This window comes from Crotalus tigris, unplaced genomic scaffold (assembly GCF_016545835.1).
Source record: "Crotalus tigris isolate CLP2741 ecotype Arizona unplaced genomic scaffold, ASM1654583v1 scf7180000017771.5222438, whole genome shotgun sequence".
Lineage (NCBI taxonomy): Eukaryota > Metazoa > Chordata > Lepidosauria > Squamata > Viperidae > Crotalus > Crotalus tigris.
Genome location: NW_024096622.1, coordinates 2810192 through 2933403, shown reverse-complemented (window position 1 = coordinate 2933403; position 123212 = coordinate 2810192). Strand labels below are relative to the sequence as shown.

Here is a 123212-nt window from a genome sequence, read left to right as displayed (position 1 = left end):
GTTACCAAGAATCAGACCTTGCAAACCATATACAGATTCCCAGATTCCCTTCCGTATGTGGGTGAGTGAGCACGAGAAATGTAAGACAGTAATGAAGCAGTACAGTCCAAGCTGAAAAACAAAGCCTCTTCACCGATGCCTTCCCCATTCTAGTGAATAATCTTTGCTTACGAAATGTTGGTTGTCCACTAAGCTGAAGTGTCTATGTGTGATAGACACTCGTGAATGACTGCATTCTATAATAATCACTGTGTGGCTAATTACAGTACTATGTCACTTAGAAAAGTGGCTGCATAGCTCTGTAAAGTAAAACACGCTATTAAACTGCCAGGAAGATAAAATCAATATGAAAAAGTATTTTTATCTATTAATTAAAGCTAGTTTACAGGTTTGGTAAGCCCTAATATATTGTAAATATGCATTAATTTGGGATATTCCTTCTCTTAATAAACTATTTCTTCTGCTTCATTATATCCACAAATGTAAAATCCTTTACATTTAAAAACTTTGGATTATTCTCTTTTTCATTTAGGAAGAATCTGCACAAGCAGATTTTGTTTTTAGATTCTTCTTGTAAATTGTTAAATATTTAGTTAGTAATATGTTCACAGTTTTTGAAAACACAGTGGATGATTTGATAATTAGCACAAAAACAAAAATGAGAAGGGAGTTTCTTCTGCTTAATAGCTATAGTAAAAAATCATCTACTGCATCCAATTAAAATCAGAAATAGTGTCCTGGAGATTTATTTAGAAAATGTATAAAACCACCCATCTGAAGAGCATGATATTGTGTGGTTAACAATGCAACAATATAACCCCCTCAATCATGCTGTTCTTAACCCTTTTACCCTGGAAGGAATCCTTGAAATAATTGTCACATCTCTGGAAAGCTCTGAATAAAAAATAATCATATTTGCAACTGTTCAATTTTATTTTATTTTTTAAATCTATCATGGAACCCTTAGTGAAGCAGCAGGTCAACAGCTGAGCTACAGCATATAAACATTCCAATATTGCAAGTGCTAGCATTGTGGGGTGAGTGTAGTTCAAAAAACTATATATAGTTTGAACCAATAACTGAGACACCACATAACAATCCCATAAAAACCCATACATACCTTATATTAATTGTGATAGAGGAGACACCTTTAAGTATCAATGTATATGTGGTTTTTATTTAATGCTCTTAAACTGTACTAGTACCTTGGGAGATTGTTCTATTTGGCTCACTGTTAAAATTTCTTGAGATGTAAAGTCTATTCATCAGTTATCTATGCCCTCTTCAAGAAGTGATATGGAAACTTTTGTATCTTTCTCCTTTAAAATTCTATAACTCAGGACATGGGTAAAATTAATTCAGTTCTAAGTTATTTGGTATTGTACATGAAATGATTGATACCTTCCCTTTTTTTCAGATTTAAGTTATCTGGAGCTTGAGGGCTATATTAGCATTCTTTAAATAACCTGTTCATCATCACTGCAATGTACTGAACCCTGATAAAGTTACTGTGCTCCTATTCGTTTTGCCATAATGTGTATACATTCTCTCATTGTCCTATTGACTGGCAGAAGGTACTTTATGGGACTTTAATATAACTCCTTACACTTGGGTTGTATTCACACACATGCCACTAAGGCTTAGTGGATTTGTTTGATTTTATTTAATGTGAGAGAAAAAAATCTTATTTTAAATCATGTTTATGTTATAGAGCAATGACAATGAAATCAGTTGTGCTTGTTCAGTAAACTAATGTTATAAGACTAATTTTGGAGGAAACAGAGAGCAAACTCAAATATCCTGCTCACCAATACTGGCTTGTCCAGATGAATCCTTTTTCTGACATGGCAGTTCTGTCAAATATGTACTTATTCAAATTCTTTTCTGCCCTTGTACCTCTAATTATCCTTCCCTTTAATTTTTAGTTAAAACAGGTTTTTATTCCATTCTTCCCTCTCTGAATATATGTCTGGAATTCAGATAGGTTCCAATGAGAGAGATAAACTGTAGCCTAGTTGGTGAAATAGCAACAAGAACAATGGTAATGCTGATTGAGAAGTGTTACTAATTTACATTTGCAATTATGGTAGAAATTCTCACCAACACTAGGCATCAATAAATTAAAAACAACATAGTGTCTCTGTATGCTTCCATATCAAAAGCAAGTATCACTTTAAATTAGTCACATGTAATTTACAATAGGGGTCCCCAACCCCCCAATCTGTTGGCCAGTACCAGGCTGCAGCATGCCACCAACCGGTCCACACAAACAAGCAAAGCCCCATCATTTTAAAATCAGCAAAGTGCATATTGCCAACATAATAATGCACATACAATAATATAAATTACATAAGTAGTCATTATATAGTTGCATCATAATAAGTGAGGCAAGTATGAAAATTATATTTGCATCACCTAATTGATGATGTCAAATGCATGGGTGGTATTTGCAATCCTGTTTTGCCTAGAGACCTAGAGCACTAACATGTTTGTGAATTCAATTGTTTATCATTACTTCTTAGTATCTGGAAATGAGTTGTTATCTGTAACCCCAAAAACCTAAACAGGATTAGTAGTTGGATAGGAAACCACTAGGAAATACTAGGGCTGTAGTTGTATTTTTAAAGAAACTGTTATTTTTATTACTTCAATTCAAATAGCAGCCTGCTTGGAATATGACTCAGGGCAGTATAACCAGTAAATAACCCACAATTGATTCCAATACAATGAACATTTTAAAAAAAAAGATATAAAGTAATTAAAATAAATCATGGGATATTAAATTATAATCCAGGGGTCCCCAACCCCTGGTCCGTGGCCAGTACTAGGCCGTAGCATGCCAGCAACTGGTCCACACAAACAAACAAATCCCCATCCGCAGGATGCAGGCATCACACAAACCGTGAAAAAACCTCTCTCCACGTAACCAGTCCTGGTTGGGGACCTCTGTTCTAATCCATTGTCCATGCTATTCAGATGTGCTGCATCTAACTTATATAGTCTCTTTAGGCTAAAAGAGGACAAAAGCCTCAGTAAAGTGACCTCCAGTATTCCTTACCATCTTCTTCAATAGGTACAGACAACAGTTCTACCTGGATAATATAGCTGCAATTATGATTCCCCACAAGGCTCTGAGACAGTGTTTCTCAAGTTTGGCAGCTTAAGTGTGGGTGAACTTCAACTTCTAGAACTCCCCATCCACACATCTTCAGGCTTCCAAAGTTGAGAAACAATGATCTAAGGCAGGGGTGTCAAACTGCCGGCCTGCGGGCTGGATGCGTCATCTGGAAGCCGCGCCCATCCCATTGCCAGCAATGGCAAAACCATTGACATCGCGAGTTTGACATGTCTGATCTAAGGCATTGTGAGAAATTTTAAGTAAGGGCTGAACACAGAACCTGGCATTGCTTGAAGCAGTAGATTAATAGGCCATCCCTGAAAGCTTGCCAGAGATACTAGGTGTTGGTCCCTATCTCAAACATTTACCTGCTAAGGCAGTCCTGAGGTAATTTGTGGTTTTGATAGTCTGCAGTTTAAAATAATTATTTTAGAGCCTTTTAGACCACATGAAGGGCATGTAGGGTGTCACACAAGAAAAATCATGGTCCCGTATATGCCGGCATATAAGGCGACTTCCGCAAGCGTTAAAATCAGAGCCAAAGATGGGGGTCATCTTATACGCCGAGTCGTCTTATACGCCGGAAATACTGGTAGTTTCTGGCGTATAAGACGACGTTCTAGGAATGAGACTCGTCGACAAAGACGGGGGTCGTCTTATACGCCGGGTCGCCTTGTACGCCGGCATATATGGTATACAAGAAAAAATCTGGGTAGAAAGGAACAGGAAGAAGAGGATATCTAAAGCAGTGGTTCTCAACCTTTTTAATGCTGTGACCCCCCAACCGGTTGTAAGTCAAGGACTACTTAACCGGTCGTAAGTCGAGGACTACTCAACTGGTGCAGCACCGTTTGCAGAATGGGACTTTTGGCCGGCTCAGCAGGGCAGAGACAGCCTGGACAATTCCTATTGGCTTTTGAAAGCCAATAGAATTAGACTCTATTCAAGAGAGTCTATTCTATTGGCTTTCAAAAGCCAGTAGAATAAAAGGAAGTAGCACAGCTAAGGAAAAGGGGAAAAAATGGCGGACTGCGCTGTTTGGCGACCCCCGTGAAATGTCGTTCGACCCCAAATGGGGTCCCAACCCACAGGTTGAGAACCACTGATCTAAAGGCTAACATGTGAAAAGATTCATGAATGGGTCTCTAGAGTCTTTATTAGTTCTTGCTATGGGTACATTTATCCTGGACCCTTGTAATCAACCCCAAAGAGAGTTGTAATTAATTCAACTGCAAGTATTTCATAAGTTAATTGGTTAATTCTATTTAAATTGAGGGTCATCACTGTCAGAGATGTAGCTGAGAAATCACTGTAGCTATACTAATGAATACAAGTCCTTGACTGGACCTATGACTTTGATCCTTTTTTTATTCTTTCCTTCAAGTTAACTCTTAGCTTACTCAACCCCATGACAATTGAATGTTTAGATTTTCCTGCAAATTCTGAGGATGATCAATTAAACTATAGAATGACTTCAGGCAAGCTTTAGCTTACTACTCTCTCTTTCTAATATAAGCAGGAAAAACATGAGCAGGAAAGAGATAAAACCTTTGTGTACCCCATACACACTTCAGGTACTGGGAGCTTACAGCATGCTTCTGAAGCTTATGTAAATCCAGAGTCACAGTTTTCCAAATTAGATCTGATATACCAATAACTGATTTTCTTTATTTTTCCTTCCCAGTATATTGATTTGCCTTTTTAAATCCTAAATGGTCTATGATGAGGATATTTCAAGGATGTTATCAGTCTCTCAGGATTTACATAAGTTTCAGAAGCATGCTATAAGCTCCCAGTATCTGAAGTGTATATGGGGGCATGGAGGTTATATCTATTTCCTGCTTACTTTTTGAGGGATATCAGGCTGAAAAATGCACATACTTTGGTTTATATTGATGAGTTACCTACTGTAAATCTGTGCTGTGGTTTTATTATGATTTCAAAGTCATAACTGAATAGCAGAACACAAATATTTTAAAATCCTATTATTAAAAAGCAGAAAATAGAAGCAAAACATCACTATGTGATGTGTTCATCCCAGTCCAGGCTACTTTAGAAGTGCACTCTAAATAATTTCTAAAATCCATTAGGAAGCAATCTGTGCGGTTGTATGAAGACAGTGTGGATTGTGTAAATGTATAAAATCAGAAAGAATGAGACAAAAAAGGGATAAAGTATGATAAAGCATACTTCATTTTTAAAAAAAGTTACATACCATACTAAACCAAACTTTTAGTTTGATGCAGTGTATAAATACAGTGTACATGGACATCCATCTGAGAAAGGTAGTGAAAAATGACAATGTATTGTAATTTAGTTCATTTGGATTTTTTGGGATACCTTCATCGAAATGGAGTGGGAAGGGGAAATACAAAAAATATTAATAAGCATTATGTAGCACAGTATATATCCCCCGTCAACCGTCTGGTTGGTGAATTCAATATTGAAGAAACTCTGTAGTCTTGAGGTACCATAAGAGATAATCTTTATTGAATACACATCCTGGCACACAAATCAACTCTAGGTTTCCTGTGCGAAAATCTGGTTAGTTAACAATGGCTTTTCATAACCCCACCCACCAAGTGTTCACATTGCCGAATCACATCCCTTCAGTTATAGGAACGGTCCATTTCTCTGTGAGACACCTGCTTTTGATGACCTTGGATCTCACAGTCCGTGGACAGCTTCTTGAAACTCCCGTTTCTTTCCCAGGCTCTCCCTCCTCACCGTTTCTATAGGAAGTTGAGTAGCGACAGAGGTCAATAAGCATCTTAGCAATTCAACCTTGACACCCCCAACCTTCTTTCTTTCTCTTTTTTACTCTTCTGAGTGAGGCTGTTGTTGAGAATGGATTTGGATGGTCATAAATGGAATTTTGAGACAGGAGTTAGAAATGTTAGTCAATAGGATTTGTCCTGTTTATTGTAAATTTTTCATCATAAAAAGACTGATAAAACAAAGCCTAAATCTCTGTGATTTTAGTTGTGGTTTTCCTATGTTGGATTTTTATGTTGTTGTTGGTATGATTTGATTAAGTGCCAATTTTCACAATATCCTCTATTCTGTTGTGGCACTATCTTTAACCTTGGATATGATACCACTTTCCCTTTCAAGAGTGGAATGTAATCTTGGCAACTTCCTGCACTCACAGCTCCTACTTGATAAGCAGATGGCAGTGTGGCCAAGGCCTTTGCAGAACTTTATCTTGGTGCCAGTTGTGGCCCTTCTTAGACTGGGGGGCTCTTCAGACAGTCATTCATGCCTTGGTGATCTTGCAACTTGATCATTGCAATGTGTTCCACGTGGGGTTGTCCTTGAAGACTCATGGAAAGTTCAACTGGTTCAGACTATGGCAAGTGAACAGTGAACATAATACAGCTTATGCAATACCTCTCTTCTGAGAGCTGCACTGATTGCCAGTTTGCTTCCAACTGTGATTCAAGGTGCTAGTCACTACCTATAAAGCCCCACATGGCATAGGATTCAGGTGCTTGTCGGACTACCTGTTTCCCTTAGTACCTGCCCACCACTTTGATCTGACAGGGTTGGCATGCTGTGGGTTCCTTCAATTAAACAATATTTTCTACCAGGAGCCCAGAAGCACACACCTTCTTTGTTGTAGGAGTGGAATGAGGTCCACCCAAGATCTGGGTAGCCTACATCCTTACGGCATTTTGGAAGACTTAGTTGTTTGCCCAGGCGTTTGGCTAGGATGGGTGTAGTCTCCTTCCTAGGAGCAGGTGTGTTTGTTGCTGCCTGGTTTTGCCATTCTTTGCTGGTTTTTTTTAATAGTTATAACAAATATACAGCTATATTGTTCTGTAATTTTTATAGCTTTTTGTGAACTGCCCTAAGATGTTGGGCATTGAGTGGTATACACACTGAATTACTATGCATGGTCACTCAATCAGCCAGATGTTTACACTGGATTTGGCATTTTTATAAACCAACTGAGTCCTTCCCAAGGACCTCAGATAGAATATGTTGCTGTTTCATGGTGTTAAAGGTATTGTCACAGAGGATGTAAGCTGTTCTGCATAAAGCTGCCTTTAACAATTGACTTATGGTGATTTTGCCAGTGCCAATGATATTCAAGTGGTGCTCCAGCTGTTTTGGGATTGCATCCAAAGCACCTATTGCTATTGGTATTACTTTTGTTTTATTTTGCCACAGTCATTCTATTTCTGTTATATTTTGTTATCGTTTCCAGTTCTTTCTCTTCTGTTCTAATGTCTCCAGGTGTTGCCATGTCCTCTATTCAGACTTTTTTGTCTGTCTTATCCCCATTCCATGTTTTATGTAAGTTATGTTTGCATTCATCGCTGTATTGGAAGCTTAATTAAAAGATAATCTGAGCAACAATGTACAAATAATCAGCGTGAAAGGAACATACAAGTAATCATTTCTAATCAGTCCATCCAATCTCTCTTACATTGTTGCTCTGTGTCATAACTCAGTTTTTAGATTTACTATTAGGAGCATATGATCTATTATCTGATAATGGAGCTAAGCTGGTCTAAACAAAAAACATGGATTTATTCACAAGGCAACCCACAGCTATATCTACACAAATTCACCATGGTTATCAGCCCAATTGCAGCCAATTAGCTCAATTTTCTGAATTTGCCTGAAACAAAATTATAGTATAAGCACAAGAATTAGATTTGAAATCAATACATTATACTAACATCCAGTTAATTTATGATTCAATATAGCATGTAAGTACAGCTTGAAAGTTTTAATAGTTAACCCATTCAGTTAACAAAAATATCAAGACATAATATGGTTTATTTGCTTAATTTTTTTATGAATCCAATTTTTGTAATTTGTAAATCATAGTTTATGATTTAACATTTTGTGTGAATCCCACCAGTTCCAATATACTATATTCAATAAACACTTATTTGTTATATCTTAGTTTTATGATAAATTGAAATTCAGATTTTTAACAGAAGAATAAGGGAGATTAATAATAATAAGGTTATGTAAATAAAAGATATATGGGATATAAATGTGAAAAACATTTCAACGTTCTCAAGTCAGCATTGAGAATTAACATACTTCAGATGTGGACAAGGAGTCCTCAATAACATATACAGTACTGTGAAAACTTATAAAACTATTGGAACATGATTATTGGGTTTACAAGATCTATGATTCAGTGCTTTTCTAGATGAACAGAGAAAAAACATGTAGGAATCCTTTCTTATCAATCACTGCTTCAATCAGACAATAAGTAACGCTTCAAGTTTCTCCCTTAGCAGCTGTAGCCTTAGTATGTGGTGATACTTTCCTATAGATTTTTTTTTATAAAGATATATACAAATGTCATTGCTGGAGAAAATTACACAAAAAGAAAAACAATTTAATAAAAAGAAAAGTGAGAATAGAAGATCAATTTTGACAGAAAGGGTTGTCATCAGATTTATTCTTTTTGTCAGTTGCTTGTTCTATCAGCTATATCTTTTTTTTAAAAAAAAAAGATTAAATAAACAGCATCTGCTAGATCTTATCAGGGTTCAGAAGTTACAGTCAGTATTTTGATGGGAGATCTAGGGAATCTCAGGGGTCTAGATAAAATGTGAAGTCAAAAGATATCTTGAAAGAATGGCAAACCACTTCCATGCTGTTGTTGAGAAAACTGTATAAATTTATTCATGTTGATACAAGGCATCATGCTTGACCTAGGACTTGGCTTCTAACTGACAAGAAAATAATCTAAACACTTGAATAGACTGATTGAAAAATAATTATTTTAAAACTGCACAGGCTATTGAGGAAAAGTGTAATTAGTTATTATTTAACAGTTTTGGAACTCAGCCAGATAAAATACAGTTGCAAGAAGTGGACTTCTTCAGAAAAACTTGAGCAGAGTTACTGCTATTATTGAGTAGGTCATTTCATATTACTACTATTTTACTACTACTATTTATTATTTATTACATTTATATGCTGCACATCTCATGGTTTGAAGAAACTTTGGGTGACTTACAGTGTAGTAGAACATAAAGATATAAAAACATTAATAAGTGCAAAAACAGATTAAAATGACAAATGATTGAGTACAGAGTTTGGAGTGGAGCAGTGGTGGTACCTTCTTTGTCACTGCACCACCCATCTCCATCTATAGCCTACAGCTTCTCCTTCAAGGTTCCATTCCAACCAGCATATCCGGATTTAAAGACTCTTCCTAAAAGCCAGAAGACGGGGTGGAGTTGATCTCCAGCAGCAAAATGTCTCAAGAATGCCTGCGATGGCAGATAATGCTCCCTTCCTGGATCTCACCAGCCAAAAATTTTTGGTTGATGAGATACCCTTATGCCAGCATAAATGGGATAGGCTGATCCCACTGGGGAAAAATGGATTACTCAAGTATCTTGGACCCATGCCATAAAGGGCTTTAAAGGTAATAACCAACATATTGAATTGCACCCAGAAGCAAATTGACAAGCACTGTGGCAACCACATAACAGTGGTGCAACATGTGCCACTCTTGGGGCATCCAGAATGTGCACTGCCACATTCTGCACCTGTTATAGCTTCTGAATACTCTTCAAGGGTAGCCCTATGTACAGTGCATTGCAATAATTCAAACAGGAGATGATCAGGGCATGAGTGACTGAGTGCAAGGCCTCAAAATTCAGAAAAGGATGCAGTTGGTGTACAATGCCAAGTTGTGCAAAGGCTCTCCTAGCCATTACTGCCACCTGCTCTTCGAGCATGTCTCATGAGTCTAGGACCCCCACACCCAGGTTGCACATCAGGTCTATCTGGAGTAGTGCAACACCATCCAGAACTAAAGATGATAAACCTCCAGATCGTGAGGCTCCACATAGCCACAGCCACCTTGTCTTATCAGGGTTCAATTGACACCTCTTGTCCCCTATCCAGGCTCCTACAGCCTCCAATCAAAGTGAAAGGGCAACCACAGCATAACTTGGATCACCAGGGATGCAGATGTAAAGGTATCATTGGTGCTATTTCATCCCATGGTGTTGGATGATCTCACTAAACAACGTCATCTAGATGTTAAAAAAGGAGTTGAGAGAACACTGTGCTCTGTGGTATCCTACAAAAGAGCAGCCGTGGGCTAGACTTCTCATCCCTATCAACCTATTGGAATCAGTTGTGGAAAAATGAATCAAAGCAGTGCAATACTGCACCACTAAGTCCCAAATCCCACAGTTGGTCCAGAAGGATACCATGGTCAATGGTATCGAAAGCCAAGATCAAGGAGGGTAAGGATGAATACACTACCCCATCCCCACTCTTGCCATAGATTATTGACAAGGGTGACCAATATCATTTCTGTCCCATAACCAGGCCTGAAACTTGACTTGAAGGCATATAGTTAATCTGATTCATTCAGAACCCTCTGGAGCTATAATACAATTACTTTTTCCACCACCTTCCCTAAAAAGGGGAAGGTAAGAGATTGGATGAATGTTGTATACTAGGAATGGGTCTAATGCTGACTTCTTAAGGAGGGGCTGGATTATGGTCTCCTTAAAGGGTGTCAGGAACACCTCCTCCTGCAATGATATATTTAATCCCCCACCCAGAAGTCCAACATTATTGGAAACTTTCACTAACCAGAGAGACAGGATCTATTAAGCAAGTAGTAGTGCTGACAGCCCCATGGACCTTGCTGCCAATTAATAGATAAATGTGTTCCCTGAGCATCTCTAATAGACTTGCTTGATACACGGACTCCAGCCAAAAGCGAATCTGAGTGATTTTATCCATCAGGTATTGTAGAAACTCTTCCACACAGCCCTGAAGATAATCATCTGAGCCCTCCTTTATGTAGCCTAGATATCCCTAAGACAGCATGATACCAACCATTTAAGTCAATAATGATAATCAAAATTTCAATACTTTAAATTGAGACAAGAAATTAATTGGCAATCAATGCATCTGGTGTAACTTAGGGCTATAATATATATTACCTATCCATGTGCATCTAAAGGGGAGCAAGGAAGGTAAGTGACATCAAATGAAGTAAACTGTATATTTTGTGTCAATCATATGTTCTGCACTAATTACATAATTTGTGTTATTTATATGATGCATATGGCAACTCTGTGGCATGCACAATGTGACACTGTAATACTGCATCTGTGTACTACTGAACTCCTACCAGACTCCTAATGACCACATAATGACCACATCTATGGTACTACCAGACTGCTATTGACCACATTCTAAATCAAATGCAATCTCCCAACTTTGAAAAAGCAATTTAATTTATATTATATATATATTATTTCATGCAGTATTTACTGTACAGCTGGAATGGAAGTGGAAGCTACAGAAAAAATGTAGTTTGCCTATAACCATTAATTTAAATTTGAGTGAATGGAAAGTGGCTTTCTTAATCCAAATGATATCTGCAGAAAAGTATTTTCAACACTCCTGAATGGATCATGTGATTTGAAGGAATGTTATTTGGATCCTTTGCAGCCACTTGTATAATTTCACAATAACACATGGGCTTGGAAATGGACCATTGGGACTGTTAAGAACCATATAAATGTAACATAATGCTTAGTGTCTTAAAAGTAAATCTACAATTTTCTTTAAAACCTCTCAATAACCAAACAATAATTATCGCAACACCAAAACTTAAAACAATTAACCGTTATTATTCAGAAGTATTAATAAGATGTTGCAAAATAATAATAGGTTTATATTTAGAATTATAGCCTACAAAAAAGTCTAAGTTAAAATTCATTGGTAGTATTCTTTTAAAGAATACTATAAAGTTTATATATTAAAACTAATAATCTCTATCCATAGCAATTTTAGTGTACATTGCACAGAAAAGAAAATGGTTGGTTTTAACATTTCGGATCTGCTGGTTTTAAGTTCTCAGCAAGTAGAATATTATTTGATTCTTCTCCAGCCTGAAACAATTTTGGCAACATAAAAAAGCAATCAAGAGTACATGGCTGAACCGAAACTCATAATGAGATTTATATTCGCTACTGCTCCTGAACAGCGAGATTTCTAGTGGAAAGCAAAATTTTTAAAAAAGGACACATCTCAGTTTTTATTGGCAATGAAAATTTAGTTTTCCCAATTAATGTAATCTATCAAATTCTCACTGAATTTTTGATGAGCAAGACTGTTAAAGTATAGCAACACTATTATGTCATCACTGATGTTTTTCATTGGCTAACTAAGCTCAACAGTGTCTCTTAGCAACATGCTGGAACAGCAAACAGTACAATTAACTCTTTCATACTTATTATAAGCTCCAAGTTTATTTTTGAATTACAAATATATTTTTCCTCTTCTCAGTCATGGCAATGACCAAAGAAAACACTTCAAAACAGCACATTGAGTATTAAGATGATTATTAGAGAACAACTAATTATATTAGATTACTAGTACAACTAATTCAAAATCCACAGCTGGCAATTCCAAATTAATTTGAAAAGGTGGGACAAGCTGTGACCTGTTATTTTAAATAATTTTCCCATGGACCAACTAGTCTAAGATTGCCTTTTAATACAATTGTTAACATCTTTCTGAAGCAAATAGATTTTTATGAAAAGTTTTAAATTTTAGTGCATTACAGCTGTCTTACACAGTTCACAAAAGCTATGCTTTTTAATAAAATGTATTAGCCTGAAAAGATGCTACCAGGCTTCTCCTGATTTTTGACTACCATAAATCTAACTCTCATCCTGCAATAGAACTATCTCATTTGTAGTTAATAAAAATTAAAAAGTTCTATTAAACCCCCAGAATATTAGGGGCTTGAGGGAGAAATATAAAGAGGAACAAAATATCACATACATACATACATACATACATATGTATTCATCACACATGCTCTTATCCATTTTGGATTTACATATCCTAAATGCAATATTCACTAACATTTAAGTGATATGGTTTTAGTATGACTTGGACAGTGTACTATATACTAAAAATATGCAAGCTAAGACTCCAATTCTGCAAATGGTCCCTGAAATCTCTTATAACAGTATACAGATTTCTTCTCAAAATCTTCACATTTTCAATTTGATGGAAGTAAAATAAACATATGGGCAACAGTAATATCAATAGCACTTAACACGTTAACTAAGCTTAATGTTTAATTAAATCAACTTCCATTTTGCCTTTGCCCCACTTAGTCCTAGCTTGGCTACTTTCTGGAGCATGGGTGTATCGTATCTTTTAAATGCTATAAATTGTCTTCAGGCTTCCCCAACATCCTCATTTGCTCATTCCTGCTTTATGTATTTATAGTTTGTAAGTTGTTGATTTAGACAAGCACTTCATATTTTAAACAAATTTTAAATTTTCCAGTATGATTTTGTTTCTCTAAAAATTCTATGGGAGATTATGTCAATTGAATGTGAATAAGATAGATTCTAAATGGCTCGATGCTTAATATCTCAATGGATTTTTGGAAAACAAGTAAAGATGCAGTCTTATACTCAGTCTTTTGAAAAAAAAATGAGTTGAACTCAATATAACCATTTTTTATAAGAATCATACTCTTAGCAGATAAAATAAACAGAATATGAAAAGATATCCAGATATACAGTAGTGAAAATAAATGAGAATGAGCTCTCTGATCTGAGAAACGTCTACTTGTTACTTGTACTTAATTTAACTGGTTTCGTACTTCTTTCATATATTATGAGTCACTTAATCTTAGTTAAGATAGTGATTCAGTTTCAGTGCCTTGTTATGAGGACACTGAAAACAAAGAAAGCATCCTGTAGTCTAGCAGGGTTCATTGCATAATCAAAAAGGGTGAAAATATAAAGGAAAAAATCAATTCATATTAGCAAATCCTACTTGAACCATGTTCATTTAATATCAATGATCATAGTGATGGAAGGTTGTATGTCAATGTTGCTGAAACGTTTCAAGTGTTGGAAAAATAGGATTCTTTTAATGGAATCTCAGTCTAACATCTTTCAATACATAGCAAATATTTACCAACTATGGTATTAACGACAAACTTCCTTTTGCAATAGGAAGTTGTTTTAAAACTTTAACTGCCTTGGGGAAGTATATAGCTATTTGCTCGGAATGCAAGAGTCGATTCTTTAGAATATAACAAATCTCCGTCTCGAAAAATAAATTGCTACACTAGCCAAAACAAAAAATGCTGTATTTAATGCAAAAGAAAGGGTGGAATTACCCGCACAAGGATCAAACAAAGATAAAGGGCCGAATACTTCAGCCGCGATAGATTACTGGTGAGCTTCCCCTTCGCGCAATCCTGAGGAACCAGGCAGAGTATTCCTGAACCTACCCCAGGCCACGCTTGAGAAAAGATGGAAAGCGATGCTGTTCCCAAACTAATGGCGGGAATTTCGCTTTAGGCCCCAGGGCACTAATTCTCCTCCACCCTGAGCGAGTAGAGAAGAGGAGAACAGAGCTTTCCGAAGCTCTGCCCAGCCCAATTTGGGGGTGGGACTCAGGCGGGGCTCCACTCCTCCGTCTCGCTGAGCCAGCGGGGAATAGTTTCGGAGTGGGCTCGAGGGCCGCGGCCGCCTGAGCCGAGGCAGACCGCGGAGGGGCTTCGAAGAGACAAAGCCCAGAGCTGCGAGAGCGGCGGGGCTTTGCGGGAATCGCAGGCCAGGAAGCGCACGGCCATTTGGGAAGCTTCGCGATCCGGACCGCCTCTTGCAACAGGTTCCTAGGGAAAGACGGCAGGCCGCTCCGCCTCCCCAGGCCCCAGTCATTGGTCCCGGTCCCGGTCCCGGAACCTGCACCACCCGCCTCAATGCGTTTCGGAGCTAAGATGATGCCGGTAAGTGTACGTTTACGTGAACGTGTGTGTGTGGTGGTGGGGGGGGGGAAGGTGGAAGAAGTCACCCTTTTCCTGATCCAAAGTGGAGGGTTAGGTCGGCTTCCAAGTCGCCGTCGTTTCGGCTGGAGGTGGAACGCGGATCGGACTTACGGCTGCCGCTCTTCTTCCTTTCCTTCAGCAACTTCATACAGTGGAAATATTGGGGGCAAAAGTTCGAAAACGAGAGGTTAGTATGGGAACGCGCATTAGGGACGCCGGATTGTTTCTGAGTGCCTTACGGGCAGCAGTTGCCGCTTAGGGAGAGGGTCGATTGTCCTCAGATGATTTAAGATGGGGAGACTCAGGAGAACGAGAGACTCGGCAAATGGAGCTGCTGTTCCTGCTTCTCGCAACCTTGAGAAAATGGAGAGAAAGAGCTATTGTGGCTTCGAAGACTCTCAAGAACACTTTTGCTAATCTGCCGACTCCAAAGTATTCCGATTTCTACAAGTCTTGTTCCGAAGAGATAGCTTCCTGGCATTTAAAGAAAAAGATGTTTCTTGTAAGCAAGATTTATAATGACTGGTGTAGAGCTGTTGAGTCAGCAGCTGATGTAGCTGCAGAAAGAAGAGGCAAATGCAATTTTAGGTTACATTAGCAAAAGCGATGTTTTCCAAATCATGGGAAGTAATAGTTGTATTTTTCAGACCACATCTTATTTATTGTTCAGTTCTGGGCATATTTAAGGATGATTCAGACACACTTAGAACAAGTTCAAAGAAAAGCAATTTGGAGGATGAAAGGACTAGAAGCTATAGCTTGTTAAGAGAGATTAAGGGAATGGCGGAAGTTTAACTTTGAGAAAAGACAATTCAAGAGCTTTATATAGAAAGTATATAAACACTGATAAAAATAAGGCTGGCACACATTCTTTATCTTTCAGAGTAAGGGACATGAAATAAAACTACGGGAATAAATATTCAAACTTGATATTAAAAAACACCTTGTAACAGTAAAAATATTTAGCAGTAAGAGGTGGGCAGTTGTCATTTGGCTGGGTTCAGGTAAAACCGTCCTAGATAATCATTAATTATGTTTAAATTTGAAATCCTGTTACTAAACAGACAGTTGAACTAGTGACCTAATTTTTTTATCTGTATACTTCTAATATGTGCCTGCTATAATATGAACAATTACGTAATTTGTTTTCTAAAAGTTTTGCTGTGTTTCTTGGTTTTGTCTTTGTGTTGTTCAAATATAAGAGTAAAAAGAATCACCATGCTAATTTTAGGTTTACAAGAATAATGAACTGTTCATGGTTGTATTCATGTTATACACTGAACTACTAATGAATCATTTTCATCTTGTTTGTTTTTAGGGGTGTGTATGAAATGCATTTTAGAGGTTCTATTAAACGATTTTTGAATTGGCTACAGTTCAGCAGAAGTCAAACATGGAATGCTGTGGTACTTCTGAATTTATGGCAAACCATGAATGCTTTGTCCGGCAGCTCACCTGTCTCCCACCTTTCCTATGCATTTCCTCCTCTTCTTTAGCTCCTGCTTCTGCTGGTGTCCCAGCTGACACTTCCCCTTCCTTCCAGGGCTTGGTTCGCCATAATTATATCTAACTTGAGAATGGTATCCTGATTTTAAGCTGTGCTGTGAATCACTTCCTAGTGCTTTATAAACTATGATTTGAAGTTAACTTTTTTATAAATATGTTGTAGCAATGTTATTTATTCAGTAAAACAAATAATAGCTTAGTACAATATATGAACCTCACTGGAAAAGTCTGTAAATGGCTTGTCACCGTTTTCCTCAGGGAAAATTTTTGTTTTACCTTTTGACATAAAGTCCTCAAATTCCTTGGAGGCCTGTCCAAATTGTAACCAAGGTTAATCTTGCATGTCTTTTAACTGTAAACTCCAACAAAGCTGCTTTCCTGTCTTGTATTTTTTATACTCTGCCTCCTAAGGGCTAGAGTTTCTACATTTTTTTTAAAAGAAAAAAGTGGTGATTTCTTCAAATGCCAGTGTATAACGTGTCAAACTATCTATTGAGTGGAATAGGTATATTGTGTTGGGCTATTGCAGGGGTAGGCAACCTTGGCTTGTTTAAGACTCCCCGAATTCCTGAGTCAGCATGGCTCAGCTTGGAAACCTCTCTCTCTTTCCCCTCAGCATGGCTGGCGCAGGAATTCTGGGAGTTGAAATCCACGAGTCATAAAAGAGCCAAGGTTGCCTACCCCTGGAGTGCATCTGATTTCTCTCAGCAATGCTATTGAAAACTTTGCATTAATGAAATAACCGAATTAGGTAACTTTCAGTATTCAGTAGGTTTTGTGAAACAGAATTTCAAACTGCATTAATAGATCAATATTGTAATTGGAAACAGATTTTAAGTGATCTTGGTTATTATTTATTTATATTTCATATTTCTAAACAACTTCATTGAATATTTACAGTAACTATTGAAAGGAGATAAATGCTTCCTTTGATGATAGTGGTGATATAATTAATGCTTTAGTAGATATCATCCAGAAGCATATATATTATTGAAGTATATAATAATAGAGTAATATTGGAAAAATGAATAAACATAATAGTATGTTTGTTTTAAAAGAGTACAGTATCATAATTAAAGGAAGCAAGTGGTCCTGTTGCCTTTAAAGGCCTTTCTTATTAAGTAACATTTTGTTTTTTAGGGAAATTTCTTCAAATAATTTTACATTAGTTCATATTAACATATATTTGTATATGCAATTATAATATTAAAATCTAGAATTTCTTCATTTTTAAATAATAAGTTGGATCCAGAGTTTGCCCTCAGGAATGGACCCCATTGTTTTTATTCTGATATCATTTACTGATAACAATCTAATGCAGACATGTCAAACTCGCGATGTCACATGACGTGCAATGTATCAGGATGGTTTTGCCATTGCCGGCAATAGGGTGAGCGCGGCTTTTGGATGATCCGTCTGGCATGTGGGCTGGCAGTTTGACCCCTCTGAACTAATGCCATATAAATTTGCTGTGAATGGTAGACATTGGTTACAATATTGTACAGCGTGTTTCAGATAATATTTTTGTTTTTACTTTATTATCAGATTTCACCTTGTGCCTTGTAAGCCTTACTCCCTTGTAAGGGAGTACAAGAAAGTATCTCCTTTAATAATCTGTATTGATATTATAATGTTTTGTCCATATCTTTGTGAGGTGGTCTCCCATGGAGAATGAGACACGCACACAGGTATCTCGGGATGGGAGCCCAGAGCTGACTCTTGCACCCTATTTTATTGTTACTAAGGTTTTTTTACATCATACAGCGTAAGCAAAAGACGTATATAGGGGTGGTTACAATATATCAAATAACAGACACTCTCCAGATGCAAGGCTACTGCAGGTGTTCTTATCAGAGTCTGTCCAAATGTTTGATGAATACATCCTGTGTCTAGAGCGGTCCGTTTGTTATCTCTGGGGCCCTTGTGGGAGATGTCCATGGGCATTTGTGCAATTAATCCCACATCTCCTCCTTTTGTTTTTTCAATGTTACTCACTTCCAGTTCCAGAAGGGATCTTGATTCACTGATTAAGGCGTCCTTCCTAGTGGAGGGCGTAACATTTTTGCACATTTGCAGGAGGGAGGGAATACATTGAATGCAACAACATAGCAATACAAATAATATCAAAATGGTTACTATAATAGAAATCAAAGATCGTAGCCAGGATCCATCTGGTAGCCAGGACCAAAGGGCACCCCAGATATCCACGGTGCCTGATCCATCACTGCGTAAGGGATTATTTTGGAGCAAAGATTCCATTTTCCTGGCTGTAGCAGAAATATTAGGTTGAAAATCATGTATATACATACAACAATGAGAATGAATTAAGGCACATACACCGCCTTTTGCTGCTAAAATAATATCTAAAGCATACCGATTTTGCAAAACTACTTCCCTTATTTCCCCCATTTCTTGATTAATCATTTTAATGCTGTTGATTGTTTCATTAAACATATGAACAGTCCAATTGTTAAGTAAATGAAGGTCCCTATAGTTCATGGCAACTCCTAGATTGGGTAGAATCCCTCTGCTGATTTGAGTCTCTAAACTACCACCCAATGTTAGGGGTGGATCTGAGGAGCCAGTATCACGTTTGTTCCGCAGGCGTCCATCAGGGAGATGAGGCAAGGCATATACAGCAGGAGTCAAAAGGCCCAGTGTACAGGTGCCTTTCCAATCCTTAGGCACCTGGCGATAGGCTCTACGGCCACATAGTAGCCACATATCGGGTAACTCATAATAACCCTGGTGAGACTCATTAGCAAATGTTATTATGGATTCCATGTCAAGGCAAGCCATGTAGGTACTGATGTTTGTCCATTGATTGCTTTGATAAGTGTCATTTATCTTAGTAAGGTTGCTTTTGATGGATATGCATTTCTTTGCTGAATTCCATATAATAACTTGTTGACAATTACTATAAGTTCCCAAATAAGTAGCAGTACGGAATAATCCTGTGCTATAAAAACAAAATCTGGCAGGTTCCATTATACGAGCGCCCACAGCATATGTCATATTCAATGTCTCTGTAGTTATGCTCCACAGCTGCTTCCATCCTGTTTCATTGAACGGAATGGCATGGAAAATAAGACCACCACGACTGTCACCAGGAATTTGCATGCAGATCCAACAGTTCGTGACGTTAAGTGTAAGAGCAGTGCGCCTGGCATCCCGTACAAAAGCATTAAAAGCCCACAGTCCCTGATCCTCATATGCCTGGCTGAGGTGGTGTACGTTGAGCCATATAAGGACGAACACAACGAGCTGGAGTCCAAATGATCTCGCCATGGTCATCTATTGCAGCATAGCCTCGACCCCAAGTAATGAGGGAGGCAGGCCCTTTCCAGGTGGGATCAGGCAAACGTCGATAGTATACCTGGGGGCGTGAAGAATCTGTGGGAGAAGCAGAAAAATGCCTGCTTGCGGCAGTTGAGCCCGGGGTGCCAGAAACATTCAAAAAGTTTAAGGTAAAAAGTACAAGATTAAGAGTGTTTTGTATCCCAGGCAAGCCGGGGGTATTTTCCCCTTTCTTTTTTACATGCATGTCTAGAGCCCTTTTTACGGTCTGATTGGCTCGTTCCACGATCGCTTGACCAGTGGAGTTATATGGAATGCCAAATTTATGAACAATAGACCAGCGAGAGCAAAACTGCGCAAAGGAGGTGCTGGTATAAGCAGGAGAGTTATCAGTCTTAATTTCTTTTGGATTGCCCAGGGTAGAAAAAGTACGAATACAATGATTAATAATGTGTTTAGCAGACTCACCCCTTTGGGGGGTGGCCATAATAAAACCTGAATAGGTGTCAATGGAAACATGCAAATATTTCCAAGGGGCAAATGGCAAATATTGCGTAACATCCATTTGCCAAAGTTGACAGCTCTGCGTCCCTCTTGGGTTGACCCCTTGAGGAACAGAGCGTGCTTGGAGGCTGCAGGTGGGACATTGCTGTATGATAGCCGCAGCCTCCGTAGCTGTTAAAGAAAATTGTTTCATTAAAGCCTTCTTATTTTGATGAAAATATGAATGGCTGTCCCATGGAGTTAAAACAAGGACAGAAACATCCTGGTGGGTGGAGGCGGCCAAAGCGGCAGCATCCGCCTTGGCATTGCCTTCGGAGATAATACCAGGGAAAGGTTGGTGACTTCTAATATGAGCAGGAAAAAAACAAGTAGAGCGGGAATGAAGAAGGGATTGAAGTGTGAGAAATAGACTGAGGAGAGAGTCATCCAATGAGGGTGACACATATGAATCAGATAAAGAGGTGAGAACTTTATATACATAAAGACTATCTAAAATAAGATTAAAAGGTTCAGAAGAAAAAGTTTGTAAGGCCAGAATTGTAGCGGCAAGTTCCAGCAAGCTGAGCAGAAGTTTGAGGAGGAGTAATTTTTGTGTGCCATTGTTCACCCTCCTTCCATACACATGAACCATAAGTCTTGCTGCCATCAACATACAGGGTGACAGCGTTAGGAATGGGAGAGGAAGAAATGGGAGAATGCAGAGAAATTGAAACATTATTAAGGAGTTGGAAGCGAGGGTCAGAGGGAATATGACAGGAAACAGATCCTGCCCAGTCAGCAAGAGAAAGTTGCAATACATCTGAAGAGTACAATTGAAGCAAGTGCCTTGGGGTTGATTCCCCTTTTGGATTGCAGCTGCAAGAGTGTCCATTTGAAAAGCATTGGTTCCCACAATGTGACAGGCTTTAAGAAAGTCTGCCAGAGTGGCCGTGGGACTAGAAACAATTGGTTTAAGAATGGACTGGCAGTCTGTATTTGCATATTCATAAGCCAATTTTATGAGGATTTCATTTGCTGCATCTCTGTTTGAAATTTGACGCTCAATGGCAACTTGCAAGCGATTCACAAAGTCTGCATAGGATTCAGTTGCAGTTTGGCGAATGGCAGAAAAAGATTGAATCGGGGTGCCAGACTCATCAACACGAGCCATGGCAGAAAGAACACAAGCATTAATAATAGGAAATGCAAAGGGAGTAAAAGTTTGAGCTTGAGCATTAAGGGTAGCAAAATTGCCTTCTCCAAAGAGTTGTTCTGCTGTCCATTGTGAACCTCTTTTGTGCCTCTCTTTTATATTCAGATTCAAAGACTACGTATTGTGTTCCGTTAAGAAGCATGCGGAACAGATCTTTCCAATCTTGAGGCAACATTCGATATGCACTAGCAATTGAATGTATCAGTCCTCTAGTATAGGGACTGGTTATGCCATAATCTTTTGTAGCCTTTTTCAATCCTCTGATCATAGCCAGGGGAAGTGCCTCCCAATCAACTACTAAGCCTGTTGCAGTCTGTTGGTAAGTAACAGGGAACAACTCTGTCTCAGATAGTTCAGAAACGCTTAAATCACCATTGTTTAAAGCCTTTTGAAAAGCACCACGGATGATTCCGGGCCGGGAGAGAGGCGGCACCGTGGCAGGAACAGGAGAGGCTGTAGAATTTGCAGTGGCAGAGGGAGGGTTAAAACCTGCTCCAGGGGGCAAGGGAGTGGCTAACATAACAGACGGATTTTTATACGGTGGAGGATCTAATAAAGGCTGATGAGGCGAGTCAGCATAGGTTTGAATCAGAGTATAGGCAATTTCTCCAGCAGGATGGCTGTAGAGTCCAATGGATGGGTTCTATGACAGCCTTCCTGCCTGGCAGACTGGGTAAAAACATTGGCCACACCCTTCTTTTGGGCGTGACCCCAGTTTTGACTCAGTCTCGAAGCCTGGTAGAAGTGCGAGAATCAGCTCTTAGAAAAAGAAAGAATTTCACCCCAAAAAAAGGCAAAATCTCCTCTTCCAGATTATAAATTGGCAAGCAAGGATCACTGGCAGCTGACTCGGAGCCATTACCGGATCGTCGGAGTGGTGAGAGTATCTTCAGGGCGGCTAGCCAGGGGGGCTCGGGTCGGTCACCGGATCGATCGCCGATCTCCGAACAGCTGATTGGCGCGGGGATCTTCATTCCGTTCAGCCGAGAGAGCCGAGGCGCCGCTCGGCGCTAAACAGCTGAGCGGCGCGGGAAATTACAGCCCCATCGGCCAACAGAGCCGCGGCGCCGCTCGGCATCAAACAGCTGAGCGGCGCAAGAATCCACGTTCTGACCGGCCGGCAGAGCTGCGGCGCCGTTCCTCCCCTCAGCGGAGAGGCGCAGCCCCTTTAAGGCCCGAAAGGGCAGCTTAACCGGCGATTCCCTTCTTGCTGGGAGGATAGCAAGGAGTCAGAGCGGCAGTTAGGATCCGCCATTTTTGAGCCTCCTGGTCTTCCACCGGCTACTATTGGGAGGCGTGGCTTCCTCCCATTCGCCATTTTAAACGAGCGGATTAACCCGCCGTTTTCCCTTGTGGGTGGGCCTACCATCCGGAGCTGTTTCCTTTGCTGATAAGGGGAAAGATCCTTCGTGCAAATTGCCTGACGGAGGTTACCTACAATATATTGTAGCAAGAGGAAGGAAGAGGGGAAAAAAAGACGAACTGCCATCATTTCTGATCGTGGTCTGTTGCCACAGCCACAGATTGGGGAGAAATATTTGACTCTATCAGGTCTGGACCTAAGTGAGGAAGTGAAGAGGAATAATTTTCATCTAGCTGTTCCTATTGTGACCTTTAGTCACTGCCTTGCAGGACCTTCTTGTCCAAAGGATCCTGTCTGTCCGGCCATTGTTTGTCTATGCAGAGGAGGACTTTCAGTCCCAATTATCTGCGACTGATCTGCGTACCTTAAATCCCCACTCCAGGTATTGCCTACTCGGGGTACCTGGCACAATGGCAGACAATGTCTCATATTCAGCCATGCAGGTCCCTCAATTGTCCCCTCCACAACAACAACAAAAGCGCAGATCCTCTGAGCCAGAGGTGGGGAGGAAGAAGAAGGCTAAAATAAAGCATCTTACCCAAAAGGGACAATCTAAAACGGCTGAGCGAGAGGCCTTGAGGAGACATTTGGCTCTAGAACGACAATTTACCAGGGCACAGAGGTCCAGTTCCAATGGGACAAGCATGGTTTCCCCTGTCCCATTGGTGGCACCCATTCCAGAACCTACTGCCCAGGAAGTCCTCAAAACTTGGTCTCCTCCTGGGGAAACTGAACAGTTGGATTCCTCCAATCCCTCCTCACCAGCATCTTCACCTGACCATACTCCCACTGCTGCCACGTCCAGTGACAGAGCGCAGGAGGACATATGGTCGGCACAATTTCAGGCATTCATGCAGGATGCCTTTTCCCAGTTCATGGCTTCTAGGGGACAAGTGGCCTTTCACACATCCCATAAGGGACGAATTAGGCCGCCCCCTACTAACATTTCTGAGACTTCCTCTCAAATAGGAGAGGGTGACTCATTAGACCTTGACATGTCAGACATGCCCCTTTCGGAGGATGAGGGCACCGCACCTGAGCAGACGACGAGCTCTGGCCTCTTTGATCCAGTACTCCTCAAATCACTTCTGATAAAGGCAGTCTCTACGGTCAGCTTGACATCAGTACAGGAAGAGAAGCCCTCTACAAGCAAGGAGGCCAATCCTCTATTTGCCAAAAAAGTCCCACAGGACAAGTACATTCCCTGTCCGGAGGTCTTCCTGACCACGGTAGAGGAACAATGGTCTTCCCTTGCAAGCCCACCGGCACCCAATAGCGTGGAAAGAAAGCTGTTCAATGTCTCTCCCTCCTTCTCGGATATGTTAGAGGTTCCTACGGTAGATAACCCCTTGATCTCATTATTTTCTACCTCCGCGATTCCAGGAGACATGGCGGAGGCCTTGAAGCCTGAAGAAAAGAAATTTGAACACTCCCTCCGTCGTTCCCACATGGCTGCAGCCTGGGCGGCCAAAGCAGCTACTTCATCATCATTCTTCGCGAGAGCCTGTATCATGTGGTTGAGGGAACTCCAGATCAGGTCAGAATACACCAAACCTTGGCCAAGATCCTCGCGGCCTCTCAATTCATGGCTGACGCTTCGCTGTACGCAACAAAGAATGCGGCAAGATCCATCACAGCCACAGTGGCCTCGCGTAGACTACTGTGGCTCAAAAATTGGAAGACAGAACTGAGGTCCAAGTGGCGGCTCTCGACGTCCAAATACAGTGGAGCATTATTATTTGGATCCATACTGGACCCACATGTCAGTGAAGGTAGAGATAAGAGAAAGATCCTAGTACACCCATCAAAGAAGTTAGATAGGAGAGGCAATCAAGAGTTCCGGAGGCAGGGCTTCCGTCCAGGAAGCCCCTGGGACTGGAGACAGCCCTTTCGGTCAGGGCAATCCTGGGACTGGCCCAGAGGCTCACGATCCTTCTACCCGAGACAGGATCGGCCCCAGGATCGCCAAAACACGGGAGCCAGAGGCCAGTTCCAGTCCAGACGTCCATTTAGGGGATCGGGAGGCAGATCCTTTAAGCGCACCAAGTGACGCCAGACAGGACACACCCATAGGCGGTCGGTTAAGGAATTTCATCGGTCTGGGAGCAGACCACTATCGACGCCTGGGTCTTGGAGACGATCAGACATGGCCTGACCTTAGACTTTTGTTCTCCCCCACCAAACCGGTTCATCAGATGTCCCATCTCCAGAAAGGTACACAAGGCAAGGTTGGTAACTTCGGCCATAGCTCACCTGTCAATCCAGGCCATAGAGAGGGTACCAAAGGGAGAAGAAGGAAGAGGATTCTATTCCATCCTCTTTGTGATCCCGAAGACATCCGGAGGGTGGAGAGCAATATTGGACCTGAAGGGCCTGAATTATTATGTAAACTACAGGAGGTTCAAGATGCAGTCCTTGAAATCCATCCTGGCCAGCGTCAGGAAGGGCGACCTCCTGTCCTCAATAGATCTCACGGAGGCGTACCTGCATATCCCCATTCACCCCAGTTACCGGAAATTCCTCAGATTTACGTACGCGGGCCGGCATTACCAATACAGGGCCCTACCCTTCGGGCTATCCTCAGCCCTAAGGGTATTTACCAAGATCCTAGCTGTAATAGCGGCCCATCTCAGGCTGATGCCGGTACGCGTACAGTTCTATCTGGACGACATCTTGATTCAGTCCAGCTCGCAGGAGCAAGCAAAGGCAGACCTCCAGACCACAATCCGAAACCTACAAGGGCATGGATTCTCGGTCAATATAGACAAGAGCCACCTCACCCCCTCAAGGAGACTCCAGCACCTAGGCGCAGTGATAGACTCATCGCAGTGCAGGGTATACCTTTCCCAGGAGCGGCAGACCAGCATTTCCAAGCTAGTTCACCAAATTCAGAGAATCAGGAGAGTGCCCTTGATACAGCTCTCGAAACTCCTGGGAAAGATGATATCTTGCATGGGCATTGTCCCATGGGCAAGGCTCCACTCGAGGGAGTTGCAGTGGTTCCTTCTACCCTACCAGAGGAGGAATCTCAGTACCTCCAACAGGAAGGTCTTGGTACCAGTACAGGTGATGAGATCACTGAAATGGTGGATATCTCCCATGATACTCAAGGGGAGTATATTCAGGGAGCCGAACAGGGTCACGCTCACGACAGACGCGGGCCTATTCGGATGGGGAACCCATCTGGGAACCCAGATAGCTCAGGGCCAGTGGGACCAGAAGGATCTTTCACACAGCATCAACTGGCTAGAGCTTCGGGCCATCCACCTGGCCCTACGTCATCTCTCCCACCTAGTAACAAGAAGACACGTCCTCGTATTAACGGACAATGTAGCAGCCAAGGCACATGTAAACAAGGAGGGGGGAACGCGATCAGCGGAACTAATGAAGGAGGCATTAGCTCTGGCTCGGTGGGCAGAAACCAACGTGAGTTCCATCAGAGCGGAACACATCTCAGGGGAGACAAATACCCAGGCAGACTCCCTGAGCAGAGCCAAGGTGGATCAGTTGGAATGGCATCTGGATCCGGCTCTGTTCGAGGAGATCTCCTGGAGGTTCGGACAATCGCATCTGGACCTATTTGCCAACCCCAAGAACACACAGCTCCCCAGGTTCTTCTCCAGATTCCCGTCTCCGGGGTCGGAGGGAACAGATGCTCTCAGGTGTCGGTGGCTGGCACAATTCCTGTACGCCTTTCCACCGCTGCCCTTAATACCGGCAACCACACGCAAGTTGATCCTGGAAGGCGCAGAGGTAATCTGCATTGCCCCACATTGGCCACGGCGCCCGTGGTTTGCCGACCTCGTGGACCTTTCGATATCACCCCCATGGAGGATCCCCCCGGACAGAGTAAGCCTCAGCCAGGGCAAGGTTTTGCACCCAGATCCCCAGTGGCTACAACTAGCCGTTTGGCATTTGAGCGGCAAAGTTTAGCCAAGCAATCCTACTCGGCAGGGGTGATATCGATCATGCAAGCATCACGACGATCGTCCACTAACAGGATTTACGATGCTACATGGAAAGGTTTCTGCAGGTGGTGCGTCCCTCTCCGCCTAGATCCAGCCGCAGTATCTATCCCCAATATCCTAGATTATCTCTTGGAGGGTCTTAATAAGGGCCTATCAGTCAACACTATTCGCAGACAGGTATCGGCCCTCTCAACTGTACTTTCCTGTGACAACTTAACCTCCCTAGCGCAGCATCCGGCGATCAGCGCCTTTTTAAAAGGGGCGGCCAACACAAAACCCCCTGTCATACACAGGTACCCGTCTTGGAACTTGCCCAAAGTTCTTCTAGCTTTGACATCAGCACCCTTTGAGCCTCTTGAATCATGTTCTCTTCATCACCTATCGCTGAAGGTAGCCTTCCTTGTGGCAATTACTTCAGCAAGGAGAATCTCAGAACTAGCGGCACTGTCAGTAAGGAAGGATCTTTGTACCTTCTTCAAGGACAAGGTCGTCCTTAGACCAGATCCGGTTTTCATTCCGAAGGTAAACAGCATCTTCCACAGATCTCAGGAACTGACTCTTCCTGATTTCTGCCCAAAACCCAAACATAGGCTAGAGCATAGATGGCACAAGCTGGACGTGCGTAGAGCGCTGTGTTTCTACGTGAAACGCACTTCGGCCTTCCGCAAGACGGAAGCATTATTTGTTTCCTTTCAACCATCAACTATGGGAAAGAAGGTGTCATCTTCTACCATAGGTAGGTGGATCAGAGCCTGCATAGCCCAAGCCTACGTCTCGCAGGAACTGCCAGTACCCACACATGTGACTGCCCATTCAACACGGAGCGCAGCCACATCTGCGGCGTGGCTGACACAAGCGTCGGTGGAAGAAATTTGCAAGGCCGCAACTTGGTCTTCGCCTTCTGTCTTCATTCGGCATTACCGTTTAGACTCCTTTGCCGCAGTAGATGCTGCCTTTGGTAGAAGAGTGCTACAGCAAGTCGTATCTGCTCAGGATTTAGTGGTCTAGACATTCCCTCCCAGGGGGACATGAGGGCTTTGGTATGTCCCATCCATTGGACTCTACAGCCATCCTGCTGGAGAAGGGGCGTTGTCTTACCTGAACGCCTTTTCTCAGCAGGATGATGTAGAGTCCAAGCCCACCCAGGTATTAGGTCTAGGCAGGTATAAGATAAAGAGCTACAGTATTAATTCCAACAAAGTTTCTCGCCTAAGTCAAAACTGGGGTCACGCCCAAAGGAAGGGTGTGGCCAAAGTTTTTACCCAGTCTGCCAGGCAGGAAGGCTGTCATAGAACCCATCCATTGGACTCTACATCATCCTGCTGAGAAAAGGCGTTCAGGTAAGACAACGCCCCTTTCCAAAGGCACAAAATCTCTGGGGGGGCTCTTGGAGACTGATGGAGAACGGTGCCAATTTTCCTCCATGTATCTACTTTTAAAGATCCAGACTCCGGATAGGATGAGCAGTTAGCTCATACATAAGCAAGCAATTTAACAGCCTCAGATTTAGAAAGGTGACGGGTTAATTTCTGTTCCTGATCAGTAAGATATTTTTTCCTGCCAAGTAGCCTCAGCTCTTCCACATGCTGCTTTTGAGCATGAGACATTCCACCCCCCATACTTACGAAGAGGAGTCAGTTGCCAGCAACTTCGTCGGGTGCACCAAGCCTATTCCAGGCGATAAGTAAAGGGTCGGCAGGGACGTATCCCTCAGTGGATCACGTTGGGGTCACCAGATGAGGTGGTCTCCCATGGAGAATGAGACACGCACACAGGTATCTCGGGATGGGAGCCCAGAGCTGACTCTTGCACCCTATTTTATTGTTACTAAGGTTTTTTTACATCACACAGCGTAAGCAAAAGACGTATATAGGGGTGGTTACAATATATCAAATAACAGACACTCTCCAGATGCAAGGCTACTTGCAGGTGTTCTTATCAGAGTCTGTCCAAATGTTTGATGAATGCATCCTGTGTCTAGAGCCGTCAGTTTGTTATCTCTGGGGCCCTTGTGGGAGATGTCCATGGGCATTTGTGCAATTAATCCCACATCTTTGTCTTTGGCATTCTATGTAAGTGAAATTTGTACAAGAATTTTGCAGCTGTTGTAATGTTCCCATTGCTATTCTCTTTCCTATTAAATGGTTTAGAGTGTTTATAATTATAAATATATTTTGAAAAAGTAAGAAATTGATCTGATCATGAAACCACCCACGCCCCCCAGTCTAGGTATCTAATTGGTGAGATTTGTTTTGTCGAGAGTATTCCACAATTTATTTTCCATGGGTTGTCTCTCGACCAATGTATGTTCTAATACTATTCTGTCATACTTTTTACACTTGTTAATGCTTTGCATACTGGTTAAATTAACACTTTTGCTGGTATTTTATTAGCTTTGGCATCTAATTGCATAATTGTTGTCAGATAGTAAAAAAATACATTTCAAGAAGGATACGTTTATAGCATTATTGTTATATCTTGAACTTTTCAGATTGTTATAGTAGAACATTGGTCTGCTAACTGGTAAAGAAAGTAAGAATATAATTCTTAACTAATTTAGTCTTAATTAAGATTAGAGGTAATATATTTGGACAAATTATATTTTAATTTTTAAAGAAATTTTATAATAGTCTTACATTTCCAGAGTATATTTTTGTAATTGGTTGGGGCAATTGCTATAAAACTGTTAATAAAAACGGGTTGCCAAACTATTAATTACTAGATAATCAATTTTGTAATTATTTATTTATATGCTATCCTCCAAGGGACTCTTATGCAGTGTGTGTATGTTTGTGTGTGTACTCTCTCTCTCTCTCTGTGTATGTGCATTTCTTCACAATGACCTTCGGCTATTGGAACAATTTTCTATTGGGACTATTTTTTTCACCAGATAATGGTTAGTCCAAGGTCACTTATTGCCTTTATAGCTTAGGAATTATTTGATCCTAAATCTCTCTGGATAAGTCAGACATTCTGTGACATTGTCTTCTAAATACAAAAGATGTTTTTCTGTGACAAACTTATGGAAATCTATACAATTTAAAAAATAGGAATTCTTACATGGAGGATCAAACAGGCAGTCAAATATTTAGTTAAATAGAAATATATAGAACTGACATTTAAAGTGCTTGTGTGGAAATATTTTCTGATTAATGATGTTAAGGAGGCATTTTCAAACTTAAGTGATTTTTAACTCCATTGAAACAAAAGCAAACAGAGAAAGGTTAAACAAGTATTGTCTAGTAGTAGAAACCAAACAAGTCCTACAATCCTGCTCCAACAAACATATGGTATATCGTATAGTAGGGCATAGTGTAATATAGCCTATGAAGATAATACTAGCAGATGGAATGATCAAAAATTCTCACTGTTTCGTATGTGCATTAATGTAGTATAATACCATTGATGGGCTAAAACACATTAAAAAATCTAGTCTCTCTACCTCTAAATATTTTTGTCTTGCCAGCAGAAATACAGTAGATTTTAACTTCTGATAACATACCAAAGTATGTAATTATAAAAGGAAAAATTATGTAAACAGACAATTCATTTCCAGATATGATGTGACTATTTCAGCAACTAAATTTTGTATGTTTATTCTTTAACGTCATAACTCTTGGATAAGTTTACACAAATATAACTTGGTGTTTTATAACTGAAATATAATCAAGTTGTGGGCTATGCGTGATGATGTTATGCTAGCAAGTCTCTCTCAAATCTCTAGATGGAATTTGGAGTTGTGTGAAGTTTTGCAAAGGGTAGCAGGGATCCATTTTGCTAGCAGATGCCATTCCACTTATGGATCAGATTATTGGAGGTAACTTCCAATATGCAGTGTAGAGTGTCTATAATTTAAATCAGGGGTAGCCAATGTAATGTCCTTCAGTTCTTTTTGATTGCCTAATCCATGATCTTTAGTTATCTTGGCTTAGGTTTATGAGAATTGGAACTAAAAACTTCTAGATTGCCCCAGGTTTTTGAAACCTGTGCTAGAAATATTAGAAGGTTTATTGTCAAGACATTTCAAGATTGCCAAAGCTAACATTTTTCTCAAATATTATGAAAAATTTCCATTATTCACTATTAATTATTCACTGGAGATTTTTTGGTAGTTCTCATTGTACTAATCATACTGATGATTGTTTAGTTTATTTAATATGTCAAGACTTCTTAGGTACTGCCACCATGTTAGACAATGGATGATGAATATCTTGAACATTAAATAGGACACTTGATTCTCTACAGAACTGGACTTTCTAATTCCCTTCTGCAATTTGTATCTCATGAAAAAGTGCCTGGAAATTTGGAGGACTCTCTTCAGTATTGCTAATATTTATGTTTTCAGTTGGAGGGTATAACTGCCAAAGCTGGATCAAGGTAACTTCTGTTAATCTTTTCCTTACTGTTGCTTTTATCCTTGTTTTGACAATATCTCTGTCCCATTGTAGGCTTTGGTACTGCAGTCTCATGTGCTCTCTGAAAATGGGACCCTCAGGAAAAAGCAGTATTGTATACATATTCTGCTGCTGAATGGAAGCCATGCCTATTACTGCAGTTTGTAGATTGTGATGTGTTGGTGATAAAAGTTCTGGCAGATCTGCTCTAAATGCATCTGTTTGGAAGTAAGTTGTGTTGAAAATGGCTACTGTCCAAAGAATTATCTGTACCATAGAGAATGTTTGGTTTATGCTTCTTGAACTGTATTCTCTCTCAGAGATGCACAAAAATTATTATTTAAATTAAGTGTAGTCTAAAGCAGTGTTTTGTATGGCAACTATTGGAAGTAATTTAAAGAAATAAAAAAAATAAATTAAACCATCTCTTGACTATCCATAAAAAAGGTTGTAGGACCCAGTTAATATATTTTCAGTACAGTTGCCAACCTTGTTTAAGTAACTTGTTCTAAAATTCATTTTTTTCTGTTGGATTTATTCTAAACTGAGATTTGTGGAATTGATAATTGCAAGGGGTGTCATGTATTACACCTTACTATTTAAAATGTAAAAAAAAAACCTGCTTAGAGAGGCAAGTAAATAAACTTTAAAAGATTGATACTACTTGACCAGCTTTAAGCTTGCATACCTACTCTTTATCCTGTCTAAAATCTTTAAAAAATGAATAGTACCTCAATAGGGTATGATAATTTGTTGTTTAACAGTTTCTGGTGTAGAGAAAATTATAAGAATGTTTTAGACACAAATTAACCAATAAATTAATGTTAAATTGTTCACGAACGCATTGTTGAAGGCAGTGTTGAGCATGACTTACAATTTTCTGTAAGATAAGATTTTTGCTTTCTTTATCCTTATATTAATTGGTGGAAGGCCTATTACTAACCTCAACATTGTTGCTGATGTACATGAGGAAGAGGCTAAAAATGATCTCATGAATTTATTCTGAACCTCTTCTAATTCTTCTAGTTTACTGATAATTTAAATTGGGGTTCTATATGTTAATGGTGAGATTGTTTTGCCCTGGAAGATTTTGAGTGTAGGCTGTACTAATCTCATAGCCATTATTCTTGCTGATGCCATATTTTTTTTCATGATAAACTGCTTACCCAAATACTTGTTAGTTCTATCTCATCATCTAGTGTCCATCTAGTCTTTAAGATCTTTTAGCAAATACTATCATTTTGTTTTTTTACCTGTAAGTACTCATTCCTAGAATGAGTGGCAAATACTGTCAGAAATGTCACCTTTCTACTTCCGGTTGACAGAATATAAAGGGAAGGATTATTAACCTCTACTACAATGCTGTTTATAGCAAAATGAGAAGGAAGGGAACTATTACGCAGCTCTGGTGGACACTTTTTGTGGTTTCAATCTACTTTGTTAATCCAACTGAATTAGTCTAGTTTAGAAGAAAAAAGTGTACTTCCTGCTGACTGATATAGATGAACATGATGTAACAAAACAAGTTGTATTGTTTGCCGTGGCCACAAGGAAGATATCAGAGCAGATCTTGACAGGGTGTTGTTTATATTAGAGGGGATGTATCACGGTGGTATGGATTGTTGCAATTTTATATGAAATAAATGTATTTATTGGTATTTTAGAGCAGGGCTTTTCAGCCTTTTCACCCATTGTACCACTTTTAGGATATGGCAACATCCGAGTACCACCAGTTGCCTAGCAAGGTGTCAAAAACTTGATGACTAAAAAAAAGTGATAAAGTACACGTAGTCCTTGACTTACAACAGTTCGTTTAGTGACTGTTCGAAGTTACAATGGCACTGAAAAAAGTGCCCCCCAAGCCACAGCCAAGCAAGACACCTGGCTGCCCACCTGGCGGCGCTCTTCCTCCTGTCCGAGGTTTTCATTGTTGTGAACATTTCTGTTGAGGATTGGCAGCGGGGGTGGGGTGGGTGTTTGGTTTTTATTCCCTCCCATCTGCTGGGTGGTTGCAACAGGTTTTGGTCACTTCAAATGACCCTGGGATACTGTGACCATCATAAATATGAATCAGTTGCCAATCATCTGGATGTAAATCACAAGACCCTGGAGATGCTGCAACATTCCAGCTGAATGCTCCAGCTGGAGCCTGGCACTGATCCTGGAGCTTCCATTGAGCCCTGACAGTCCCGAAGAAGCGTCGATCAGCTGGAAAGCGGCACTGATCCTAGCGCTTCCGCTGAGCCCTGACAGCCCTGCAGCTCCAGCCATCTCTCATTCAGGCTTGTGCAGTGTTGCCACCAGTTCAGCTCATCCCCCTCCCCGCTACCACTTTCCTAGGATGGTCGCGTACCACCTGCCAGGTGCCAATGTACCACAGGTGGTACCCGTACCACTGGTTGAAAAGCCCTATTTTAGAGAACTGGATATAATCAAGCTTTTATCTGGACTTCACAAAATTGGATTTTAAAAATAGGCAATGATGAGCAATATTCCATGAAAAATGAAGCTGATGGAAAAAAACCCCTTCAGGATGTATGGAAATTCTTAATAAAAGGAATTATTTACAATTTCAAGAAGGAAAAGGAATATAAAGCAGCAATAGAAGCCAATGTAGCTGCACAAAAAAATCCTCATTGAAATGCCAAAAATAAAAAAAATTATATGTAGAAGTAGAAAGAAAGCTAAATCAACAAATGTAAATTAGTTTGAAATTAGTTGAGATAGTGTCTGGAAAGCAAAAGTTCAAAATGAGCTTTTATTGTTGAGACAAAAGTTCAAAATGAGCTTTTATTGTTGAGAGATGCTGCTAAGAACCATACTTATTTAGATACATTTACAGCAAAAAGAGAAGAATCAATATGTTATGTGTTCAGTGAAGGCAACAAAACAGTAACAGTTATAAAGAGAAAATAGGATTACTCAAGTGTTACAGGTTTTATTCTTCTCCAACCAAGAAGATATGTATTCCATCAAGCAATTGTGAAAAGCAGAATGCATAATTTATTTCCAGTTGGGCAGGCAGTAGTTTTTCTTTTGACACTATAAAAGTGAAAGTTGGAGTATAAAGAACCAGTTAAAAAAAAAGACTAATGACACTTTGAATTTCAGTGTTGGAAAAGACTCTTGAGAATATCATGAACTAAGAAAAGAAACAGATTATAGAACGTATACAGTAAATCCAGAATTATCACTTGAGATGCAAATGACCAGGCTCAAATTGTCACATTTGAATATGTTATACAAAGACCCAGTTCTCTAGAGAAACCATAATAGTGGAAAAGATGGGAAGAAAATATTAAGATTGGGATGATAAGTAGCAAGGTGGATGGAATTAATAACAGTAGCAGCCCTCATGGGAGACTTGATAGAGCAGATTAAGAACAGATCATCCTAGTCCAGTGGTGGCGAACCTATGGCACGGGTGCCAGAGGCGGCACTCGGAGCCCTCTCTGTGGGCACATGTGCCGTTGCCCCAGCCTTGCCTCCCCTGTGACCCCCTCCTCTCCAGCAGCTCCCCTGAAGGAGAGTCGCCCCCGAGTGTGGCTCACACGGAGCAGCACAGCCAAGGACATGGCAGCCATGCAGCGTAGACAAGACTCTACCCTCACACCCCATCATGCAGTTGATGCTGCTGGGTGTGGGCAAAGGGTGTGGCCTCCATAGCGTTGCTGGGCTGCCTGGGCAATCTGCGGTGGGCCCTGGAGGTGGTGAGTGGTCCTGTGGGCAGGTGGGGCGGGGGATGGGGGGTAGAGCGGGGGTGGGGCAGGGGGATGGAGCAGAGGCGGGGGCAGTTTTTGGGCACTCGGTCTCTAAAAGGTTCGCCATCACTGCCCTAGTCACTTAAGAGTTGACACCTATTTGAAGGCATGTAATCAAACCAATTAACATAAATTAGTTAAACTGTAGAAATGGGGTATGTTGATAATGGATATTTATTTATTCAATTGATATAGCCACCCATCTCAAATATATGGCTCTGGATAGCTTAGATTTAACACAAAAGTGTACAATATAAAAGTATTATATAAAATATTAAAAATCATACAATTGGCAGCCAAGCTATAAAAGCAATCAACAACATTTCACAAAGGCACTGCACAGGCTGTACTGCACACCTGGATCCCCAAGCTCAGTGGCAAAGCCATTTGTTTACAAAAAGCCAGTAGTTTAGGGCCAGTTTGACCAGTTTGAGATTATATTGGGTTGGGTGCCACAACAGAATAGGCTCTCTTTCTAAGGCCCACAAATGGCCTTTGAATGTGATAATGAGAACAATTTCCCAGTGAGGTAGTAGCTTACTGTTGACTGAATGTGTTGTTAACACAGAGGCTATGCAGCAATGTTTAGAAAATGCTTTAGCTTTAAATTCTTGTACTGTGGAAGAAATTGGATTTGATAATGTCTTCTGTAATTCTGTGGTATGATTTGACATTAGTAATAGTAGTAAAGTTGGAAGGGACCTTGGAGGTCAGCTAGTCCAACCCCCTGCTCAGGCAGGAAACCCTACACCATTTCGGACACCATTGATTTAGGGGAAGTGAACTTTGGAGTAACGATTCTGCCTGGTTCAGTAGATATAGGATCCCAACCTTAAATTCATTTTTATTATGAAATTATTTTATTATTTTTTTCATCCATTTATTGTCAAGCATCTGTGAACAAAAAAGCAATTCTGAAAAAAAACTTTAAAGAAACAAATGTTAATTAGGAGCTACTCCATATCATTGTGATATCTTGAATATACTCTAGTGTATAAGTAGATGCATATTATTGCAGTGTTGTCTTAAAGCTTTAAATTTGCAAGGCTGGTAACTAAGTAAATAATTAGCATCTAAATTTAGATTACTGTTCTTTTTTGCAGCATAGGTGCAGAGGTTAAGTGTTACTTTTATTGTTATTTTGAGACAGCTTTAACAGGCTGAAATTTTGAGTTTTCATGTTTTTTAATTTTTTGAATACAGGTGTTGAACATAAGAATTATTCCTGCATTTATACTTAACAGGCTTGAGAGCAAACAGGCTTGAGAGCGGTTAGTTTTTTTTCGTTTCCCATAAAAGAATGCTTCCATTAATATTAAGAAGTAAATAAATCTGTGTATCTTAAACTGTGGCTTCCTGTTTTGAAAAACCTGTTTGGTGAATAAGAAAGCTGAAAATATTTAGAATAGTAATGCTGGAAAATGATTGCTGTGGGTTGCAGGGTGGTGGACTAAATTGACTTAGGCCTGAACCAACAGGAATCTTGAATGTATAGTACTGGGCATCCTAGGATAGGTATAATCACAGAATTATATCTCCTTGAACACGGAAAAGCACATTTCTAATGCTATATATCTAAAGCACTATTACTCCAACAAAAATATTTTTCAATCAAGCTCATGCTTTGCTAATGCTTGTTGACTTTATCAAGAATAACAAATGATATTTTGGCTTATTGCAGTCTGTGCACTTAGTCATTGATCTTGAACATGAACATTCCCTATAGCTATTATTGTTAGGTCTACCTTCTTTTGCTGGTTATGGGGAGGACCCATTCCGATCCAAGCTATTCCTGGTTTGGTCCCTCCTAAATCCAAACCCCAGTGAAAGTAAGGGACTACCTCCTCTTCCGCTCCTCCACACCCTCCTGTCTCCTCCCCATCGCTATCTTTTTGGCAGCCCTGCTTTCTGTTGTCTCTGCAGATCATGGGCTCTGCTTGCCCTGCTTGCCTTGTGAAGCTCTGGAAGGGCAGCAGGGACAGTGGAGTGCAGGGCAGCTAAAAGGGCAATAGATGGGGGAGAGATAAGCAGTGTGGAGAGTTGAAGTACCCCTGTGATGCTAAGTGCAAGTGAGCTACTAAGTGCCCTCATTTTGATCACGTGGCCCTGGAGGCGCTGCAACAGCCAGTATAGTAGAGTGACTTTTGTCTTCTTCACCATATTGATGACTCCTCAGAAGTTTATATTTATTGCAAAATTTTGCTTATTTGACCTTATTCTGTTTGAAAGCAGTATTGATTTTTTTTAAATGCTGACTGTGTTTTTAACCACATATCAGATATGAAGCTAGTCATCTGAACTATAGTTTTAGTTCTGGTATATTAAGTTTGAAATGTGATGTAAATTATATAATATACATTCTACTGATAATTTTAATTTTTATGTAACATTCATTTAAATAAAATCAGACAACTGTTTAAAGAATTAAATTGCAATACGTTTACCAGTCAAAAATATCTTATTATCCATGTTTTTATTGAAAGTACATTGTTCTTGTTCAATCTTGTATATTATTCAGTGGTCAGAAGTATAGATTGGATTTTTCAGAAGGTAAATATGACCCTTCTATAAGATGGAGTATTGGATGCCTCTGGAAATGAAAGACTGGATTGGAAGCTCTCTGGCTTTAGACTGCTTCCCAGGGAACCTGACCTTACTTAGTTTTTTTTGTCTCCAAAAAATAGATCTAAAGATAAGTATTTCACTCTATGGCATTTACTGTGTGTGGCAGAATCAAATTCCAGTGTATGTGCTCAGCATATGCTATTTAGAGATCTACTGTTGAATCTTTTGAGGGAGGTTATATGCACATCTGTTCTAAGATGTCATACATTTGCTGTCTCCTTTTCATTGAAAGATGACATTCTGGATGTTTCAAATAGATCATTAGTCAATATTAGGATGAAGGTCAAGTTGATTGATGGTTTTCCGCAAACAATATATAGAGGTGTTTGGGATATGTGCACATCTTCATTTGTAGGTTTGTGTAATTTATATTGGCTGTTTTCACCTTTTAAAATTTGTGGTTATGGTCAGTGGCAGGACAGTAATGTAATTATATTGCCATTTGGGTTGAGATTTAGAATGGCTCTTTCCAGGGATGGTAAACTTACACAATTTTCATGCCACTCATTAAGATTTTTTGCAAAAAAAATTCAATTACCTTATATGGAACTTCTGAAGAAGGCAATATGATTATACCAGAAAATGTGACATGGCATCTTTATGACAATTTTTTGCTCTTAAAACCTGTAATTGTTGTATAAGGCTGTACTTGGAAATTACGTATTTTAAGAACCTTCAAAAAGTTGCTATTAATGCTGTTCCAAACTTTGATCTGGAGCGTGAGACATGTTAATAAATTATTTATAATTAATCAAGAGCAGAGGAATAATTTACTGTTAATAATAATTATTAATCACCTTCACATTTGATCACAGTGACTCTTGGTTTTATTCAGTACTTTTGTTCTGTCGGTGGAATTTATTTTTTCCCCTCCCACCCCACTCAACCAGACGAATTTGAGGCATAGTTGGTGGAGGAGAGTAGCAACAGCAAATCCTATTCATATAAAGTACTCTTGCTTAATGCTAAAAGTTGCTCACTTTCTAAAATCATGTTCATCTTAGTCTTTGGCAGATTAATTATGTGCCATCAAGTTTATGTTAACCATTAATGACTATATAGAGGAGCCCTGGTGGTGCAATGGGTAGGTGCAGTATTGCAGGCCGACTTTGCCCCTAACCTGGAGTTCAATCCTGATAGAGCTCAAAGTAGATTCAGCCTTCCATTCTTCCGCTCAGGGAATGCCGTAAAGAAGGGTTCCCCAACGTTGGCCACTTTATGACTTGTGGACTTCAACTCCCAGATCCTCAACCAGCCATGCTGGCTGAGGAATTCTGGGAGTTGAAGTCCACAAGTCATAAAGTGGCCAAGGTTGGGGAACCCTTCTTTACGGCACTATGGGGCAGTACATATCTCTAAATGCTATTTCTGTTACTATATAGATCAGCGGTTCTCAACCTGTGGGTTGCGACCCCATTTGGGATCAAACGACCATTTCACGGGGGTCGCCAAACAACGTGGTCCGCCATTTTTCCGCCATTTCCCCCCCCTTTTCCTTAGCTGTGCTACTCCCTCTTATCCTATTGGCTTTCGAAAGCCAATAGAATAGACTCTCTTGAACAGAGTCTAATTCTATTGGCTTTCAAAAGCCAATAGGAATTGTCCAGGCTATCTCTGCCCTGCTGAGCCCGCCAAAAGCCCCAGTCTGCAAACGGTGCTGCAAGGCGAACAGTCTGGAAAGCTTCCCTCCCTGCTGAGCAACTAAAAAGTAAGAAAAAGAGGGCCGGGGGTCGGAGGTGGGAGGCCGGTGGGCGCAGGGAGGGTTGCTGGCGCGCATGGGGCCTGGTGGGTGCCTTACCTACCTTGGGCTGGGCCAGCTGGTGGCCCAGCCGGTGGTCGCCCTGCACCGTCGCCGCGGCCACCCGGGAGCACCTGGGCCTGCCTGCCGCCGCCCCTTGCCAGCTGCGCCTCGGCCGGCACAGGGGGCAGCACCACGCATGCGCGGGGCTCCCGGGCAGGGAAATACAGGTAGTCCTCGACTTACGACTGGGGCCACGGCTATAAAAAGGTTGAGAACCACTGATATAGATAGACTTCCTTCAAGATGTTCAGTTACTACTATGGCCCTTGAGGTCTCCCAGTGGTGCTCTCACTGCAGCTGTAATTAAGTTCATCTGCTTTGTTGCCCCTTTTATTTCCTTCTACCTTTTCCAGCGTTAGGGACTTCTGAAGGGACTGGGTCTTTGCATAATGCATAAAATATGTTAGTTTGAATTTGTGCCTCAAGTGAGAAGTCTGGATCAGTTTGTTCTGTGTTCATTTTTTTTTCTTGGCTCTTCATGGTATTCTCAAGAGTCATCTCTGACAGCAAAGTTTAAAAGTGCCAGTATTCTTCCTATTCTGCTTTTTAAAGTCCAGCTTTCAGTTCCATAGATTATCACAGCGAAAATCATTGCTTGCACAATTCTGACCTTTATACGTATCTCAATATCTGTTTCAAGACTTCACTGTTCCCTTACCAAGTGTATTTCTTGACTGCTGGTTCCTTTATTGTTGATTGTCCTGAAAGGCAAAAATTAGTTATCACTTCAGTGTTTTCATTGTCAGTTCTAGAGTTGGTTACTATTCCTATTGTCATTCTTTATACTAAATTGTAGTCTTGTGCTTTTTTCCCTCATTGTGCTCCTTGACTTTTATTTCTCATGCTTAAAAATAATTTTCATTTTCAGCTACATCAGAGTAGTATTCCCAGAACAATGCAGATTATTGCTGTTTCTTCTTCTAGTTTTAAAGCTATGCTCATCTTCTTCCAGTCCAGCTTTCCTCAATATATATTCTGCATATAGTTTGAATAAATAAGAGAGAGGGTATAGCCTTGCCTCACTTTGCTGACCCGGATGCTTCCTGTTTTACCGTATTCTGTGGGGCCATGGCTTTCTCATTTTGCATGAGGACAGTGAAATTCTGGCATTCTCATTTTACTAAAGTTACTACATAGCCTTATATTATTGGCACAATTGAACACCTTTCTATAATCAATAAAGTACATATTGACTTATTTTTGGCATCCATTAGCTTTTTCATTTATCTAGAACAGGGGTCCCCAACCTATGGTCCAGAACCGGGTTGCGGGATCTTGGCCAGTGGGCTGCAGAAATGACTGGCTGGTGGAAGCACATGTGAACACACATCCCCCCATTCACGCTAGTGCCTGCGGCCCTATTTGTGCATGTGCGCAGGCACAAACACAAATGCTAGCGCTTGTCAGGTGTCTGCAGCCCATTTGTGCATGTGCTGCTAGCTGGGCGGTTTGCGTGGCCATTCATGCATGCACACAGTGCCAGCGGATACTGCATGCATGAACGGGGCTGCTAGTGCCGAGCCAGTGTACGTGGCCCCATGTGCGAGCACATGTGCACACCTCAATTTTGAAGCTGCTCTCCTTCCCTCTGGTTCTCGAGCCCGGAAAGGTTGGAGACATCTGATCTAGAATATAAAAGCCCTTGTTCTTCAGCCTTTTTTAAAAACAAGCTTGAACATCTGACAACTATTCCTTAAGGTATCTGAGGATAATTTTGTTTTGACTTGAAAGCTGTGATTGTGAAGTGTGATAAATGTTAATGTTTTGTTATCTCACTTTGAATGGCGATTGCTTGGAAGATAATATAAATATAATTTGTGCTTTGATAAATTAACACTTTTTTTTTTACTTTCTAGAAGTAAGGCTCAACATGAGTATCTTAAGTGCAATTCTAAATGTGTACTTTGAAATGAACTCTATTGATTTAGTAATACTTCTTTATAGATGACAGACAGGATTATGTTATAAAATAATGACAGTCAGAATGTTGATAAATCTTAATTATCTATGGAATATCAAAAATATTTCTTCTGTTTTTGAATAGCAGAAAACTTTAATTACAATTTGTGTGTAAATTACGTAGGTCATGGAGATTACTGTGAATGGCAGAGGGTAAGAGTTAAGGGCTTTATGCTTACTTAAGGAATGAAGAAAGGGGAAAAAAATCCCTCATCTGAACTCAGTAGCAGAATAATTTAAACAATTATACTGAATTTCCTCTGGTGCTCCACCTAATTTGTATCACAGTTTCCTTTCTTACAATTGTGGCTGAATGCCAAATCAACATCAACTGTTTGTAGTAACTGAGCAAACAAAAATGTATGTTGACCATCAGATGTTGACAGAGAGAATACTAAGTTTGTCTTTCTCTTAAGGTTTACTTTAATGCAGGGAAATAAAGAGCTGTGCAATATTACAGAATGTGAAGATGCATTTTCTCTTTGGTAGGTTAGTTTTAGTATCGGGTACTATATTTTGATCTTTAAGCAAATTGCAAACATTGCAAAAATACTTTAACAAGCAGTACTAAAAGATATAGAAAAACATTTTACAAAGAAATATTTCTGACAAAAATATCTATGGTATTAAGTTCTTTGTGGTTCCTATAAGATGTTATATCTGTATTTTCCAGGATCAGGTAAGTTGAACAACATTGAGAAATATTTAAATGGTTTCTTGTTTTGTAAACAGTTTGACTGTTTTATGTATGACTGTATAATCCTGTATAATAACGTACTTATTGATCTTGTATCGCTTTCCCCAATTTAACTTAAAATATTTTTTTGTTTTTGTTAGAAAATATAAATGAAACCTTTTGTAGCTTCTCACTTGATAGTTATCCTATAAAGAAGAATAGCTACAAAATGTTGATGGTAATGTAGAACATAGAGTTGTTTTGTGCAATATTTACTCTGTTTTTACATGCCTTGCTATGCGAGAAGCAGACTTTGTAGAGTAGAGTAATCTTTAGGAACTCTTACAAAATATTGCATATACTTTATAAATATATTAATAAAATATAAATATAGAATAATGATATTCTATATCATTTAAACTTTTCAATATTTTATATAGCATTAGTTCAAATTATGACAATCTGTACTGTAAATCATGAGGGGGAGTAATGTTGAAATAGAATTTGATAATAAAATTTGACCATCTTTCCAAGATAGTTTGTTTCATAAGCCATAACATAGCATGAAACATACAAGAATTTGAATCACAATAAATTCTTAATTTTTAACCTACGGCAGAATTGACACTTCCATCTTTCAAGTTCAGCAGTTGTCACAGCATCCAGTTATTTATTTAGTTCCTAATAGCACTTCTGAAAAGCACTGGTTTGATATCCTTTTTGCATAGGAAAAATGTTGATATGGGGGAGCGAAGGATAAAAAATGCTTCCTTAACTTATGAAGAGAATGGAAAAATATTTAGTGATCAGGTTTTTTTTTATAGATAAATGGAAATTACTGCCTTAATTAAAGATGTTTTGGAAAATATTTTCTTTATATTATCTTCTCCTCTTAATGTATTTTTTAAATATTCTGTGCCACTCTAAAAAAAAAAACAAAAAAACCAAAAGCTTCATTTTCTAAATAGTAGTTTCTCTGGTAGTTTAAATATAGGATGAAAGAGATGTCATTGTAACTGCATTTCAGAGTTAGCTATTTTTTGTAACTGAAAGATCTATTTTGAATTGGAATCTTGAGCAGGTTCTATGTTTGCACAGCACTAAGAATGTTGTAGAACTAAGAAGCATTTTAATTTCTGTGTGTTCCCTCCATTTTTAAAGTGTAGAAATTTACTCATTCCATAAAGCAGAGGTCTTCAACATTTTTGGTTCCACAGATTGGTGGTAGCTTAGGTGTTTTGGGAGGTGGTAGGGAATGGTTTTGTACGCGCAGCCTAAATCCTGTGCATGATCAAATTAAGTTTTGTGTATTTGCCCGCCACTTTGTTGGTCCAGTTCCCAGTGGACCATGGCCCTCTAGCAGGCCACAGCCCAGGAGTTTGAGACCCCTGCTATAGAGTTCCTCAACAGCAGCACTGCCTGGGAGTATTCCCTATATCAGTGGTGGTGAACCTATGGCACGTGTGCCAGAGGCGGCACTCAGAACCCTCTCTGTGGGCACTTCTCTGAATTGCTGGTGGCGGGCTGTGGAGCCCCAGAGTGCGCCCATGGCCTCTGTGTGCGGGGGGCCGATGGTGTCAGGCAGCAGCTGCCCTGGCCCCTGCCTTGCCTTGCCCTGAGATAATGACACCCCCACCGTGCCTCGCCTCACCCTGCAGGATGAACCTCCTATCCACCACTCCACCTTCAGAGACCGCCTAGATTTCCCCCAACCCTGCCCGGCCCCCACAGGCATCCCTCTCCATGAGCAAAATCGAGGTGACTATGCCCACCTTGGCCACACCCACCCAGTCTGCCATGACCACCACAGCCACGCCCACCCAGTGGGCCATGCCCACCTGGCACCTAGCAATAAATAAGTGGGTTTGGGGTTGCAGTTTGGGCACTTGGTCTCTAAAAGGTTTGCCATCACTGCCCCATATCTACCATATTTCTTTCTTACCAGACTCAGTAGGACTTGGTCTTATTTTATTTTATTTTCCTCTCCTTTGATAATATCTCTCAGATTCTCTGGTTCTTTTTCACAAGTATCTGATTCATGGAACTAATCTCCTCTCAACATGTTTTCACCAAACAGGCTTAATCAAATTGGTTACTATTTTTTCAGATACTACTATTACTGGAGCAGATATTAAAGGACACTGATAATATTGCTAGAAATTAACCATTGCGTCTTTCATTATGTCCTAAATTGGCTCCAGAATATTACAATAAGCTTCTGTTTGGGCCTCAATGTTAGCAATACAACACTGGTGCCTTTTTTTTAGAGCTGGGGTATGGATATCTGTTGCCTAGTTTTAGTGTTTGTTTCTATTCCAGCCACTCTTAACCATTGGTTTCCACGCTGACTAGTCTCTGAGAACCTTAATAACATACTTGAATATAGTAGTTCAAGCTACCTTTTTCAGATATTAATATCTTCCTATACTGGTAAAAAAATCAAAGATGCATAGAAGACTAAATCTAAATGCTGCGGTACATAATGATCCAGAGGAAAAAGAGGATAACAAAGGCATTCATAACATTATTTGATTTTGATGATCCCTGATTAAATATCTGATTAAATAAATATAGTATATATTAAATAAAAAATGGGATTTTTGATGCTGAGGACCTTCTGTTTATGAACTTCTGGCCTGGGACAGTTTTAAAGATTTGTGGAACCATCTCCCTTTTAACAATACACAAACTATTAAAATCTACTGCTGAAAGGAAGAGAAATGACCAGTTATTAATATAGACACCACAGTAGGAGCATAGTGGATGATTTCCCTGTGGGTAACCATTATTTTCATTTGATAGGTTATGGATTACAGTTGTCATTAGTTTTGCTGGGAAGCACCAAATAACATATTACCTGTGTAGGTAATGATTGTAATCATAAGCCATCACAGCTTATGGGCTGGGCATGCCTATATAGAGAGACATCTAGATATTGGCAGGTGCAGTTTCCATTCTTCTTGTGGCATAATCTCTTATAATTCAGCCTGGGGCTTACCTACCGGTATATATGCTATTTGTGATGACACAGAGTGCTATGATCTATTCCACATATTAGGAACAGTATTACTAAGTCAGTCCTTCAAGTTGGGTAGCATATGAGTTGAAATGATAATTATTTAAATTATTATAATTATATGTTATTGAAATTATAATTATTAATTATAATATTATAGCTTGGTGAAACCTGGTGAGGAAACACAATACAAAGATCTAGGAATAGTGCTTTATTGTTCTAGAGTATAATAATAGAATCTTGAAAGTTGACAGATTTTGTCTCTGCCCCGTCTTATACCAAACAGAGTTAAGTGGGTCTATTTTGCTTTTCCTTCTCATGCTTTCCATTTCCAAAAATGAGAGCTTGGAGAACAGGAAAAAGTTATCCAAGATGGTCTCTTCAGCAAGGGATGCATGTGGCATCCTTTAAGACAGCAGGAGGCTGTACTTTACATATGAAGGTATTGACATGAATCCACATGGTCACACCTCCACCATTTCCAGCAACAACCAGGATGGGCAGGGGCTTAACATACATGTGACAGAGGATGGTCTAAAGAGCAACCTGTCCACTTCCTCAGAGTGCATAGGCCAGAAAAATCCCAGATCACAGGATAAGATATTCCTCTGGTTATCACTACAGAATGTTCATTCAGAGTCAAGACTGTGGCAAATCCAAATGTTGTTGGCAAAGTGTTATACAAATTGCTCATGTAACTGTGCAGAAGATCACTCCGACGGCTTCCCCCTAAAAGAAAGTTAGGAATATTAACAGGACCCTTGGATGACAGTGGTCCATCAAAATAAAGAGGGAAAATTAATAATTTCATTTAGCTTCCTTCATGGTCATGGTGTAGGCGCCAACAAGGCAACAAAACATGTTGGTAGAATTTGCTTTCATCTTTCTGTGTTGGTGCTCCAGGAATAATTTCTAGTACTTCTTTTCTTGGAGGGTCTCAGTAAATGAAGGCATTAACCAGGAACAATGCCTAGAAAGAGACTGCTCACAGACTATAGATTCACCTTCTGAAACCAGTGGCCCATCGGGCAGTGGTCCTTGAAGTACTGAACTACCTCACATTTCAGAATTTTCTCCCATCTAGATCCTAATAATTAGAACCAACTTCCTCTTGAAATACATTTAGAATCCATTCTTTTCAGGTTTAAAAAAGACCTTTCTTCAGGACTTTTATTAAGCAGGAAGAACTTACTTTGTAATTATTTGACTTTAGATTAAAGTTATGGTTGTGCTGAGATTAGGAAATATTTTAAATAAGTTTTAGACAAAAATTGCCCAGAGTTGAAGAGCTTCAATTAAAGAGTTTGAATTTAAGAATTTAGAAGGACATTCATTTCTGTAGGACAATGCAGTAATCTACCAAAACAACACATCAGGGAAACTGGCAATACAGTATTTGCATTGAATAGCACATTTGGTCTCAACATATGTTAACACTTGGCTGATTTTTTTCTTGATTTGGAAACTTCAGCAGGGTTGGCCTGGTTAGTAGATGGAAGTAGCGAGATCTCGGGGGCGGAGCCAGCTGTCAGAGTGGGTGGCGGTGTGGATGGTTTCACTGGCATCGTCGAACGTTTGTCCTATCTCCAGATCCAAGCAAGATATCTGAAAGATAAACGTGAATGGGGTATTTATAGACTAGATACGGGTCTAGATAAAATTTTGCTTGGTCCGAAAAAAAAAACAAATAAGGAATATTTATAAACACCTATTGGTGTACAGGTTATTTGAAGAACAGGTTAAAGAAACAATGGTGACATGGGCGATAGATTTAGGACACAACATCAATTTGGATCAATGGCAGCAGGTGTGGATGCGAAATAATAAAATTACATTGGCGTCATCATACAAAGAAAATTCGTATAAGATGATTTACAGATGGCATCTCCCTCCAGCAAGATTAGCCAAAATGTACAAAGGATACTCATCATTATGTTGGAAATGTAAAAAAGAAAAGGGCACATATTTTCATGTTTGGTGGCTATGTAAGGAAGCACAGAGATATTGGCGTATGGTTTGGGAATGGGTAACAGAAATGAGCATGCAAAATACCCAGTATAAGCCTGAGACATTGTTGTTAGGAATTCTTGAAAATAATGTTAGTAAAGAAGATATATATTTATTCACTCATGTAATTACAGTGGCAAGAATTGTATTCGCTCAAAATTGGAAAGCTACGGCTATACCTAGTGAGGAAATCTTAATTCATAAAATTATCCACTGCGCAGAATTAGATAGGTAACTAAGAGACTCAAAAATCAGGATGAAACAGATTTTTACCAAATTTGGGATAAATTTTATAGATGGTGGGGGAAAAATATGGTAGTCATTGTAATGAGATAAGTTAAGATTGAGATTAGAGTGATGTTATTGTAAAGGTTTTTTTTCTTATATTAGTAGTTAATTGTGAATATGAACTGTGATGTATGTCAAATCTGATTTACCATGTTCAATGTTTTTAATTTTTGTTATTCAATAAAAATATTTTTTAAAAAAAGAAGTAACGAGATCTCTAACAAATATCAGAGTTGTAATGTAAACAATGAAACTAGAAAATAAAATCCCAGAAAAAAGAGCTTGCAAACTAATTTTACTGCTGGCAGGAAAATCACATGGACATGTCTAAGAGGTCAGCAAGAGTTGACCTCAATTTGAATGAAAAGTTACCTTTTTAGTTCACATGCATACCCTTAATGTGGATGTCTCCCATTTTAATTTGTACTTTCTTATGGCCACTTGTTTTTCCTATTATACTCTTTATTCCAGTCCTAGAGGCTCCTCTTTACTGAGGTCTCTATTCACCAGTGATGTAATTGGCACATGGACAGGCAGTTACTTAGGCAATCTGAGGGCAAGCATTTTTAATAATGTGGATTTTTAATAATGTGGATTCAAGTAAGGAAGATAAATACCAAACTAAATATGATCAAACCTAATAAAATGGTGGTTTCATAATGTTGAAGCTTATACTTAATAGAACATGAATACAGCATCTCTGTCTTATGTTCCCAACAACTGATGTGTGCTATCTTTGATATTGAAGTCAATAGTTAAGCATTGTGACTAGAACTGGTCTTAATTTTTTAAAATATCAAAATAAGCTGTAGTTTATATTCATTAGCTGTTTTCAAATGTAAAAACTTACTGTTCATCTAGACCCTAAATATTATTGATCAGTTCCAAATCTAATAAAGTAGAAGATATAAGACTTGGCATAAGTTAATGTACAGTTGGATTATTATTACCATATATAGAGAGATGCAGTTGTAAAAATCCATAATTTTATAGCTAACCCATGATATGCTGTTTATATGTATGTTTATAAGAAGATGATTATAAGATGGATAGATACGGTACTCACTTAATATGCCCCATAGTTTAACAAGCTACTGTGAAGGAGAACTCACCATAATTATTTAAAAAACTCTTAGGTTTAAGTACCAAGAATATAGTAGCTTGTTTAAAAAGAAACATTTTACCTCTCTCTTTTTTAATTATTTAATTCTAATGGAATAAACTGTGAATGCATCTGTTGCTTAGAGTAGTCTTCCCTAACCTAGTGCTCTGTAGATCAGGGCTATTGGGTATAGGCAGCATCAAACTGAATGAACACAAGGTGATAGAAGAGACATATATTGCTTTCAAACACTTTGGTGACGATCTAATGGTCATCTGAATTTTTGTAGGCTAGAACCAGTATCCATATTCCTTATATATTGCAGAACTTCTGAAATTCTTGGCCAGCATACCACAAGGATACCTTATATACATTTCAAAGTCTGAAATATATATTTAAATTTAAACTACTATGCAGAATTTGTGTTTTGTACTCTGACTTGAAAAGGCAGTAAGAGGAGTGAAATCAAGCAGCTGTATTTACATAACATTTGTATTTTTTTCCTAAACCTTTGGTAGAGGAATTAATATTTAGTAAAATGAGGTGACTGATAGTTTTTCCAACATCATCAGTGTGCATCAAGATATATATTTAATGGGAAATATTTTATATATGAGCAAAACATTAGAACCTGTAATTTAGGTTATGAATGTTACTGATAGAACACAACTGTTCTCTTCCAGATGTTTCTTACAGTGTACCTCACTAACAATGAACAACACTTCACAGAAGTACCAGTCACTCCAGAAACTACTTGCAAAGATGTAGTAGATTTATGCAAAGAGCCTGGTGAGACTGAATGTCACCTGGCTGAAGTATGGTGTGGGTCAGGTATGTATATCATGATACTTGCGTGGCCATTTATAGAATTATCTCTATTATGAAATCAAGTTTAATTAAATATAGTTAATTACAGGATCATGTAAAGGATCATAAACTATTCAATATTTGTGACACTTTTAGAAAAATTGCTTTCTTGGTTGTGAATAATCTGTTTCGATATTATGGGACTCTGGATCCATTAGCAATCTGAGTTGAAATCCTATTTTAGCTGGCAGTTCTAGATTCTTCTCCAGATAAGGTTTTCTATGCATCTTTGATACAAATATAAAGCGTACTCTACTCTTTTCTGTTTCCCATTGGCAGCATTTATCCTTATTCACAAACAGCTAGATAAACTACTGTACACAGTGCTTTTTTTGTAAAAAAAAAAAAAGTGCTGGAATTCACATGCATCGTATAACCCGCCTTGCCTACCCTACAAGGTTCTATCCAAAAAAAGTGCCAGAACTCCATCCTGGGCGTTCTATGACAAAAAAAGCCCTGACTGTACACATAGCACATCACCCTCAAGTTCTATAATATTGGGGAACTTTTCCTTTCTAGAAATAAATAAATGCTACATGTCTTAAATTACCAGAATAGGTAGGGTTTTTTTCCCTAATATCTCTAAGATAGCAAAATGGATGTAACATGCATCAACCTTCGTAAGAAGAGCATTCCATCCTATGAAACAAGCTTCCTTCTCTACCCATAAAGCTCATGTCCTATAAAGGTTATTAGGGTGCTGCAATGCAAATGTGAGTATGAAAAGCTCACCTTTAATCAAGATGAATGCTAAACCAAATAAAAAATACAACTCAATTTATATGAGTGCAGAGTAATATCTATTTGGACAAAAAAACAACAACATTCCTCTAACTTCATATACTATATGCACTGATGGGCTTAACGTTTTCTGTACTCAACGGATGGGTTCATAAAGGATGGAAAAAGATTCAAAGTAAATTAAACATTGTAAACATTTGTTTTTATGCAAATCTATAATTCCACATCTAGAATACTATGTACAGTTTTGATCATAGATTTGAAAAAGCTATAATAGACCTGGAAAAGTTGCACAAGAGAACAACCAGAATGGTTTTTAGCATGTATTTTATGAGAAAAGATTAGATTATTTGGGAGTTTGTAGTTTAAAAAGAGACCCAGCTGGTGGAAGGTAGGATTCAACCATCTACTGTATGACATGGAAAAAGTAGACAGGGATATTTTTTTTCCCCACCACCTTTCAAAACGCTGGGAATAGGGATCAGAAATAACTGTAAAATGTAATGATGGCCATTAATTTGGGTAGCTTTAAAAATTGATTGGACAATTCATGGAAAACAAATATTTCAAGGCCTATTAAAAACTCAGTGACATGCGATTTAGAAATGGGTGCCCTTCTGAGAGATCACATGAATGGCACCCACCTCCAGAATGGCATGAGGTGGCCTCTGTGGAAGGTCACATGTTGTCCTTTTGGAAAGTAATCTTTGAAAGAAGTAAGCAGAGGAGGAGACCCAAGACCCAGTGGGGTGAGAAGCTGTGCAAAGGGAGCCTCAGGGAGTGGGGCAGTGCAGGCCACAGGCGAGCTGGGGATGTGCTGCATTGCAGGCATGGGCCTGAGCCTACCCTTTAAGGCACCCTGTGCTCTGCTTAACAGCCTTAACAGGGAGCTGGGATTGTGGTTGTTAAGCGAGACGATCACGGGGACACCTCACTTAATGATCACAACAATTTACAATAACAATTCTGGGCTCAATTGTGGTTATAATTCGAGGACTACCTATGTATCCTAATATGAAATAAGTAGAGAAAACGTCACTTTGTATTTTTTGTATCTGTTGCAAATCTTTAAAAATAACTCATAAGTAAAATATCTGGCTTAATCCCAGTCTAGCAGTTTTAAACTACTGTATGTTGTAGTGTGGTAATGAATGAAGACTATTTGAGCATAGTGTATTATTGTGTTGTGCTGGCATGCTGAATTATTCAGCTTGTCACAGAAGAACAGATTAGTTTGTCTTGTCAAAACAACAATTTCATTGTACAATAATCTGTAGGAGCAGGCTTAGGTGTTATGTAACTTTAAATTAATAGTATCAGCAGAGCCTTCAGTTTTTTCATAAGCCTGACCTTGTATCTTGACTGTCATTTGTAATCATGTTAGGCCAGTAGTTCTTGATAGTAGAAGGCTATGACTGTGACCAAGACCGTTAAGTAGAATGAATCTTAGAATATAGGCATTCTTTAACTTCAGTTAATTTTACTGAAGTATATTAAAATTTAATATCTGATAAGCTAAACCCTCACTTTACCAAAGAACTATAACTCCCCATTGGAAACATATATTCCTGTTTGAGCTATAGACATAACACTATGTCTCAAGGTTTACAGTAGTCTTTTTTCTTTCCAGTTAAAATGTCTAAATATCTAAATACCTATCTAGTAAAATTAACATTCCAGGAATGCAGTTGCCCTGAAAAATATGGAAACACCTGAATAGAATTAGGACAGGCCATGTCAGAAAGGCAAAGCTCTTTAAGTGTGGAATGGTCGAGAGCCCACAATGTGACTATGGTGCTTTGGAACAAACTATAATACATATAGTTCAAGAATGTCTCCTCAGGAAATTTTCAAGGCAGCTGGGATGATCTTGTCGCACCCACACCACCAGGAGACCTTAGATGGTTAACTTCCTCAGATATTGAATTATAATATCTCTACAGTATTCCATTTCAATTTTGTGGCTCTATATTATGGTGATTTTATTATGGTTTTATCTTAATGTAATATTTTATTTCTTATATTACACACACACACACACACACACACACACACACACACACACACACATTTGCTGATGCTTTATTTAACTGAAATTTATACACCAATGATTGCATGACCTTTGTAGATGCCCTATCTGAATAAATAAATTTAGAAAATATTATTTAATGAGGTAGTACTATAGCTTTTGGGACATTCTTTTGGAATTTTACAAGGGTTAATGGGGAGAGGTGAAAGTATTAAAAGAAGACAGTAGATCCCCATAGATGTGTTTATAAAGTTATATCAGTCTTTCTAATTGGGATATATCTTGCTTTGGTTTCAGTAATAGAAAGACTTCTGTTGTGCCTTTGGAATAGTGTCTCTTTTCATTGGCAGATTACTCATAAAATGTTGGATTTTCCTAATAATGTTGTTAATGTTTGTATTTGACAAATATGTCATGGCTGGTAGATGTCTCCATGTTTCCTATTTCTTTGGCTTTGGAAAAACAATTTGGTTTTACAGAACTTTCTATAGAACTCAATTTGTGTATGGCCCAAGTTTGTTCCCCATATTTTTTTTACTATCTTTTTGAGGGACATCCTTCTGGTATCTGTATTTGCAGGATGAAGCTACAACATTTAAACATAAAAATATTATTTGCAGTGGTGGAATTCAGCCAGTTCGCACCAGTCTGGCAGAACCGATAGCTAATTTTTTGTTGCCCAGGCCCAGAATGGACTTCCGGAAGCAGTATCCACACAGAGAACTGGTTGTTCACATATTTGAATCCCACCACTGATTATTTGTCAAAATGCATTTTGATAAATCAGATAAATAATTCATGGTGATTGAACATGTGTTGATGAAACAGGAAACACATGCTTAGCATGGAAAGCACAGTTGAGAAAATATGTCAAAATTGCTTTCTATTTTTCAGAACGCCCTGTAGCTGATAATGAGCGTATGTTGGATCTTCTGCAGCGCTATGGAGTCCAAAGAAATGAGGTTCGCTTTTTTCTTCGCCATGAACGACCTCCTACTCGAGAAACTGGTAAGGGCTAAAATGATGGAGACTATCCTATCCTGAAAGATTGAGCGGAGTGAGTACACTCCAGCTGTTTTTGACCAAAAAGTGCCTTCTATCTGGAGCTAGGAAGCGTAACTTCTCTGTTGTTGTCCCTGCTCTTTGGAGCAGTATTGCCCCAGAGAATCATGCACTCCCACCCTGATGATCTTCAAAAAATGCATTGGCTATACTCATAGGTCTTGGATAAAGTGATTTGTTTTTAAATAAATTTATTTTAAAACAATTAAAGAGTAAAATAAATGATTACACAAAAGAGAAAAGAAAATGAGAAAAGATATAATGGATGGAAAGTAACATATTAGTAAATGAACAGAATATATAGTTGTCAACATTTTAAATTCATTGTTCATTCTTTTATTTATCAAGCAACTATTTATTTATTTTATTTATTTATTTATGAGACTTATATACCGCTTTAAGTGCGAGCACTCTCTAAGCGGTGTACACCAGTAAGCAATGTGTATGTGTGTATGTATGTGTGTGTATATATATATATATATATATATATATATATATATATATATATATATATATATATATATTTACATTGCCCCCAACAATCTGGGTCCTCATTTTACCTACCCCAGAAGGATGGAAGGCTTAGTCAACCTTGAGCCGGTGAGATTTGAACCGCTGACCTGCTGAACACAGTCAGCTAAAGTGGCCTGCAGTACTGCACTCTAACTGCTGCGCCACCTCGGCTCATAACTGAATATATAAAATTAAAGAGCCAGAATGGTGTTCAGTCCTTATAGAATGTGACTCAATTAACTATTTTTTCTTCTGGATGTATATAATCTTCATTCTCACTGCTTTATTGTTTTCTTGGTTTTAATGTTATAAGCTGCACAGAGTCTTGTTGAGTTGAATGGCTTCTAAATTGACCTGACTGAATAAATGAATGAATCAGTGAGAGATGTTTCTTTTTTTCCTGGAATTTGGTTGATAAGCAAATATCTTTGAATTCTTGTCACAACTGCAAAATAGTTATGTTATAATGGCATAAGTGTCACTATTTTTTTATAAGGCAGTCCTTTCGTTTTTATTTTACATAATTGCTTGGTTGTTTATTCTGTGGCTTGTGTATTTTAAATTTTCATTAAAAAACTTTTCTTATTTATTTATCTCTATATAGTGTTTCAGAGAAATCTAAGAATTCATTGCATACGGTAATCAGCCATTCAACAGAAACTTGACAAGGCATTCTTCACTGATTTAGAGATGTGAATTTTGAATTTATTTTTGTATTTATTTACTATTTAAGCATTGATTTAAAATTGTAAAACAATTTGATTCTTTTACCACTTCAATTTTCCAGTTGTATAAAAGGAAAGCTATACTTAAGCAAATTCTGTTCTTTAAAAGTGGTGTTTTCTGTGTTTTACTTAATAAAGGGAATGGGCCACGGATGCAAGATCCAAGTTTAAAGAGAAATGGCATTAAAATGCCAGGTGAAAGGAGAATGGAGAATGGAGTAAGTATTTTCAATTAGCACTCTCAAATAAATCTAAGCACATAATTTATTCTAGTAAATTTACAGAGGTCTTATTTTCAGAACATTTTACACAGTGTTTTAAGGCAATCAGACAGGTGGTAGCCTCTGGCCAACCTCATCAAAGCAGGTTGAATGGAATTCACAGAGAATTCTAGGACTGTAATCTAGATTGGCATTTTGAAAAAAAAGAGAGAATCCATATTATTACCCCCCCCCCAAAAAAAATTCATGGCAATATCTATGTTGTCACCCTGGAGTTTTGTTGTTAAAGGGAGTCTAGTTTTACTCAGACTAAGCAACCCCAAATTGCTTACAACAGACAAAGAGACTGATATTTCAATTAGAACTATGTAATCAGTTCCTTGTACAAACAAGTGGGCCGTAACCTTTAGGAATTAGGAAGTTGTGCTGTGCAGTGCTTGGGATTCAAGGACAAAAAATATTTTGAAACTTTGTTTTTATGTTTTAGGCCACCTATAATTTTCAGTTCTTTGGATTTTTTTTTTGTTTGTTTTAATATTTCTCTTTTTAATTATAAGCCATCCAGAGTCAGGCAACCTTTAAATTATAATAAATAAATAAAATGAAGGTTACAAATATAAAGAAAAATGATAATTAAGCATAATAAAATAAAACATATTATGCCAGAGGCGAGATACAGGGTCTATAGGAAAAACCAGGACTTCAGTATCTTTGTAAAGACTGGCAGTTGCTATAAGCACCTTCATACTTGATCTAGATAAACAAATACTAGTATAGTAAGATGAAGTACAGTAGGAGGTATTATTTTTCTCTAATTTGGAGTGTTGAAAATAATTTTAAGAAAAGTTACAAAAATCTGGCTTCTTTAAACTTTGGGGATGAAGATAAATCTCTGTGTGAAATGTTCTTCGTGGAAACTTCCTGATTTTGTTTTCTACTATACTTCCTATATTTGGGATGAGAGAATAATTATTTTTAGCCTCTAGTCAAATTGGCAAGCAGCCTGTATTTGCATTGTGCACTTGAATTCTCCCATAATTTGCATGTTGGGTGATTCATTTACTCTTGGCTTCTGGTATTCAGTCAGTCAAGAAAGTTGATAGCTGGATGCTAGTAAACATGGCCATTTCTGGAGCGTTTCCTCTTTCATTATTTTATTTTGTGTCCATTGGATAAAAGATCTACCAGTAACTGATCTTTTTAATCAGGAAACCATCATTCCACATTCAATTCCTTCTTTAAAACAATCCCCAACTACTAAGGCAACCTTTTACATTTGAAACATAGTGGCAAATTTATTGTGTAAGCTTCAACAAAATATCATTTACGTATCATTTTTTAAAAATGAAGGTCATTGTTCCTCGGATGGATATGACCCTGGCAGAGCTGCAGGAAATGGCAGCACGACAACAGCAGCAAATAGAAGCACAGCAGCAACTGCTGGCTAACAAGGTTTGTTGAAATATGTTTTGTGTCTGTGGTGTGTGTGTTTTATGTGTATGTGTATAATTTATTATTTTTTTTCAAAAAAAGAATGACAAAAGTAACTTCTTAAACATGAGTTTTGTGAAGTATGTATTTCTTCAAAAGTGGGTTGGAATTCTTTAGATACTTCTAAACTGTGTTAAGGCAAATTGAGACTCCTCCAAGGACACCCATTAAATTGATGGCAAAGCCGAGATATGAAATCAGGCACCATCAATGTAAAATATACTATCCATTTAAATTCACTGAACATATAGTATATGATATAATGAATATCAGTGGATAGAGTATGTTTCCCTTATGTTTATTATCCAAGGATCAGTCCTGTCCTGTTGGAATACTCCAGGATTCTTCAGTTGGAAAGATTAATAAGAGAATGAAATCTTCCCGCACATGTGTAAGAATTACAAAAGTGTGTCTGTGCGTACTTGAACTTTTCCCTTGAAGATAATTTTGATTATTAAAATTGACAAACCCCTTCTCCAGGTGTGTTGACAATTGGGAGATTTGGGTAACCTAAACCATAGGTTTAATTTAATATGATTGTCTTTGGTGAGAAACATGCTGCTGCTGGCTTGTGTTTAGTAACCGAAGTAATCAAATGAATTGTGCTCACTGATGTATTGCAGAGAGTTTATTTTAGGAATAATTGGGACTAAAATTTCCATTGCTAAGCAAGGCAGTTGTTAAGTGAGTCATGCCCAATTTTATGACCTTTTGGCCATGATTAAGCAAATCACTGCAGTTATTAAGGGAAAAATGGGGTCATTAAGCAAATCTGGTTTCCCACATTCACTTTGCTTGTCAAAAGCCAGCTGAGAGGCCACAAATAGCGATCATGTGACCCTGGGATGCTGCCACATTGTAAGTGCAAGGACCAGTCACAAGTTACTTTTTTTCAGGGCTACTGTAACTTTGAATGGTCACTAAACAAATGGTTGTAAGTCGAGGATTATCTGTAACGTATTTAAAGTTGGCTTAATGCTTACATTGTATACCTGTAGGAGCAGCGTTTAAAATTTCTGAAACAGCAGGATCAACGGCAACAGCAACAAGCTGCAGAGCAGGAGAAGCTCAAAAGATTAAAAGAAATTGCTGAGAATCAGGAAGCCAAGCTGAAAAAAGTGAGAGCACTTAAAGGCCATGTAGAACAGAAACGGCTCAGTAATGGGAAGTTAGGTGAGCTATAATTCAGTTTTGAAATTCTGATTTGTTTAAAAGTTAATATTTAGATATTTATAATTAGTGATGTGCTGGAATATTTTTCAGGGTTCCATTTCATAAAAGTTTTCTGCTCCTTCTAGAAAAATACGCCCTAAAACCATCTTTATTTACTTATTATATTGTAGATCAGTTTGATACAGAAAGCAACTTGTTTGGAGTCTGATTAGAGAAAATGATTGATATGGACACTTCGCTTACAAGTTTAGTTTTAAAAGTTTAGTAGAGTTATATTAGGATTAAACTCTTTTTTCAGATTGTGAACGATTTGTGGAGAAAGCTCTCTGGATGAAAAGGCAATTTGGAAATAATTTTACAAATTTGTATGTAGTACTTTTTCCTGTCCCATGTGCATTTTGCTTCCCTGTGTTTGTATTTTTACATTTATTATCTACCAAGTAGGATAAAACGCATAGAATTTAACATCTTCACATAGGAATGGCCATATGAATCATAACTGAACAGAATTATTATAGAAAATAGAATAGAATTATATTGTTGTTATTAGTTGTGAAGTCGTCTCTGACCCATTATGATCCCATGGACAACGTTCCTCCAGGCCTTCCTCTACCATCTTCTGGAGTCCATTTAAGCTCACACCTACTGTTTCAGTGACTCCATCCAGCCACCTCATTCTCTGTCGTCCCCTTCTTCTATTGCCCTCAATCTTTCCCAGCATTAGGCTTTTCTCCAGTGAGTCCTTCCTTCTCATTAGGTGGCCAAAGTACTTGAGTTTCAACTTCAGGATCTTAGAATTGTATAGAAAATATAAATAAAACCATGGGAAGTATGTAATTGGCATCGTATGTATTATTCTATTTGAATAAACAAGAAATATATATTTGCTTTGGAAGTAAAGTAAAAATTAAGTGTTAGTAGTAGTATTCTAATTTCAAATCCCTCCTGATTTGCTTGACTTCTGTAAAGCAATATTTGAATAGCATTTTAACATTTAGGAAGGTAGTAGAAGATAGTATTCCCTTGAATATTACAGAATAACTTCTAAGAGGGATCCTAAGTTGGTCTTCTTTCATTTATGAAATGATCTGAATGTGGAGATAATAGTGCATTTATTTCATAGTTGACATGCAGAGTATAAAATTTCTCACAAACACATTCCTTCAAGTTTTTCTTAATCTCTTTATTTTATGAGGCTTGATTTACTAATCAAGCAGACCAACATAAGCAGACCAATACGGACACTATTCTGAAGGCTAGTGGTTGATGATTAGCCATGCTGGTTTTGCAGATAGGAGATAAAGTTTCCAATATCTTTAGATAGGCAAAGTTTTAAAAATTGCTATATTTCAAAATTGTTGCATTTTTGTTTCATTATACATTCATGTTGAAAGCAAAATAGCATACAGAGTGCAAATATGTGACTGTTCGGGTAGGGCTTGCCATTTATCTTGCTTACCACTGCACATAAACTCAGAAAGTTTCCCATGATGAAATACGGCTTTGTGGCTAAAAATGTTCCACATTCTGATTGTAATTTTTTTCAAGTAATATTTCTCATAAGGCAGGACATTTTGAAATTATAACTCCCCAGCTTCAGTTTTGCTTAGGATTGATAAAATGTGTTTTTTCCTTTAAAACTTTATGCTTGGCTTTTTTCCGGCTCTGTGCTGGAGAGCAATACGGGGTTTCTGTCCCTTTAAGAGTCAACTTGGGAGCAGCCAACATTTGGTCATTTCTCCACTACTGCTATTGTATTCTGTCTTCCTCTTTAGTGGAGGAGATAGAGCAGATGAACAGTTTGTTCCAGCAAAAACAACGAGAACTGGTACTGGCTGTGTCAAAGGTAGAAGAACTTACTAGGCAATTGGAGATGCTGAAGAATGGCCGGATTGACGGTTACCATGACAACCAGTCTGCTGTAGCTGAGCTTGACCGCCTGTATAAAGAGCTTCAGGTAACTGGAATTCTACCCTGCAGACTGCAAGAAGGGTTAAATGGGTTGTATCTCCATCTGTCTCGGGGGAGGGAACCCTTAATAAACCAGAATTATATAATCCCTAACAATGTACATAAGTTATGCTATCTTCTAGGTTATTTTGTGTATATAATTATAATTACCGGCCATTTTGTGGAAAGAAATAAAATCTAGTCAGAGCTACTTTTCCAGACTTTTTTCCCCCAAACTTTTGCGTAATATTCTGTTAATTGTCAGATGCATTCTATCATCATCCTGAAAAGTTGTTTCTTTTGCATTCAGCTGAGGAACAAACTGAACCAGGAGCAGAATGCCAAGCTGCAACAACAGAGGGACTCTTTAAACAAGCGCAACTCGGAGGTGGCAGTTATGGATAAGCGTGTTAATGAGCTGAGGGAACGGCTGTGGAAAAAGAAAGCTGCGCTGCAGCAGAAAGAGAATGTACCAGTGAGTGCCAGAAAACAAAACAAAAATCTCATTCTGCTATGGAAGCTTATTTAGCTGGATGAGTGGACATGTGACATTTGTTGAGGGTCTCTATGCTGTATTCCTTGCATTTTTCTTATATCTGAAATAACACATGAGCATTAATCTACCTAGTTTTCAAATAAGGAGAAATGCTTTTGCCCCTTCATGCTCTCTGTAGAATGAATGCTTCATTTTTTTATACTGAGTTTTTCCTGGACAAGTTGTGAATTAACATTATTTAATTTCTTTTTAAATCTGCAATTTTAATCTTGCCTAGGTGTCTTCAGATGGGAACCAGCCACAACCAGTTGTATCTGCTCCAAGCCGAGTGGCAGCTGTTGGTCCTTATATCCAGTCTTCCACCATGCCACGTATTGCCTCAAGGAATGAACTATTAATCAAACCAGCCTTTCCAGATGGGACTCCAACCTTACAAGTTGCTGATGGTCCATTAAAAACTCAGACATTGCCAAACATGAGATCTGGTGTTCTTTCACAGACAAAAGCTCCTAGTGGTAAATGCTATTTTTCCCTTTTTGCTTTCTACTTGTATGAAGTGTTTTGACATTTCCTCTTCTCAGCTTATGTTCGACCAGTTTGCCATGCAGATTGCTAAGTAGGGCAATTAGCCTAATTAATTCCACAGGATGTCTAAAAGTAATGTATCTATATGCTTTCTTCAATTAGTTGAATTAGTTGAAATTCTGCTTCTAAATGCAGAATTCTTTCAGACCATACAGTAGGATATACTGGTTAGATATTGGATCTATATCAAAAGCTAACTATATAACATAAATGCAAAACATTGATATTTGTTTCTAGGTAATTATTTAGAATTCTCATTGTGTAAAAACTGATAATCTAATTTTTGTTTTTGCTTGTATTATATACCATTAACAGTATTAGGAAATGTTCTATGTTATGTTGACATTATTGTGGACATAAAATCTTGGAAGTAAAAGTATTACAACTATAGTTTTATTTGGAAACATAAAAGATCCTAATAATTGCAAAACTAATTGTGCTTTCAGTGAACAAAAACATTTATGGACTTCAGCCTTTGATACTGATAACGTAAACATTTTGGGTGAAAGAAAGATGTAGTATAGGATTCATACTATATCACTATATTTTTAGAAGTGTTTATAACATTGTTTAAAATGCTCATATTTTATTTTTGTTGATAGTTTTGTGAAAGTATTTAATATTTGCTCTGCTTGGGAAATTTCATTGTCAAAAAAGCCATTAAGTAAAAGCTTCTTTAAGGAACTGGATGAACTTTTGAAAAAATTAATTCATCTCCTTGTTTGTATGTGAACAAATGCTAATAGCTCTGAGTGAGTGAATTTATTTGCAAATTAAAAACAGACATTTCTTGCAGCTGCTACAAGGAAGATATTTTCATAAGAATGTAAACTAATTTTCTTACAAAGTTATATCTTTGCTTCAGAAACAAAGATTGAACAGAGATTTGTTATGGGGTTTGTTCAGCATTCGTTCATGATCTTATTAATCTGTACAGATTTTTTTTAAAAAGCTGTCTGTTGCCATTATCAATATGTAAAGCAGGTAGCAGTGTTTAATTTGCTGTGTCTGAATATTTCTACTAGGATATTTGTGGATAACATTCATGTACTATACTAAATGAACCCCATAATCAGGGGTATGGCTAGGAAATTTGTGTTCTGCATTTTTCTAGTGTGAAAATTGGAAATACTAAAAAAAAGTAAACTATTTGATAAACACACAAACATGCTTAATTTATCTTAATGATTTATAACAGCCAAACTTCCCTTTTAGATATGAGTTGACCATAAATAGGCATCTTCTATTTGGGGCTAGCATTACCCTCATTATATTGATTAGAAAAAGACAAAATGTTGTAATACTAATATTTTCCTGCTTTGACCAAAATTAACAAATTGGTTAAAAGTAGTATGTGAAAATTAATAGGTTTTACAGGGGCCTTTTATATATGCATCTATCAAAATAAAGCTTTGTAAGTTTAAAATTAATTTCTGTTCTTCATCTCTACTACAGGAACTACAACTGCTGCTTCAAAACCCCCACTTGCTATCAGTGATTGGAATAACTTAAGTGCTGATAACTTTATCAATCAAGGCTCAATTTCCTCAGTGATAAACGTCAGTAGCAACATTGAAGGGAAAGGTAAACTCCCTCCTGTGGGGATTTCAGTAAATTATTTCATTGAGGGTTGTTAAGCTAAGCGTTTTTAGTTAGTATTACAAAATCTTTCCAGAATAAGGATGAAAGACAGACATTTAGACATGTGCCAGACTGTGATTTTAAAAAATGTAGCAAGGGTCATGAGGCATATGTGATTTTTTTTTTTTTTTTACAGACTAATGTACGTAGAAACACCTGAAGTACTGGGTAGGCCTCATTTCTGTTGTCAGTGAGGTCTGGTGCTTCCTTTAGAATGATACTGGAATGGCCAATATAAGGGAGATCCTTAATGCTCTCTGAGCTTAGTTATTTTCTTGCAGACATTTCATTACTCAAATTAGATAACATCATCAGTGCATTTCAACCCTGAGGTACAAATATTCTCCTTTATTGGTACCATGTATGGATGTTAAATGCTTCAGAAAGCATGCAAATTGGAAAAAATTGCCTGTAGGCACACTTCCACTAGCACTGATGATGTTACCTAGTTTGGGTAATGAAACATCTGCAAGAAAACAACCAAATTCAAAAAGCATCAAGGACCCCTCATTTCAACCCTGAGCTACAAATATTTTCCTTTTTTGGCTAGTATAATTTCTCCACTTGGTTAACAGTGCCTGCTTTATTTATATCTGCTTAGTTTCATGGTCCTGTTGACATTTGTCAGATCTCTTCAGCAAGAAGCCTTCATGTTCTTTCATATCCAATGCTTGCTTCTTCATAAAGGATCTTATGGCTATGTTGTAGTACAAGTATGTTCTATGTTTCATATTTGCAAGGGTTTTCTGAAAATATTATAGATAATAATGAAGAATGATTTCATCGTGTCTTGTTCTTGAAATACAAGCTTAATACATATTTTCTTATTTAAATTAAACAAGCCCAGTTGTGTTTATTTAGCTGAAATCAACTTTATATCTAGCTTAAAAGCTCTAAAGAATCCTGATAATTTCTTAGTTTGCGATGTAGATATCAAATACCTATTTAATTTAACTCCAAGTCTGTTTTTTTTATAGTTGGTGAAGGAGATGTTCCTTTTAGAGAAAAAGAAAAGAAAGTGCGTCCCCTTTCCATGTTTGATTCTGTTGAATCAAACGGAAGTACTTCTGTGCCTACAACAACTACACTAAGAAAAAATCAGAGTAGTGAAGACCTCCTGCGCGATGGCCAGGTATTTTTAAGTATTTTTTGATCTTGACTTATATACATGCCAGGAGAAGTATTTAAGTCAATTTGATATTGATAAAAATTTCCTATTGATTTTTAATTAATATTTGAGATCACCATAAAGGGAAATTGCTCCATTTCCTAGAACAATTGAGCAAACAACAGGAGGTGTGCACCGAAATTCAAGTAGCAAATTTTCACCATCACAGAAGAGACTCCCCATCAGTAGAGGAGCTCATATATATATTCTATGCTTTATCTTATTCTTCCTTTTCTTCTTAATCACATTTCTTAGTGGTGGAGAAAAAATAAAGAACACTGGAATTGTAGCCTCACTTTCTTCTTCACAAATATTTATGTTCCAAGTTTAGGATGAATTTATCCAAATGTGCAAATGCTTCACCTGATGACAAGCTGGCTCTACCTGTCATATATTCTTGGCTCTCAGTTCAAGACAACACAATCTTCTATCATATATTCTTACAAGATTAAGTGGGCAATTTTGAAAGCTTCATAACTAGTCTTCTGTCCTATTCTGCATACTCTGCAATTTCTTTTATCTCTGAAGACCAATTTTTTGTTTGTTTCTTTATGGAGTGTATATTTACTTATTATTTCTGTGTTCTGTACTGCTGTGAATGTCAATTGAAGGTTTCTGGCTGGTTTTCTTCTTGTTCCTGTGATGGTAGCTTAAATAGCACTTTCCTATTCTGTTGGTTGTGTTCCATTATCCTGTATAACCAATACATCTTTACTTGGTGCAGGTCCAAACATTGGGCATTCTTGACAGCTTAATACTACACAGATGGAAAGAGAGTTGAGCTTGTGTAGAAAGAGCTCAGTACATAATATTCTGAGATATTGGACTACTTAGGGCCAGACAATTCCTCTTGGCCTATAACTTACTTCATTAATTTTGTATGGTGGAAGTTCTTTGTATGCTATGTAATGAATAATAGTAATATGTAATTTCCTAAGGAAGGGGTCAGCAATATTTCCAAGCAATGGGAGCCATGATTTTGCAAGATGTTGTAGATGCCAAAAGCATAAATATGGGAGGGGAACCCTTTTTTTGTTTCTCTTCTTGATTAAAAATGTTCCAAATATCATGAGGATTCTTGTGAGAACACTGAGATTTTGCAATGTTTGGCTGTCTTGTGAGATTTCAGCCTTTAATATTTATGTATTTATGTTTTGGAGATCAGTGACTACATCTAACCCCAACCCTAATACAGTATGCGAGCAAGGTAATATAGATAGCATCAGTGGTGGGATTCAAATATCTGAACTGCTGGTTCTCTGTGTGGACGCCACTTCCAGAAGTGATATGCCCAGATATTAGTTTCTATCTCTATTTCTTGTATCATCCCGCTAAGTTCCGAGGATGTCCATATCATACAGTTCTAGACCATGATTTATGTTTATTTGAATAAAATGTATATTGCAGGGTTTTTTGGAGTTTTTTCTCTCCATATGTCTTGAATACAGAGTTCTTCTGCCATTTTTAAGACTCTTTAGGTAATATATTTCTTCCTTTCTTCCTTTGTTTAGTGCTTTTATAGTCCAAAGTTCCATCTATTATTGGATTAAAGTCTCCCATTAAACAAAAATTCCGATAGTCCAATTCTAAAGTTTTTTTATATAGTTTTTGATAAAATTGTTCTTGTTTATCATTTGGTGCATATATTGCTACCATTAGTATCTATTCTTGGTCCATCATTATTTCTGGAAGTGGTGTCCATGCACTCCTGATGGGCCATTCTGGGCCTGGGGCGCCTCCCCGGCTCAGAACAGACTTCCAGAAGTAGCGCCCACACACTTCCGATGGTCCATTCTGGGCCTGGGAGGCCTCCCTGTCTCAGAACGGGCTTCCAGAAATGGTGTCCATGCACTTCCAGTGGACCATTCTGGGCCTGGGGCGCCTCCCGGCTTAGAACAGACTTCTGGAAATGGCATCCACGCACATTCTGGCCTTGCGAAAAAGGGCAAGGGCACCAGCCGGTTCGCTGAAGTCAACAAAAAATTAGCTACCTGTTCTACTGAACTGGTGCGAACCGTCTGATTCTCCAGCACTGGAGATGGAGAATCCACCAATGGGTTTAGACTGTGTTCCTGCCCAATCAGATCAAGTCAGCCAAAGTTGCAACACCTGTCCTGGGTTAGAGTGTCCCAGTCTTGACTTGATCTTGCCCAAGACAGTAGCAAGTTGGCTCTTAGGCAGGTACAGTTTCCATTGGTGGGTTCTTTATTCTCTATTCTCTTCAGTATTCTGAGATAGTGCTGTATTCAGCACTGTGTTTTTCCTCTCAGTTGGCTGAAGAACTGTTTGCCTTTAACTAGGAATGGAGGCTTTCGTTCCTCCCCCTCCCCCTCACTTCCAACCATAAAGGCTTGAGGCTGAGGGGACTTGCTTTCCCTCTGTAATACAGCCCTCCTTCTTCTCTTGGACAGCACTGGGCTCAGTGCTGCTCCTCAGCCCTCCACAGTTCCCCATTGCAAGGAAAAGCCTCCGGACACGCGCGAAGGCTAAAAACGGCCATTTGCAGCTGGTGCGTGTTCGGAAGGCCGATTACCTCTTTTCCAGCCTTTCTTCGTGAGGGTGGAAGGGGGTGCCAGCAGCAATACCCCCAGACCTCATGCTGCCGTCATTTTGAGTGTGGTGGCCATTTTGGTTGTGGCAGCCATTTTGAGTGTGGCAGCCTTTTTTGAGTGTGGCTGCCATTTTGAGCTGCCATTCGGAGTGTGGCAGCCTTTTTGGATGTGGCCACCTTTTTGTGTCCCTTATTGGGACTGGGTCTTTTTTGAGGCCGCCATCTTGGGGCCTGCTCTGCGCTCTTTTCTCCCCTGCGGCCACCATTTGAGGCCCCTGAGCCTCACTTTGCACAAGGACCCTGCACGGCGACTGTTGCCTCAGAACAGGCCTGCTAGTCTCCTCAGGCCTACTTCCTTCATCTGCTCTAAATACCTGGCTAATCAGTGGTGTCTCCACACCTGGTCACCTAGAGGCGGGCAGCCATTTTGGATCTTTCCCTCAACACCATTCCAAGGCCTGTTAGACCTCAGTCAGTATTTGATCTCCACAGCCACTCAGGTCTGTAATATATCCATTTCACAGCCTGCTTAACAGGATTGGTTCTATCTGGTTTGCTCCTTCTTTCCTGTGCATTTAACCTCCTTGGATTCAATTTCTGGGTTTTTGGTGTCTCCAGGTCTCCCTGAAAATCAGGATTACCCTATTGTGATCCTGGGCCTAATCATATTAACAGCTCTATCTGGGTTCCAGGCATCCCCTATCATGCGCCTGTTCTTATCCACACAAACAGCTCTGTCTGGATTCCAGGTGCCCCCTGTCATGCATCTGTTCTTATCCACACAAACAGCTCTGTCTGGATACCAGGCGTCCCCTACCATGCGCCTGTTCTTATCCACACAATCAAGTCTATCTGGATTCCAGGCGTCCCCTATAGTGCGCCTGTTCTTATCCAACCAATAGCTGTCTCCAGATACCAGGGGTCCCCTATCGTGCTCCTGTGTTACCCGAGAATGGAGGATTCTAGGCCCTCCACAAAGGATGTCTTGCCGTCCCCCTCGATTGCAAAACACCACAAATCTTCTAATCAAGAGGCCACAGGTAAGATCTCGGCCAAGGCCAAGGCCAGGTCTACCTCAAAGACTTCCAAGGGAGCTGAAAAACAGGCCAGCAGGAGACACCAAGCCCTAGAGAAGGAATTCTCTAAAGCACAGAAACTAGCCAGGTTGGAGACCTCACAGGCCGAAGTGCCTTCTTTTGATCTACCCCTGGGGCCTTCCGCTTCTCCCCTGGGGATCTCCTGTCTCCTGCACCGGGGGATACAGACCGGGTTCATCCCATTGCTCAGCCTTTGCTTCATCGGCTCAACACGTGGCCCCTTTCACCCCTACTGTGGCTCGGCTTAGGCCAAGTGAACCGGTCTCCCTTCCTATGGAGGACCGCCTAGCTGAGATGATTGCACAGGCGGTAGAGCGTGCCCTTGAGGCCAGATCGCAAGCGACTAGGTCAGCTGTGGTCAACTTTCTACCCACTCACCAGCCGGCCACTGAGTCCTATCGTGCGCCTTCTTTCCCTTCTCAGTCCACCTACTCCGGGGACTCGTATCTTGCGAGTACGAGGCTGATCTGGAGATTCCGATGTCTGAGGAGGAGGAACCTCCCTCTGAGACACCACCACTTAGCGGTCTCTTTAACCCTTCTTTTTTTGTCCCCCCACTTCGCAAGGCCATTTCCATGGCACATCTCGGATCCGATCCTTCCATGCCGGCAACTTCAATTACTCCAGACTCGGCGGATCCAAATTTCACCGAACTGGTAACAACACAATACCGCATTCCTTGCCCACCCAAGTTCCTCAATGCGGTCCGAAAGCAGTGGGTATCCCCGACCTCTTTTCCCCTTAAAAGTAGCAGTGAGAAAAGACTTTATAATGTGGCCCTTTAGGTCCCCTTGTGTCTCCAACCATCATTCCTGACGACGTTTCTGAGGCCCTCAAGGCTGAGGACTGTAAATACCGCTGAACACATCAAGCTGCTATCAGAGCAGCTACCTCTGCATCCTTTTTAAACAGGTCTGCTCTTCTCTGGCTTAGACAGCTTTAGGCCAGGATACTGACGGAGGATATCCGCACTCATCAAGATCTGAGTAAGATGGTGGCGGCTACAGAGTATGCTTCCGATGCCACCCTCCAGGCCGACTTCCTGAGCTGGGTGATGATGGACCATTTGGAATGGTGCCTGCACCCGAGGATCTTCAGGGAGATCTGCCACTGCTTCGGATTGCCAGTTCTAGACCTTTGCCTCCCCGACAAATGCTCATCTCCAGCGATTCTTTTCCCGCTTTCCATCTCCAGGGGTGGAATGAGTGGGTGCTCTTCAGAGCCCGTGGCCGGAGGGACTGCTTTACGCCTTCCCTCCTCTTCCTCTTCTTCCGGCAGTTGTCCGCAAGCTTCTTCGGGAACAGGCGGAGGTTCTTCTAGTGGCCCCGTATTAGCCATGGAGACCATGGTTCGTCGACCTTGTGAACCTCTCACTAGCAGCCCCATGGAGGATTTCCCCAGATCAGGTCTCACTCAGCCAGGGGACCCTTCTTCATCCAGATCCCCATTGGCTCCAGTTAGTCGTCTGGCACGTGAGCGCTCAATCTTGTCCCAGGAGTCCTGCTCGCCGGGTGTCATTACCGTAATCCAGGCCTCCCGACGGTCCTCTACCAACCGTATTTATGAGGCCACGTGGAGGAACTTCTGTTCGTGGTGCTCGAATCACCACTTGACCATTCCACATATATTGGATTACTTTTTACAGGGCCTGGAGAGGGGCTTGGCTCCAAACACATTGCGCAGACAAGTTGCCGCTCTCTCCACTGTACTTACCTGTGACTCCGCGGTTTCCCTAGGTCATCATCCCTTGATCCGCTCGTTCATCAAGGGTGCTACTAACACCAAGCCCCCCTGTAGTGCACAGGTATCTCTCTTGGGACCTGCCGCGAGTTCTTCAAGCTCTAACCAGACTGCCCTTTGAGCCCCTCAAGACATGTGATATACATTAGATATTGCACAAGGTCGCATTCCTGGTGGCAATCACCTCTGCGCAACGAATATCAGAATTGGCAGCACTTTCAATCAGAGATGACTTGTGCTTTTTTCACCAGGACCGGGTGGTCCTTTGTCTGGCCCCTACCTTCCTTCCTAAGGTCAATTCTCTTTTCAACAGGGCTCAAGAAATCGTACTCCCAGATTTCTGTCCTCACCCATCTCATGCCCTGGAACGGCAATGGCACCTTCTGGAAGTCCGTAGAGCGCTCCGTTACTACATCTCACGGACAGCTGCCTTCCACAATTCTGAGGCCGTTTGTCTCCTTCCATCCTTCTTCCAAGGGTCGGAAGGTGTCTTCTTCCACGATTGGCAGGTGGATTAGGGCGTGTATAGCAGGGGCATATCAGGCTGAGTCATTGCCGGTTCCACAACGGGTCATGGCCCACTCAACCCATAGTGCGGCCACTTCCGCAGCTTGGGCCAATCAGGCGTCCATTGAGGACGTTTGCAAAGCACCCACATGGTCTTCCCATCTCCCTTTATGAGGCATTATAAGATTGACAGGTTCGCCTCGGCGGAGGCTTCCTTTGGTAGGAGGGTTCTCCAACAAATAGTACCTCAAAGTGCCATTTTGGACCAGCCTGCTCCCCTCCCTCAGGGACAGTAGGCTTTGGTATGTCCCATTGGTGGATTCTCCATCTCCAGTGCTGGAGAAGGGGCATTGCCTTATCTGAACGCCTTTTCTCAGCATGGAGATGGAGAATCCACTCCCGCCCTTGCAGGTGATTTAGGCCTAGAGCTAGATTTATGAGCCAACATGTCTTCTGTCAGTCATGGCTTCGCCTGCGTCGAGACTGGGACATTCTAGCCCAGGACAGGTGTTGCAACTTTGGCTGATTTGATCTGATTGGGCAGGAACACAGTCTAAACCCATTGGTGGATTCTCCATCTCCGTCCTAAGAAAAGGCGTTCAGATAAGACAATGCCCCATCCCACCACTGGATAGCATTATCTTGTGTACTATTTATCTTTTGCTTTTATTCTTGTAAAAAAATATTTCTTTTGAGTGTCTTATTTTCTTGGCTGTTTTGACTTACAGGTGGGCACTAAAAGTGTCGCAAAAATACCACCACCTGTTCCTACCAAGCCAAAACAGATCAACTTACCTTATTTTGGCCAAACTGGTCAGGTTCCTTCTTCAGATGTTAAGCCTGAATGTAATATCCAGAAGCTGACAGTTACCAGCGCAGGAAGTAAGCAGAAGCCACCAGCCACACTGACACCATCAGCATCTCAATATGCTCAGCAGAAAATATGTGTTTCCCCAAGTGGTCCTCCTCCTAGTCTGGATCTAGCTCTTCCCAAACAAGAGAGTCCTCCTGCAGCAGCTGTGAGACCATTCACTCCTCAGCCAACCAAAGAAGCCCCTCCACCACCTTTTCGAAAGCCACAGACTGTGACCACAAGTTCCATCTACAGCATGTATACAAAGCAACAAACCCCTGGGAAGAACTTTCAACAGGCAGTGCAGAGTGCTCTGACACGAGCCCACAGTAGGGGACCTCACTTCCCAAGTGGTGAGCATTTAAGGATATGTTTGCTTTGTTATGTCATGCTATGTCTGTTTTACTAAAGGCTGCTTCTAAAGGGGACAGCAGCTTGAACTGCGGTGAGAATTCAAGGAGTCACTCTATTTAAAGCAAAGGCTAATAATTGGCAAGTTGGTTGCAGTCCTCCCATCTTGTCCTCCCTAGAGCAGTTGGAGCAGGAAAAACTGGTCCCTTTTTTGCAGGTCTTTTAAAGAGAACAATTAAGCCAGTGGTTTGCAGCAATATAAATCCAAAATTACAAATGCATTTGTGTCAGCTGTTATTAAAAAAAACTAGCTATTTTGTTAGTTTTGGGGATTAGGGCTGCTCAAGAAATAAAAATGCCAGTTTACATTTAATAATTATATGTTAATTTATATTTCATATGGATTCCCCGACTTAACAGTATCGCAGCTGCTCACAGTAGGTTTCATAGGCAAAATCTGGGGTAGATTTTGTCCATACTCCTGCTTTGCTTTTGATTAAGTTAAAAAAAATATAAGCTGCACTCCCCTCTTCCAAGCTGCTTATGATTTCTCCGTTTGAGAGCAGCTGCCTTAAATATTGAAGATAAAAACAATCTTCCAAACATTCTGGGCTTGCCACAATAATTAAAAGAAATTGTGGGCTCCAGTCCCAAATTTATCTACCCTATTTTAAGATACCCCTTTTTTATATATTATTACTTACGATATTGAGTTGAATCCAAATAGGTTCTATTTAGATACAATGAAATTTATGAAGAAATAGCTAACCACAAAATGAAGAGTGGAGAGGGTTGAAGAACTAGATGTGCTATCAAATAAACGTACTTCAGACTCCTTCAGAATGACAATGAAGGAATAGGAAACCTGCAACTTGTATTTGCTCCTTTTCTGGGTGAAGGCAGATTAGAAAAATATGGATTCTCTTCTAACCTGGAACTGATCAAGCTGTTTTTTTTTTGTGGAAGACATGCTTCTTAATCATCATTTTTTGAGATTTTTAATTGAAGTTCATTCATATTTTGATTTGGATCTTCAGATGTTGAGTTGTAATAGTATAATTTAAGTTACAACAGTTTCTCTTTTTACTAGGGAAATATGTACCTTTTCTTGTGCAGTATATTAAATATTATGGCTCTGGATTTAATCGCACTTATGTACCCATTATAATCAGTGGTATATGTTAGTCATAGTATGTTCCAGAGGTTACAGTGGATCTGCACTAAGCATGAATAATTTTGGCCCAACCCAATAATGAAGACTATTAATTCTGATTGACTATTGCTTCAGGGTTTGTTTTCTGTCTAAACCAGAGGGAGCTACTTGGACCAGTTTCCCACCGAAAACAAAACACTGGGAGCTGCCCAAAAAAATATATAGGGTTGGTCTGCCAATCCTCTTCCCCCCACTCAGAGAGAGAGAGAGAGAGAGAGAGAGAGACAGAGACAGAGAGAGAGCCACTTGCGCTCCCCTCCCCCCTCTTTCTCTCTCTCCTCTCCTCTCCCCTTATCTTTCTCTCTTTCCTCTCTCTCTCTCCCTCCCTCTCTCTCTCTCCTCTCCGTCTCTCTCTTTCTCTTTTTCTTTCCTCTCCCTCTTTTTTTCTCTTTCCTCTCCCTCTTTCCTCTCCCCCCTCTCTTTCCTCTCCCCCTCTCTTTATCTCTCTCTTTCTCTCTCTTTCTCTTTGCTCTCTCTCTCTTTCTCTCTCCTCCCTCTCTCCGATCTTCTGTTCACCTGGCAAGCTGGCTTCAAGCTGTTCTGCAACAGGCTGGCTCTCTCCTCCCCTTCCTGCTTCCTGCAGAGACACAGCAAAGGCAGCAGCCCCGCCCAATAAGCTTTTCAGCTCATGGAACAGGGTGAAACCACTCTCTTTTTTACACACACACACACATAACACAAAGAGAGAGAGAGAGAGAGAGACGGAGAGGGGAGAGAGAGGGGGGGAAGTGCAAATGCCTCTCTCTGTCTCTTTCTGCAAATGGCAGAAGAAGCTGGGAGCCGCAGGGGAAGGCTCAAAGAGCCGCATGTGGCTCCGGAGCCACAGGTTGTTGCCCTGTGGTCTAAACCATATGCATAATGTGTTGACATTTCCAGTGCACAAGTACTTACAGTAGTGGCCAAAATTGTGGAAACCTTTTGGGAAAAGTGTACAATAGAAATGCTACCTTTGGGTTTTCACCAATTTGTCTTCTAATTTCTTTATAACTGTAGCCTAGTTCAATTAATAATACTATTTTACATCGCTTTCTGGGCAACCAGTCAACTCTTTGCACCATTACTTTAATTTTATTACAAGCTCACTAAATGAAAGAAAAAAAACCCAACCAACTTGATAGCGATCACATAACACACTGACAAATGTCCTCCTCTCAGCTTCAATACATGACATCAATAACTGAATCCTACTGTGATCTAATTGGCTCATTGGCAAAACAAGATGACACCTGATTGGCTCTCTAAACATTCATGCTCATTGGCTACAATCTGATGAAGGAAAGCTACCTGATACCAACCTAACCAAGTTGTGCTTCCTTTTTCTGGTTATTTGGCTATAACTTTTCACAGAATACAGTACAGATAATTGAACAAACTATGTTGCATTACATTCTTGATTAAATTATCTTTCCATTGATATATAATTTTATGGTACTACTCCCCCCCAAGAGTGATGTTATTAGCCATCAAACCTCAAGAATACACTTTTCCCAAAAGGTTTCCACAATTTTGGCCACTACTGTACATTGCTTAAGAGAGAAGTTGCTTTTTATTGGCAATATTAAAACATTAGTCAGGTTGTAGTGGAATTGTCAAAAAAACTTCCAGTACCTCATTTTTCTCTCTATTTCCGTTATGGTCTGCACTGCCAGTGCTTAAATTTAAAAAAGAAAGATAGAAAGAATTGTAAAAAAAAAAAAAAGACACCTCATGAATGAGATCTCTGCATAGCTGATTGGAGTAATCAGTCTTGTTATCAATTTTGGTATAAATTGAATTAGTTGAATGTATGCATAGTGCATTTGTTTGGGTTTTTTTTTGCCAAGTGTTTATGATTTTCTTTCTGAATTGCTTCTTAGTATATGGAAAGCCAGTAATTGCTGCAGCTGGTGTCCCAAACCAACAGCAGCAGATGGACAATAATTATTCAAATACACAAGGCAAGCCAGCTAGTCCAGAGCCTGAAATGGAATCTACAACTTCAGCCAGTGAAAATAATGAAACCGAACGTATTCCTCGTCCACTCAGCCCAACCAAGCTTTTGCCTTTCTTGTCAAATCCATATCGAAATCAAAGTGATGCTGACCTGGAGGCCCTTCGGAAGAAGCTGTCTAATGCACCAAGGCCACTGAAGAAACGTAGTTCTATTACTGAGCCAGAAGGTCCTAATGGGCCCAACATTCAGAAATTATTGTACCAGAGGACAACTCTGGCTGCTATGGAGACCATTTCAGCCCCATCATATCCACCAAAGCAAACTTCAGCTACAGTTACCGAAATCTCAACAGAAATCCCAAATCCTTACTTAAACCCAGAAGTGGTAAAAGAAGTAATTCCTACTCCACCTGAGCCAACTATTTCAGAGGAAGCAGAAAGCCCAAATTCTGATTCCAATACTAATTCTCTGCCTTCATCAGGACTAGACAGTGTTCTTGAGGGGACCTCTGACATCACTTCTCTTATTCAGCCTGAAATGGAAGAACCAAGTTTAGATGTGCCGTTGCCTATTGACCTATACATGGAAGAGTATCCTCCCTACCCACCACCCCCGTATCCATCAGGAGAACCAGAGAACTTGGGAGAGGACTCATTCAATATGCAACCTCCTGAAGTCACTGGACAATTTTCTTTGCCTCCTGTAAGTAAAAACACACTGCTTCAATAATTTTGACACTTATCAAGTGAGATGATTTATTGTGCCACTTCTGCAGTGTATAACTCTAAGGTAATTCAGCTGTATTGATTGCTAGACATACTTTGCTGCTGTGCAATATCTTCAAACTTCATTTATTGAAAGCCCTGTTCAAACTGAAATGACAAATGGATGTCTTTGGTAAAGTAATGGATAGTGGCTATTATTCATTTCAGTTAAATATCTCTGTTGTAAAAAGTAACGTGGTCAGCACCTCATTTTCAAATGTTATGAAGTTTGTGATGATCAGATGCCTTCACTGATAATCTGTGTTGTACTGTAAGAAGTGGGAAGCCAGTTTGGTGTAGTAGTTAAGACATTAGGCTAGAAACCAGGAGACTCTAGTCCCAGCTTAGGCATAAAACTCGCTGGTGACTTTGGGCCAATCACACACACTCACTGATCTACACTGCCAGTGTTTAAACTTAAAGAGAAAGATAGAAAGAATTGTAAAAAAAAAAAAAAGATTTCCTCAGCCTAGGAAGCAGGCAATGGGAAACCGTTTCTAAAATCTTGCCAAGAATGCTACGGGGACTTCTTCAGGAGTCAACATTGACTCCAAAGCACACAAACATAGTAAGAAGTACTATACAAGTTGGCTTGAGAATACTGATATGTCTATAGTCTGCCAATTTGGGGGGACCATTGTAGCATTTCAAAATCAATCAGTTTCCTAAATTTTCCTCCTCTCTGATAGTATCTTGCTTTCCATTCTGTTGCTCTCTCTTTACTGATGCTTCAATTTGCCATCATCTTAAAATGTTTAAAAATTCACTGTGGAATAGTTTCAAAAATGTAAAGTACAATATGTGCTATAACATACACTAAACTTTAGAAAAAGGATAAAAACTTTCAAATCTCAGCTTATCATGCAAGTTGTGTAGCTTGCTGAGTTACTGTCAGCATCAGGATCTACTTATCTGTCCCAATACTTTAGTTTAATTATTTGCATACTTTTGCAAATCCTGTTAGGATATTCCAAATCTTAATATTCTGTTGATTCTAGAACAAAACAAAGTGAAGGAGACAAGACTATTTGTGTTATATTCTACCTTTTCAATGTACTCTGATGTCAGTGGTGTTTATATAGTAATGAATTACTGTTATTTGCTCAGTGGCAGCTATTCACTCCTTTTATCTAGATGGTACACATTATGTTTGTGTTCCAGGCTCAAATATTTGAATTTTTAAAACTGTGCTGAGCCTCTCCCTCATGTTAACCTTCTTCAGTCTTTACTTTATCAGATTAGTCATTTAAAGTATTGATTTAACCCCACTTTCTTTCCTGGTGATTACTTTGACGTTGCTTGCCTGCTTCCATTCTTAAATGTTAGTTTTAATGATGATGCTTTAGCAACAAATATTTGAGTATAATCATGTATTGAGGTGAAATCTTTACACTTGGGAATAACTAATGCATGTTATGCTAATAATTGTGTTACTTGCTTCTGATGTAACACCATACTATTTCTAAAGCCAGACACTATTTCTGACACTAGAGAGATGCTATTTGGTTTTGGGGGGGATTTTATGTACACCAAAGTCCTATTTAGATGGCTATTGGGACAGTTCAGGATTTGCTGCTTCTTAACTCCTTTATTTCTGGCCCTTGGTTGCCATCCTGCATCATCTTTGAAGAACTTTTCACTGACTGCACTGTTGTGTTCTAATTATTTACAATCATGCTTCAAAGAAATAGCCTCTTTTTAACTCCTCTTAAGCTGTTCCTTAAAGAAGCTGCCGTGGTTCCTGGGCCCATGTGTAGCCATATAGGCTCAGGAAAATGCTTGAATCAGTTAAAGAAATGTAATGAAGGTAATGCCTGATCTTTTCGTAAAGTTAATCATGTCTAAGACAATCGGGGACAGATTTGGAGATGATCTATTTTTAGGGCTTACTAGAATTAAATATATATTGCTTAGTCTATTCCAAGTTTTTTTTTTTTTGCTTGAGTACATCAATTAAGAAATTGTAACGTTTAATATAATGCAATAATTGGTCACATGAAATTATTTTTTTTAATTTCTATAACATTGAAATTAACTAAAATTGTTTTTATTTTCAGTGAAAAAGCTCCTATATACCATTGTTTTCTTTCCTTTAGGGTAAGCGGACAAACCTGCGCAAAATTGGCTCAGACAGGATTGGTCACGGAATGCGAGTAAAATTCAATCCACTTGCTTTGCTTCTAGATTCATCCCTTGAGGGGGAATTTGACCTTGTACAGCGGATTATTTATGAGGTACAAATTCCATATTCCCTTATTAAGAACTTAGACTTAACCTACATTTAGTACTGCATGTGTCATAGCAACTTGCAGGGGTGGAATATGAGATCAGTACTCCTAAAGAGTTTCAGATGTTATTCAGTCTAAGAAATTGTAGAATATAAAATGATTCGTGGCATAATAGAAAGCATATTTAGCATTCCCTTTTCTTTTTGCTGCACAGGTTGAAGATCCCAGTTTGCCCAATGATGAAGGCATTACAGCACTTCACAATGCTGTCTGTGCTGGTCACTCAGAGATTGTGAAATTTTTGGTACAGTTTGGTGTAAACGTAAATGCTGCAGATAGTGATGGATGGTAAGGATGCTCTTTGGCATTTTGAATTAGCATAAGTAAGTTACCTTAATGGAACCTTCCACCATGCTGCGTTATCTAGTAAATAAATGGTAGTCTATATCCATTTCAATATCTCTGGACTCAGAAAAGAAATAATCATCTTCCTGTTTTTTGGGGATGGGAGTGGGTGGGAATTGCCCTTGGTTCATTAGAATAATTGGTGACTTCAACAGCTCCAAAATACAAAGCAAAAGATTTTAGTTACTGCATTAGGATAAGAACAGCAGTACTGTCATCAGCAAAAGAGGAATTTGGGTAAGATCAGGGGTCTTCAAACTTGGCCTTTTATGACTTGTGGACTTCAACTCCCGGAATTCCTCAGCCAGCATGGTGATATATATATCACCCATTTTAACCTTGTGACTTATGAGAAGTGAGCATTAGTAAAAACTACTACTACTATTACTACTACTACTACTACAATAATCACAATGGATACCACTTTGCATTCAAGGTGAAAAAAAAAAGTTTCGGCCATCATGGATTCTCACATATTCCAATTTCCATACCTAGCGGCATAACCTTATCGAAAAGGTCACTGGGGTTGAGGCTAACCTAATCTCCAGGAAGAGGATGTTCCAAGGAGCAGTCACCAAGAACCCATCAATCTGGGTATTTGTGGAAAGTGATTCAAAACATTCTGTTACTTTTTTCTTTTCTTTTGCAATGTATAGGACTCCACTGCACTGTGCAGCATCTTGCAATAATGTCCAGGTGTGCAAATTTTTAGTGGAATCAGGTGCTGCTGTATTTGCCACAACATATAGTGACATGCAGACTGCAGCAGACAAGTGTGAAGAAATGGAAGAAGGCTATACTCAGTGTTCTCAGTTTCTTTATGGTATGTGCCCAAAATAGGGTTCCTTAGAGTTGTAATTCCCCCCCGCTTCCAGATTTCCTTTTATGTCTAGAAGATTCTTTCAAGCTCTAGGAAATGGCATGTCCATACATCTGAGGTTCTGTGAAAGTTTTATGCCTGTTCCTAGTTGTGGCATCAAATGAAAAACATTATTTAGTTCTACTTCTGTAATCCCAAATGTCAGAAAGCAAAGCATTGAAACTCTTACACATCCTAAGTAGGATTTTCATGTATAACAGAGATGGGGATATTGGACATGCTGTGTTTTGTTACCACTTCAGATAGTATCTTCACATGCACACTGGAAAACATTTTTTGCTGAAAGAAAAAATGCTGTGAAATTTGCATTGAAAAAGAAGACTAAGGGGTTGAAGAGAATTATATAATAAGAGGGAGGGAGGATTATAAAATTATAATTATCTGTTGAATAGAAGGTTAAAATCATACTATATGTCATAACTTTAGTTTCTTTTTCTTTGGATTTTTGTTTACTGTATGTAAAACTGTCAAATATTTTTTTTAAATGCATCTTCACATGCATTGCAGGTATAGTTTCCCACTTTATGTCACTTTTATACCCATCCATACAGATTGTATTTATGTTAATGCTGCTCCTATAATGGCTTGAACATTCCTAGATAAATTCTGTGACTTTTGGCTTTTTTTTTTTTACTTAAGAATTTATGTGGTAGTCAGCATTATTATGGAATAATTTTTTGTTATGACCACTTGATCTGATTTTTTTGTCCGTGTGTTGCAGGAGTGCAAGAAAAAATGGGCATAATGAACAAAGGAGTAGTTTATGCTCTCTGGGATTATGAGACTCAGAATGAGGATGAGCTATCCATTAAAGGAGGGGATTGTATGACAGTCCTTCGCCGGGAAGATGAAGAAGAAATAGAATGGTGGTGGGCTCAGCTAAGTGACAGAGAAGGCTACGTGCCACGGAACTTGCTTGGGGTAGGTTGAAATAGTTGCAAATGTTTCTTAGTATAGGTTGATAGCCATCTATCCTTTACACAAATGATTTGGCTGCATTAATAGTCTCCCCATCTTCCAAATTGTCAGCGTTTCTTACAAGTTAAATTAGGATGCCAGCATGATTTATTCTAAATTCCTGGATGTTCAATATTTAGTGATGTTGTAAAATCATCAATCTCTACCTTATGGCAGCTCCTCTTCTGTAAATGAAATTAATGTCATAAAGATCTATTTCAAGTCAGAGTTCATAAAGAAGTTTGCTAATGGTAAATTCTGGCTTCTTGGACTATAGGTAGGATGAATTCCAGAAATACATTATGGTGTTTTAGAGAACTGGGGAACCTACGAGAGGAACAAACAGTGTATATTAATTTTAAAAAGAATCTGGATGCAGAAATGCAGGACTTGAATCAAATCTACTCACTGAGATCTTAATTAATCCTCAAAATGAACCCAATAGATACTGCAGAGTCTCTCTACTTCACTCTTCCCTCCGTAGTCTTGACTTCTGGCAATTGCCACATGATTTTGGTGGTTTATATGCTAGCTCAGTGATTAAAGACACTGAGCTTGTCAGTGTAAAGTTGGGTTTGAAACCTGAGCACCACACAATGGTGTGAGCTCCTGTTACTTGCCCCAGTTCCTGTCAACAAAGCAACTTCAAAGCATGCTAGTAGATAAATAGATACTACTTAGGTAGGAAGGTAACAGTGTTATATTTGCCTTGGCATATAGGCATGCTGGCCATATAACCACAGAAAGGTCTTTAGACAATGCTGGGGCTAAGAAACAGAATTGAACACTACCCCCTAGAGTCGGATACAACTGGACAGGGGAAACCTTTATCTTTATGTGTGTCTGCATATACAGTACATATTCCTTTTAAGAAAGCTTCAAGGCGAGCAGCTGAGGTGTTTTTTAAAGTAATTACTGTGTGTATTGATTTGTGGACTTGAGACAACAATCTCTCTTTTCTCTTTTTTTCAGCTATATCCCAGGATTAAGCCAAGGCAAAGAAGCTTGGCATGAAAATGTTAGAAGCAATTTTATGAAGTATTAACTGCAGGATGTTTCCTTTTCATCTGCAGAAATGCATCTGTGAGACTTCTTTTGGTAATAATGTGATATAAAAGCAAGGCTGAATATACCTTGAAAATATATGAAGGATAAAAATTATAGAAGAAATTCTACAATGCTATTTTCAAGCAATGAATTAGTTTCTGCTTTAGGCAAATTAGGGCTGATGGTCAATCACTGCCTTATCTGCTTCTACAGTAGCTTTCTTTCCACCCCCTTTTGTAACTTACTAGTAAGATAGAATCCAACAATTGCTCCAGCCAGTCTCTTAAACCTTTTCATTCCATTCTGTAGAAACAGAGCAATGTTAAGTCAGGTAACCTTTTCATATAGAAACTAGTAACATTGTGCTTTTAAAATGTCTTAGTAGCAGAGCTAATGGGATGAAATGACATGAAATCTGTTGAATTAAGGAATCTAAAGCAGTTCTTTGAGCAATAATTTTAAGTGCAGTAGCATTTTAGGATTCCAAAGTATTTGAAATATGGCACATGTGATGTAGCTTACTGTATGTGGGGTGTATTTTTTCCCTTACAAACAATACGTTTGTAACTTCGGTATTAAATGTAGAAAAACCAGTTTTTGCATCTCACACATTTTGTTACAACTATCTTTTCCTTAACTGTGATTAAACATTTGCTTCAGAAAATACCAGTTTGTTTGTACTCTTTGAATACACAGTGCTCCTGTCATTGAGCTGTTCTTATGTGCTGATGTGAACACAATAAAGATTAAAATTTGTGACTCCCAATGTTGTCAGCATTTCTTGGTTATCAGGGATATTTTTATGTGATCTGTAACTACTATAAAAATGACATTGCACTTGACATTTAAGTTATATTACTTTATACTGATCAATTAGATTGTATGGAGGTTTGGCTGGGGATATAAGAGAAGAAAGATATCTGAAAAGGAAATCGTTTGTTTTAAAATTGCTTTATATCTATTATGGGCAAGATCATATCTTCTTGAATTACGGTAATCAAGCATCCTGTGGCCCCCTTGCTTCTTTGGACATTCATTAAGCTTTTGAGACAGAAATATGTGTTGGCAATGACAAACATGAAGTCTGATAAGACGTTTGTGCAACTAGTGTGTATACACACACGTGTATATGATAAGCCTCTTTATGGGAACATTCATACCCAGTAAATACATTTGCTGATGAATCTTTCTGTTAACTAAATAAACATTGTGTGTTAAAGTTGTAGTCCTCGTTTAACAATCATTTGAAGTTACAGTGGCAATGAATGAATGGTATTTACGTCCAGAACCCGAAATTACAGCCATTACAGCACCCCTATGTCACATATTCAAAATTTGGGCACTTGGCAGCCTGCCCCTCTTACAACAGCAGGGGTGCTTCACAGCAGCATACTCCCACCTCTCGAGTAGTGTGCACAGGCTCAGAAAGAAGGCCTAGCACAGACAGTTGTTTTCTTGCATAGTGTCAGCCCGTGCATACCTCATCGGCGGCAGGAGGAAGGTAGCCAAAGATCAGCAGGGCCTGCAGAGCACAAGGCCACAGGCCAGCTGGGCCTCTGGCCTCTGGCTACAGCTTGAGGAAGCACTCCCCAGCAATGTTACTGGGACTGAAGTAGAGACGGGGGCCGTGGTGCCTATCTGAGACTGCTGAAGCCACCAAGCCTATACTTCAGCCCCATCACTGCTGCCAAGGAATGCTGCTGTGCAGAGTGGTCAAAAGGGCATAGATGGTGGTGTTGGGGAGTTCAAGAGGAAGCAGTCCCTTGCCTTACCAAAACTCAGGGCTGGGAGGGACACCAAGCTGGGCATGACTTGGATCAGGACAATTCTCCTAATGGCTGGTGGAATTCAGTTAACAATATCGATAGGAATTGCTGGTGCTAAGTCACCGTTACCACCATGTTGCTTAACAATGGAAATTCCAGTCCCAATTACTGTCATTAGCTGAGGACTACCTATACTGTAGAGGCAGGATAACACAATAGCAAATAAATGTTGACACTTTATAATTCCAAGCAATTTATTCCATTTTACTGGTTAAAAATATCACTGGCTCAAGTGATAGACTAAAAATCATTTTTTTAAAAAAAAATAGAAACTACTGGTATTGTTAAGTAATTAGTGAAAACTATCATTACAATGCAAATAAGTGAAACAGGTTTTATGAGATTTGCTGCATTGCAAATAAGCATTTGCTAAGTTTTACTGTAGATTTGTTCTATGATGATTGCAACCTTTCTAACTTATAGTCAAGTTACATTACTAGATTTTTTTTTAAAAAAAAACCTTTTCCTGAAAAAGCTCAAAACATGGAATTTATTTGAACAGTAAAGAAGAGAGGAAAAGGCAATCTGACCTGAGAGCATTATGAACTGACTAGCTTTTATCTGAATGGCAAAAGCATTCTTTATTGATGAATCAGATTTCAGATGGTTAAAATAATCTGTAATATGAAGCTAATTTCTAATAGAAAATGCAGCCATTCCCAATATTCTTAGAAATAATAGAATGACATCTCCCGGAAATTTACCTCATGGCAAACCTGGAAGAGTTTAAGCAAATATTATAGTGTTACATAAACAGTTACAGCTAATATATTGAGATTGTTTGGCAGTTGCTTTGGTTTTTTTTTTAGTACTCTCTTCTTTAGCAGCTTCACCATAAGTACAAGATGTATAATAAGCCCTTTTTTAAAATGTTCCAGGTTGATTCCCAAGAGAATTTTTCGCCATTTGGCACATTGCTTTTTCATATGGTAGTAAAGCACAACCACTGTGGAAGAGAAGGAAGGAAAAACGTGTTATAAGCAACCTTAAACAAAACTATGGCAATTTAGATACAAATTTATCTGAATTATATTTTTTTCAAAACTAAAAGTCTCTGTAGAAAAATGCTTGAGTCACAAAGCAAACCTGACACTCTTACAAATTCTAGACAAATTTGACTAGCAGTCAGAAAATCTCTACATTTCATAAAAACCCCAAATCCTACATACGAATTCCTCTTATACTTACAAATGCTGATATTTTGCAGACTGTTAATTTTATACCATAGGTTAGCAATCTCTCATAATGCTTTCTGACTGGCTAGACTAGAAGGACTAATGGGGTCGAAGCTTTAAACATTATAGAGGATGCTAGGTTGCTTCCCCTTGCTAGGGGAAGTGTTAGTTTCTTAATCTATGAAAACTCTAAACATGGCTCAGGAGGGAGCCTGAGTACAATTTTTGACAGAGCGGTAACTTTCTAGTACAAAATGTTTGGGGAATGCAGCTAATAGCTGCACAATTAAGTTGCTCTTGAGCTCATAATATTTGCTTCATTCTTTGTCATCTACTCCTTTATATTCAAGTAGGATATATTTCTTGATACAACATAATGAATTATAGCATTTTAAGAGATTTGTGATGTTCAGGGTAATAGTATATATTGGGTTATGCATATTTTCAAGTTAAGAATACACAAGCTACATCCATGCTATCTAATAGTGTTATTTCCTCTCTGAATCTGCTGAATTGCTGCATTGTCTCTGGTGCATTTATGAACAAGACAGTGCTTAAATACCAGTCACAAAAACAAATTCATGCTTCTGTGTTTAGGGATGCAGAGGGGCTGAGTGGTTTCTATATCTGCCAAAGCATTGTTTTTATCAAGAAGAAAAATATGTGAAATATTAGTGAACAAGTTTGACTTATAGAGGATGGAGTGTAGTCCAGAATTATTTTAATTCACACAATGAGTTGTCTATTACTGTTTCATCACTTAAAACCTGTAAGCATTATCTGTTTATGGAATCTGTCTAGGCGAGCACAGAAAAAACATGAGCTTTTATGAGTTTCTCCGGTTTTCAAGGCTTAATTATGGCAGCCTGCTCTCCTGAGGCATAGCCTGTCATATGTCAGCCACAGCTGCATGGAAACTGCTATCTTAGTATTTTGCAAAATTTCCTACTGTCTTTTTTCTGTCCCTAACAACTTTAATGAGCACATAAAGAAACACTGCACATCTATGAACTAGATATTTAGTTAACAGAAGATTTCCAGTGCCTGATATATAAACAGAATATGTATACTCAAGGTTGTTTTAAACTAGCAAACACAAAAAGGAGCTTTTCCTCCAAAGTGACTTTGTTCCATTAGATTTTGACAGGCTTGCTAACTTACAGTGCCAAGGTTCATCTGTACTGTTCCTGTTTTCTCAGTATCCAGTTTCTTAAATATTTCTACAAGGGGATAAAAAAATGAGTTTGAATTAATAAAGTTCATCAGTTTCTCCCAGGAAAGAAAAAAGCAGCAAAAAGTATTTCATCAAGAGAAACAAGGAAGAAAATTACCACTCTTATTAGATCTGCCCCTAAAAGTCTATAATTAATCTAAGATGTGTAATTATGGGGATGTAAAGCATTGTTCCATTTTGTAAATAATTACAATCTGTTAGTTAAAGCTAGGAGATCAGTTTGTTTATTTTTACTAAGTGCCTTTATATTTTAAGAATTGTGCATAATCCACACATGTATTTTATTGCTACAAATCTTGATATGAGGAAACAGTTCATATTGCCTATCTGGAACTCAGTAAAGTTAAAAACTAAACAAAAGCATTAAGACTATCAACCTAAATTAAAGATACTCACTGAACAAAGTCTCCAGTCGAATCAAGCACCTAACAAAATTATCAAAATCAATGATCAGCTGCTCATCAGCAAAACGGGCCACAATGACTTGATGCAATTGGCAATCCAACTTAAATCCTGAAATACAAGTAAAATTCTAATTGCTACAGATGCATCCTTGGTGCAGCTGAATACAAAGCAAGAAGGAGCTGCTGTAAAAATGCTTTAAATTGTTTTAATATATTAAGGTAAACATTCTGATCACATAAGCAGAAGCTTGGATATTGCTACAAACCTTACCCAAGTGTTGGAATTGGTTTTTCCAGCCTTACCCAACTAGGTGTCCTCCAACTGCATGCAACCACTGGCATAGTGGGAGGTGTGGAGGTGATAAAAGAACAATCTGGAGGACATCCAGTTGGGGAAGGTAACTATGGGGTATTGCAACTTTTCAGGACCACATCTGGAAGCAGCTATGATGAGGGAAGCTATTTGTATTGGGCCTTAATCATTACAATGTCTTTGGTGATCTCTACTTTTGATTGAAAAGTACCTGCTTGCTCCAAGGCTTTCCGCATCTCATAGGAGTTCATGGTGCCAGAACGATCTACATCCATATCCCGATAAATTTGCTACAGAATGTAGAAAAAAGGATATTTTTTTCTATTAAAAATACTGAATTATCTGAAGGAAAAGAAAGCATATACATATAGTCCCTTTTATTTCCTCATTATTCATGCACGTTTCTTCTCCTGATAAAATAAGTGTTCTTTTTCTTCTGGAAAATTAATCTTGGGCCCTACAAGTTTAATGGAATAATATTTAAGTCAGTATTTCTCAACCCTGGCAGCTTGAACATGTGTGGACTTCAACTCCCAGAATTCCCCAGCAAGCAAGAACAAATGAACAAGTTGCACTTTCTACTATAAAAGCCGAGGCTAGTTAAGTTTCATGCACTCAGAGCAACAATGTATCTTGCTTGGTATCAATGACACTTGGAACCAGGAAACCCGTCCAACCTACACAATCTAAGTTGCTAGAGTATATTTTAAACAATCAAAATTACCCACATTAATTTATTTAAAGGTCACTTTTACCTGGTATTTCTGAATCTTTGTCCAAAGTATGTGGAATTCTTTCAGCCCTAGCTTACCACTTCCATCAGTCTGCTTGGTTAAAGAAACTTCCAATTTAAACAGAAAAAAATAATCCAAATTTCTTTCACTGTTCGGAGTTTTCTTTGGCTACATTTCTCCCACATCAGTCTACAGGGTAGAATCTTAGTTCCTACTAATTTACTACCTTCTACTAAACACTTGCTACTTTTGTAGAAAGAAACCTATTCTTAGGCATGTGATAGACACCTGTTCTTTATATGTAACCATTTTGTTACTTCCTATATTTCAGGGGTGGGCATCTTTGGAGGAGGTAGGAGTAGAGGGTACAAAGTGGATATGGATGTATCAAATGTGCACCAATAGTTGGGGTGTTCTTTGTATTTATGCATTGGTATTTTTGTATTTTTATTTTTGCATCAAGACATCAGATTCGAAGTTACAATTATTTTTTTACGGTGGTCATTAAGCAAATCCATTTTCTCCAACTAGTATTTTTTTACCAGAAACTATAAGTAAATGCCTAGAAACCAGCAAAAATTGAAAATTACAGTCATATTACTACAAGACGCTACAAACGGACGTTTGCTGGGGACCTAACTGCCAAGGGCCCAAAATGCAATTGTATGGCTGGGGGGGGGGGGGCAAATGTTATAAGTCTGAAAACAGAGTTTTCTAAGTAGCTCTGGACAGATCCATTGTAACTTCAAACAATTGTTAAGCAATCAGTTGTAAGTCATAAACTACCTATATAATGTAGTAGTTGATCTGTTTTATCTTATATTATTGTTTCATTGCATGTTTATCTAATACCATATATATTCATACTCAGTTACAAAATGTCAATGGTTAAAAAAAATCCTTCTTCAAGGAACATTAATCAAACATTTGATATTGGAGAAGGACGAGGAGGGGAAAAGACAATTATAGTAGAGTAAGAATGCAAAAAAAAAGGAGCCATATGAATTTATGCTTGGAAAAGAAAAATTAAGTCAGCTTTTCCTAACTTGATATATAAGCCTGGGAGTTAAGAAGGCTTATACATTTGTTTCAGGAAGATGTTCCAAACATGTCATGAAGCAAGTGACATTCTGCATTAGAGGCAGAAGATCTTGGGTAGCTGAGGTAGAACTATAGCACAGAAACTCTGCAGGATGGGTTGTGTGGGAGAACAATACAATGGAACTCCAGAAAGAACTTTGATGTTATTAGGCATGCCAAATTTGGGCTTCTAAAGTCCAGTCCACTAGCAGATGGTGGCATGTTACCATTTTCTATATTTTGTTACTGCCAACTAATGACAATTTTTCAGCTCAGGTAGGGTTTGCCTGATTTAAGCTTTATATGTGGTATAGGCAAAAATATTCTTTGCACATGTGAATAAAGGCAGAGGTATAATAACTAGCTGCATCCTTCTTTGTTTATGAATATACAAAGAAGGAATTAGGATCATACTCATGTTACATATAGCTTAGCACTATCATTTGGATAATTTGGTAGCCTAAGATCTTCTATCGTTGCTATCAAACATATTTTTAATGCACATGCTAGCTATAGATATGTCACCATTCAATTTAAATATTTATTACATTTACATCCCACCACAATCTGAACTGAATCTTGGCAGTTCAACATGGAATATCTCCTACTGGGTATGCCTTTCTCAGACAAACACTATCTGGTAAAATAAAGAAACTACGATCAGCATGTTTCCGTCCATTTATCCAAGGGATGAGTTGCAGCATACATCTATTAAATACAGAAGAAATTAACTATGAGAAGGATTTCATTAACTAGAACACTCAAAAAGCACACTATAAACATTTGACCATTTTCTTACCAAGTTCATCTTCCTCATTCTGTTTTAATGACCATCCATAATTCTGCTGCCCCCACTTTTCCCTACTAGAGCCTTAAACAGAAAATATACAACTGAAGGATACATCTAATAAATCAACCATAATTTTGCAAGTTTCCATACTAAAGCCATCAGATTTAATATCTTGACCTGCAAAGAAAAACAGCAAATTTGTTACACATAGAAATCTTTTACTAAGCCTTTAAAAGCTTTCGCTACTCTTGCATTTATTCTATTCATCTAGCTCTATTTCATTTTTTAAAAAGCTAATTTTAAGCACTGATAACTTCCCTCCCTTGCCCACACTGCAGGTTCTCTTGGTCTTTTATTGCACTAATAAATTCACAGCCATTAAAGAATAAGGCTTTTTCAAGCCCAAAGTCATCTCCTTTGCTTGCAAAAATTTTAAAGGTTTTCTTCCATAAAGTTTAATGGATGGGCTTTATTTATGTTGCTTTTTTCTACATGTGATGAAACTGGTTTAGATTGAATATACAATTCAATTAATAGCAAAGAAAAAAATAAAGTTGCCACACCAAGAGAATGTTTTAACAATATCACTTAAAATGCCTGAAAAAAGAGCTTTTACCTACAATGAAATAACAATAAAGTATTAGATGATCTTCTTGTAAGAAGTACTTCACAATCATTAACATGACTGAGAAATTCTAAAATCTACTATTATCTGGCCTACAAAAAAATGGGCAATGACAAGATGGCAGCAAAAAACCAGAGATATCTTTCACTCTATTCTTGCATTTAAAGATTATCCAGATATTTTGCTTCTTAGCTATGGTAACCCTAAGAAGTCTCATTTCTGATTATCAGTCCTTACAATTATGACAATGAGCCAAAAAAGTCACATACTCAGCAAAAAGGGCAGGATCAGCTATAACTACTTCTGTATAAAGTTGTACCAACAAATTCAGACATATGAAGCTCAAATAACACGGTAAAATTGACAGTTCATCCAGTATTAAAATCAAAAGGGAAAAGAAATAAGTGTTTTGATTCACTGAATCAAATCCCATGGAAGTGCAGAACTTTGGAGATGCTTTAGTACTTCAAGAAATGTACAAATAAATGTTGAGTTTATTCAGAAGGGTCAAACATGGGTTAAAATGCATTGTTTTTCAGTAGCAAAGTTATGTCCAACTTTTAGTGGCCCTATGGACCATAGCATGCCAGCTCTCCTATCCTGTGCTGTCTCCCTGCCGAAAATCATGCCCACTGTGTTGATGACACTATCTAACCATCTCATCCTCCACCGTCCCCTTCTCCTTTTGCCTTCATCAGGGTCTTTTCCAATGAGTCCTTTCTTCTTATTTGGTGTCCAAAGTATTTGAGCTTCAGCTTCAGTAAATGTCCTTCTAGAGAAAAGTCAGGGTTGATTTCCTTAGGATTGATTGATTTGATCTCCTTGCAGTCCAAGGACTCTCAATAGTCTTCTCCAACACCACAGTTTGAAAGCATCAATTATTCGGCACTTAGCCTTCCTTGTGGTCCAGCTCTCACAGCCATACATTACTACTGGGAAGACCATGCATAGCCTATCCAATTTATTTAGCTGGCTTCCTATGAAAATAAAATATCCTCAAAAATGACTTCTTTTTTCTCTCACAGTACAGAATTGATCCAAGGGCATAGGAATTGGATATCTAATCAGGCCCATATTCACATTTTCGGATGCTCTGGATTTCCTTTGCTCTTAAGCATCTAAGTAGAAGCTGTTTCTGGCCTTGTGAACTCATTCATAACCACTGATAGCATGTTTTCAAGCTAATTTTTCTCCAGCTTATTCATCCCCCAGAATTCTGGGGTTTCAGTCCAATAATACAGGGGTTAATGGGAATTACAGTACAGATTCTGTGGAGAACACTCAGCCAGGCAAGGTTAAAGCAAGAAAGGGAAGAAGGAAATGCTTACGTTTTGCTAAGATTTTTTTCAGAATATTACACAGTTCAAAGGCTGAGATCTCAGCATCCTGGTAAAAGGTGAAATAAAGATAGCATTAAGGACACATGTATTAAATATTGTTTCTGAAACTAATTGTTTTTATCAAGCCATATTCTGCAGCGGCATTTTATAATCTTACTTCAGCCATAGATTGCCCAGAGAGTTGTGTATTTTTCCCCATGGAACATTAATTTACTCACCTCTCCAGCTAATTGCTTAAATAATTTCTTAAAATTGGGTTCAATTTCATCTTCAGTGAGTTCTTTCTAGGAAAGAAAAGAATTGCCAAGGCAAGTGAAATAAAATTTTAAAAGCTTCTGCTATAGAATTTGCTATTTCATAAAGAAGAAAATATGCCTTAAATGCATTTAGCATATCTTTTGTTTTGCCTCTGAGCATGCCTGTTCTTTAACATTGCTATTTCTATGTCTTCTTGAAGGGTGAAAGTTTTATGAGTCAGCTTTCAGTGTAACACTCAGAATTAGATTTTATAAGCCAGACTAATATGGAGTGCTACTTGGTCTTCCTCTTGATTCCATCAACATTTGGCTACTCTATCAGAAGCAAGCGTTTCTGCCGTTTGATCAGTGTTCAGAGGTACAACAAACTTGAACACAAAATGTTCACAAAGCTGCCCATCCCACCTGATATACTGATATACCAAATATACTGAGATATGGTATAAGTAGACCAGACAAGAGACATAAGACAATTCTCAGAATTCCCAGCCAGTATGACCAACTGGGAATCCTGGCTTATGCAGCCTGAGTGCAGTCAAAACAAGTATTCCTATTAGCTAACATACCTCTTCAATATTGGCCTCAATTTCATCATCAATAACTCTACAAATAAACATAGTTAGATGAGTTAACACAAAAAAGATTATGATTGACTTTCAGATAGGAAGAGGAACACAACTGGGGCAGGGTGAATCTATGCATGCACTGAGCCATCTGTGGAAAAGTATTTTGAGAGCTATCCACAGAAAAGGCACATACTGTAACATTGCCATTTTTAGTTATCTAATCACAAAAAAATCCTAAAACAGTTTTTTTTATATAAAAAAAATAAAGATGACAAAATAAAGAAATGGATGGACAAATATTCTTATACATAGCTATGTGATTTGTGGCTTTCAGTGGACACAAGAATTTGTACACAATGACTTTGAAGAATCTACACTATTCAGAAATGATTACAAAAACAAAAGCATCTCTTAAGCTTGGGGACCAGAGAAAGCACTAGAAAGAAGTTTAGTGCAACAGTCAGGCCTTCAAGACTCTGTATGTTCCGCCCCTTTCAACAAAGTACACTTCCATTCAAACCTCTTGGCTTGGTCTACTTCAAAAGGCTAATATATACACTCTGAGGAAGGGTGTCCCTAAATTTTGGGTGGAGGTAGTGATAGATATATTTGGAATTTTGGAAGTATATTCCAGAGATGCCCTCAAATATGGGCATGCCAAGTCCCAGAAGTTGAACTAGTGAGATTGACTATCTTCACACCTCCTCCCTAGCTTCCCAGGATGCTTTCTACCGTCTTTGCTTTTTTTTTTTCAGGGCACTGAACTGTAGCCATACAGTGTTTGGCTACTTCTAGGATCTTTGCGAGACCAATGACATTATTGGAATAGAGATCAAACTCAATGCTAATATTTTGTCTCAAGCACGTTGGCTTCTTTAATTTTGAATCTAAAGAATAAATAAAACATACTAATACATACATACATACATACATACATAATTAAAAGTCAGAAAGGCAGTCCATCATTTCTTATTATTAAAGAAATAAATGATAGCAGAAGATGGGTGTGTGTTTTAATTTTGGAATGCCTTCCTTTCAGAAATGCATCAAGTGCCCATTTCACTGGCATTTTGGCACCAGTTTTTATATCTAGTCTTTAGTGCTTATTATATTGAACATAGCTGTACTTGATGCTGCTTGTGGATGAATTGCTTTGTCTCTTAACAGACCTTTAATTAATCTTATGGTATTTTACTATTGTGGTATCTCTCACTCAGGGATTTTCATGAAGGGGAAGGACAAATAATACTTAGCATTTAAAAATATATATTTCAATGGTTTATTTCAAATATATAGTGGATCTTGGTTTAGCTTTTTTACTTTGTTTTTCTCACTTATCTTCATCAGCAATTATAGTGTCATTGTTTTGGATTTGAAATCTCTGGTGATATTCCTCCTATTTCCAATTCATAACCAATATAAAAACAGGATATTGTAAGAAATTATAAAAAAAATCTGAGCCCTACAGAAGTAAAGTTAAATATAGGCTCATTGTTAGCTTCATGACCATAGCTCAGTTCTGAGAAGCTTCCTTTAAGCTTCCCCTATAGACCTTCAGTTATCCAATGGATGCCTCACAATACCCCTCCTTTGTTTCCTTATTTCACAGTACTTTCATATCTATGGATTCCACTGATACAGAAGACAGAGAAGGTAGATTAGTGAATGCCTGACATACTGTGAGTCAGCTTTTTTTTCAGAGAAAACCCTGAGGCAGAAGTCCCCATTCTTGTTGGGTTCAAAGGTGGATGGCACAATAATATATTCTCCTGGGGGAAGCTTGAATCGATTTAACACCTCCCGAAGATTGATGAATGTGTTGGATCGTTCCCTTGCTCGGTTTGTGAGAAAGTAGTTTTTGCTCAGGTGGACCTTTTTTGGGCCAGAAGACTTCATGAAAGGAAAGGAAAAAACAGAAATTATTATTCTTAAGCTACCAGAATCCTATTCAGATAACTATGTTAATAGAGCAATATAACATTAGCCCATCAGAAGATGAAGCTACATTCTGTCAATCTTCATGACAGGAGAGTTATCGAGAATCCAGAATATCTACATCTACAAAAAATCAAAAGCCAAGATAACAGTCTCTACGGCTCTGTGTGCGGGAGGAATAATGGTGGTAGTAAATTTACAGACACTCCCAAAATTGCACTGCAAACCAAAATTGGTGTTTTAAATATCTGATTCTTACTTTAGCCACAGATTGTTTTTGAACAATGCAAAAGTTTTCAAAAATGAAAAGTCTCAATGTTTTTTTTTTCCTAAAATAAGAAAACTGAACTTGCCCAGGTTGAATTTCTGTTATGGATCATTGTTTGTAAAAGATCATGAAGAACAACACTTCCACAATTAAAACAGTACATACAATTCTGTAGTTTTAACATTGAGAGGCCTTTTTAAATACAATGTTTAGTTAAAATATGTCTTCTGTTTTACAAAAACATATACACCACATACCTGTTCAGGCACCTGTGGAAGAGCAAAAAGAAAAACAAATTATATACTTTTTATTAATAACACTGAACAATGATCCTTCCCAGGAAGTAGTTTCTTAGCCATTGCTCTAACCTTATGGAATACCCTCCCGTAGAATTAAAATACCTTTCACATTTCTAGAAGCTACTTCAGATAGAACTCTTCCACACAGCATTTGGTGACTAATTACTTGTTTCCATTTCTTAATTTCAATTGAACTTTGTATTTTCGTGGTCTAATACTGGTTATAATTTTGATTTTAATTATACTCACCATAGACATTTTTATTGGTTGTGAGGTGCTTTTTTTTTTTTTTTGACTAAATAATAGTAAACTGTTCTATTTACTGATTTGGAGGCATATAGTTTGAAGGAAGGAAGGAAGGAAGGAAGGAAGGAATTAACGTCATGGTTCAAATTTTACTAGAACTGTTTTGACATTTATTTTTTACCAGGCTCTGCTCTATAGGGATCCCCAAATCCTTTGAGCCCACAAATGCATTTGGAATTGAAAACTACTGTCATAAAAAGCAGAGTTATGATTGACTACAAAGGACAAATAAAAATGACTAGAAGAGTTGAGAGACTCAAATATCTAATGGAGCATAACATGCATTGATTTTACACAGGTAAAAATTTAAAAGATTGAGTCCCAGCAAAGATGGATTCAGCCCAAATTCTAGAACGTCCAGACTCATCTTATATAAAGTTATTCCCCTATTTCCCAAATCTGATACTTGGTATCTCACATGCATGCAAGCCCCCAACTGGCCCAAGATGAGGTTTCAGAGAAAAAGAAGCCCACCCAATCTTGTTTGTTTAGCTCCTGTGAGATTTCCCAAGTAGTAATCTGTTTCTTAGAATGGAAAAGATTCTCCACCTTTGTATAAATCACCATTTCATGCAACTGTTTTAATGAACGTACACTTATGGTAAAAAAGAGGAGCCATGTAATTAATTTGTGAGGAATGCGTGAATCTTTAACATTGCAATTCATTAATAAGGTATTCCTGAATGTGTCATTCTGTAGCTAGAAAATAGTGATCTATTATCTTTATCTCAAAATTTGGTTTAACAGAAAAAAAAGAGCCTGCCTCATAGATTGCAAAGCCAATTGTGTGCATATCCTCTCCCATCTTCCTCTGCTTCCGACGGTGTTTCTGAATCAAACCAACCAAGAAGGTACAACCTCTTTCTGGGTCATCTGGATCCTCATCTTCTTCCTTAAGTTTAATCAAATATTGTGGGTTCATCCAAAACGTATCTAATTAAAAGAAAGGAAGTCATTAAAATTATGCCCAGGCTCTATTGATTTTCATAAGGAATTGTGGCTTGGAAAGATACAACCTTACACATTTTAGAGTGGTGTGCTCATTTTAAGCGTACTTATAAAAGTATGCCTACAATCAAACTTTAGAATGATTTTCTCGCAGATGAGGGATGTGGATATCTTCTTTTAAATAATTAAATTCCAGTGCAAGTTGTAAATGAATGTCATGTTTGGTATTGGACTATAAATAAATATTGACTGATTGAATGGAAGTAATTATAAACTAAATTCATGTAAATAGATCAAAGAGAGAAGCAACCTGGAATTAAGGAGAAAATTCCTAACAGTGAGCACAATTAACTAGTGGAACAGCTTGCCTTCAGAAATTGTGGGCACTCCCTCACTGGAGGTTTTTAAGAAGAGACTGGACAGTCATTTGTCTGAGATGGTATAGGTTCTCCTGCTTGAGCGGGGGACCAACTAGAAGGCCTCCAAGGTTTTCTCTTCTCTTCTCTCTTCTTTTCTATTCTATTCCAGAGCCTGTTTTCCGTTTATCAAAGCAATCTCAGCAAAAAAATAATTTAACTGATAGACCTTTGCCCATATGTGACATCATATTAAAACTACCCACTATTAGGGAGGGATTTATTGGCCATAAAGCACTCATTCTGGGTCTGTCATTATTTCAAACAGTAGTTAGGCAACCAGTTGTAAGTCAAAGACTACTCATAGGCAATTCTATTATTCACCGATTATTAGGAAGATACAATAGAACAGATATGGATATGAAGGCAAGCACAGGCTGAAAAATGACTTACCAGGATAATTTCGGCATCCACCAGCCGTGGAACCTTTTCTCCAGTTTCCATCCATCAAGTTCAACCTCCATTTTTTATACATGTCAGTAGTTAGAGTGTCTGGAGTCAAATTACAGATCTCAAGACGAGAGTAATGCCTCAGGAAATCACTCAATGACATCCTATGGAGTAATACCATAAATACCATACTTAGAAAAGGCATTTCAGACAAGCTTCCTCCCTTCTGCTGTTGCAGCTTCAAAGAAAACCAAGAACAATTATTAATCACTATGACAGCAAGCCTTCTTGACAAGGTATCATGCCTCAAGATATGTTACATTTCAATTCCCATCTTTCTTTCTAGAAAGACACCTCAACATAATGAACAGCTATTTCCCACCCCCATCATTGAAATGAAACATTTCTTCTACAAATTTTCTTCTATATATTCTGATCCCCTATGGCCCCCATATAGTGATATGGACCAGAACTTAATATGCTTATTTCCATCTGAATCTATCTAATATATCTCTGTTATAGTTTGACGAAATATAGTGATATGACAACTTATTTAAGCATTATAGATAAGATTATATACTGTTCTTCTTTCCCAATTCCTAGGAAGTCACCAGCCATACCAAAACTCTCCATCTTCATGCTGCCTGGTCAGTCTCTCTCTCACTTTTGGATCAATACCATTCCAGTTTGGACACCTAAATACAGGAAGCCAACATTAATGTTAGACTCAAAATTATGGATTATAACTGTATTATCCTGGAGGGCCCCAACAACATGGTTCAAGAGAATCTGATCTCATAATGTTTGCATTTGCTGGCATAGTCTGCTTCTACCTCAAGATACATATTTACCCCTGTCAACCTGTGAGAGATGACCAGGGTGGAATGGGACAACTCACCATAGCCAACTTTCCACGGTCAACTTGTCATGGTCAATTCACTACGGCCAACTTACTGTGGCCAACTCTCTGTGGGACAACTTGTTATGTCCAACTTGCTATGGGACAACTCATAGTGGGACAATTCAACAATTCAATTTAATTATTTAAAATAATTAAAAAAATATTTTTGGCATTCACATTTTATTTTGGCATCCTTTCTTTAATGATTCTATTTGACTAATTCTTCAATATTAGTGTAACTCTTTTCCCGCAGCAAGTTATTTTGTTAAGTTCATGCAAAATAACTCAGGGATACTTTATTTAAAAATTACCCTCTGTAACAGTTGACTGGGTTTTCATGACATATTAACTCCACATGTGCCCAGTTATGTTTATCATAGGAAATATTTTGGATGATCATAATGGTCATTATAGCTTTTGTTTTGTTTTGTTTTGTTTTGAAAGATACAACTAAAATTGACTTGTTAAATTAATCTTAGAGGTCAGTTACAAGACATAAGGGCAAATAAACCTGAAATATTATGTATGCAGTAAAATGCACCCTGTCCATAGTACAGTTCTACAAGTATATTATTCACAATCTGGAAAAATATAAAAGTTATATCATCAATACATAAAAGGACTAGAAATAGAAAATGAAGATATAGAAAAGATGTGTATTTAGCAGTAAAAAAGGTGCATGTTGTCCAAAGGAGAAGAGAAGTATTTAATTCACCCCCTTTACTGAAAAAGGGGAAATTATTTTAAATTATAAGTCAATGCCTTGAAAAAAAAAACCTTAGCTAAATAGGGAAATAGGAACAAGAAGTTATCATAGAGCCATCTTGAACAAGGAAAACTAAAATTAAAAGTTAAGTTTTTAAGTTATGTTTTATATGTCAGTGGGAGAATAATTTGTTCAGAATGAAAAAGGTAGACTTGATGTCCTTCTGTTTGGCGATCTTGCCTTGAGATTTCAATTGTTTATTTAAAGTGAATAACACTAATCCAAAAATGGAAAAAGCAGCAGGCTTGAAAATTGACCTGACAGAGTTTATTTTTGTAAAAACAAGGTAGAGATTTATTAAAGACTATTGTTTCCCTCAGTCTAGTGAACTGTAGACAGTACATCTAATAAAGACCACATCACTGAACTCATCTAGGTGTTTCCTTCTATTTGACATCTCAGACGTTCTGCCAGTGTCTATCTTCAGAAAGTTGAATACTCACATTTGAGTTTTGCACAATACAGATAGTCCCCAACTTAAAACAGTACATTTAGTGACTGTTCAAAGTTACAACGGCCCTGAAAAAAGTAACATATGATCATTTTACAACCACTGCAGCCTCCCCATGGTCGTGTGATCAAAATTCAGACAGTTAGCAATTAACAATCATATTTATGACAATTGCAATCCCGGGATCATGTTCTCAGTTTCTGCGACTTTCTCACAAGCAAAGTCAATGGGGAAGCCAGATTCACTTAACAACCTTGTTACTAACAACTGCAGTGATTCACTTAACAATTGTGACAAGAAAGGTTGTAAAATGGGGCAAAACTCACTTAATAAGCCTCTTGCTTAGCAACATATATTTTGGGCTCAATTGTGGTTGTAAGTCGAGGACTACCTGTACAATACTTTATTTAAAGTACCTGCTGATGCACAAAATTAACTATATTCCATTTCCTCCCCCCCATCCTTCATTAAAGCCAACAGAACTTTCCTATAACTTTGGCAGATGATGGAAGGAGCAACTAGACAGATAATTCATAATGTAAAAATGCATCCATGCTTGGGGCCAAAGCTGAAGGAGCAGCAGCTATGATAGGAAAGTAAAAGAGCATCTTTCCCCCATTGCTAGTTGGAGGAGGCTATATTAAAAGCTAAAAAAATCCATAACTTTTTATGAATGAGGATTATGTACCTCACCAAAAGAGAAGATATCCCAGTAAAGTGTTATAGAAAACACATGGAATTTGGGTCAATAGTTTCCAGCATGCTGTCAAGGAAATTTAAAGTTTTTTAATAATTCATGGTGCAAACATCATGTGACAGATTTGCTCACACTGGGCAGCAAATAGCTCTGGCCCACACATTTAACACTCACTTATCATTCCATTTTCCGGTCCATTCAACTTCTCCCCAGGGATTTCGGATCCGGATCAGTTTCTGCATGCTGCCTCGGAAATTCACCTGGTAGGACCAGAAGAAAAAAAATCAAGCTACTAATAGACAGAGTAACTGAAAAAGGAAACAAAGTATTTTAAATTTTTTGGCTACAAACACACACACATACATGCACATAGATGTACCTATTTATACAGTGTATATATATATATATATATATATATATATATATATATATATATATATATATATATATATATATATATACTGTATATACAGCCAAGCTCCCACCCAATCAGTTCATACCCCCACTGGCAGTTAAAAGGAAGAAACAGCTAAGACCACACATTGCTCCTCGAAGCACGAAGCTGAAAGCACCAGCCTGAAGATGACGAATGGGACTTTGTCGAAACGTCGCCAAGACACTTCCAATTTTACGCAGGAGAAAACCTGAACAACCAAAGATCTACATACAAACACCCGCGAAAACCTCAGAAAACAAATATCGAACCTCTACGGGGAGGAAATCCACCATCTGACCAAGACCTATGAAAAACTTGAAGTCCAAAGAGCTTCCATTTTATGCGACCTCACATTCCTACGTAACTGCCGAGATCAAAATCTAATCCCCACATGTTTCCAACTGAAATTCCACTCCAACTCTGCAGCCACCAAACGGATCCTGAAAAGAACAGAATTGGCCCTAATCAGAAATGAACTTCACACAAAAAGATTCCTCCTAGACCGAATTAACAAAGATCTCCTCACACTCCACCTCAAACTCAGCAACAAGATCCACCCCGCACTTTGGGACAAATCCAAACAACTCGCCGTCTGGAGAGCCGAAACACAGACCACCCTCAAGACAGATACACACACCAACAAACTCCGAAGACTACAAGAACGCCAGAAACAAACCCCTCCTCCCTCACAGCCACACATGAAACAAACAGTGCATAACATCTCAGATAGGATCCTCACCAAAGCCGAAACCAATGTCCTTTCCAAAGGATTCAACTTTGCAGTCGCTCCCAAACACATCCCCACTGAAACCATTATATGTGGAGTTGAAACCAGCCTGACCAAAATCAACCCCGACGACGCTAACAGAATCAGACTCGAAATCACCAACATCCTCTGCACCAGCAAGCCACCCAAAAACAACTTACCCAAAGAGGAACAGACAGCACTACGTAACCTGAAAGAAGACACCAGCATAATAATCCTACCAGCAGACAAGGGCAACGCCACGGTGGTTATGAACACATCTGACTACCAAACCAAATTAACCAACCTACTCCAAGACTCCACATACAAACCCCTAAATACAGATCCCACCACCTACCTGGAAAAAAACCACCAGATCCAAAATAAAAGCCTCCCCCATTAGCGAAGAGATCCAGCAAAGAATCATTCCCAGAGAGAAATCATCCAGATGCCCCAAACTCTATGGTCTCCCCAAGATACACAAAGAAGGAACCCCACTCAGACCTATAGTCAGCTCCATAGGCTCACCTCTACAAAACCTAGCCAAATTTCTCGCCAAACAACTACAGCCCTATGCAGAATCCATCACCTCACACGTAAAAAACTCATTCCAGTTTATAGAGATCATAAAGAAACAAAACTTACAGCCCAGCGACCTACTCGTGAGCTTTGATGTCATATCCCTCTTCACCCAAGTGTCTATCAAAGAAGCCTTGACAGCTATCCAAAACAAATATAAACCCCCCAAACACATCTTAGATCTGACCAACCACTGCCTATCCAACACATACTTCATCTATAATGGACAAAAATACAAACAAACAGAAGGAGCACCCATGGGATCACCCCTCTCACCTGTCATTGCAAACCTCTACATGGAACACTTTGAAACCCAAGCTCTAGAAAAATCGGATCACAAACCCAAACTCTGGCTCAGATACGTAGACGACACCTTCATAATCTGGCCACATGGGAAAGAAAAACTGGACAACTTCCTCACACACCTCAACAGCCTACACCCCAAAATACAGTTCACCATGGAAACAGAAGCTAACAACCAACTTCCCTTCCTGGATGTCTTAGTCTACAAGAAATCCAATGGCTCCCTAGGACACACCATCTACCAGAAGAAAACACACACAAACCGCTATCTGCACGCTCTCTCACACCACCACCCAGCACAGATCAACTCTGTAGCCAAGACACTCATCTCCAGAACAAAACGCTTAGCTGACGAACAACACCTAAAAACTGAACTACACACTCTCACCAATGTACTAACATCCAATGGATTCCAAAGAAATAAGATTACAAACCTAATCCAAAAAGAAACCCCCACTAAAATCCAAGACAAAGAACAAGAAAACGGCAAAGCCCTCCTCCCATACATAAAAGGCACCACAGACAGAATCAGTAAGATCCTCCATAAACACAACATCAAAACAGCATTCTGCACAAACAGAAAAATATCCACCATCCTTAGAAACCCCAAAGATAAAATTGACTTAGAAAATCAAGGAGTATATGAAATCCCATGCACTGCTTGTCCCACCACATACATCGGACAAACCAACAGAAGAATAAGTGCACGCATTGAAGAACATAAGAACTCAGTCAAAAAAGAGGAACCAACATCTTCCCTGGTCCAACACCTTAAAGCCACAGGACATGAAATTGACTTTAAAAATACCAGAACCATTGCCAAAAGTGAACATTTTAATAACAGAATAATCAGAGAAGCCATCGAGATAGAAAAACGCCCACACAGCATGAACAAGCGAGATGATACCTCCCGCCTACCAGCCATTTGGAAACCGCCCTTATTGACAAACGACTCCCTAACACAAAAAATGATACCAGACCCACACTCACAAAAACCACACAGGATGTCACCACCACACATCCACGCAAAAAGCAAACCCAAAGCCACACCGACAATGAGGCACGACCACAAACCAGAAGCAAGACCCCAGCTGCATCATTAGCCACTTTAAACCCCTCCAATCCATACATGAAGCAAACTGACACTCTCCATGAAGATGAGGCACGACCACGAACGCGAAGCCAAAAAATAGCAAGGCAGCCCAAAATCTTAAACCCCCCTGCAACTCAGACTAACCTGAGCACAACCAAACAGAACACTCCCCCAGCCAATCAGAGCACAGCCAACCCCCCAGCCAATCAGAGCACAGCCAACCCCCAGCCAATCAGAGCACAGCCAGCCCCTAACCAATCAGAACACACCTCCACCCAATCAGAACACAGCCAAGCTCCCACCCAATCAGTTCATACCCCCACTGGCAGTTAAAAGGAAGAAACAGCTAAGACCACACATTGCTCCTCGAAGCACGAAGCTGAAAGCACCAGCCTGAAGATGACGAATGGGACTTCGTCGAAACATCACCAAGACACTTCTAATTTTACGCGGGAGAAAACCCGAACAACCAAAGACCTACATACAAACACCCACGAATAAATTGCTCTCTAGTGGGAGAGGGGCCAACTACAGCTTCTCGTGCAATTCTTGGCAAAAAAGCTAAATGTAAAGTGGTTTATTTATTGGTAGTGTGTGCATGGGCAAGTGGGGAGAAGCAAAGAGAGGCAAGGATGATACATGAATCACAGTGTCATTACACAAATAACACAAGATTGTGTGAGACATTATGATGCAAATTACATAAACCATACAGGTTAAATGAAGCAACTGACTGTTAAGAAACCACACAGCCACAAGAGGGAAGAACACTCAACCATCTCACAGAACAAACACTTGAGCAAAGGAAACATCAGAGCACTGGACACAAAATTGGTTCATGGGTATATCTTATCATGTTCTCTGTAGCCACCATATTCTTTGGAATAGCCGCCACCCTGAGATTCAAGTATGAGTCAAGTATGTAATACCAACACTCCTTTCCCCCTTTTCTAAAATGAAGACCTTACCTCTTCAGCTCCTGTGACAGAGTACGCATGCCCTTTCACCAGCTTCTGGGTTGTAACTGCCTCAGTTTCGGCAGCATTTGTGATCTAGAAACATGAAGAAATTAAGTTCTACTTATCTCGAGTCTAGAAAACTAAGACAGCAATAGGACAGATCTTAACTGAGGAATGCTAGAAAGAGGTTTAACTTTACAATAGCTAGTAGTCCTGATGAGTAATGGAAATGTCTGGGTCAGAAGCAGAAATGGGTTGCCACACCATGCTAACCCATAATGTGATTTGTTGGTTGGATAGTTGGTTGGTTGGTTTGGTTGATTGGTTGGTTGGATTAAGATACTGTAAGAATTCACTATTTGGTTTTATAAACCATAGTGCATGCCTTATATATTCAATCTGCTGTGATTTATTTGGTAAATCATGAGTAAAGTGGTTTAGCACAACAACAGACTGAGGCTGGTGGTACAGATAGTCTTCACTTAACAACCATTCATTAGACAACTGTTTGAAGAAGTTACAGCAGCACTGAACAAATGGTAGTTATGTCAGGTCTCCTAAGTTAGGGCTGTTGCAGCACTCCTGCAATCATGTGAACAAAATTCAGAATTTTGACAGCCCGCCTGCACTTACGACCTCAGGAGCACTTTAACTCCCCCCACCCAGCCATTTCCCCTCCCGTCTCTGCCTTTTTGGCCATCTGCCACCTTGAATGTTTGACATTTGTTTGAAAAAAAATCCCTGATCAGGACTACAGCCATCTGTATCTTTCATTAAAACTTTATTGGAGAGGGGCCAGCCTATCGGTTTTAAGCCTGAAACTCATGCAACTAGCATTAATTTTGGCAGCAAGAAAACAATCTTCCTATTTTCTTTCTTATTTGTTGAGACAAGTACACTGACCAGGATGTTTTAATTGGGGCGAGGGAAATTTCCAGCTCAATTTCCTATTTGGAATGCAACTGCATGTGATGATAGCACCCAAGAGGTTTTCAACATCTCTCTGCCCTAATCACATGGACAACCAGAAGGGCCACAACAATTGAGCAAAGATAAGCTCTCATCAGCCAATTTTTTCCCTGTGTCACAATTGGCTCACACCCTAGGTTATTTTCCCCAACTGGGTTTTAGTTCTAAAAATCATCTTTGCTGGTAGAAAGTTGCTGCGAATAGTATGTAGGTAGAAAATGTGACCCAAAATTGGTGGGGATTCAGCATTGTTCTCTTTTTTGTGTGTTCCTCCTACAATTTAAAATGAAACTCTGGTAAAGTTTACATGTGATGGGTAACTCCCTATTTAGAGATATGTTTTCAGATCTGACATTATCACAGCTGTAAAGGTTGGCAGCTGAATTAAAGCAGTCATTGGTTGGGTTCCTACATAATCTCAATGTTTTAGGTGAACCATGATTTAGAGCTTAGCATACTATATGAATTCTCTTGGCTTAATTTACAGTTGTGATAAAATTTAGTGAGTAGAGAAGCTCATTGGATAACATCAGCAACAACATTAAAGAAATATACATAGATAATAAATAATTCTTTGGCATTTGTCCTTAATATTGAGAAAGTCTGTTTAATAGTCGAAGCTTTACCGTTTGGTCTAGTTCTGGAGAAATTACTGTATACTGAGAAATATAAGTGAAGAGTCATCATTGCCACTTTAGCATAAAAGAAAACCTTACAGAGAATATCTGTATATGCTTCACAGCTAACAAAGAGCCAGGATTGGTAGGAGAGACCACAGTTATATGTGAAACTCATCAAAAGACCTCTTTTGCATTACCTCAGATAATTTTCTGCCACACTATGAGGGTTTTCTATTCTGTTTGGATTCAGAGTGCTTTCAAAAGGGCAAAAGAAAATCTGAATGCTCATACCAGCAAGATTTAATACTGGCAGAGGAAGAGTTTTAACAATATTCACTATTAATGATTTGCTCAGAATCTGCTACTGAGTCAGTTGGCTTACTTTACTGTCTTCTTATCAACTAAACTGGTTGGCCAGAAATTAAAATGGCTCACCTTTTACTTTCAAGTTTTTCAGTGAAGATTTCCAGGAATGTTGCCTAGTTCTGGTCAATCACTGTAGTTATTAGATGGTTTGAAGCTTAGTATTTATTTATCCAAATGTAGAAAGATGCCTAGACACTAAGAGCAGCAGCTGATTCCTCATCTATAGCTTTCATCAACCCACATATTTGCTGCAAGAGAGGCTAAGTAGCATAGGAATATAGGGGAAGATACAGTGCTTTAGTGCTTCTAGCACAACTCATTTGGCCTTTTTTTTTTTTTTGCTGTTTAGTAGACAAAGCTGGTCCACTTCAAAGCTGTAATTCCATTCTTAAAGAAGAGAAGACTTATGGATTCTCCAGCTTTTGGGTATGATTTCTGTTCTAGCAAGAAAGTTGAAATTGTGCACTATCATGCCATTATCAATTACCTCAGTCAAACAATTCCTTTGCACCTAAAAGAACTTTGAGAATATAGTATTAACTTACATCAATAGAACACCCAAGGAGAGAACCTTTCTGAAGAGCTTTCTGGATTATTTTGAACAGGTTTGGTGGTGCTTTCTGCAACTCATACCACTCTGCAATTCCACCAGTGAAGTCTTCAAAGCCCTCAGTAGTGCTTCCCCCTGAAAGACCTTCATAGGAACCATTCACCCTGTGAAAGATACAACCCAAACTTTTAATATTTAATAACTTTGTCTTTGAAATCCATTCTTAACAGAGATGGAACTCCATTCTTAGATGTCTACACTGTCTCTTTTTTTCATTCATGAGAAATCAAACATCAACATTTGATAAAGTAGACCACAACCTACTCCTTGGTAGGTTAGAAAAAGGTGGAATAGACAACATCACCACCAAATGGATCTGTAGCTGGCTGGCAAACTGTACTCAACAAGTACTCTTCCATGGCACCACATCCACATGGAGAGAAGTAAGCAGTGGGGTACCACAAGGTTCTATCTTAGGCCCAGTACTCTTCAATATCTTCATTAATGACTTAGATGACAGAATTTAAGGGGAACTCATCAAATTTGCAGATGACACCAAACTGGCAGGAGTAGCCAACACCCCAGAAGACAAACTCAGGACCCAAAAAGATCTTGACAAACTAGAACAATGGGCCCTATCTAACAAAATGAGTTTCAATGTGGAGAAAAGCAAAGTTTTACATTTAGGTAGGAAAAATCAAAGGTACAAGTACAGATTGGGCAAGACGTGGCTTAAAAACAGTAACTGTGAGAGGGACCTTGCAGTCCTAGTGGACGATCACTTAACCATGAACCCGCCGTGTGCAGCAGCAGCCAAAAAAGCTAATACAATCCTGGATTGTATAAACAGAAGCAAAGAATCAAGATTAAGCGAAGTATTAGTACTGCTTTATAAATCCCTAGTAAGACCACACCTGGAATACTGCAGCCAATTTTGGTCACCATATCACAAAAAAGATGTTGAGAGTTTGGGAAAAATTCAGAGAAGAGCAACTAAGATGATCAAAGGCCTGGAGACTCAAACATATGAAGAACGGCTGCGGGACTTGGGTTTGGCTAATCTAAAGAAAAAAAGAAATAGGGGAGACATGATAGGAGTATTCCAGTATTTGAGGGGCTCCACAAAGAAGAGGGGGTCATGTTATTCACCAAAGCACCAGAGGGAAGGACGAGAAACAATGGTTGGAAACTGATCCATGAAAAAAGCAACCTGGAATTAAGGAGAAACTTCCTGACTGTGAGGACAATTAACCAGTGGAACAACCTGCCTCCAGAAATCGTGGGCGCTCCAACACTGGAGATTTTAAAGAAGAGACTAGACAGTCACTTGTCTGAGATGGTATAGATTCTCCTGCTTGAGCAGGGGGCTGGACTAGAAGACCTCCAAGGTCCCTTCCAGCTCTATTCTATTCATGTGACTCTATCACAAAGAGTTATTTCTCCCTTGGCCTGTTATCCACCATTATGTCGTATTAAACTTTGTATATAGTTTATGCATATGTAAACTATGCCCTGATGTTATTGTTATGGCTTTATGTTACTCTTGTTTTGGCTCCAAACAAATGTCATGGGTTGTGAAAGCTAGAAATGAATGTTTTATGAGGAATATGGGCAAAGCTTAACTAAAGAAGCTTTCCCCCGAAGTACAATATGGAATATGGATGCTCAAATCAGTATTTTTTCTACTTGGCATAATATTAATCACTAGTAAATCACTAAGCTGTTCTGTTCAGTGCCTCCAAAATTATGCAGTTTTTTTTTCAAACATGTTTTTATAATTTTCCTAAACATAAGCCCTTTAAAATTATTTCTGAGCTGATAATGAGGGAACCATATCTTGGTTCAAATATTAATCCAGAAAATCCAAATTAACAGGGAGATAATTATTTTTTCTTTCTTTCTTTCCTTCCTTCCTTCCTTCCTACCTACCTCACAGATACAAAGAAGCAAAATACAAAATAAAATTATCCAACTTAATCCTCTTCCTGCAGGTATTATTTAAAAAAAAAAACAGAAAAACACATTTTGGAAAAGGATTGCCCCCATATTGCATTTAATTTTCTTTCTCTTTTTCTTTCTTTTATCCAGCCATGCTTACCTACCTGTATCTATAAGTCAAGGGAATAGATTAATGGATATTTAATACATTGCTTTTATTACTATCTTAAAAATGTGTTATTAAAATGTACTATCAGTATTATTCATAGAATATTTGCAAAATGTTAGTAGGAAAAGCAATAGAAAGTTACTAAAACATTAAACATATGGGAGAAGAGAAATTAGAAATACAATGGTGTGTACAAGGATTATGAACTCTGTTTAGTAGTTCTGTTAGAACAAATTTCTAGTCTCTGAATTCTTTCATTTTAAGCTTGTTTTTTTCAGCCAAGTTCAAGCTACCAGACTTGGAGTTCAAACATGTTAAGTAGTGCTTCAGAGTCATAAACCTGTCCACAATATCATACCGTAGCTTTGCGTTTCACTAATGGGAAACAAATCTGGTATAAAATAAGAGAAGATTTCTGAAGTTGGCATAAAGCAGCAGAATGTTCTTAATCTTTACTTACTTGGCATAGGCTTTCTCCAGTAGAGCACTCCAGAATTCATTTCTCTCTGCTGAGTGAACAAAAAGTAGTTCTCCATTTTTGGTCGGCAATCGATCATCAACAACAACATCTGTCCACTCTCCATACTGCCAGAACTGAAAGGAGAAAGAAAACAATCCAGTCAAAGCCCAATGACATGAGCTATAGCCATGCTGTTCTAGGTCAACAATGCTGGTTGGAAATTTTGGAGGCTGGGAAGATTGCCTTGGCAAAGAACATGGTTTTATTCAAGAACAATTGAAATATATAACTATAGAACTGTCTGTGGAGCTGGAAAAGACTATAAGCATCATCTAGTTAAGCCGTTCATGAAATGTGACTGTCCATGCTTTTCTTAAAACCTCCAGATGGAGAACCCACATCATCTCGTAACTATTCTACTGTTGACAGATTTTACCACATATGATTTCTTTATGCTTGCTGTTCCTATTGTTACCATGTATATACTAAGATAATGATTTTTGTATCAAATCTAAATGAATTTCATTTATGTTACATTACTCCAAAACTTCAAACCAGTGTTGCTGATCAACAACATGGCACCAGTTCATGTCATTAGTCTTAACTAAATATCTATACATAATTATTATGCTAGTTCTATTTAGGTTACATTTTGCAAAACACTATACTGATGTATACTTTTCCAACTTTTTTTAGAATTTTACCCTTCCCTTTCACTTTGTGTCTTCAACATTTCCAGAAAATTTATATTTCATCAGTATCTGTAAGTGGAGAATTACTTGAAACGCACTGCTAAGAAAGTGCCATGAAAGCACCACGGCCTTCCTGGGGACAAATTATATCTAGAAAGGCCCCTTCTGTTCTTCCAGCAAACTTTGCCTCAGTAAGACAGCAGAAAAGCAGAATCCTTGATACCTGGAAGTGGAAGATTCCTGCATATTTGTCTTGGAAACTTTGATTACTGGGAACCACCCGAGCCAAAATTTCTTCATTCAAGGTGAGAGAAGCAATTGCTGCTAGAAGCCAACAGTCTCCTGAAAAACCAAAATAAAATCAAATGCTACTTAAAGGCAGAGAACAAAAATTAACAAACTGGTCCCATTGACCAATCCAGAGCAATCATTTTATTAGGATAAGAAGAAACCAGAATAGAATCTATTGGTTGATTTGCAGATCAACAGGGTGTGACATCAACTGCCCAAATTGTACAGCAGAAATGTACAATCTGGGATGATTCTGAACAGATTTTTGTTCAGAGGGAAAATGAGCCCCATTCAGTTCTGATAGTCAAAACAAATAATGCTTCAGTTCTACGTCTTTTGCCTTTGGCTCCATTGGTATACATTGGGGTTTCCAGATGACTCTTGTTCTATCAATGCCAGATAAAGACTGCCACTGCTATGCATGTGAGAACAATCACTATATCCAAAATATGTTCTACCAGCATTGAATAGGAAAAGCTTCAGAAATATCTCCCAAATTATTGAAAACAGCAGATACCACACTCCCACCCGCACTCCTAGAATTACCTATCAGGGATTGTGCAGGCAACAACAGTTTCAAAGGGAACCAAGAACCTCATAGCTAAACCAGCAACATTCTAATTCCCCATCCCATTCAATGCAGTTCTGCTTTCATCTTACGCATGCCACTTAAGCATGCCACTCCTACACATGCGTTTGTTTCCCGTAAGAATTTTTGGGACTGGACAGTTCATTTTGCCTTCTTCAGCTCAACCAGTCACACATAACAGGCTTCTTTGATTTTATGTTTAATGCAAGCTGATCGTCATGGCAGGCACTGAATGTTGGTTGTGCTTCAGAGGTTGGAACAGTCTGTATCCAGAGATAAACAAATAACAATACTGATTCGTTTTCACAACATTTTCCTCTTGTAAAGACATCTTTAAGAATAATTAACAATTTTGCCTAGAATAACAATTTTCAAGTTCCAATTGGGATAGCATTTTGCCTTACACTTGGGGCACAGGCAATAAGCAGTGAGTTAAAGTGAATATAATATTACTTTGGGATTATAGAATAAATCAATTCATTGTTTTTACATAAGCACAAATGTCCTTATTAAAATTTGGACATGTTATGCAAAGAGCCTGAGAAAGGTGTAAACAGAAAAACTAAGTAGAAAAAGAGGGTAATGTAGGAGAAGAACTGGCAGAACCTGGGAGTGGAGTCAAAAGAGGAATTGGCTTAGAATCTCTGTGTAGTCACAAACAGACTAAGTCCAACCCCCCCCTTGAATTCCATTAACTCTTATCTAGTGCCAAAATAGTGAGTAGATCCCTGGCATAGACATGAGCAATAACTCAATTTAATTGGAACTTCATGTGCAGTCCTGGTCTTTTATGCCTAACAGATAACCAGCAATAAGATAGATAGATATAATTACAACTGGAATGAGTTCACAGTTAGAAGATGTAAAGGACTAGGCTGGGGGTTGATCATCTTGAGAAAGTATATCTAAGTGGTTGCTAAGAGTCAACATTGACTTGATGGCACATAATTAATCAGATGTACTTTAATATAGGGACTGTTCTCAAAAACATTTTGTACAAGTTTCATCTCCTTGCTCACATTTGATGATGACGTTATTCATTCAGTTGAGTTTGACTCCTGGCAACTCTATGGGCCAGGTCTCTCCACATCTTCTGATCTTGCACTATTTCTTTGAGTTTCTCTATACTCTGCCTTTTGTCAGCTTTGATAGTGTCCAGCCGTGTTCTACGATTGCCTGGTTTCCTTTTACCACTAACTTTTCCAAACTTAATTGCTTTCTCCAGTGAATTCCCCATATTACATAGCCAAAGTAAGTGAGACACAGTTTTGTTATTTTGCCTTCTAGTGTTATGCATCCAATACTTGCTTGTTAGTCACTGCTCACATTTAACTGTAGGAAATCAAGACTTGATTCCAGAAACAGTATACCTAAAGAGACATCCTGAATCTATCACCATGGAGAACAGCCACTTAAAACAAAGCTGTGGGGTCAGGGAATTAAATGTCCTCAATTGGATTTACACCTTACTAGAATCCCAGAACTAAAAATAGTAGCAAGACCAAATGAGGACCAAATGAGAAGCGGCATCACACAATTGTTAGCTCACAAGCTCCAATAGCTGGCTAACTCAAAATCCAAGAATGATACAGATTTCAGAAAGGTATCTTTAATACTAGCCAGGGATGAAAACAACCTTGATGGCTGTTCAAGATTTGGTAGGTTCCCAGGCAAGCAAGACAATTAAGGCAGAGGCTCTTTGAAACATTTTCTTCCCGTTGCCTCACCTCCTAAACCCACTGAAATCCTCCTTCATCTGATTCCCAGTCTCTCACAGAAGCAAAAACTTCCTATTGTTTAGCTCTCCTTAAAAAGAGAAATAAGAATCAGCTTGTGTTCTGGCTCAGGATCCTGCTGATTCTCCAGAAACATTTGAAGAATAAGGGAGCTAAATAAATGGCTAAGTTGCTGCCAGTATGTTGTTGGTGCAATATTTCTATTTATCCACAGCCCCTTGTGTTCTCATTTGATTTCTTGCCTGGAAACTCTTGATTTGGATTAGCATAATTTATCTTAGATATGCTTCTGCTTTGTCTTCCTGTGCCTTGCCTTATGATCAGCTATTCAGTTTCTCTGGGAAGATATAACAGGGAATTTGGCCAAAATGTTCAGAGATATTTGGAAATGGGAAACACTTGAATACATTAACTTAATAATATAGATTATTAGTACTATTTATTTATTTGGCTTCTCTGCTGCTACAATCAAATGACATTTGTATTAATATTTTTTGGCAAGGTCCATATATTTCTCATATAAAATATAAAAAGAAACAAAATATAAAGGTAAGTTAACCTTATTTATTTATTTATTTATTTATTATTTTCTTGGTGATATTTCTTTGAAGAACTAGGCCTTTTAGTCCATCTACAATATTCTTTTTCCAACCATTATCATAGCAACAATCACTCTAAAGCAATGGGTTGTATCTCCCAGGCTGCTATAATATCACATGAATCAAGGTTGAATGTCCAGGTAAGTTAGTGTAGATAATCAAAACAACCTTATAGGTCTGGAGAGACAGAGTCCCAGTGAGATTAACCAGTAGCTTTTGAGCTTTTCCAATGTAGAAGAAGCATCTTCTCACCTACAATTCAGCTTTGTTAAACTCTTCTTGACATTAGAAAAAAAGTAAAGGTTTCCAGTCATGTCCAACTCTAGGGTGAGGTGCTCATTTCCATTACTTGGCCAAGGGAGACAGTGCTGTCTGAAGACATCTTCTGTGGTCATGTGACCAGAATAGCTAGACACCAAAGGTGCACGGAATAATATTACCTTCTCGCCAAAGTGGTTCCTATTCATCTACTTGCATTTCCATGATTTTGAACTGCTAGGTGGGTAGAAGCTGGGGCAGGAGTGGGAGCTCACCCTGTCACATGGTGCTCGGGTCTTGAACTTGGACTGTCAGCTTTCCAATTGTCAATTTCAGTGTCTTTAATTGTAAGCCATCGCACCTCCTACATTACCACAATCTTGACATTAAAAAGAAAAAGAAAGATTGCCCCTAATAGGACAGGCATAATATTTGCCATTTTTGAGTTGTGGGTCAGCAGAGTTCTGGTTCCTCTGGATTAAAGTCCTACTGAGTCCTCCACTGATATTCCATACCACCAGAACAAACTGGTGGACTCTGGTGGTAGACCTTAACTTTCCAAAGAGGTCTCTCTCTGTATCCAGTGGTGGGATTCAGCCGGTTCGCACCACTTCGGCAGAACCAGTAGCTAATGTTTTATTGCCCAGGCCCAGAATGGACTTCCGAAGCAGCATCCACACAGAGAACCGGTTGTTCACATATTTGAATCCTACCACTGTCTGTATCTCTTTCTATCTGCAAAGAGGAACTTCTCAATACCTTAGTCTCCTCCCACTTTGCCTCCCATAGGATTGCTATCTTAAAGCCAATCCTACCTGCAGCATTAAAGGGGAGAGCACTGAAGCCTAAACAAGTGTGCTATCTGGGTACAGTGGAGCTATATTAGCTGCCAATATTTCATCATGATATTATATGAGGAAACCAGATATTTCCAGATCCAAACACTTTTTTATACAATATGTTCAGTAAAATAGTTACTATTAATGATTTTTTTACCACATTTATGGCTCACAATAACTTTGTAGCACAAGCCAAATCAAATTTATAATTTCCCCATGAAAGATTTAACAAATTTCTTGCAAACTAGGATTCATACAGCTTGGATTTAAAGAATTCTCTCTGGGTATTCATTAGTATATTTGAGAAGTGTTTTGTATCAAAACTCTAATATAGCTAAATGTTTATGTTATTGGTGCATGAAGTTTAGTTCATTGGATTTAATGAATCACTGAAGCAAAAGGAAGGAAATTAATGGTGTCTTCATAGAGAAAACATATTTATACATTTTTCCAAAGATGTTGCCATGGTATTACAGCAATGATCTTTAAACAGTTTCTGTTTAAAGTGGGAGGGGGCAGATGTCTCCTACGTTAAAAAGCATATTTGCATAAGAAAAAGAAATATTTTTTCTATAATGGTGTCATGCCACCATACTGTGAAGATTCTTTGTTTTATTCACTAAAACTGTCTGTAGAAGGAACAGGATTTTTGGTGTGGGGAACAATTGATAGCATCATGACAGTATGCAATGAACACATTTGTTTCTTTCCCTCTCTTTTTTTTCCTGCTATAACCTTTGAAATTGAACAGGTTGAAGCAGGAAAAACTTTCTAAACTGCTTCTGCTGATTTATCTACTTTCATGGTTTAGTCTGGCACTGTCCTTAATATTAGTAGGAAATGCTGCATAGGTCACAGGAACAAGTAAGACTATTAACCTGGACTATATACCTTTCTCCATCTTACTTAAAAGTTAAAAGGATCACATTAAAGCCTTTATTGACTAAAACCATGATGGGCAGTCTCTTTCTCTCAGCCTAACACACCTCGTTATTTAAAAATTCAAATTTAATAAACAATAAATAAATAAATATTATGGAATGCCACAGAAATGTATGTAGCTAGGCCAGGGGTAGGCAACCTTGGCTCTTTTATAACTCGTGGACTTCAACTCCCAGAATTCCCGAGCCAGCCATGCTAGGCTAATGGAATGTTTCAAAATGGATGTTTGACAGAATAACAAAGTGAAAGAGACTGTGGATGATAATTATTACTGCAAAAGTACAAGAATTATTAAAATGATGAAAGATATTAAAATCATAGAGTTAAACCACTGAGTTATCTCAAAGAACATGCAGTCCAACCTCTTGAGCACTACAGGATCCATTAGAACATCTCTGACAGATGAATTGGTTTGAAGACTGTTAGTAAAGGAGAATTTATCACAGATTTGCAGTAACTGTCAGATGAACTGTATGATGTAATGAGAAGTATATATCTGAAAACTGATATAGCAAATCCCAAAATACTGGTGTTTGACAGTGAAAATGGAGTGAGTGATTGCAAATTATATATAAATGGTAAAAAATGCAGTAAATAGAACAATTTGTGCACAATGTATAAATGCTGAGAGACAGGTAGTATATGGTCTGTTGCCAGGACTGACTGCTAGAAGAAGCATAAATGGCTGTGTATATAAGCATGCTTCTGCCTATTTGTTATATGGGACAAGTGAAGTGCATATCAGGATAAGTCTAAATGTAAATTCAGATATAAATACAAGTGAAAATGAGGTACTAAAAGAAATCACGACAAGAATGAATGTGTGCTGAATGAATGTGGACTGAGTAAAAAAAAAGATCAGTACAAAAGAAATATATTGAAACTGTTTCATTATACAGAGAGTAATATAGAGAGGATCATATAAATGATCATATAATTTAAATGAGGATCAAATTGTAAAACAAACATAAGAGTGAATTGGTTGAAAGGGGAAGACCATAGAGCTCATGGTTGGATGGTGAAGATGTGATCTTGACAAAGAAAGAAGTAACAAGTTAAAAGAATAAAAGGCAATGTATGAAGTGGTATATGATTGTGGTAGAAACAAGGACTAATTTGCAAGAATTAATGGAGAGGAATTGTGAATGTATTGTTATAAACTAGATTTCAGTTATGTTTTTTCCTCTTTTACATATCTCATACTTTTAATTTCTTTGCCTCACTATTTCTTATTCCTTTTCTGCACTTGCATAACATTGCTAGTTCTGAAAGGAAATGGCTGAACAATTTTTAGAAAACAAGTTTGGGCAGAATTGTGGTTCATATCACAATTCCAATGGACTAGAAAGATGAAAGTGATTATCAAGCTTTCCATCCCCTTATTTAAGAAGTTTGAAATCTGGAACTGTCTTAATGTACTGTAACTATAATTTCCAAGATTCCCAACTAGAATAACTAGTGGCCAGGATGGCAGACACTTCTTACCATTGTTTCGTAGCAATGTGGGAGAGCAACAATGGATTTCTCTGTGAGCGACTATTCAACTTCTATAGACTTTTCTAGAAAGAGAAATTCTACTGGTTCAATTTAAAAGTGCATGGATACAGATCCTGCAATTATTGAATACTAATTGGCCAATATAAAGAACACTGGTAATTGTAGATCAATATTTGGAGGTCACTGTTGGAATTCATGAGTATCTTTTGTCAGAGTTGAGTTTATGGATTCAAAATGGCCAATTTTCTTTTTCCATGGTCTTTCTGATTCTACAAATTGAGACTGTGCATGTTTGTTTCTGCAACATAATAAAGTGCTTCATATCCAGCATCCCTATATAATAGCTAAGCACCTGGGGTTTTGAAGACAGAATTGATCTTCATAATTTCCTCTTGTAGGAGTACAGCCAGTTAGATGATGTTATTCAAAAATCAAAAGGAATCTGGTAGCACCTTTTCAGAATAACTGTTTTATTAAAAGGTACAATCTTTTGTGAACCGCAACTCACTTCATCAGATGACTCAGAAGTGGCAGAACTGCAAACTTGGAAAACTTGATTGGAATAGAAGGAAGCTAGTGAATTTCCACACGTCAGTAAGAAGCTATTTAGATGATGGATCTTTAAGGAATTTGTTAATTTACAAATTAACTCAAAGCAGATTTTCAGCCATCAAGATCATTATTATTTTTTAGTTCTATCATATGGAAATATATATTGAAATGCTTATAATTTTCATGGGTTCTAAGACAGAGAATCCTTATCTTACATTTCTTAAGTAAACATAGCTATCTTATATGTGAACAGGTAAAAACAATTATATCTCATAATGTTTACAAGACAAATCTTATCGTAACTAAACACATTGCAGTCTACAGAAGCCAAGTTAAGTCATTTTAATACTGGTAATCACCACCAACTCTAATTCTATCAAATGCAAGGAGTGAGAAGATATTGGATAACATGATTTTTATATGCTCAGTTAAACTAAAATGAGATGGGTAGTTTGCAGTCCAGATTTTGGAAATCCAGCTACATTTGTTAAAACTCTCTCCATATTAAAAAAAAAGGGGGGGAAAGCAAGCAATAGTCATCCCTGAAGCTGGCTTAACTAAATTTTCCCCATTCACAAATATTATTCTCAGCAACTGCCCTGTGGGAAGATCTTTATTTAAAAATATATGTTTTATTGCTCTGCGGGAAGTTCTTTAATTGTAGATTAAGTATTATGCAGATGTTATGCCATCAAACTATTCATTTGCATGGCAAATAATGTTATGCAAAGTACGGAAAAGTAGAAAAACTAGCAAGCAAAATAAAATTAAAGATAGGCAATAAGAGGTAAGAGAAAGAAATCTAAGTGTGATTTCCAACTTCTAGCATGTCCATATAAAGATTTATAAATTGCTTTTTATCTTTTTAAACCTCAACTTTATTTCTAATTATCACGTATAGGAGATGATTGTATATATTACAAATCTTTCCAAATAATTAACATAAGAGAGAAACTACTTTTAGTATAACTAAATGCTTCTCATCCTTCAACAACAAAGAAGTTGTAAGGACCTGCCCCAGCTGGCCCTCTCAGGAAAGTATGACTCTTGACACCATGTGGTTACTCAAAGAACTTTTACTGAGAAACAGTGGAAAGTACCAAGCTATTCTTCCCACTTTGAAACCCAACCCCGCTAATCGCTGTACAGTGCCAGAAGGTTGTTTCGAGAACTCTGAGGTACAGGAGAGATAACGGGTCATCCTTAGGGCACAGTGACCTTGGAGTCAGGATGGAACCTCCCTAATTCCCATGTGGTTAGAGCAGAAGCGAAAGCATGCAAAGAATGCTGCCCCAGCACGTCCTCTTCCCCCAGAATGGCAGGCCACCCTGAAAAAGGGGACCTGACAGAAGTTAAGGAATTCTTTCATTCCAAGAATTGAGCTATAACAAAACCCTTCAAATTCACTGTCAGCTCTCTGTTCACCATCAACAACAATACAATACATAAGGTAAGATATGCATTAAAAGCCGTGAAGAACTTGGATTGCATGCAGCCCAAAAAAGAACACATCAGTTTCTGAAAGGGCATTTTCAGCAATGTAGACATAATGCTAAGCAGGGATTTTTTTCTCATAGAACGCCCAGAACAGAGTTCCAGCACCTTTTTTGGATGGAACCTTGTAGGGAAGGAAAGGCGGGTTGTTTTTTTAACCAAAAAAGCACTGATGCTAAGGATACTTCAAGAAAAAGTAAACCATATGAACCATACCTTACCTAAAGCCCCTTGGCAGATATCAGTCCGGGTGGCACCTCCAATAATAAAATGAGGTTTGGAACACAATTCCTGGGAAAATAAAGAATAAAACAAAATCTTTACAATTGTTTTGATATGATTAATATTTGGATGGAGGATTGCTTGGGAATTCCAGGGTTGTTGCTAGACTGGGGAGTTGAAAAAAAATCTCAAAGAAGGCATAACTTCTATAACATGGTCAATAATCTTATTTGGATCTAATCACCAGAAGTCAGTCTTCGACTGAAAGGTGAGTTTGTGTTTTATTTATGGAGCTCCTGGGCTGTGGCATCAATGTCTATGAGATGCTGAGATTATATTTCTCAACATAAATCATAAATGTTTCAATCAGCTTACTTAGCTAAATCCCATAGAATACAAAGTACTCTGTTTAAACAATTGAAATTGAACAGCAAGTGAAGCTCTTCATATCACTGAGTTAACATAATTCACTTTTATTTCCAATGTTTAGGCTATGACTGCCATTGTTTATGTAACGTAAACAGAACCATTCAAGCATTACCAAAAAGCATTATTATTATCATTCACTGCACCGTCAGTTAAATATTTAGACTAGATTTTACATTTTTATCCACCTATAAAGTCCTTCCCAAGGACCTGGAATAGGGAGATTTTGTTGTCTGATGATATTAAACATATAGTTAAATATGTAGTTCTCAATGGAACTACATCTACATGGAGGAAAGCTCTTTAACATCTTCATAAACAATTTAAATGAGGGGATAGAAAGGGAACTCATTAAATTTGCAGATGACACCAAGCTAGGGGGAATAACCAACACTTTAGAAGATGGACTCAAAACCCAGAAGGATCTTGACAGTCAACAATAGGCCCTATCCAACAAAATGCAATTTAGTGATGAGAAAAGTAAGATTTTACACAGGTAAAGAAAAACCATAGGTATAGAATAGAGGATGCCTGGCTCAACAGCAATAATTGTGAGAAGGATCTTAGAGTCCTAGTGGACAATGACTTAAGCATGAGCCAGCAGTGTACTGCAGCTGCCAAAAAAGCCAATGCAGACCTAAGTTGCATCAACAGAGGGATAATATCATCATGTGAATTGTTAGTACCATGTTATACTGCACTGGTAAGACACTTGGAATACTGTGTCCAGTTTTGACCACAATACAAAAAAGATGTTGAGACTCTGGAAACTGCAGAGAAGAGCAACAAAGATAATTAGGGATTGGAGGCTAAAACATATGAAGAATGGTTGCAGAAACTGGCCATGTCTAATCTAATGAAGAGAAAGACTAGGAATGATTTGATAGCAGTCTTCCAATATTTGGGGGGTTATCACAGAGAAGAGGGGGTTGATCTATTCTCCAAAACACTTCAGGGCAGGACAAGAAGTAACAGATGCAAACTTATCAAAGAAAGATCCAACCTAGAACTAAGGAGAAATTACCTGACAGTGAGAACAATTAATCAGTGGAACCACTTGCTCCCAGAGATTGTGGGAATCGTCACTGGAGGTTTTTAAGACGACACTGCACAGCCATTTGTCTGGAATAGCACAGAATCTCCAGGAGGTCGGACTAGAAGACCACAGAGTCTCCAGGAGGTTGGACTAGAAGACCTTCAAGGTCCCTTCCAACTCTGTTACACTGCTATTGTATCATTTACAGGATGCAAGCTGTTCCAAATAAAGCTGCCCTTTGTAACTGACTGATGGTGATTTTGTCAGTATCGATGGTGTTCAAGTGGTGCTCCAGTTATTTTGGGATTTGGGGTTCAAGGTACTTATCACTAATAATACTATCTGTGCTTTGTTTTGACATGGTTATTCTATTTCTATTTGCAGGTCTTTGTATTTTATGATTGCTTTTCCAGCTCTTTTTCTTCTATTCCGCTGTCTCTAAGTACTTCTGCCTGTCTGTTTGAATTCTAAAGTCCCAGAGCATTCTGGCTTCTTTATTTTCAATTACTTTGTCTATTTTATGGTTTTACCAGTTCTTGCTTGCAAGCAAATAGCATTTCTTGCAGATCTTCCAATGCACCATTGTTGGTATTTTGTCATGCCACTGTTTATAGTCAGTCTGTGCAAACTTTTTTGAGTAGGTAAGTAGGTGGTCCAGAGGCAGTATTTGCTGTCTATTGTTGTCTTCTCAGTTCTGGCTTTGCATACATGTGTTCTTAAGGCTTGGTTTTGTGGCATCCAGAATTAGCCCCTCTGTATCTGTCTTCAACTTTCTTGCTCTTAGCCATTGCTAGGTCTTGTTATCTGCTCTGCCTATTTTTTTTAATGTACTGGACATACAATACTTTTCCCTGCTATGTCCTTTTCTAGTCTTCATTTGGTCTTTCTTGTACACCAGTTTAGTTTCACCAGTATTCAGTAAGTGTTCATGGTATATTAGCCTCATGCATCTTCTCCAATGTCCTTTCTTCTTCTCTGTCTGGTGTACTTGCAACATTCCACACCCACCTATTTTCATTAATAAATAGAGTCTATCAACACTGCTGTATGAATGAATGGCATGATTTACTGTTTTTATTTCTTTGGAATTCCTATCTGTGGCTTTTAGTTTTGCTGGAGTCCAGTCTACTATTCCAACTTGTAACCACTACACCAGTTAGCAATTTGAAAGTTGTTGGTAAGCAGGTAATTGGTCTGTAGTGGCTTGGTGCAGCCCTGTTGGTTGGATTTTTCATTATTAGGTAGATTTTGCAGATGTTACCCAAACTTCAATTTTATCTCCTTGCTGGATGTTAATAAATGAGTGGGTGCAGAATAGTCAGATGTTTCAACTAAATACCATGCTTCACCTGGTGCTGACCAATTCTGGACTTCCCTTGACCCTTTCTCCACCATTTCTGCTATTCTTATGAGTTCTTTCATTTCAGCTTCATTTTAATTCTTAACCACATTCTTTATCCAAGTTGCATTTTATTGTATTTTTTTGGTTATCCCATAACTGCATCCAAAACCGCACTCTTCCTTCTCTGATGTTGACTGATTCATTTCAACCTCTCCATCAATGAATTGGTAGAAACATTTCTGATTTGACTGAAATTGGAGATCATGCCCATAGTGAGCAATTCAAGCTTCATATTTGCTGCTTGTTTTGGCTATAGCTGTTATTTGCTGCTTTATTATTTCCAGCGCTTCTTTAATCTTCCTTGTTTCTAGGTGATATTTCTTAATCCACTATTCTTTTGGTTTTCTTTTCTTCAGCTTTTCCTTTTTTTCAACTGTTTTAGCTTGCTTGTACCTGATCTTAGCATGCGGATCTTATTTTCCAGCCTGATCTTCCATTTTGGTGGTGCACTGTTTGGCTTTTTTCCTTTGTTGTTGATTTTGTATTCCAGTTATTCCATTATAACTGCCAAATTAAAAAGATGCACCTTATGCTCCTTTTCTTAAAAAAAAACAAGACATAGAGACCATTGGCAATTATGCATACAGATAGTCCTCAACTAACAACCACAACTGAGCCCAAAATTTCTGCTGTTATGTGAGACATTTGTTAAGTGAATTTTGCCCCATTTTTTACTTTTCTTGCTACAGTTGTTAAATGAATCACTGCAGTTGTTAGTTCTACTTGCTAAGTGAATCTGGCTTCCCTATTGACTTTGCTTGTCAGAAGGTCAGAAAAGGTGATCACATAACCCCTGGGACACTACAATCGTCATAAATATGAACCAGTTGCCAAGCATCTGAATTTTGATCATGTGACCATGGAGATGCTGCAATGTTGTAAGTATGAAAATAGCCATAAGTCACTTTTTTCAGTGCTGTTGTATCTTTGAACAGTCACTTTGAACTGCTGTAAATTGAGGGCTACCTGTACTAGTTTGGAAGTGACATACATTGCAAAGTTTTTCTAGAAGAGGCTTTGGTTAATATCAATGTTCTCAGACACATCTCTTCTGCAGATATAACAGGTTTGTAACAAGAGAGAACTAGAATATTTAAATGTATGGGTAATTAAAACCAATATCTTGAGATCCCAAAGTTCTTGGAAAGGAGTATGGACAGGCATGGTCCAATTTTAATTTTATTGTTGCTTTAACATAATCTGTGTAGTTTTCTTCTGATTTTGCTGGCTCTTAGAAAACCACATTCTGGATTAACTGAAATTTGAACACCTATAAACCGTTGTAAAACCTGCAGCAAACTTTGTATCGACTCTTGTAAATCCAGCTCTTTGAATAAACAGCTTGTGTTTTCTTCAACTGTCCTTTCATCCTCAAAGAGTGAATTGAGTGGGATCTGAAGTTATGGCTGGCATCCATTCAAGAATGTTTATATATGCAGCTGTTTATATGTATTTGCATATACCACCATGTCCCCATGTATCCCTGGCAATGGGAAAATATTGAGATTTCTAAACCAAATATTCCATTTATCTCAAAAAGACTTCTGTCACAAAGGAAACAAGTCCCTTCTGCTTGGTAACTAAATGGATGCAAATATGCAATCAGTTGCTTCTACAAAGTAAACTGATGTAAGATGCATCAATGAATTTATCTAAAGGAGATTAAGAAACCAAGGCTGGTGAAAAAGAACAGGCAAGGAAATGAAGAAGTGCAGTGAAGCGTAGCCTGTCAAATATTTTTGGACTATTGTTCTTATAACTACAATGTGTAAATGGAATATGAGGACTTTCATATTTATGATAAAAAAGACAGAAGTAGAATGTGAAACATCAGGACAGAACATCAGGAGAGATTTGTCTAACTGGATGCACTTTTAAATGTGTTGGACTACCCACTTAATTAACATTCACAATTTTCACTGAGCATCAGAGCTATAATTCCAGTCCAACACATCTGGAGAGCACCAAATTAAGTAATGATGACATATCTTCACTCCTGAAGGCCCAAGAAGGAATAGGTGATAGCATGAATGTAGGGTGAAATCTAATGTATGATGAGTACAATATCTGAACTGTAAAATATGGAAGACTGAATGCTTGAAACCATTCAGTAAAGGCAAAGAAACTCTTAATATGGGCATGTTTATTCCCAAGGTGATTTCACCATGAAAAAAATTATTAATGACAGTATCTGTGTGTTGGTAAATATGCCATGCAAATCGTTCTTCCTCAATCTAGTATTCTCCAGATCTCATAATTCTCTCTCAGTATAGTCTCTAACAAATTTGGGAATGGCTTACACAAAGTCCACTATAAAAAAGGACTTTGAGTTTTAGTTTTACATAGCTTTTTGAGATAAGACAGTAAAGGTCTGTTGGTTTCTTGCTGTAGGCATTAGAAATGTTTTTGTGCAGAAGGACATCATAACTCTGATGTGTTTTGAGGCAGACTGAGTCATACTGGAAGAATTTTGTAAGTGAAGAGTTGTATTTGTCTATGCTGGCAACAACAAAGTATATCAACAATCTGATAAATGGCACTTTTTCTTAACACATTTTATGAAAAGCATATGCCTTTTTTTAAAAAAAAAAACATGATTAGTTGAAAAAATATTGGAAAGATAGTTTTAACTCCAGAACATCCAAGAAACAACTGGATATCCTTCCTTAAAATTTACTTATACCTGAATAATAATCATCCCACATTCCAAATAATCTGAAATATAGTATCAATCCTATATCAACACTAATAGGCGGTGGGGCAACTGAAAAGCACAAAACCTTTAGCAGACTCAACCTTCTGAATCCATGACAAACTGGCATATATATTCTTGCTCGTTTTGATGACATTTTAAACTATTTGTAGAATTGCTGTAAGCCCCTCAAAGAGATTGATTATTGGGTGCCAAACAAATATTGTTAATAAACAGTGATGTCGAATTTGCCAGGGCAGTCTTGGCTGGTGTCTTTTTTGGGGTGGGGGGTGGGGGTTCGGTTTTGCCCTTCTATCTAGCCTGCTGAAGCATTGAAGCCAACGCAGACACGCGGCAAAAACTCGACCCCGACCTGATCTGCAAGGGATCAGTGGTGACCTTCGACACACCCTCGTGCACGCGTTCAGGGATCTGGATGAAAGAGCAGAAAGGTTCCTTCCCAGTAATTAACCACCCATTGTCCTTCAGGCCCCTTTGTCGTTCTCCTTCCCTCCCGGACGGGAAAGAAACGAGACGTTAAATTCGTATTGGGCTTCCTTTCCTTTCCTCCCTTCCCCTTTCTCCGGGTGACTCCCTCCTCCCTCCCTCCTGCCAGCATCTGCGAGATAGTCTCCTACCGTCGGCCTCTTCCAGACGATGCCTTTTGTTTTGTACGAGTTTGGCCCTAGTTCTTTATAGCCCAGAGAACCCGCCGCGGCGGGGAAACAGGGGTCTTGAAAGAGCTTGCCCGCCTCGAGACACTCGTTCCTCAGAGTGTGAAAGTCCTGGTTCAAGTATTTCACGGCTTTGGAGTTGGAGCCGAGCCCTTGCGCGATCTGCCTGTCCTTTGCTAATTTAGCGGCAATCCCAGCCATGGTGCCGCTTCCCCGCTCAGCTGTCCTCTCGCCTTCCTCTCTGCAAGGAAACCCCGGCGAGCGGACGGGATTCAGAGCCAAGCTGGCCGAGGGTGATTCATTTCCAGGAGACAAAATAATAGCGTCTCTATGCCCTGGGTGTGGCTGGTCCGGCCTTCACGGGACAGGCTGGAGAAAAGGGGCCGCGAGCCTCCTCCGGCGGCTCCTTACGAGCTCACTGGACGAGGGAGACTGGTGCGTCTGCATTTTTTTACGAATATCAACAAACGATTGGGATCGAAAGTTAACCCCATCTCTCTCTGTTTTCTAAGGTGGAAAAGCGCCAACAACCCCATCCTCCTGGAATTTTACACACAAGGGGAGAGAACATTCAGGTCTTCTATCTATCTATCTATCTATCTATCTATCTATCTATCTATCTATCTATCTATCTATCTATCTATCTATCTATCTATCCCACTCGAAATGACTGGGCAGCATACAAATAAAGCCAATTTCACAAATGATTTATTCTTCAGTATCCTGCTCTGCATAAAGTTTGCATAGTATTAAAGCAATCTTTTTAAAGAGCACAGC

At 38.7% G+C, this 123212-nt stretch overlaps 2 protein-coding genes across 6 annotated transcripts; one reads left to right on the top strand and one right to left on the bottom strand.

Moving 5' to 3' along the window:
- Positions 1-14566: 14566 nt before the first annotated feature.
- TP53BP2 (tumor protein p53 binding protein 2) lies at positions 14567-80352 on the top strand. 4 transcript variants are annotated; one of them, XM_039341690.1, is made up of 19 exons: positions 14567-14900; positions 31218-31391; positions 49082-49229; positions 52930-53043; positions 54474-54553; positions 55907-56008; positions 57046-57220; positions 58996-59177; positions 59481-59645; positions 59944-60181; positions 61707-61835; positions 62870-63024; positions 69684-70161; positions 73229-74007; positions 76166-76303; positions 76512-76645; positions 77359-77525; positions 78304-78503; positions 79512-80352. In XM_039341690.1, the coding sequence occupies exons 3-19, from the start codon at positions 49082-49084 to the stop codon at positions 79551-79553; spliced, it is 3426 nt and encodes a 1141-aa protein (XP_039197624.1). In that variant the 5' UTR covers positions 14567-14900; positions 31218-31391; the 3' UTR covers positions 79554-80352. The 4 variants fall into 4 exon arrangements, with proteins under 4 accessions (XP_039197624.1, XP_039197623.1, XP_039197627.1 ...); XM_039341689.1 differs by lacking the exon at positions 31218-31391; XM_039341693.1 differs by lacking the exons at positions 14567-14900; positions 31218-31391 and adding an exon at positions 41776-41794.
- A 1236-nt stretch (positions 80353-81588) lies between these two features.
- CAPN2 (calpain 2) lies at positions 81589-122850 on the bottom strand. Of its 2 annotated transcripts, XM_039341688.1 has the most exons (21): positions 122400-122850; positions 116205-116274; positions 107410-107528; positions 106495-106628; positions 103923-104091; positions 101432-101515; positions 97482-97567; positions 95113-95187; positions 94496-94656; positions 93502-93671; positions 92391-92402; positions 91609-91820; positions 89931-89967; positions 89326-89391; positions 89096-89153; positions 87255-87319; positions 85294-85362; positions 84750-84828; positions 84218-84334; positions 83749-83807; positions 81589-82358 (listed from the first exon to the last, which is right to left on the bottom strand). In XM_039341688.1, exons 1-21 carry the CDS (start codon positions 122634-122636, stop codon positions 82335-82337), a joined length of 2103 nt encoding a protein of 700 aa, XP_039197622.1. In that variant the 5' UTR covers positions 122637-122850; the 3' UTR covers positions 81589-82334. The 2 variants fall into 2 exon arrangements, 1 of the variants encoding a protein (XP_039197622.1); XR_005556466.1 differs by lacking the exons at positions 81589-82358; positions 83749-83807; positions 84218-84334 and having other exon boundaries at positions 84760-84828; positions 85294-87060; positions 87152-87319.
- Positions 122851-123212: the final 362 nt, after the last annotated feature.

Coding starts and splice junctions, on each gene's coding strand:
- TP53BP2 (XM_039341689.1), top strand. CDS start 14,874: ATGCGTTTCGGAGCTAAGATGATGCCG. Junction 56,009..57,045: donor AGCAACTGCTGGCTAACAAG/GTTTGTTGAAAT, acceptor GTATACCTGTAG/GAGCAGCGTTTAAAATTTCT. Junction 74,008..76,165: donor GACAATTTTCTTTGCCTCCT/GTAAGTAAAAAC, acceptor TCTTTCCTTTAG/GGTAAGCGGACAAACCTGCG.
- CAPN2 (XM_039341688.1), bottom strand. CDS start 122,636: ATGGCTGGGATTGCCGCTAAATTAGCAAAGGACAGGCAGATCGCGCAA. Junction 84,829..85,293: donor CAAAGATTCAGAAATACCAG/GTAAAAGTGACC, acceptor TACATTCTGTAG/CAAATTTATCGGGATATGGA. Junction 83,808..84,217: donor TCGACTGGAGACTTTGTTCA/GTGAGTATCTTT, acceptor ATCCCCTTGTAG/AAATATTTAAGAAACTGGAT.